Raw genomic sequence first — 144,179 nt, 5'->3', positions numbered from 1 at the left:
AAAATGACATCATTCAAGCTCACACCCGTTGAGGTACTTGATGAAGCGTTGAACACAACACGTAACTTAGTGGTTGCCTTCTCTGGACGATAATTACCGTGATGTGGGAGGTAATAGGTAATTTGATTACCGGAATTGCTTTCATTATCATCATATTTTTCCATATGATTCATGTCTAAGTACTCCTGCATAAATGATTTGTATAAATCTTGCATTTCTTGATTTCTGGATAATCTTTTCCATAGTTGATTCAGACGTCGCACAGCTAAGTCCTTGGACTCTCCTAAACGCTCAACGTCCTTAACTGGCATCTCTACGATGAATCGTCCATGCTCATCTCTGCGATAAGTATTCTGAAAATGTGATTCACAATACTTTTCTTCTTCACTCTGAATTTTTATTTTATAGTCTATATCCTCTATTTTCCAGAATTTTTCTAAGCAGTCTTCGACTTCTGTTTGAGTGGTTATGAAACCGCAGTGAATTTCTGGAGTGCGGGTATTTATTGCTCCAGTTGCAATGTATCCAAAAACAGTATTGCGAAACACCAAATCACTGTTTGCAACGCAGATATCTCCAGCCTTGATAATTTCGAAAAATACCTCCGCGCCTAAAAGCATATCTATTCTTCCAGTTACCGCGAAATTAGGATCTGCTAATTGTTGCGGAATTTCTAACTTATCTACTTTGAAGGATGTAACAGGAAGAAAATCGGTAATTTTGGATACCACTAAAAAATCAAGAGTTTTCAAAAAAGAACTATTACCATTACAAATTGTAGCTTGTATTTTTGATCTTATTGTAGTTTCGTTTCCGCCCAAACTCGAAACCCGATAATTTATTTTTTCTTGAGGTACATCTAATTTATTAGCGAAATTAGCTGTACAAATATTCGACATGCTGCCTGAATCTAATATCGCCCTACATTGAATATAAGATCCATTTAAAGGATTTAAAACCCAAATTAAAACAGTCGGAAGAAGCCCTGTTTTATTTTTCGAATTAATGCAAGATAAAGAAGCAGAAACAATTTCATTATTTTGTTGATGAATATTAAATACCGCTGCTTCGGGATTGAGGTCATGACCGTGAGAAGAAGAAGCCAAAACCGCAGAGTTGTTTATAGTTTCGCGTTCTTTATGGAGTAGTGTATTATGCTTTGAGTGGCATATGTAGCATAAATGTTTCGATTTGCAATTCAATAACTTGTGTTGACTGCTTAGACAATTTAAACACAATTTATGTTTTGATACCAGCTCACTTCTCTGATGACTATTCAATTTCAAAAAAGAATCGCACTTAAAGATAGGATGATTCATTTTACACAAAATGCATGATTGAGTTACACTTTTATTAATTAGAAATGTTTTCGTTTTTGGATTTCTCTCTTGACTTAACTTAAATCTTAAAGGAGTGGTTTTGCTAACATTTTCTAATATTTGAGCTCGTTTTTCCAAAAATGAAAATAAATCATCTAATTTAGGAACATCGTTTGAGCTAATATTTAATTCATACTGCCTTCGAGTTTCCCTATCCAATTTTTGAAGTAGGGGAGAGTTGGACAAAACGGGATACCATTATTGTTTTTATTTACTATGGAATATCTGTTAAGGCAAACCATACATTACTTTTTTTGTAGCTATAGCATTTATTGAAGCACACAAAAAACATATTTTAAACTAATTTTAATGACTGTGAAATAGAAAAAAAAATTTATTTCCAAACTCTTACATATCCCGTTTTAGCATACCTGGGTTGGATAAAACGGGATAGGGTTTACAATGTTTAATTTTTTGCATAAAACTAAGTGAAAAGCATAATTAACTGACAGAGAACTGCAAAGCAAAATTTATATAAATTATATTCATGGGATTTTACTGTTCTAACACTTTTATATAGATTGTTGTTTTATAAGTAAGTACACAAAAAATAAGATGCTACATTTGTTTTTAAAGACTATAAGTTTTCTAACATGAAGGCTTATTTCCGCAATTTTCGTTGTCGAGATGTGCCTTGTGCTTTTAATAGAGATTTCTTAGCAGCCTTTTCTTCAGTTCTCTTGGTTCTTTTTTTGTAGTTTAATAATCCTTTCCTTTTCTTCCATTTCTAATTCACTTTTATTTCTATTTCACTCTATTGATGTCGTAAGATCCCTGAAAGACTCTTTAATAATCAAGTATTTAAATTCTTCAGTAAACAAAGAGAAGAATTCTTTTTAGAATTGAATGTAGATTGAATTGAGCAATCCAGAAAATTAAGAAGTTTATATATAAAAAAGCTCAAGTCTTCATCAGAGAAATACATTACAATTAGTTCTAAAGAAAGATGTGAAATCCTAGAGTCGAAAATAAAATGCTTAATAATGAACGTTAATAAACAAATTTTGCATTACTATAAGAGGAGACTAAATTTTTCAAAAATATCTATAGCTAATATAAATAGGCTGTTCAAAAAGCCTAGGCCTACATTAATATATGGCTATTTTAAAAGGTAATAATCCAACAAATAAATAGGTTGATAGAACGGGACATAAAAATCTCTATCCCGTTTTATCCAACTCATAAGTGTCCCGTTTTGTCCGACTCCGACACTTTATGAAACAAACATGGCTGCTGCCTAAATGTGAAAAGAAAATAAGATAGACTGCACATAAAAATATTGGTAATTAAATGGTTAATCAAATTTAATACTCACCGGAATTTTTCTCTCATATATATATAGGCAGTACAATGTAAAAAACAACGTACGTAAATGTAGAAAATGGCAAGAAAATAGAATAAAAAAGTTCTGAGACCTACAACTTTCTATCAAATAGTGATCTCGAGACGGGACGCACCGAGAATGATATAATCACGGTCAAATAACACGTTTCTGTCGTTGTCCACTAGATAGCTGCAATAGTCTGGTCCCTAGGCGACGTATCCCGTTTTGTCCGACTATCCCGTTTTATCCAACTCTCCCCTACTATATTTAAAACAAAAATATCAGAAAGATCATTGCGATTATACTCCAAAATTTTTAATGCTCTTATATTTTTCTTTACACAATCAATTAAATTACGTAAGTCTTTAGCCGACTCATGCGTTAATTTTTCAATATCTAATATTGATTTAACGTGAGATTCTACTATTAACCTTTTGTTTTCGTATCTTTCTTCTAAAGCTGTATATAATGAAGTGAATGTATCATCTAATGTAATAAGATTTTTAGCTTCTCCGATTAAAGCTGAATTTAAATAGTGTAGTTTTTGTGCATTTGTCAACTGATTATTGGATGTAATAACATTATTGAATTGCAATTTGAAAGTACTCCATTCTTCACATTTACCCGAAAATTTCGGAAGCGGAATTTCTGGTAATTTTATGCTAACGCTATTGTTTACAAAACTTGCGGGAGTTAATTTCACTTGATTAACTGATTCTAAATACGCTAAGCAATTTTTAATTTTGCACTTAGCACTAATGATTTTTTCGCTGTATTCTTCGCTAGCGCTAATTTCAGTTTCGAATTCTGCTGGAACCGAAATTAAATTTTCAATTTCAGAATTTAATGATGTCAAAATACTCTCCTTTTGACTTAATTGCTCAAATATTTCATTTAGTTCTGTTATTTCTTTAGTGTCACTTTGTATTATAGTATCTGCTTTTGTTATTAGTTTTGTAGCGCTAGTTCTGATTGTAGCGCGTTTCTTTCTACATTTCTCGATGTTATCCATTATTTATTAAATGAAATTATGCGGTAAATAAATGATGAAAATTTGCCTACCTTTCACTAATTCTATGGCTGGAGATATGCTGCGTTATTTCTGATGCGATGCGTGGTCAGTCCAATAATGAATGCGGGTTTTTTATTGTAAATTTGCGATATACTGGATCTTTATCCTCCTGTTCGTTCGGACCAGAGTTTGGCCGATAGCTTGCGGGTGTATAAAATCAAACGTGGACTGTAAACTATTTATTTTGCGGGTGCGCTGGTAGCGCTGCGGAGCGTGTATGCTCTTTTGTTGTTTCACATCAACTGGCTCTTGGCTGATAACAATGACGCCAAGAAGCCAACGGGCGTAGCAAAATACCGGCTTCAACAATAGTAACGCATATTAATATATGTGCTTAATTTTTGTAAGAATAGTGGTGATCAAAATAAACTAAAAATTAAGTTTATAAAAGAAGAAATAGCATATATTTACTACCACTTTAAATATGAAAATAAAATCTTCCGGAAAATCCGGAAGAGTTGGCAGGTATGCAACAGCGTAAAAGTTGGCAGATATGCTATATGATGATAAACCAATAATGTGAAAGAACAATTTAATATGAAATCTATTAAAAATTAGAGAGTGGTAGCAAATATATGTTTAAAAATTTGTTTAATTTATGAATATAATTGGTTTGTTTTATTTACTTGTCAACCACTACAGATTCAATTCTTAAATATGTATGATAAATTTCCCCCAAAGTTCTTTTAAAACTAAAGCGTTCAACAGAGTATGGCATACTGGTCTTATATATAAAATGATACAGCAAAATATTCCTGATGATCTTGTTCATATTATTAATAATTATTTAATCAATAGAACATTTCAAATTAAAATTAATGACCATTTCTCTACAAGGAGAAAAATACAAGCAGGCGTACCACAAGGCTCTATTCTGGGGCCCATTCTCTTCCTAATATACTGCTCAGACTTCCCAGTTAACAGGGGAGATATAAATATTCAAACAGCCTTCTATGCGGATGATACCGCGATACTCAGCCGATCCTTAAATGTAAATAATGCAATTAAAAGACTACAAAACAATGTAAAAGATATTGAAGCCTGGTGCAGCAGGTGGAAGGTTAAAATCAATAGCTCCAAATCAAACCTTCTCATTATTCGCAAAACATATAAAAAGAAAATTATAAACTACGAAAAAATCTTATTATTCAACGAAGAAGTTCCCAAAGTCTCTAAAGCAAACTATTTGGGTATCACTATAAACTGCACCCTAAATTGGAAATATCACGTCTCTAATATACTTAAAAAAGCTGAAGCTGCTTATCAAGCTTTGAAACCCATATTAAATAGCAATAGCAAAATGGCTTTAAACACGAAAAGGCACATTTATCTAATGTGCATAAGACCAATCCTCAGCTATGCATCCCCGGCATGGGGGACGCTTACAAATACACAAAGAAAGAGACTCAGAGTCTTCGAACACAAAACCCTAAGACGAATCACTGGGGCTCCCTGGTTTGTCAGAAATAACACCCTCTATAATGACCTCAAAATCGACAAAATAGACGAGTACCTTTTTAAACTCAATGCATCCTTTTTTAAAGGTGCCAAAAATTGTTCAACATGTAAATTCAATAAGTTATTAGACATTGATTTCATAGATGACAATAAAAATTTCAGCCCGATAACCGCTTTTTTCTTAAGCGACTGTGTTCTCTCTAAGCATTTCGGATAATCATGACTATCCCCACTGCCCTAGACAAACTGTGTTCTCTGCACCAATGAAGCCCGGTTATACCGGAGGGAGGCGAGAGAGTGCACAGGGAGTCTTCCCCCTTTTGTAAATTTGTAAATAGTGTAAATATTCTTTCTTTATCTTTATCTTCAATTTGTTCCCTATTTTATGTATCAACTTGCGACTTATTTTTATGTATGACTCAGACTTGATTTTATCAATTATTGTTCATTCTGAGATTTAACTTAATGTTAACGCAGCACCTCCCTTCCCTTCCACCACATATTATCCAATTTAGATGAAAGAGCAGATATCCATACATGGATAGGTACTCTGAAAAAAGTTGATTAGTTAGTTAGTTAGTTCTTTTAAAACCCCTGGCGGGGCTGATGCTAAGATAACCACCACATATGAGAATGAGTGCTTTTAAAATAGAATTTGGGTTCATGAGCACAAGTGGTTCGCTTTTTTAATAATCGGCGCAGACTACTTATAAAAAACCGTGTGGAGGCTTTCTGATGTAGGAGGTGATGATACAACCCACGAATTGTCCTAATATTCATCATCTGCGCCTTGACGGCCTAGCAGTACATTCGTGACATTCCTTAGCCTCACGTACTTTCATACATGAGTTGGTCCATAGGAGCTTTGTGGCCCACTTAGATCTCTTAGAAATCTGGGACCACTAAAGACGACTAGTTAGACAGTCTCCGATTTTAGTTGATTTAGTGTTACAGCAACTGTGGAAACATCATGACACACTAGTATGCCTCAGTGTCTGACCACATCTGATCCTGCGTTCGAGTAAGAAGAGGCTCAAGGGGGTTCTAAAACCTCCATTCATTTGTATTTTTTCTGTATTGAATTATTATTTTCCTTTAATTTTTTAATCATTTCTTTTTATCATCGTTGTACTTACAATGTACAGAACGCGAAAAAGGAAACGGACCATCATGAATAATTTTTGATCTAATGGTCGGATCTTTCCTTTCTGGACTCTTTCTTAAGGTTCGTGGGGACACCTCAAATATGCTAAGTAATGAGCACAGAATATATTTTAAGTTACAATATCAGACACAAATTACCACATTCCGACTTTCGTCTGTCAAACTACACCTGCTTTAGAATATAAACTTAAGGAATGCGATTGTTCTGTCAGTTATAAAGAATATGAAAATTTATTAATCGATGCACATTAATGGAATCTTGCGTATAATTTCGACAATGCTAAAATTATTTCTTCCCCAGTCATATCAGCTAATCATGATGTCCGGGAAACTTGTTTTATTATTGTTATTTGAATGCTGATTCAATTTTTATCAGCAATAGTTTCCACAGCACAACTTTCCATAATTATTTTACCCTGATTTTTGCCCCTCTCAGCCATTTTGATTTTTCCTATCCTGTTTTTCTAATTTTTTTCTCTCTCGGGTACTGTGATTTTTCTTGTCTTGTTTCTCACATTTATTTTTCCGGTTTAAGTTGACAAATTTAGGTATTATATTTTTAACACTTTTATTTCCTTTCTTCGACGTCAGGCAAGTATTTAAAATGGGCTCCTATTTTTGAGCTTTTGAAACATGTCGATTGTTATTTTCAATACGTATATATATGAAGCAAATTTAGATTTTAATCACTGTAATGTGGTAATGCGGTGTAAACTCTTTCAGTTGCACGAAATGATTTACTTATCAGAATAAAAAGTTGTAAGAATAAAATATTAAGCTACCACATCTTATGAAAAAAAATTTATTATATTTTTATTATAGCTAATTAAAAGTTTAAAAGGCTTGTTGGGTTGTAGGTCCGATCCACGTTTCTGATGAGATTGCGTTTATATTGTTGATATGGTATGTAGATGTAGAATTAGGATAAATAATAAAAATCTTACGTCACATTTATCTGTTTTGCAGTCAATTACAGAGGAAGTTCAGTACAGGAGCTACAATGTTCATAAAAGAAGTGTAAATCTACCACTTTTCTTAAAAATGTCAAATAATCTTGATTTTAGCATTTGCTTAAATAATCCTACCAGGGTCAAGGTAACATCCACAATTGTAAAGCATTTGCTGGAGGCACAAAATTTAGCGAATGCTGTGCTGGACAATAATTGATATTTTTACGACGCGTATGAAACTGAATACTTGCCTCTGAAGTCTTATTTTTTTAAGAATCAATTTTTACATTTCAAGTAAATGCCCCATCAATAAATTTCGCGCAAGGGAGTGGGCGTTACTTGGCACATGCTCTCAAATAGGGGTACACAATGACCAGTTACGCCTACTTTCTACCCAGACCTCACTTTAGACGTCTAACATCATTCGGTATGCGAAACGGCACATAAAATCGTTAAAATTTCATTTTTCTCATATCTGCTAAGTACATACTATTAAAAATTGCAGCATTTTAAGGAGAAATATTGATAGTTCATGACTTTTGGCATAACATATAGATCGAAAATACTTTATAATAATAAATAACATAGTTTTAATTCATTTATCTTTAAATATATATAAATTTATATTTATTTATAATATTATTTCAAGTACCTAAATTTTGTGCAAAATGACACAAAAGTTATCAATTGAGAAGTTCATTGGAGGAAGCAGTTAAATGACATTTTTGTGAAATTGAGTAAATGAGCTAAAATGTTTTTACGTCGCTTGTTTTTGTTGCATTACTATCTTAATGCTTTTGGAATATTTGAGAAGACATTACTACAAAATTTTTGGGGGTATATTTATTTGTCCATAACTCTTTTACAAAGGGAGGAGTCTTGCTAAGAATTTGTTTGTTTTTCTAGAGGATTTATAAATTTCTTTTAACGAATATAACTTGTTCCAACTGTTCAAATAAATATACATTGATTTAGGGTCATATTCTGGAAATAAAATTTTAAAAACTTCAATTGGGAATAAACTGGCATCAAGTCTCATCTAGCCTTGTTAATCCGTCTAGTATAATCCGCAATTCAGTCATCATTTGCCTACTAATTTCGAAGAATCGGTCGACTATAGCCGTTTACAGAGAGTCTACTGTCTAAAGAGTCTTTTTGTGGATGTGCTAATTTCCTCTTATTTTTAAATAGTATCCTGAATTTATTTTTAAATAGTATTTCCTACTATCTCAGAATCAAAGAATCATTGCGTTTTAAAAATTAGTTACCTCAAAAAATCTTGACAATAATCGTAATCGTAAAAGTTTTTGCGATCGGTGGACATTCTGTCCAGCTTAGTCAACTAATAATAAGACAAGGAAAAATAGAGCATGAAGTGTACTAGTGCATTTATTTGTTAATTATTGAGAGTTAGATCAAAAATAGGATTTAACATTCCTGATAATATATCAATTTTGTTTATGTGTTAATATGGGAAGAGAGAAAAAATACTTTAAGTAGGTAAAGGTTAAAAATGTAGAGAGTTTTCATGGAAAATCTGTAGCAGAACATGATAGTTATCATTGAAAATTTGTAACAAAACATGATAGTTTTCATAGAAAATCTGTAACAAAACATGATAGTTTTCCCTTCCAAACAATAAACTGACGCAAAATTTCATATAAAAAGTCATACCCAAATTTAAAGAAAAAAAATGTGTTTTTGAGCACGATCTCCAAATTAGAAGTATGAAGCAACGCACTATTAAAAATGGTCTAAAGTTGAAATTAAAAAAATTTAAAAGTTCGATTCAGATTCAAGTCTTTTTGCTTTATTAACCTTGTTTTTTAATTTGCTGCTCTAAAATAAATCTAAATTTTAATATTTAATTATATCGTAATTTAAATTTTTAATTTTCTTTGCTGAAGTTTGCACATGATTTTTGAACAACAAAAACAGAAATAGTTAATTTTGCAATGTCCCTTTGTCCCCATTGACCCTGCTCTCCCCTATAGACATTTCAAAAACGAGCTCTTCCGAAAAGATTTATCAAAATGTAGAAAATTTTCCATGCTTGAGTACAATAATGATATAATTTAGTGATTGATCAAATAAAAAGGATCATTTATTGCAAGGGTAAATACTAATGAATAGTAGTTTTATTATCATCATGAACCATCTCCAGCGAAATGCGATCCGGTGGGGCATTGAGACATACAAGTCCCCTGTGGTGCTCTGCTGCATCTCATTCCGCAGTTGATCTAAAGGTACTGCTGAAACGACTAAACTCGGGGCTTGTCTAGATTGTCAATCCTTGTGGTCTCAGATATGCGAGTCCGGGAACGAATCTGAGGATCATGCAGTCCAGGGAAGGATGCTGCCAAGTAATTCCTGTAGCAGCCGTTCTGCGTATGGCTGAGCATTGTTTGTTGAAAAATGGCTTTTAGGAGCACTGTTATGAGTAGGCTGAAGGATGTCGCGAATGTAGTACTGAGCTGTTATGGCACTATGGTCCCATATAAGGGGTGATTGTGTGACTTATGCGATGGCATCACAAATCATCGCAACCCCATCTCTCTCACCTATCGCTGCCTTCGTTTAAAGTGGTGTCATTCTAGACGAGATTATTCTGCAAAAGAATGGAACCAGGCCTTACTTCAGTGATGAATCTAGATATAAGTACGGCAGTGAAGACTGCATGAGAGTGGTGACCTCGTGGCGAATGCATCAATCCTGCTAACTCTCTGCAGCAGCACGCTACTTCGACAGATGGAATGATAGTATAAGATGAAATCGCATACAACCCAAGGATTATCCTAATATTTCTGCTACTGTGCCATGACGGCCTAGCAGTACGTTCGTGACATCACTTAGCCACACGTGATTCCATGCATGACTAGGTTCATAGGAGCTATGCCAAAAGTTTGTGGCCCACTTAGATCTCTTAGAAATCTGGGACCACTAAAGACTAGTTAGACTGCCTCCGATTTTAGTTGATTTAGTAATGCTGTTACAGCAACTGTGGAAACATCGTGACAGACTAGTATGCCTCAATGCCTCACCACATCGGATTCTGCGTTCGAGAAAGAAGAGGCTCAAGAGGGTTCTAAAACCTTGAATGATTTGTATTTTATCTGTATTGAATTATTATTTTACTTTGATTTTTTAATCACTTCCTTTTATCATCGTTGTACTTACAATGTACGGTACGCGAAAATAAAAACGGACCACCCTGAATAAATTTTTATCTAATGGTTGGATCTTCCCGGTCTGGACTCAATCTTAAAGGTGTGTGTCACCTCAAATATGATAAAAAATAATTTCAGTTACAAGTAATAAGCTCAGTTAAGTTACAAAAATCAGACACAAATTACCACATGCTGACTTTATTTCGTCAGTCAAACTACTCGTGCTTTAAAATTTAGATTTACCGCTAGAAAGACTAAAATACCTATATTGCCCAAAAGCAGTTAAAATGACTGCATTGTGAAAGAATAACTGATGTTTAAGGAAGTTTGTTTAATATTAATTTTTAATATTATTTTCAGTTATATAACAAGTTATTAGGGAATATCAACAATAAAAATCATTATAAAAGTCACCAAATTCTAAGAAATTGTGTCATTATATACATCACTGTTTTTCTAATTGAAATTTAAAAACCGGTCAAAATGACTTCCTTGGGCAATCTAATGTTAAGGAATGCGATTGTTATGTCCATTATCAGGAATATGAAAATTCATTAATCGATGCACATTAATGGATTCTTGGATATAATTTCGACAATGCTAAAATTATTTCTTCCCCAGACATATCAGCTAATCATGATGTCCGGGAAACTTGTTTTATTATTGTTATTTAAATGCTGATTCCCTTTTTTATCAGCAATAGTTTCCACAGCACAACTTTCCATAATTATTTTACCCTGATTTTTGCTCCTCTCTGCCATTGTGATTTTTCCTATCCTGTTTTTTTCTCTCTCTCACAGGTACGGTGATTTTTCTTGTCTTGTTTCTCACATTTATTTTTTCGGTTTTCGGCGACAAATTTAGGTATTATATTTTTAACACTTTTATTTCCTTTCTTCGACGTCAGGCAAGTATTTAAAATGGGCTCCTATTTTTGAGCTTTTGAAACATGTCGATTGTTATTTTCAATATGTATATATATGAAGCAAATGTAGATTTTAATCACTGCAATGTCCCTTTCAGTTGCACCAAATTATTTGCTTAACAGAATAAAAAATTTTAAGAATAAAATATTAAGCTTCCACATCTTATAAAAAAATTTATATTATATTCATATTATAGCTAATTATCTAATTAATATATTTTCTAAAAATATTAAAATTTTAAGAGGCTTGTCGGGTTGTAGTTCCGATCCACGCTTCTGTTGAGATTGCGTTTATATTGTTGATATGGTATGTAGACGTAGAATTAGGATGGATAATAAAAATCTTGCGTTACATTAATCTGTTATGCAGCGAATTACAGAGGAAGTTCAGTGCAGGAGGTATAATGTTCGTGGAAGAAGTTTAAATCTACCACTTTAATTAAAAATATCAAATAAATTTGATTTTAGTATTTGCTTAATAATGTCTGTGAAGATCTAAACATATAGTTTCATTTGTAAAGCATTTGCTAGAGGCATAAATAAAACTTCTAGCGAATGCTGTGCTGGCTGATAAGCGATATTGTTATGACTACGACGCGTATGTAACTGAACTGAATTCATGCGGAAGTTTTTTTTTTAATGAATTAATTTTTTACATTTCAAGTAAATGCACCATTAGTAAATTTTGCGCAAGGCAGTGGGCGTTACTTGGTACATGCTATCAAATTGGGGTACACAATGAACAGTTACGCCTACTTTCTACACAGACCTCACTTTAAACGTCAAACATTCAGGACAGGGGTGAAAGCGAGACGGAAACGAGGAAAGGCTGGTAGTAAAACCTTTCCAGTTATAGCTAGTTTTGGGGAGGAGTTTACTTATTCTTTTTTTAAATTTTCAACAATATCTACCTTATCTTGGAAAAGAAGCAGTTTTATACATATGCCAGAATTATAATAGAAATCTTGATAGTTACAAATATTTCATTTTTTTCGAAAAAAATGCTGGAATGAAATGTTTTACGTACCAGGTTTTTCTCTTTTCCGTCTTGCTATATAAGGGCTTTCACCCATGATTCAGGATGCGAAACAGCACGTAAAATCATTAAAACTTCATTTTTCTCATATCTGCTAAGTGCATACTATTAAAAAATTTTAACATTTTGAGGAGAAATATTGATAGTTTATGTCTTTCGGCATAAAAGTTAATTTAAAATACGTTATAAAAATAATATTAAATAACGTACTTTAAATTTAATTATCTTACAAAATATATATTCATATTTATTTATAATATTATATCAAGTACCTATATTTTGTGCAAAATTACACAAAAATCATCAATTGAGAACTTCATTGGAAGAAGCAATTAAGTGACATTTTTGTGAATTTGAGTAAATGAGCTGAGCTAAAATGTCTATACTTCACTTGTTTTTGTAGCTTTACTATCTTAACGTTTTTTGAATATTTGCGAAGACATTACTACAATATTTTGGGGGGTATACTTTGTCCATAACTCTTTTACAAAGGGAGGAGTCTTGCCAAGAATCTGTTTGTTTTCAAAGAGGAAAGGATTAAACAGTTCCCGGTCAGCATCGAGAGAGTTCTAGGCTGCCGCTACAGTGCTTTCGCTGCGAAGCCTTTGAACACTCACAGAGTTCTTGTTCTGACAAACCCAGATGTATGAAGTGTGCCGAAGGGCACTATTCCTATCAGTGCAAGAAAAGTAAAGACTCTCCTGCAACTTGTTGCAACGGCAAAAAAGCCCATACCTCCAGCTTCACTGGGTGTGAGGCCCGCCCCAGCAGAAAGAGCCTACAGGGGAAAAAGAACAGCCCAGCGTCATCAGCCTACGGACTTGTCTTCATCGTAAAAGAATTACAGGACCTCCTGAGAAACGAAGAAGTGCCCAGCCTTCTCCTATCCCTACTCAAGGATATCTCCACAGAGACTTAACTTCGGTTATCACATCACCTCCCTTCCCTTCCTCCACGTTTTCTTCTCGATGAAAGAGCAGATATACTTTTTAGGATAGGTACTCTGAAAAATCTGAATAGCTAGTAGTCTAATATAAATATTTTCTTTAAAGAGAATGTTTGAAAAGGCTTGTCGGATTGTTGGTAGGATCCACGCTTCTGATGAGCTTGCTTTTTTATTGATGCGATATGTAGATGTAGTTAGATAATAGAAATCTTACGTTACAGTTATCTGTTATACAGTCAATTGCAAAGGAAGTTTAGTACAGGAGGTATTTAATGATTGACAATAATATTTTAAGAGTATGTTTACTGAAATCTTTTTTAAGAATTAATTTTTAAATTTCAATAAAATACGCCATTGGTAAATTTTGTACATGGAAGTGAGCGTTATTATGTACTCGTTATCCAATAGGAGTGCACCATGAGCAGTTACGCCTACTTTCTACCGAGACCTCACTTTAAACGTCAAACATCATTTGGTAAGAATTATAAGCGCTATTCAAATTGTGCGGAAAGATTTCTTAATGGTTACAATAAGGAAAATTGATCAAATTTTTTCGGTATGTTATTAAGACTTCTAGTGCATCTAATTTGAATCTGTCTAAAACGTATTCTCCTTACTCCAAGCAGGAAACATTAAGATTTTTTTTTCATGTAGCCATTCTAATATGGCGAAAGACATGTTCCCTTACCTGAGATTTGTCCTTTTGTTAAATTAAGACTTTGAAAAATGAGGAAGAAATTATACTTTCCAAAAGCACCATATTCAAAAGATATAACATGGCTTGAATGATGCCAAGTATTGTAAATACATTTTACAATATCATTTACATACATTTCAGAATTCATATATCGTAAAAGATTCGATGGACTATTCGAATATCATGCTCAAGCGATTTCGAAAGATCAACTTTCAACTAATCATCACGATTGGTTTCTCAAGCTGACATAGGAGAGAGTCATTTTCAAGATCCGTTTAGAGGGAATATACGCAATTTCGATGTTCATATAATTTTCCTTGCTGTAGTGATGACATTGGAGACAACATCTGACGCTGAATAGTTGAGCGTTGATACCTGGCACTGTTAATACCTTGATCACCAAGAAGGCTCCCGATTGTTCAAGATCGTTCATCAGCTCGGTGTGGATAGCATTCCCCTCGGAACGAGAAAGACGTGACGCAAGACGATTCTGTCCTCTATCAAGGTCGGAGTGAGGACCCCGTAGGAAATTACTGATGCACGTGGAAAACTTTTTCTTGACTGAAAAATTGTGATACTGTGAAAAATCCTGTACGGATAACTCTCCAGATCACTCATGTATAAACAAGCCCCGATTTGTTTGGGAAGACCTCTCCAATGAATTGTCCCGAGATGAAGATATCCTCAATGAGGCAAATAGCTTCAATAAACTGGAATTCACTAAATGTGCTAGTGTAGTAAAAGGGTTAAAGGACGAGAGAATAAAGAGTATTTCGAGACAACGCGGATATTTCCAGTCGCGCAATAATGACAAGTTCATGATTGAGCAATACAAATATCAGCTCAAAAGTCTTACTGATACCTTGCCAAGCTTAGAAGGTAAGTGCAATTTACATGATTATTTGCTGAATCACTGGCCTAATGCCTCTATCACACGAGAGAAAAATATGTGCAACTGCAAGTGTAAGTGCAACTGTAAGTGAAATTCCTCCGTTCGGAGTTGCCGAAAGGGTTGCTTAATTGCCTGAACGGTTGCATGAAATTGGGTTACCATATTTTGTTATTTATCTTTACTTTTGGCTCATATTTAATTTTATCATATGATTCTATTATATCATAGTTTCTCAACGATGTTCGTAAAGATGCTGTAGAATATTGATTGATTTTGATTTAATTTTTTACATTTGTATTTGTGTTAAGTCTTTTCTTCAGCAGGAAATTAAAATTCTGAAAACTTTATTTCCCCATTAGTGAAGTAGCATAGTATAAAAAGGATTATGATTTCTACCTCATAATATGAGATAATATTAAGATATCATTGAATTTCATGCTGCGTCCCTAAAAAGATAAGGGGGTGAAAGGGGGATGGACTTAAATACTATCTAGAATTTTGACGATTTTTTTTACGTTGATTTGAGTGACTAATGTATAAAACATGGTGCGTAGCATTTTTAAAAAGTGCTTTTTAAGTGAAGTAGCATAGTATAAAAAGGATTATGATTTCTATCTCATAATATAAAATGATATTAAGATATCAATGAATTTCATGTTGTGTCCCTAAAAGAATAAGGGGGTGAAAGGGGGATGGACTTAAATACTATCTAGAATTTTGACGATTTTTTTTATCTTGATTTGAGTGACTAAGGTATAAAACATGGTGCGTAGCGTTTTTAAAAAGTGCTTAAAGGTGCTTATTTTTGATTTTCATTTTTTAAAGGCCCTTTTCTTAATAAGTGTTTTTAAAAAGTGCCTTATTTTCCTTTTTCGAAAAAGAGATTTATGAAAAGGAATGTCGATTTTCGCCACATATTATGTAAAAACGTACTTTTCACATTTTTCTATTTCACGTTTTCAGAATTCATTCGTCCCACACTGGACTGATCGTTGAGACACGGTTCCCAGCAGATCACCGAAGTCAAGCATCTCTGGCTATGGTCAGTGTGCGGGTGGGTGACCACTTGGATCAGTCTGCGTAGGGACCGAGGGTGTGCGGTATGGGTCCTCGTTAAACTGTGCTACCGCAAAGTGCTCAATTTCGCTCGCAGGTCGTCGGGCTACCGAGGCGGGGGTGCCATCCCCTCCGCAGAGGATCAAAATTGTGATGGCATGTCTTCGGATCATCCTCCGGGATGTTTCCCAGACCGTCGCCAATAGCCCATTGTGCAGCTCTAGTGCGACGTAAATTAACAACAACAGCAGAATTCATTCAACCATGATCAATTTCAGCGTACCGTCAGTCCATAGCGTATGAAAACGCCAATCATTTTACAGGTTTGGTGAAATACTTGCGAGTCCGCATGTGCGTCTAGTGAGCTGGGTTCGGTGAGATTCTTGCTCTCTCATGCTGTATTTTGCAAGATATTCTCAATTTCAGGCTTTATTTTCCACCCTCTGAAATCGAACCGAAAAATCTCTTGATCATTTTTTTAATGGCTAATATAATCAAGAAAACAGTTCTTTGTCAAATTCTAGTTATTTTATCATGATCATGTAAAGTCTGAGAATTATTTTGCATTTTGTCAATTTACCTAGAGCTTTAAAATATTTTTTGAGTGCCTAAAATGTTCTTAAAAGTTTGCTTATTTTTTGTTGAAAGATTTGGCTCCGCACCCTGTAAAAGCATAGTTTATTTATATATATTTACTATGTAACATGCTAGCTAGGCAAGTGCGGTATCATTATCTATGTAAACACTAAATCGAATGAGAATAAAAACAAGCTGTCTGATTTAATAGTTTAACAATTCGAAAATTTATAAAAAGTTTAATGTGTAGAAAGGACAATTTTATGACTTATACCACTTTATGCAACTGACATTGCTATCTAATCAAGTAAGGCATTTCTTCAAATTTATTTTTTAAGCTTAATTCAAAAACATAGTCCTTTGAAATAATTCTGTAGAAGAAATGATGGTTTAATGTATGAAATATAAATTTTTGAATTACCTTTTACTCATAAAATATTTATAACATCAAAACTATTAGATCTATCAAATCAATTCTATTTTTTAAATTCAGTCTAAAAAGTACATAATAAATAATGTCAGACTTGTCTATACTACAATGTCTCAGAATTTTATTTTCATCAAATTAATTTACATTACATGAAGGGATCATCAATTTTATTCATTTACACATTGCATATCAGGAATATCACTTTTATGAAAATTATTTTTTCCACTTTCTTAGTAAAATTGCTTTTTAAATATAAGAGGATTTTCAATGTCATACTTACATTTTATTATTGTAAAATTTATATCATTCATTATTGGTATAAGATAATTTAATTAAAAATTATAGGATTTATTTTGGGACAAATTTATTGTAATATACAGTATATAAATTAAAATTTATTTATAACTATAAAAAAAAACAATATTTTATTAAGAACATACTTTTAATGTATCATATTATTTTGTTATAGCCCTTTGCGTGTTTTGTTTTGCATTTTAAATAATACAAGAATCAATTTAAAAAATAAAACATTTATTGTCAAGTGAAACAATTAGAACATTATTCATTTTCATTTCCTATTTTTTAATTTCTTCCATAAAAACAGTATTACATCTCTTTCCTTCTTTACCAGATAAACCTTACAGGATTATACGAAATATCTGAAATAAAAGAAAGAATTACTAAAAGAATACACAAATTTTAAAATCCAGAATAATTAAAACTCCTTTGAAAAATACGCGCTAAAAGCAGCAGTAATTTTAGAAAAAAGTATCAATGAAAAAAACGAAGAAAATAAAAATATAAATATATGAATATGACCACCGAAGCCGACGTCTTCAGGGGGTACCGGCCTCGGTAGCCATTAAAACAAAACCATTTCTATTTGAGGGAGAAGCAAATGCTTAAAAAATCTCCCTCAGTACCCCGATGGTTCTGTATAGAGGTCCAGGAAAAACAAGATACATTCGAAATAAGAAAACTCAATGAAAATCACCAGAAAAATAAAAACTCACATATTCACAGGTCAAGCAACATTTCAAAAGCAATTAGAAGAAAAGAAAGCACAAAATTTGAAAAAACAACGCCCCCTATTATAATGCGCAGAAAAAGTTTAAATTGAAAGTAAAGGGACAGGAGAAAGACAAACGCAAACAAATTAATATAATGCTTAACTGGGGCTGCTCAGTTAAGGCTAGAATTGCGCCCTGTTAAAAGAAAAAATTAAATAAAAACTTAGAAACCATCAATCATTTTTTTAATTAAAAAATTAACATTACAAAAATTAAAAGGAAAATCATTATTACTCAAATTGATTAAAAAATTATCCATAGCTTCCCGAAAACTTTCAACATTATTGCAGAATTTTTTTGATCCTAACTAATTGTGAAAAAACAAGATTTTTGAAAATTTTACTACTCAAATTAGTTTTAAAGTTGCAGAAAAAAATAACATTAAATTTAAAAGCATTTCTTTTATCAAAAACACCTATTTTAATAAAACGGTTAATAATATCAATTTTAAAATCCAAATATTCAACGTTAAAACAATTTTCATTTGTTTTCTTCAAAACTAAATCACCAGGATAAATATTATAAATAAAATTATAATTTTCATAATTAAACAAAATTCAATCATCGATGTACCTAAAAGCGTAAAAATCGTTATGTTCAAGAAACTTAGCCTCAAAAAAATGCAAAAAAATATTGGCAAAAGCCCCAGAAAAGGAATTACCTTGAGGAATTCCAATAGTTTGTTTATAATAATCTAAACCATTAAAAAGTACATTTTCAAAAAGATTAAACTTGCATAGTTCTAACCAGTTAAACCTATCAATTTTCTCACAAACCAAATACTTTTCATAAATACATTCACAAATTTCGATAATCTTATCATGTGGAATACTTGTATATAAATTTTCAAAGTCAAAGGTATTAATGCTAGAAATATCATTATTTTTAATAAAATCCAAAACATCAACATTACTATTTATAACAATATTTTTCTCTTTTTTAATTTTAAACAAAATAATTTTAAGAAAACTAAAAAACCTTTTACTTATATCAGAATTATAACTATTAGTACTACATGCTATAAACCTAAATTTAATCGGTTTTTTATGAAATTTAACTATTGGAAATAAATATGGAAATGTAATTTTATTTAACTTAAATTTTAATTTTTTACTAAATGCAAGAATTCTTTTTTCAATAACTTTTTTATCTTCTTTCAATTTTAAATATGTATTATTTGCGTTAAATTCACCAATAATCAATTTTTTAAAAAAATATTTACACATAATACAAAAATTATTTGAAGCTTTATCAACAACAGTAACAATAAATTTATCCTTAAGATTTTTAATTTTTCTAGATAAATCATAATCAATATAAGTACCTTTAGGAAATGAACTGAAACTGATATTTAATAAATTAAATTTAACCCTTTCAATAATTTTAGCTTTCCACTCAGAAAAACCCTCAACAGGCCAATGAAATTTTCTGGAAATTTTTGCAATAAAAAAATCTAAATCTTTTTTAATGGATAAAATAAAATCTTCTTTTTTCATTTTAACTCTAGTCCTAAATTTTGAACCCTTACTTAAAATGCTGATTAAATCTTGATCACCCACAATCTCCAAATTTCCGGTAATAACATGTCCATAATCTTTATCAATAAATTTTGAAAAACCTTCATCTTTACAATAACAATCAAATTTAGAAATACAATTAAGATTTCGACTTAAAAAATTATAATTACATACCTTTCTTCTAAGTGTAGAAGAATATTTGAAAGCAGCAGAAACCTTAATTTGTTTTAAAGGAAAGAAATCAGAAAGACCATGAATAATCTGTGGTAACCTAGCAATTTCAAACCCCTTATCATGAAAATTAATTGTACAAAAAACCTTTTCAACCTTAGGAATCTTTTTAAAAAGCATATCTGTCTTACCAACACCAATTTTTGATTTAATCAAATCCAAAACAATAAATTTAACTAGTTCAGTATCAAATTTAATTTTAGAACCAAATTCAATAAGGAAATTTTTTAGAACTTTATTTTTAAAACCAAAAATATATTTCCTAATATTGAAAATATTTTCCAAATTAACAGGTAAGTTACAAAAATTCGAAAATTCATCAAACTCAATAAACTTACCCCTACCTTTTCCACTACCCCTTTTACTTCTAAAGTTTGAATTAAAAACACCAGGAAAATCAAAAACTTTTAATTTATCATAAATACAATAATCATCAGTATTAACAATACCTTCCCCATTAAATTTACTATTTAATCCATATGGAAAAAGAGTTTTTAGACTACCAATGTAAATATTTTCTAAATCAAGTCTATTATCTAAATTTTCCATAAAATCCAAAATAAAAAGAGTAACATTATCAAAATCATGAAATTGAAAATGTAATATTTCATAATCAGAGGAACAATTACTATTATTAAAATTTTTTATAGCTGATCTGTGGGAATTAATCCGCTTATGAAATTCAAGACCTGTTTGACCAACATAACATAAATTACAACAATTGCACTGAATTAAATAAATAATATTAATACTTTTACAAAAAAATACACTAGAATGGCTGTCAATCTGAGAACAATCAGCCAAAGGACAAGTTTTACATTTTTTATTTTTACATTTTTTAAACTTTTTAAATTTTTTTATATTTTTAAATTTATTTAAACAAAATATTTGACTTAGTAACTTTTTATCCGAAGTAATCCCTAAGTCAAGACTAACATCAGTGCTCCTTGTTTGGGCGCGCGACGAGCCAGGCGCCATAAAATATTTATAAATTGTACTTTGCATAAATTTAAAATTAACCTAAAAAGAAAATATTAAATTAAGCATATAAAACCTAGACATCCAACAAAACCCTTTGACGCTTTAAAATAATTAGAAAAAGCCTAAAACAAGATAATTTTCCAAATAAGAAAAGCGCAAAATGCAGCATAAACCAAATTTGAAAATTACATTACTAAAAGAATACACAAATTTTAAAATCCAGAATAATTAAAACTCCTTTGAAAAATACGCGCTAAAAGCAGCAGTAATTTTAGAAAAAAGTATCAATGAAAAAAACGAAGAAAATAAAAATATAAATATATGAATATGACCACCGAAGCCGACGTCTTCAGGGGGTACCGGCCTCGGTAGCCATTAAAACAAAACCATTTCTATTTGAGGGAGAAGCAAATGCTTAAAAAATCTCCCTCAGTACCCCGATGGTTCTGTATAGAGGTCCAGGAAAAACAAGATACATTCGAAATAAGAAAACTCAATGAAAATCACCAGAAAAATAAAAACTCACATATTCACAGGTCAAGCAACATTTCAAAAGCAATTAGAAGAAAAGAAAGCACAAAATTTGAAAAAACAACGCCCCCTATTATAATGCGCAGAAAAAGTTTAAATTGAAAGTAAAGGGACAGGAGAAAGACAAACGCAAACAAATTAATATAATGCTTAACTGGGGCTGCTCAGTTAAGGCTAGAATTGCGCCCTGTTAAAAGAAAAAATTAAATAAAAACTTAGAAACCATCAATCATTTTTTTAATTAAAAAATTAACATTACAAAAATTAAAAGGAAAATCATTATTACTCAAATTGATTAAAAAATTATCCATAGCTTCCCGAAAACTTTCAACATTATTGCAGATTTTTTTGATCCTAACTAATTGTGAAAAAACAAGATTTTTGAAAATTTTACTACTCAAATTAGTTTTAAAGTTGCAGAAAAAAATAACATTAAATTTAAAAGCATTTCTTTTATCAAAAACACCTATTTTAATAAAACGGTTAATAATATCAATTTTAAAATCCAAATATTCAACGTTAAAACAATTTTCATTTGTTTTCTTCAAAACTAAATCACCAGGATAAATATTATAAATAAAATTATAATTTTCATAATTAAACAAAATTCAATCATCGATGTACCTAAAAGCGTAAAAATCGTTATGTTCAAGAAACTTAGCCTCAAAAAAATGCAAAAAAATATTGGCAAAAGCCCCAGAAAAGGAATTACCTTGAGGAATTCCAATAGTTTGTTTATAATAATCTAAACCATTAAAAAGTACATTTTCAAAAAGATTAAACTTGCATAGTTCTAACCAGTTAAACCTATCAATTTTCTCACAAACCAAATACTTTTCATAAATACATTCACAAATTTCGATAATCTTATCATGTGGAATACTTGTATATAAATTTTCAAAGTCAAAGGTATTAATGCTAGAAATATCATTATTTTTAATAAAATCCAAAACATCAACATTACTATTTATAACAATATTTTTCTCTTTTTTAATTTTAAACAAAATAATTTTAAGAAAACTAAAAAACCTTTTACTTATATCAGAATTATAACTATTAGTACTACATGCTATAAACCTAAATTTAATCGGTTTTTTATGAAATTTAACTATTGGAAATAAATATGGAAATGTAATTTTATTTAACTTAAATTTTAATTTTTTACTAAATGCAAGAATTCTTTTTTCAATAACTTTTTTATCTTCTTTCAATTTTAAATATGTATTATTTGCGTTAAATTCACCAATAATCAATTTTTTAAAAAAATATTTACACATAATACAAAAATTATTTGAAGCTTTATCAACAACAGTAACAATAAATTTATCCTTAAGATTTTTAATTTTTCTAGATAAATCATAATCAATATAAGTACCTTTAGGAAATGAACTGAAACTGATATTTAATAAATTAAATTTAACCCTTTCAATAATTTTAGCTTTCCACTCAGAAAAACCCTCAACAGGCCAATGAAATTTTCTGGAAATTTTTGCAATAAAAAAATCTAAATCTTTTTTAATGGATAAAATAAAATCTTCTTTTTTCATTTTAACTCTAGTCCTAAATTTTGAACCCTTACTTAAAATGCTGATTAAATCTTGATCACCCACAATCTCCAAATTTCCGGTAATAACATGTCCATAATCTTTATCAATAAATTTTGAAAAACCTTCATCTTTACAATAACAATCAAATTTAGAAATACAATTAAGATTTCGACTTAAAAAATTATAATTACATACCTTTCTTCTAAGTGTAGAAGAATATTTGAAAGCAGCAGAAACCTTAATTTGTTTTAAAGGAAAGAAATCAGAAAGACCATGAATAATCTGTGGTAACCTAGCAATTTCAAACCCCTTATCATGAAAATTAATTGTACAAAAAACCTTTTCAACCTTAGGAATCTTTTTAAAAAGCATATCTGTCTTACCAACACCAATTTTTGATTTAATCAAATCCAAAACAATAAATTTAACTAGTTCAGTATCAAATTTAATTTTAGAACCAAATTCAATAAGGAAATTTTTTAGAACTTTATTTTTAAAACCAAAAATATATTTCCTAATATTGAAAATATTTTCCAAATTAACAGGTAAGTTACAAAAATTCGAAAATTCATCAAACTCAATAAACTTACCCCTACCTTTTCCACTACCCCTTTTACTTCTAAAGTTTGAATTAAAAACACCAGGAAAATCAAAAACTTTTAATTTATCATAAATACAATAATCATCAGTATTAACAATACCTTCCCCATTAAATTTACTATTTAATCCATATGGAAAAAGAGTTTTTAGACTACCAATGTAAATATTTTCTAAATCAAGTCTATTATCTAAATTTTCCATAAAATCCAAAATAAAAAGAGTAACATTATCAAAATCATGAAATTGAAAATGTAATATTTCATAATCAGAGGAACATTTACTATTATTAAAATTTTTTATAGCTGATCTGTGGGAATTAATCCGCTTATGAAATTCAAGACCTGTTTGACCAACATAACATAAATTACAACAATTGCACTGAATTAAATAAATAATATTAATACTTTTACAAAAAAATACACTAGAATGGCTGTCAATCTGAGAACAATCAGCCAAAGGACAAGTTTTACATTTTTTATTTTTACATTTTTTAAACTTTTTAAATTTTTTTATATTTTTAAATTTATTTAAACAAAATATTTGACTTAGTAACTTTTTATCCGAAGTAATCCCTAAGTCAAGACTAACATCAGTGCTCCTTGTTTGGGCGCGCGACGAGCCAGGCGCCATAAAATATTTATAAATTGTACTTTGCATAAATTTAAAATTAACCTAAAAAGAAAATATTAAATTAAGCATATAAAACCTAGACATCCAACAAAACCCTTTGACGCTTTAAAATAATTAGAAAAAGCCTAAAACAAGATAATTTTCCAAATAAGAAAAGCGCAAAATGCAGCATAAACCAAATTTGAAAATTACATTACTAAAAGAATACACAAATTTTAAAATCCAGAATAATTAAAACTCCTTTGAAAAATACGCGCTAAAAGCAGCAGTAATTTTAGAAAAAAGTATCAATGAAAAAAACGAAGAAAATAAAAATATAAATATATGAATATGACCACCGAAGCCGACGTCTTCAGGGGGTACCGGCCTCGGTAGCCATTAAAACAAAACCATTTCTATTTGAGGGAGAAGCAAATGCTTAAAAAATCTCCATCAGTACCCCGATGGTTCTGTATAGAGGTCCAGGAAAAACAAGATACATTCGAAATAAGAAAACTCAATGAAAATCACCAGAAAAATAAAAACTCACATATTCACAGGTCAAGCAACATTTCAAAAGCAATTAGAAGAAAAGAAAGCACAAAATTTGAAAAAACAACGCCCCCTATTATAATGCGCAGAAAAAGTTTAAATTGAAAGTAAAGGGACAGGAGAAAGACAAACGCAAACAAATTAATATAATGCTTAACTGGGGCTGCTCAGTTAAGGCTAGAATTGCGCCCTGTTAAAAGAAAAAATTAAATAAAAACTTAGAAACCATCAATCATTTTTTTAATTAAAAAATTAACATTACAAAAATTAAAAGGAAAATCATTATTACTCAAATTGATTAAAAAATTATCCATAGCTTCCCGAAAACTTTCAACATTATTGCAGATTTTTTTGATCCTAACTAATTGTGAAAAAACAAGATTTTTGAAAATTTTACTACTCAAATTAGTTTTAAAGTTGCAGAAAAAAATAACATTAAATTTAAAAGCATTTCTTTTATCAAGAACACCTATTTTAATAAAACGGTTAATAATATCAATTTTAAAATCCAAATATTCAACGTTAAAACAATTTTCATTTGTTTTCTTCAAAACTAAATCACCAGGATAAATATTATAAATAAAATTATAATTTTCATAATTAAACAAAATTAAATCATCGATGTACCTAAAAGCGTAAAACTCGTTATGTTCAAGAAACTTAGCCTCAAAAAAATGCAAAAAAATATCGGCAAAAGCCCCAGAAAAGGAATTACCTTGAGGAATTCCAATAGTTTGTTTATAATAATCTAAACCATTAAAAAGTACATTTTCAAAAAGATTAAACTTGCATAGTTCTAACCAGTTAAACCTATCAATTTTCTCACAAACCAAATACTTTTCATAAATACATTCACAAATTTCGATAATCTTATCATGTGGAATACTTGTATATAAATTTTCAAAGTCAAAGGTATTAATGCTAGAAATATCATTATTTTTAATAAAATCCAAAACATCAACATTACTATTTATAACAATATTTTTCTCTTTTTTAATTTTAAACAAAATAATTTTAAGAAAACTAAAAAACCTTTTACTTATATCAGAATTATAACTATTAGTACTACATGCTATAAACCTAAATTTAATCGGTTTTTTATGAAATTTAACTATTGGAAATAAATATGGAAATGTAATTTTATTTAACTTAAATTTTAATTTTTTACTAAATGCAAGAATTCTTTTTTCAATAACTTTTTTATCTTCTTTCAATTTTAAATATGTATTATTTGCGTTAAATTCACCAATAATCAATTTTTTAAAAAAATATTTACACATAATACAAAAATTATTTGAAGCTTTATCAACAACAGTAACAATAAATTTATCCTTAAGATTTTTAATTTTTCTAGATAAATCATAATCAATATAAGTACCTTTAGGAAATGAACTGAAACTGATATTTAATAAATTAAATTTAACCCTTTCAATAATTTTAGCTTTCCACTCAGAAAAACCCTCAACAGGCCAATGAAATTTTCTGGAAATTTTTGCAATAAAAAAATCTAAATCTTTTTTAATGGATAAAATAAAATCTTCTTTTTTCATTTTAACTCTAGTCCTAAATTTTGAACCCTTACTTAAAATGCTGATTAAATCTTGATCACCCACAATCTCCAAATTTCCGGTAATAACATGTCCATAATCTTTATCAATAAATTTTGAAAAACCTTCATCTTTACAATAACAATCAAATTTAGAAATACAATTAAGATTTCGACTTAAAAAATTATAATTACATACCTTTCTTCTAAGTGTAGAAGAATATTTGAAAGCAGCAGAAACCTTAATTTGTTTTAAAGGAAAGAAATCAGAAAGACCATGAATAATCTGTGGTAACCTAGCAATTTCAAACCCCTTATCATGAAAATTAATTGTACAAAAAACCTTTTCAACCTTAGGAATCTTTTTAAAAAGCATATCTGTCTTACCAACACCAATTTTTGATTTAATCAAATCCAAAACAATAAATTTAACTAGTTCAGTATCAAATTTAATTTTAGAACCAAATTCAATAAGGAAATTTTTTAGAACTTTATTTTTAAAACCAAAAATATATTTCCTAATATTGAAAATATTTTCCAAATTAACAGGTAAGTTACAAAAATTCGAAAATTCATCAAACTCAATAAACTTACCCCTACCTTTTCCACTACCCCTTTTACTTCTAAAGTTTGAATTAAAAACACCAGGAAAATCAAAAACTTTTAATTTATCATAAATACAATAATCATCAGTATTAACAATACCTTCCCCATTAAATTTACTATTTAATCCATATGGAAAAAGAGTTTTTAGACTACCAATGTAAATATTTTCTAAATCAAGTCTATTATCTAAATTTTCCATAAAATCCAAAATAAAAAGAGTAACATTATCAAAATCATGAAATTGAAAATGTAATATTTCATAATCAGAGGAACAATTACTATTATTAAAATTTTTTATAGCTGATCTGTGGGAATTAATCCGCTTATGAAATTCAAGACCTGTTTGACCAACATAACATAAATTACAACAATTGCACTGAATTAAATAAATAATATTAATACTTTTACAAAAAAATACACTAGAATGGCTGTCAATCTGAGAACAATCAGCCAAAGGACAAGTTTTACATTTTTTATTTTTACATTTTTTAAACTTTTTAAATTTTTTTATATTTTTAAATTTATTTAAACAAAATATTTGACTTAGTAACTTTTTATCCGAAGTAATCCCTAAGTCAAGACTAACATCAGTGCTCCTTGTTTGGGCGCGCGACGAGCCAGGCGCCATAAAATATTTATAAATTGTACTTTGCATAAATTTAAAATTAACCTAAAAAGAAAATATTAAATTAAGCATATAAAACCTAGACATCCAACAAAACCCTTTGACGCTTTAAAATAATTAGAAAAAGCCTAAAACAAGATAATTTTCCAAATAAGAAAAGCGCAAAATGCAGCATAAACCAAATTTGAAAATTACATTACTAAAAGAATACACAAATTTTAAAATCCAGAATAATTAAAACTCCTTTGAAAAATACGCGCTAAAAGCAGCAGTAATTTTAGAAAAAAGTATCAATGAAAAAAACGAAGAAAATAAAAATATAAATATATGAATATGACCACCGAAGCCGACGTCTTCAGGGGGTACCGGCCTCGGTAGCCATTAAAACAAAACCATTTCTATTTGAGGGAGAAGCAAATGCTTAAAAAATCTCCCTCAGTACCCCGATGGTTCTGTATAGAGGTCCAGGAAAAACAAGATACATTCGAAATAAGAAAACTCAATGAAAATCACCAGAAAAATAAAAACTCACATATTCACAGGTCAAGCAACATTTCAAAAGCAATTAGAAGAAAAGAAAGCACAAAATTTGAAAAAACAACGCCCCCTATTATAATGCGCAGAAAAAGTTTAAATTGAAAGTAAAGGGACAGGAGAAAGACAAACGCAAACAAATTAATATAATGCTTAACTGGGGCTGCTCAGTTAAGGCTAGAATTGCGCCCTGTTAAAAGAAAAAATTAAATAAAAACTTAGAAACCATCAATCATTTTTTTAATTAAAAAATTAACATTACAAAAATTAAAAGGAAAATCATTATTACTCAAATTGATTAAAAAATTATCCATAGCTTCCCGAAAACTTTCAACATTATTGCAGATTTTTTTGATCCTAACTAATTGTGAAAAAACAAGATTTTTGAAAATTTTACTACTCAAATTAGTTTTAAAGTTGCAGAAAAAAATAACATTAAATTTAAAAGCATTTCTTTTATCAAAAACACCTATTTTAATAAAACGGTTAATAAAAAATTTCCTTATTGAATTTGGTTCTAAAATTAAATTTGATACTGAACTAGTTAAATTTATTGTTTTGGATTTGATTAAATCAAAAATTGGTGTTGGTAAGACAGATATGCTTTTTATAAAGATTCCTAAGGTTGAAAAGGTTTTTTGTACAATTAATTTTCATGATAAGGGGTTTGAAATTGCTAGGTTACCACAGATTATTCATGGTCTTTCTGATTTCTTTCCTTTAAAACAAATTAAGGTTTCTGCTGCTTTCAAATATTCTTCTACACTTAGAAGAAAGGTATGTAATTATAATTTTTTAAGTCGAAATCTTAATTGTATTTCTAAATTTGATTGTTATTGTAAAGATGAAGGTTTTTCAAAATTTATTGATAAAGATTATGGACATGTTATTACCGGAAATTTGGAGATTGTGGGTGATCAAGATTTAATCAGCATTTTAAGTAAGGGTTCAAAATTTAGGACTAGAGTTAAAATGAAAAAAGAAGATTTTATTTTATCCATTAAAAAAGATTTAGATTTTTTTATTGCAAAAATTTCCAGAAAATTTCATTGGCCTGTTGAGGGTTTTTCTGAGTGGAAAGCTAAAATTATTGAAAGGGTTAAATTTAATTTATTAAATATCAGTTTCAGTTCATTTCCTAAAGGTACTTATATTGATTATGATTTATCTAGAAAAATTAAAAATCTTAAGGATAAATTTATTGTTACTGTTGTTGATAAAGCTTCAAATAATTTTTGTATTATGTGTAAATATTTTTTTAAAAAATTGATTATTGGTGAATTTAACGCAAATAATACATATTTAAAATTGAAAGAAGATAAAAAAGTTATTGAAAAAAGAATTCTTGCATTTAGTAAAAAATTAAAATTTAAGTTAAATAAAATTACATTTCCATATTTATTTCCAATAGTTAAATTTCATAAAAAACCGATTAAATTTAGGTTTATAGCATGTAGTACTAATAGTTATAATTCTGATATAAGTAAAAGGTTTTTTAGTTTTCTTAAAATTATTTTGTTTAAAATTAAAAAAGAGAAAAATATTGTTATAAATAGTAATGTTGATGTTTTGGATTTTATTAAAAATAATGATATTTCTAGCATTAATACCTTTGACTTTGAAAATTTATATACAAGTATTCCACATGATAAGATTATCGAAATTTGTGAATGTATTTATGAAAAGTATTTGGTTTGTGAGAAAATTGATAGGTTTAACTGGTTAGAACTATGCAAGTTTAATCTTTTTGAAAATGTACTTTTTAATGGTTTAGATTATTATAAACAAACTATTGGAATTCCTCAAGGTAATTCCTTTTCTGGGGCTTTTGCCAATATTTTTTTGCATTTTTTTGAGGCTAAGTTTCTTGAACATAACGATTTTTACGCTTTTAGGTACATCGATGATTTAATTTTGTTTAATTATGAAAATTATAATTTTATTTATAATATTTATCCTGGTGATTTAGTTTTGAAGAAAACAAATGAAAATTGTTTTAACGTTGAATATTTGGATTTTAAAATTGATATTATTAACCGTTTTATTAAAATAGGTGTTTTTGATAAAAGAAATGCTTTTAAATTTAATGTTATTTTTTTCTGCAACTTTAAAACTAATTTGAGTAGTAAAATTTTCAAAAATCTTGTTTTTTCACAATTAGTTAGGATCAAAAAAATCTGCAATAATGTTGAAAGTTTTTGGGAAGCTATGGATAATTTTTTAATCAATTTGAGTAATAATGATTTTCCTTTTAATTTTTGTAATGTTAATTTTTTAATTAAAAAAATGATTGATGGTTTCTAAGTTTTTATTTAATTTTTTCTTTTAACAGGGCGCAATTCTAGCCTTAACTGAGCAGCCCCAGTTAAGCATTATATTAATTTGTTTGCGTTTGTCTTTCTCCTGTCCCTTTACTTTCAATTTAAACTTTTTCTGCGCATTATAATAGGGGGCGTTGTTTTTTCAAATTTTGTGCTTTCTTTTCTTCTAATTGCTTTTGAAATGTTGCTTGACCTGTGAATATGTGAGTTTTTATTTTTCTGGTGATTTTCATTGAGTTTTCTTATTTCGAATGTATCTTGTTTTTCCTGGACCTCTATACAGAACCATCGGGGTACTGAGGGAGATTTTTTAAGCATTTGCTTCTCCCTCAAATAGAAATGGTTTTGTTTTAATGGCTACCGAGGCCGGTACCCCCTGAAGACGTCGGCTTCGGTGGTCATATTCATATATTTATATTTTTATTTTCTTCGTTTTTTTCATAAAAGAAAGAAATCACTTTCATGATAAAATTTTACCAACACATTATTAGAATAAGGAAGATTAAATGCCATTAATTTGAAATCATTTAAGTCCTTAGGTATCCCTTTTAAACTTATTTTAAGTTTGACAGATATTTTGATTATAGTTCTAAGATTATTCTATACACTAATGAAAGATGGCAGGTGTGTTTAGTTTTGTAGTTCTTATGTTTGGATTGAAATTTGTTTCAAGAAAAATAAATTGTACTTATAAACGAAGACTCTTAAAAATGTAAGTATATTGAAAAATTAGTAAGGTACACTTACATACTTACTGTCATTATAGAAAAGCTAAGTATCAAGAGATAAATGTGAAGTATAAATAAAAAGTAAAGTATCAATAGTTAACTTTGAATAATTATAAACAAAATATTATGCAAATCATCATACACACAAAAAAAAAATAGAAGGGATGAATGTAGAAACAGACAAGGAGATTGGGAATTTGCATTTTTAATAATTACTTTTTATATATAATATACTACCTTTCTTGTAATACTTTTCTATAATTACTGGAAAATGGGGTAACTTTGTGAGAAACAATTTAAATATTTACCACACATATTTTCTAACTTGTTTTAAAATGAGATTTTCAAAAATTAAAAGAATTCTTAGGGAAGAATAAAATAATTATTTCACTAATAATTATAAAACTTTCAAATAATCGGACACATGCTTTTACAATCAACAGAAACAAAGATTAAAATTTAAAAATAAAGAAATATAATCATTATTATATTTTATGTTATAATACTGAAACAAAGTTTGGCGAGTTGCTTGGCGAATATTTCAAAGTAAAGCTTTTCGCCAGTATAATTCTTTACATATATAAAAATAGAAATTATTTCTATTTAAAGTAATTAAAACTTTGATCGGAACAAATTATAATAAGTTTTAATTTTATTAGCTTAAAATAAATAAATATTTTAAAAGAAAATTTATCGCAAAAATAATGTACTATACTTACCGATACTAAAATCGTGTGCAGGTTCCTGTTATGGTAGTACATCAACTGCATTGAGATGGTCATATCATAGTGCGAAAGTATTTTTAATGCTTTCATTTTAAAGGAAATGTTATTATTAAACTAAAAACTTGTTCCGTCTCATCTATAAAAAAATTTCATCCGATCATCCTCTTCCTAACGTCGCCGCCATTTTTATTTACATTTGTATATGTCAGGGGTGGCGAACCTTTATTCACCAACGTGCCATTTTTTCTAAAAAATTGTTTAATGAAATCACAGACGTGCCGTCAAATAATTTTGACTTCATGATTATTGGGAAAATAATAATACTAAATACTATCAACTCAAAACTCTTTATTTACATTGAAAAGAAAATACATTTTGCAATGTCTCAGTTATACGCGTAATTCAACTTAAAGTAGCATCAGTGGGACTTCTGTTATTGCAGATCAAATGACAAATAACTTATATTAGGTTGTAAGATATTAGTTTAAGCAGGACTGTTGATTTTTTTGCTAGTTATTTATTGTTAGCTTGTTTTTTATGGTTATTAATTGTTAATTTTTTTATTAATAATTGTTTATTATTTTGTTTGCTTTTTGCGAATTTTAATTTAATTGTTACATATGCTTCATAGTGTGTGACATTTGTGTAATAACAATTTATAGTGCAATAACAATTATGATCGGTGGAGTGCCCAAAATATTGTGTCGCGTGCCATAAATGGCACGCGTGCCATTGGTTCGCCATCCCTGGTATATGTCAACACATAAAATTGAAACGTCATAAAAAGCAAGCGATCTGATTGGTTCATGAAAGAAATTGCTTGAACGGTTGCAGATATTTCGTGCAACCGTAATTTCTATATCACACGAGCGTTTTTTGGAGAAATTTCACTTGCAGTTGCACATATTTTCTCTCGTGTGATATAGCCATTAGAAACGTAAAGTTACTAAAACTAAACTTCCTAACTCTCCTTCCTCTTCCCTAAATAATGATGTATCTCATGTTGTTTTAAATAATGCTTTATCTTGTGATATTAATGATAATTTTTCTAATAAGACCTCCCATGATGATAGAACGGAGACCCTCCCCTCTTGCAGTAACAGGAGAACACGCGAATATACTGATACTGACGAAGATAGTGTTATTGATAATAGTATAAAAGTCAGGAGAACTAAATCAAACGAATTTTTTGACCCCGATATTGATTTTTATAACGATGTTTCGGATGATAATAACGATAGCACTCCCCCTATTAACGTTAAAAACATGGTGCCTAGGAATCTTGTGTGTACCCTAAGTACTGAAATTGATTTAAAAAAAATATATAGATTGAAATTCGCCAGTAATGAGACTATTCTTGTCTTCCCAAAAAATTCAGAGGCTCACAGACATATTACTAAAATTTTAGACCAGGTTAAAATTGATTATTGGGTACTCCCCAATAAAAGTGAGAAGCCAGCTAAGATCGTCATTAAAGGAATTCACCCCCGCACCCCCGTTCAGGAAGTGAAACAAGATCTCCTGGACCTTGGCTACAGCGTAATTGGTGTTAAGAACTAGAGACAAAAGTCCTTTACCTATATTTCTTATTTACCTCAGTCAAATGAGTGATTACAGAACTATTTATGAGCTTAATAAATTTCAATACGTTGAGGTCAAGGTTGAGAGCTTCAATCCCAGGAAAAACCCTTTACAGTGTTTTAATTGTCAATCCTGGGGGCATGGAGCGTCCAACTGTCGCTGTGCACCCCGGTGTGTTTAATGCGCTGGGGATCACCAGTCAAGGGATTGTACCAAATCACGTGACATCCCTGCCACTTGTGTGCTATGCGGTGGTGACCAGACAGCCAGTTATAGAAAATGTACTAAAGCCCCTCGGTTCAGAATGAACAGATTTATAAACAATAGAAATGACAATAGACCAAATTACAGAAATAATTACAATCAATTCACCCATCAATTTAACTGCACTCAACAGAGGTACACCCGTCCTATGGGTCAACCGACTTATGCTCAAGTAGCCAGCAGAGATGTTGATCTACCCCCTGATGACATAGATTCCCTAAACGCCGATAAACGTGTAGAAAACACTTATCAAAAAGTTGCTCGATTTATCGAAATTTTAGAGAATAAATTCTGTACTATCATTGAACTGGTTGATAAATTAGAAAATGCTGATAGCACAGTAGATCTAATCAAAGTTCTTTTTTCAAAATCAGTCCCCTCAAAGAATATTAAATGAACAACTCCTTTTTCAGTAAATTTAAAAACCTTCTTGTTGTATCATGGAATGCCAATGGCCTCCGTAGCAAAATTAACGAACTTAAGCATTTTATCAACCAATACACCCCTGACATATTACTTACACAGGAAACCAAACTTGTCACTGCTCACTTTTTTAAAATACCTAATTATCTAATTTATCACACCAAGTCACATCGATGGCATTTTTTAGTACACAAGCCTGTGGTGGAACTGCCATTATAATCAAAAGGAATATTAATCACAAGCTTCTTGATTACCTCATCATCATCATCATATCTGGCTAGACAGCCCAGGGTGGGCCAGTGCCTTCCTTTGAATTCGAATCCACTTCTCTCTACTTTTGACACTTGTTCGCCAGTTTTTCTCCTTTAGAGTAAGGAAATCAGTCTCAACTAAATCCAACCATCTCAGCCTGGGTCTACCTCTTTTCCTGTTCGTTAGGGGTTTGTGTAACAGGATTTTTTTTAAATTTGAGTCATCATTCCTTCTGAAAATGTGAGCTGCCCAGTTCATTCGATGTATTTTAATGAATTTCACAATATCTGGCTCTCTGTAGATTTTATACAGTTCAGTATTATATCGTCTTCTCCAGGAATTATTTATTTTTATCCCACCAAGGATGGCCCTCAAAACTTTTCTCTCAAAAATGGCAATTTTATTTTCACCAGCTTGAGTTAGGTTCCAGGTCTCAGATCCATAGGTAAGTATTGGCCTAATTAATGTTTTATAGAGTAAAAGTTTTGTATTTTTTGATAAAAGAGAGGATTTGAAAAAACGTTTTAAACCATAAAAAGCTTTATTTGAACAAATTAGACGACTCCGAATCTCATTGTCTATGTTATTGTCGGCAGTAACTATTGAACTCTTGATTACCTCAACTTCAATTATTCAGAAGCTACGACCCTTGAGCTATTTTTCTCCCCATCCCAATCTATTGTCATTTCTAGTGTCTATGTCCCCCCCCCCAACGCCCCGGCTGCCTTTATCAGCGACCTCGAAAATCTAATTTCCTGCGGTTTGATTATCTTTCTGGCTGGTGACTTCAACGCTAAACACAGCACATGGAACAACAATGATAGCAACGGCCTGGGCACCTCCCTATTCAATTTCATCAGTCCCGCAGTGGACTGATCGTTAAGACACGGTTCCCAGCAGATCACCGAAGTCAAGCATCACTGGCTGCGGTCAGTGTGCGGGTGGGTGACCACTTGGATCAGTCTGCGTAGGGACCGAGGGTGTGCGGTATTGGTCCTCGTTAAACTGTGCTACCGTAAAGTGTTCGACTTCGCGAGCAGGTCGTCGGGCTACCGAAGCGGGGGATGCCATCCCCTCCGCAGAGGATCAAAATTGTGATGGCATGTCTTCGGATCATCCTCCGGGATGTTTCCCAGACCGTCGCCAATAGCCCATTGTGCAGCTCTAGCGTGACGTAAATTAACAACAACAACAATCAATTTCATCAACTTAGCTAAATTAAATGTACACTACCCCCCCCCCCACCAATACCAGGATCTCGAACTTATCAGCAAATACGGCCGATTTCGCCCTTTCTAGGAATTTAAATTGCCTCATCAATACTAGTACCTTAAATGAACTCTGTTCTGATCATTTACCTCAGTGTTTCCCAAACTTATGACTTTTCTGTACCCTTTCTAAATTTTTCGTAACGCTGTGTACCACGAATAAAAAAATGAATGTATTTTCAACTAGAAACAAAATTGCACAAAAATTAAAAATGACAACTAGCTGTTGACACCACTAATTATTAACTGTTAATTCTGCAAAAAATATCCAATAGAAAAATAAGTCATAATAAATTTGCATGGCTATCTTTGTTTTGAAAAAAAAATTTTTAAATTTTCGTTTGTTACAAGATATTTTGCATAAGAACGCGTTGCCCCCCCCCCCTAAACTGTTCCCGTACCCCTGGGGGTACGCGTACCACACTTTGGGTAACACTGATTTTCCTGTTAAGTTTAGCATCAATATTAATGTCCCCAATAATCTTAATAATAAAATAAATAAAATCAACTGGAAAAAATTTAATTGCATTTTAGTTAATTCCCCCCTAGTTAGCTATCCAGTCGACACCCCAACCCAACTAGATCAATTTGTTAACAGCTTCACTAACTCTTTTAACAAGGCTAAAGAAGAGGCTTCCTTTTTGTAGAGGTTAACGATTACTGCGATACACCCCCTCATATCAGAAATCTTATCAGAGATAGAAACAATATCAGGAGGCTGTGTCAAGACTTATCAAAGCACTCCCCCTTAACCACATTCACTATTTAACATGCATTATTGACTCAGCTCTACGCTTATAATGCTTCCCCACTGATTGGAAGATAGCAGTCATTAAACCTATCCTAAAGCCAGGAAAAGACCCAACAGAACCAGACAGCTATCGACCAATCAGTTTACTCTCCTCACTGAGCAAAATTGCTGAGGACATCATCTTGTGCAGAATGAGAGACTTCCGCTATGATAACCACATTATTATCGATGAGCGATTTGGCTTTCGCCCTAAACATTCCACACAACACCAGCTCATCAGGCTCATTGAATACATACATGAAGGATGGCTACACAACAAACACACAGGTGCCGTCTTTCTCGATTTGGCTAAAGCCTTCGACAAGGTATGGATCGCTGCACTTATCTATAAATTAATTGAATACAATTTCCCTAGACCACTTATTCTAATTATACGATCCTACCTAACACACAGAAAGTTCATGGTCAACTGCAACACCTTTTTCTCAACCTTAAGACCCATTAATAGCGGTGTTCCCCAGGGGAGCAAACTAGGACCCCTCCTATTTTTATTAATGATATCCCTAGAGATCCTGGTATTCTGACTGCACTGTGCGCTGACGATACAGCCATTGACACACAAAGCAAGTATATCAGCGATATCAACAGGAATATTATTTATCATCTCCTCCCCATCATTGACTACTTCCAAAATTGGAAACTTGCCCTCAATATCGACAAAACTCAGGCAGTGCTATTCACCAGAAATAGGATCTACGAGAAGGATGTTATCATTGATAACAACTTCTCTTTCAAATGGGAAACGAAGGCCACGTACTTAGGTGTCATTATGGATAAAACCCTGACATTCAAATATCATTTTAATAACATTAAGAGTAAATTCATAGCTGCAAAATGTGCACTTTATCCTATTCTAAAAAAGAACTCTCACCTCAGCACTAATAACAGGATTCTAATTTTTAAAATGCTTCTCGCCCCCCTATTAACATATGCAGCACCCGCCTTCGGGGGGGGGGGCTGCAAAGACAAATCTTAAATTCTTACAGAGTGCTTATAACAAAACCCTCCGCAATATCACAAATTCACCCTGGTATTTCAGGAATAAAAATATCCGTAATGACACCTGTACGTCTAGCCTTCTTGACTTATAGAAAAATAGTTCTCTTAAGTATTTTCTTAAGAACACTTGACACTTTAAACCCACTTATTTGGTCTCCCTCTAACTACGACCCAGATGACCCTAAGTCATACCTGCAAACTTTCACTCCTTCCGAGAATGGATTTTCAGAGTGGTTGTAAAACAATAACCGATAATCAATCTGATTCAAAAATATATTTATATTTTGATCCCTTTGAAATTTGCTTGCGTAAAGATTATTATGCTTTCATATATTTATTGTAATTATTTATATGTAGTGGTGGTCAGACTCATCTATAATTATCATTATAATTCAAAAAGTTAATTGGAATAACCTGAGTATTGCTACCACTTTAAATATGAAAATAAAATCTTCCGGAAAATCCGGAAGAGTTGGCAGGTATGCCCTAAGTGCAGGAGACGGCCTAATGCAAATCTGCATTACTATAATAATCTCCAATACATCGTTTGAGTCGTATTGCTGACTTTTCTATCCCCCTGACTGGCTCCTCATCTCCTCTATCATCATTACCCTTTTCCACCATCTTGGGTTGGCCCAATCCTTCGCGGAATTACTGCGGCTCATTTTGATTCAATTTACAAATTCAACTACTAACATTGCTAATCACTAACTGCTTATTTGTCAATAATTTTAAATAAATAATGATTTATAATAATAAAATTTTTTTTCATTGTTTATGTTGTTACCTGTCTGTGTTATCCCTGTTCTATCTTCTTTTCCACAATATTATCTAACTACTAACATTAAGTTTACTAACCCAAATGATTTTAATATCAATGGCCTTTGATTCAGTTTGTAATCATATAATTTACGGAGGTGGCCTTTTTGGCCAGGTACTCTGGTGCACCAATTATTAGTTTCCGCAGTATTTGTGACAGTCGACGCGAAAGGGTTAAAGATCATGCTTGTAGCATTTAGAAATTGTGTCCTTTTATAGGGGAAAATTTCCTTTGCATTAGGCTTAAGCTTAAACCTACCAAAGATTGCTTTATATAGAAAGAACTGGGCACTTGGACCGCGCAGCGTCCCCTATCGTGAAATCGTGGAATTAAATACACTGAGATAAAAACATTTTGAATTCAGAGATGCCAACTTGCTCCACTTTGTAAAATAGTATTTTCTATTGGTAACGAAATTTAAGTTACTTTTAGTTTAGTTTTTTTCATTTTAAGTAATTTTTTCACCACTAAATATCAAAGATTATAAGTATCATATGAAATACAACGTTTAAGCATCAATCCACTGACTACTGTATTAAAGAGTAGGAGTAACTATCTTTCTTTAACGAATTTTTCTATATTATTTGTTATCACTTTATTAAAACTATTCCGTCCCGCAGTGGACTGATCGTTAAGACACGGTTAACAGCAAAGCACCGAAGTCAAGCATCACTGGCTACGGTCAGTGTGCGGGTGGGTGACCACTTGGATCAGTCAGCGTAGGGACCGAGGGTGTGCGGTATTGGTCATCGTTAAACTGTGCTACCGTAAAGTGCTCGATTTCGCGCGCAGGTCGTCGGGCTACCGAGGCGGGGGTGCCATCCCCTCCGCAGAGGATCAAAATTGTGATGGCATGTCTTCGGATCATCCTCCGGGATGTTTCCCAGACCGTCGCCAATAGCCCATTGTGCAGCTCTAGTGCGACGTAAATTAACAACAACAATAAAACTATTCCAGAAAGCGGAGCAGTTGGCACCCCATTGAATTTAGCAACATAGGGGTAGCTATAAAAACTCACCAAAGTGAGACTATTATACATTTATGTATGCAGAATTTTTTTAAATGTAGGGGTGGTCAAAATTTTAAATAAAATTTATAAATGCAAAGTATCAGCAAGCATATATTTTACGACCAATTTAAATGTAAAAATAAAATTTTACGCAAAATCAAACCTGATCTTCTTAACCGTGCCAACAATTTTGCTATGTAAAATCTTCCGAAACATTTACTGCTAAAAAAAGTTGTTTAAATAGATTATAGTTGCTTTCATGTTCCATATTTTTGTCTACCTCCTATTGTTGTCCAAGTCTCTATCTCCGATTGTTAAAAACGATGAATTAAAATAGTCTAAATTTGCAATTAAAAAGTTAGTTTTCAACCGTAATAATCTTGTTTTTTAATTTGCTACTTAACGTTATATTGTTTTGTCTTGCAACTGCACATGAATGTGTAATAAAGTTTCGCCAAATTGCCAAAATATATTGCAAATTTTTGAGTAATAAATAAAAGAAATTTTCTATTTGTCTAGTTTTATCCCCATGTCTTCACTAACCCTATTAATTAAAAAAAATTCATTAAAAATCAATAAAATCACTAAAGACACAAATTTCAAAATAGGTAAGAATTGCATGACTGTAAAAAATTATCCAAACATTAGTTCTAGTTCATTTGCGTCGCACTAGAGCTGCACAATAGGCTATTGGCGACGGTCGGGGAAGCATCCCTGAGGATGATCCGAAGACATGCCATCACAATTTTGATCCTCTACAGAGGGGATGACAGTTTAACGAGGACCTCTACCGCACACCCTCGGTCCCTACTCAGACTGATCCAAGTGGTCACCCACCCGCAGACTGACCGCAGTCAGTGATGCTTGACTTCGGTGATATGCTGGGAACCGTGTCTTAACTATCAGTCCAGCGGGAAAATCCGAATATTAAAAAGGCGAGTTTTAAATTAAAAACCAATCGAAAATATTCAAAAACAATATAAATAGCAATAATTAATACTGAGATACAGAACATAAACAAGTCATCCGATAAACGTTAAACAATAAAAATGCTCGAAATGAAGAAGGTCATGCAATTTAATTGAATCAACTAAATTAATTTGTTAAAATTAATCTTTTTTACCTCATATCACCTTTTTAATGTATCGCACTTTTATTCTTTTACTTCAGACGTTATTACATTTGACTTTTAACTACAAAGCTCTCTGCAATTATTAATAATGACTGAGTGCACGCGTTTATATCCAATTTAAGAAACATAATTTCAACATGAAGAAGATCCCGCCTTTTTTTAACATAATTCACATCAGTTGATTAAATATTTGCTGACTGTAAGAAAGCGTTTTGCATAACACTATCATAACTTCAGGTGCTTTTTCGCTGAAGATTTTTGTAGTGATAGTAGAGTGACAATTGAATTAACAATAGTAAACCTTATTTTCATGCAATGATAGCAATAGTGACTTAGATATTTGCTATTGGTAGCGTAATAAATTAGAATTTACAAAAAGGGAGTGAATAGGAGCAGAATTTTTTTTTAAAAATTAAATAACTCAAGTATTTATGCATGCTTTATGTATGCATACACAAATTGAAATTATTTATATGTCCTGAATAATTTACAATGATTTGATTTAAGTGAAACACGAGACGATAAGACTTATATAACAGTCGATACTTTATATAACAGTCGTTGAACAGCCGACCTAAGTTTGAGTTTATGACTACCAATGTTCAACTCCGTAAACTTGTACTTTTAAACCCATTCCAAAAGACAAGGGAACTCCTGGATCAGAACCAAAGAGGCATCGATTTTTTTTTTAAAAATGGGAAGACTTTGTGACCCCGACAGATTTAACGTGCATCAGTCACCATTAACTCCCGCTTTCACGAACGCGATTGCAACGCCGTACCAACCAGGCTATCCCGGCCTTTTATGCTGTACTTGTTATTATTTACATACCAGACATTTCTACTCATACAAGAAAAATTATGTTTCTGATATATTTATATGTTGAATCAAAGGATGAGGCCAAATAAGAATCTTAGACATTATTATTTAAAAATTTGCAAAATTATTTTTTATGAAAAGTGCTGTTTTTTGAACTGTACCTTGTGTTAGTAAAACAATTATATCATCTAAACTATTTTTCCTATGACTTGATTAGTCTCATGAAATTTATGGTTAAAAAAATGCACCGGAAACAATACCTCATTTATAATTTGCCTAAAGTTAAAACTCCCCTAGGCATTCGTCGGGACCCGTGGCGGTGACTATGGTAACGAGGTATAATTATTTCAAATTGGGGTATGGGTCACTGTTTAGGACAGGTTTTGGCTCTCGTGGGAAAGAGAAAGGGGATCTTTTTCTTCGTATTGCCCTAGCGTGAAGAGGAGCTATCCTCCCTGAAATGCGCTATTCTTGTATCCATAGCAACAGACGGTCTCAGACTTTGCGGCAGAGGGAGTTCTTACCGTAGACAAACTATATCAATATTGTAACTAAATAATGATCACAAATGCTTAAATAAGTAAAATTCAAAAAAAAACTTTTTTTGTATATAATAATTCATGAATATAATAATTCAATTCTTTTGAATTGTGTTACTGACCTGTATTTGGCATCATTTGATTTAGTATAGTAAGAAAAGACACATAGAACAATACTTTACTTGTCTAGATAACCATGTCAGGCTTTTAAAATTTCACAAATACAAAATTGCTCTTTGTGTACATCAAATCCTATTAACTACATTAAATTATTAGTCCAATCGTCTCATTTAATTCAACGGAAACAAATATCACTACAGAATGTCTGAATATCAGTATTTCAGTTTTTAAGCATTGACATAATACATACAAATACGGAGCTGAAACGAACAGTAATACTAGTTGAAAAAAATGGCAGTTAAGGATTAAACAGATGACAAGATTTACTTTACAGATTAATGATTTGATAACTGCTCGAAATTAATGAACTTAATAAAAGAACTTAAAAAAACATGTACTTGATGAATAGATAGATGAACTTTATGAATTCTTAAAAAAGAATTAAAAAATTCTGTTGAAAAACATTAATAAGTAACATTTCTGCGATTTTGAGAAAATTTAATGAATAACAGTTTCTACCTAATCCCAATACGATGACTTTTCACATCATTTTTAAAATCCTATTTCTGCAACGAATCCGAAATTGTTAAATAGGAATTAGTTTTTTAAAAAAAAATGAAAATTAACAGAACAATTGTGAGACATTTTTATCAGAGATTCCCGTTAGCAAGAGGTACCTTGATGAAGAAGCTCGTTAGGAAATAGGTAATGGCTTACATATGATTTTATAGGGGTGCTCAACCTGCTGCCTGCGGTAGCAACTTTATAATTTTTTACTTTTTAATGTTTTTACTCAGTAAATGTTTTCACTCAACATTCAAATTTATTACTTTTTGCAAATCCCATCTTTTCATCACGATAATTAATTCTTTATTAATTCATAATAAAATAATTTGAATTACAATCTATAAATTAATTTAAATTAAAATGAATGATTATAAATTCCCGAATGTCTCTGCATAGTGTTCTTTGTCTCATATTATAATTTTTTTTAAAAATTGAAATTAGTCCAAAATAGGGCGCATTTAAAATTGTTGCAGTTAAGTCTATGTACGCCACTGAAAACATTTTTTTTCCCATTAAAAAGAGCCCAGTATAAATACAGAGCTACAAATTCTACATTCTTCCTTTATTCTTAAAATTCAAAATCTTTATGATTCTTTTTTAAATATCACTTAACACATTATTCCACTAAATTTTACTTTTATTTTTACATTCAAAAAATCTAAAGAATATTTAAATTATCACTTAATATTCTGTTCCATTATTTACTACGCTCGGAAATCTGAAAGATTTTCGAAATATCACAAAATTCTTTCATATTTTTTTACAATCTGAAATACGAGTGTTCTTAAAATTGTCACTTAACATGTTCTTAAACCATTATTACACTTGAAATTTTAGAGGGATTTTTAAATATTACTTAAGATGTTTTTCCACTATTCTAAATTCTGAAGAGTTCTTAAATGTTTACATAACATGTACATTCTCTCTTGTTTCGTTACTCTTGCACTTGGAAATCTGAAAAGTTCTTTTTTTTAAAATATCACTTAACATGTTTTTCCACTTTTCTAATACTACAAAATTTGAAGAGTTTTTAAATGATCTCATACTACTCTTCCATTTTCCTTACACTCAGAAAACTGAAGCGATATCTAAAATGTCAGTATCTTTCACTATTCTAACGGCTAGAAATCTAAATTTCCAAATATAGTGTACTATTTTCACCCTTAGAAATCTAAATGGCATTTAAATGTTACTTAACATATTCACCCTCTATTCTTCCTCTCAGAAATCTAAAGAGTTTTAAAATAACCTTTAACATGTTCCTCCACTTTGCACCAAATTCTTCCTTTATTTATTCCTTAAAAAATTCAAGTATTTCTAAAATATCACTTAACATGTTCTTCTACTCAATTCTTCCTTTAATTTTACATTCGGAAATCTTAAATGTTTTTAAAAAACACTTAACATGTTCTTCTACTATCCCTACACACAGAAATCTGAACCATTTTTAAAATTTCGTTTAACATTTTCTTCCACTCGGAAAAGACTTTCTAAATATCAATCGAAATGTTCTAGGAAGCTTTTCCTCTGATAAAAAATATTTTCATATATTTTATTAGTTTTACAAAAAGAATAGCATTCCCGCAACAGCCTCGTATATTTTAATCACGAAACACTGTAACAAAATTTGTTCCTTATTAAAGATACACCTTGCAAATAAAAGAACTGTAGAAAGAAAGATAACTACTTCAGATGTTTCAATATTTACTGAGTGGGAGAAAGCTTTGTTTATGATTATAGCATGAATTTATTCGTATTTTTATTGCTAATATAATTTAATTACTAAAACTCGCCTTCATTAAGTAACTGCGTAGCGAATAGTACGACATTCATCGCAGCGTTCCTACAAAATTCAAACGTATTAACCAAATTTTACATTAAAATAACAAACGAAATTTTAAACTTTTATATTTTAATTAAATTTAAAAACTACAACATTCCCGTTAAAATGTTAGAAATAAATTAATATCACAGCACACTGCCACGAAAAGATATTAACTGATTTCTCGAAATTCAGAAGACAAATGATGGTAAATCTCGAAATTCAGAACACAAATGATGGTAAATCTCGAAATTCAGAAGTCAAATGATGGTAAATCTCGAAATTCAGAACACAAATGATGGTAAATCTCAAAATTCAGAAGACAAATAATGGTAAATCTCGAAATTCAGAAGACAAATGATGGTAAATTCAGAAGACAAATGATGGTAAATTCAGAAGACAAATGATGGTAAATTCAGAAGACAAATGGTTTGGAAGACATGTGATATGGTAAATATGATGAAAGGCTTATTATGATCTTGCACATTAAAATGGAAGACATGATGTAAAGTTAAAAAATAAATAAATAAGAATATGATAACACCATTTCCCTCTTAAAAATTAAATATTATAATTAAAATCGCTAACATACCGTTGTAGTTAAAATATCTCGTTTTATCAATAGTTTCGAACTATCTTACTATACTATCGAACATGATTTACCAATTCAACGTAATGACTAGGTAACTATTTAGAGTATTAATTTGGGAGCAAATTTATGACTGACTTGAGACTTGGAATTTTAAGTAAGTTATGCAAGACAATTTCCTACAATACTCAATTGATTCGTATCTACCTTTCCTAATTAAGTGATTTTGTTTCTATCAATAAAAATATGCTTAGTCATTTGTTATTTTTACGTAGAATCATATCGATTTAATCTCAAAAGGACCATTCACAAGCTATTTTACGCTTGGAGTGAATGGAAAAGGTAGCGAGAGGGGGTAACAAAAAGTTGGACAACAGCAACTCACATTTTGATTAAAGTAAAATCTAAAATCAGCATTTTCATGTTATTTATTTTTATGTAATTTTCGGCCGTGCATATCTTCTCCAAGAAAGGATGAGTTGTAGCAGGAAAAAATTCCAGAATAATTATTATTTTATGAGAATTTTTTTGTATTTTAGTTTTAGAAATGTTCATACAATATAATGGGATTAATGAAATGAGATGGCCATTTCATTGAGAAAAACTAATATTGAGGTTTTTTTTTTAATTCAATTTTTTAAGGAGTAGTTTGCATTCATAAAGTGAAGATAAGATTTAAGTCGAAATAATTCTGAAGTTGATTATTTTTGAATGCTCCTTTGTATGAATATTTTTTTACATCTTTTATAATTAATTGTTATTTTTATTCGTAGTTAACCTTAATGTTTTTCACACACAATAAGTTAAATATTAAAAATAAAATTTGATACATGATCTATAACGTAACTTTGTTTCTGAATTGCTTGCAGATGCTAATGTATAGTGCGGCTTTCAGGAGAACTCCTCCAGACATCTGTCTCGCGTTGTGGCGGGTACCATGGTTACGAGGACAAGGGCGCCGGCAGCGGGGTGCACCTGCACCCCCTGGCTTTTTTTAAAACAATTAAAGAGACACAGAAAAACAATTTTGTTATAAAAATTTTTTATTAAAAATATTTTTATTCAAAAGCAAATAATTAAGTAATTGTTGATTTAATAGATAACAATTAAAAAATTGTTTAATCAAACAAGAATTGTAATCGTCTTGTTTGCTGTTCAAATCTGTTTATAACTTTTTCAATGAATTCTGAGTCATCGTTGATTCCTTCCTTATGCACACTGAGCGTGCACAAACTTGGCAGACATCTAAGCTATATTTTTAAATTTCATTTAATAAAATATAAATAATGTTATATTTCCTATTAGTTATTTAGTTTAACAAAGGCGTATAACACAAACTGACTTCTCACAACTGTAAAACTTCATCAACACAATCAATACCAAAGATAAGCGTGCACAAACACGCTAGTATACAAAACTACGGTTAGTAGCTATTTGTGTTTCAAAGTCAGTAGCTATGCCAAAGCCATCAATGCAGTTTCTCGTGGCTAAATTTGCAAGCACAAGAAAATCGTGCTTTTTTTTTTAAATATCTTGTTAACAATGAAGAAATGTATCTTGAAAAAAATTAACAGATGAAACTATATGTAATAACAAAACAATGCCAGCGCCATCAATACAGTTTCTCATGGCAAAATTTGCAAGTACAAGAAATTTGTACTTTTTTTTAAATATCTTGCTAACAGTGAAGAAATGCATCTTAAAAAAAAAAAATAACAGATGAAAGTATATGTTATAAAAAAACAAAATGTAATAACAGAATATTTAAAAAAAAAAATTTCTTTCGGGGGGGGGGGGTAGTTTGTTAGAGGGTTGCACCCTCTTTTATATTATTCTGCCGGCGCCCTTGTACAAGGAAAAGTCACTTCGAATAAGAATGTGGGATGAATAGTTTTGTCTTGATCTTTGCATAGGTCAGCATGAGTAAACCAATCAACACCTTCATTCCTCCATTGCACCTCCATTAGAAATGTGCTTGTAACCAAAGCAGCAGACAGCCCTAGACATTTAATCTGGAGGAGTTCTCCTCAAAGCCCCACTATAATATAGCAAAACAAATGGCACGGGGGGTAGGGCATATGGCGAAGTGAGATAGCAGGACGTACGACAGGGGCGATATGGTATAAAGAGAAGTTAGATAGCATGACATGTGACTCGAGGTGTAGGGCTATATGGCAGACTCTGTGACAAGGGTGGTTGGGTATATGATGACCTTTGCCCCTAAAAGGAGAGGTGTCAAAATATTGAAGTGAATGTGACATTTATGGACAGCCTTTAATGTCAAAATTTATTTTTTGAACTGAAAACATATTAAAAAAAACTTACACTCAATTTTATTCTTATAAAAATATGAACCATACCAAACTCTTTTATATAGGAGGAGTTTAAAATCTCACACATGAAAATTTAATTCTTCCGGTCGATGGTAATGCATATTGTTTCAACTAAACTATGTCTTACTGAAATGGAAACGAAAACCATCTTGATTGTGAGCCGTAATTTTAAAAAATGCGAAACTTAATACGTAAATATGGAAAAGATTAACATGTTTTGAAAATATTATATATATACGTATAGCAACAAAATAATTTAATTTTTTATTCTAGCAAATGAACTCATCCTTAAAAATACTCTTTTTTTTAATATTTATTTATTGATATCGATTATTTTATTAACTAACTAGAATAATTGAGTATGAATTTGTTAAATCAGTAATATATTGATGGAAAAAGTTAACATATTTTGAAAATATTTAGCAATAAAATAATTTAATTTTTTTTATTCCAGCAAATGAAATACATCCTATATTTTGCAATGGTTGTGGTATTTTACTTTACTGTCTCGAATTTGTGAGTGTAATTTAACAGATTTTAATAAATTTATTATATTCAAAATTCGATCACGTGTTCTGAACTAAATATCAACGTTCCTTTTTCGAATAAGGAATAAATGAAACTATATTAAAAGTTCCATTGATTCTCACACATAAAAATTATTTCACTTAGGATATAGACAATCTTTTTCCTTACCTGTTAGTCAAATTGATTTTATGATGGATTGGACTTTTAAAACTTTGCATGCATGTTGATTTTATATAATAGGCAAATTGAACTTCCCTCATAGAAAATAAATTTGGCCCTCATTGGGCCAATATTCATAAATCTTCACTCAATAAGGGTGCAAAGGACCGTTATTTTTCCTATATTGGCCCTATATGGAATTTTCCTATTCACCCGATATTTTAAAGCCATTTTACTACCAATATCGGTCCTATATAAAATTGTTAGATTCACCCGATATTTTAAAGACATTTTACTACCAATATCGGTCCTATATAGAATTGTTAGATTTTCCAGATATTTTATATCCATTATTTAGCCAATATAGGCCATTTTAGGACAAATATTAAAAAATCCCATCATCATCATCATAGTTGACTAGACAGCCCAATGAGAGCCAATACCTTCCTCTGAAGATTTCTCCATGACGACTTCCGATTTATCTTTGATCTCCAATTTTTTTCATTAATTGCGAGAAAATCAGACTCCACTGAGTCAGCCCATTTCAACAGCGGCCTTCCCCACTTTCTTTTTCCAGTGGGTCTAAAAAGCAGTGTCTTTTTTATTGTGTTGTCGTCACTCATTCGAATCACGTGGGCGATCCAATTCATTCTATTCATTTTTAAGTATTTAATAATATCAGGTTGTTTATAAATCTCGTACAGTTCAAAGTTAAATCTCCTTCTCCAGTTATTGTTTTCATTTACACCACCAAGTATATCCCGCAAAATCTTTCTCTCAAATATTGCGATACAATTTTCCTCCAATTTTGTCATTGTCCAAGCTTCAAAAGCGTATGTCAAGACTAGCCGGACAAGAGTTTTGTAGATTAAGAACTTTGTTTTTCTAGAAAGAAACCTAGATGTAATAAATCTTCTCAGCCCATAAACAGCTACACATCCCAATATTATTCCCTTGGTGCATGTTCTTATAGGATTTGAGCTCAACTGGGACCAAGGTAAAATTGTTGCTAGGTTTATTCTCATACTCATATGTGGTGGTTATCTTAGCATCAGCCCCGCGAGCGGCTCTAACTAATTCATCCGAGTCGGAATAAATAATAAATCGCCGAAGCACAACTTACAGTTGGGGTTCAGTAACATTTACTGAGAGAAAATTAAAATGAAGTAGCGAGATTAAACAAACAAATTTAAGAGAGAGAGGTTTTTGTGGCAGACTGCCTTGCCTCCCCTGGAGGTATTACCCCCGAGCTTCTCTGGTGCACAGTAGCCTCAGAGAAATAGGAAAAATACATAATAAATGCGCAAAAATATACACAAGTATTTACAAAATTTACGGGACAAAACTCCATCGGATAGGAAAAAGGCGGTTGACGAGCTATATTTTATGTTGTCCTTGATGAGCTCAAAATCAAAGTTTTTAAAGTAGTTGCCCGTATGACAAGAGAGTGCATCTCTGAAGAAACTTGCACATAGTTCAGCTATGTGTTCACCTATTTTGTTGATTTTTAAATCTCTTCTTAGATCTTTCATTCTCATGGCTCTGGGAACTCCAGTGATGTATCTGAGAAATTTATTTTAAGTACTCTCCAGTTTCTTCTTTTGAGTAGCAGTGGTTGTGCTCCATGAAGGGGCTGCGTAGATGATGATTGGTCAAATGCATTGGAGGTATAGCGTTCGTTTTGTTTTGAGTTATAGTTTAATATCGGTTTCAGAGCTCGATAGGCTCCTTGCGCTTTGTTAAGAATATTATCAATATGGGTGTTTACGATTTCCTTAACAACAGACATGTCTGTTATTATTTTAATGATCAATTTGTTATTTTACCAACTAATATTGGTGTTACACAGGGATCATCACTGGGACCAATTTTATGGCTAATTTTAATTGATTCTCTTTTAACCAGCTTTGATTTTAACGATTGCAAACTACTGGCCTTTGTTGATGACGTCTTCCTTTTAATGAAGCACACCATTCTTTATCGTCTCGATAAGCTGGGGACCGAAATTATTCAAAATACGGTTAATTGGGCCGGGAGCCACAAATTAAAATTCTCACCCGACAAGACAAAACTTATAACCTTCCCCAAAGACGCGAAATGTATTAAGAGAACACCTCGCTTAAAAATGGAGGGGACCAGGACGGCCTATGTAAGATGCAACAAAACATTGAAATACCTTGGTGTGGTGCTCGATCCTCGGCTGAGCTGGATCCCTTACCTGGAGTATCTAAGAACAGATATCATCGCGTTCTATGACAGACTAAAACAGTTCAGTAGAGCCACATCGGGACTTAATCCGAATATCTTGAAATTGATATACCTGCAGGCTATTCAAAAGAAAATCATTTATGGTGCCTCCGTGTGGTATAAAAATAAAGTTAAAATAAACCAGAAGCTCCTAACTATCCAAAGAACTCCACTGCTCAACATTACTAAATGCTACTCTACAACTAGCACGGAGGCACTACAAATACTTGAAGGAGTCACACCTATTGATTTAAAAATTAGAGCAACTATTTCAATTAAACGACATACCTGGTCACCAGAGGAATTTAACGACAACGACAATCAAACAGATGAACTTAAAAATTATATCCCTTACTCAGTCCCTGCGTATGACCCTACGAAGTTAAAGATCGTTAGTAGGGGTTTCGGTTCACCGAGGGGCGTTGGCTACGAGTTCTACACCGATGGTAGTAGGAAACAGGTGACCAACGAAAGCACAGGCGCTAATGAAGATCGGGTGGGTTGTGGTTTCTTGGTGAAACTGGATAACCATACTATTTACGAACAGACCGCACGCTTAAATAATGAGTGTAGTATCTACTCCGCCGAACTTACGGCAATCAAATTGGCTACCCTTTGGGCAAACAATAACATTATTGAACAATACACCATCTTTTCTGACTCAAAGTCCTCGTTGCAGGCCCTTGAAAACCCAACCCCAACAGACCCCCTTGTAGAAGTTAAGGCAATTGTCCAAAACGAACAATGCTTATTCAATTGGATTAAAGCCCACTCGGGGGAGCCTGGCAACGAGGAAGCAGATACTTTAGCCAAAAAGGGCACCGTATTGGGCGGGGTGGACTTTCACTACACCATAACAAAACCCCAGGTCAAACATAGACAGAGGCAGGTCAGTAGGATTTTATGGCAGGACAGGTGGCGCAGCTCTGCAAACGGGAGACACATACACTATTTGATACCTACAGTTAACGAACGTTTTTTATCCAGCGATTTAACTTCCTATTTGGAGATCACCAAGCTAGGATGTTTCAAAAATCCTCCACGTGTAAATATTGCGGTCACTATCAGACTATTAAACATCTGATGCTTGACTGTCAAAAATTTGCAACCATTAGAGGAAATAGTTTTGACAGAAGAGGCGACATAAGATCTTGGTACAGGACTAATAAACAGAGGCAAATTATTAAAGACATCATTAAACGCACCCTGGAGGACGCACTCGCCGCTGACGACATTTTGGATCCGCTCTACACGAACTTAACTCAATCCAGGTTGTTGGGCTGCCCGCCTGTACGCTTCCCGTTATTTTGACAATGTTTTGCTGTTTTATCTATCTTATTCGCTTTTTAATTCTGTTTTAATCTATTTATTCACTACATTGTGCTTTTTAATTGGCTTATTTACATTGCCTTTCCTTGCTTTGCAAATTTTAGCGTCGCCTTTTAATTGTATTTGATAATTGTTTGTTTTACCACTTTACATCTTTACCTCCTTTTGTTTTACATTTGAGATTTTCTTGGCTCCTTACGCCTTGTTCTTCTGTCTTACCTGTTGTCAATTTGTCATCAACTGCATTGGTTCTTTGACCTATATTAACTTGGGACCTCCGTTTACCTGTGACCTTTTAATGTCTTCTTATGTTCACTTCAGGTACACGTTTTTTTAATGGTTCACTTTATGTTTTACTGTTCTTGAATACATCAACAGTTTATACTTTGTGACATTTATTAACCTATCACAATGTTAATGATTGCTTTGGCTTAGCGATCCAACTTACAATGTATTATTACTCGTTTTAATCCTATGTACTACCTGCACATGATGCATTGTATGTCAAACTGTACTTTCCTGCGATGTGTTGTAAAATTTTTCATTTGTGTCTTTGGCTCACTATAAGGGAGGTCCCGTCGGCAATATAAGGCGGGACTCTCGGAGCATTTTAATTGTTTTACTGCTGTTGCCATCAGACTCTGTAATGTTTTCGTATTTTTGCACATTTTGTATTTTATGTTCGTTTCTGTTTTTCTTGATTTCAATAAACATTTACCCGTATGCCCTAAATTGGGGCAGGTTGGGGTAAATATGTCATATTATCAATATGGGAATTCCAGTTTAAAGTACTAGTAAGAGTGACACCTAGGTAGGTGGCCTTTCGAACTAGCGGTATTGTATCATTGAAAAAAGTAATGTTTGGATAAATAACTTTCCTTTTACTTGATTTTCTAATAATTAGTAGTGAAGATTTGGCGGTGTTGATGACTACCTTCCATTTTGTGCACCAGTCTTTGATATGAGGTATGATATTACTGAGATTTGTAACTGACTTCTTAGGATTTATGGATCTGCTCATAAGGGCAGTATCATCAGCGTAGAAGGCTGAGGTGATGTTTCTCATATTATTAAAATTTGGAAAGTCAGCCAAATAAGTTACGTAAAGCACAGGGCCGAGGATTGATCCTTGCGGAACTCCTTCTCTAATGCATCTAGTGGAAGAAACGGCTGTATTGATCTTAATATGAAAAGTTCTGTTTATCAGATAATTATTAATTAGTAGTACTAGATCTTTGGGGATATTGAAATTTATGAGCTTGTATATGGATGGTGTTTTCAATAGAAATGTAAACAATAACAATCTCGAACTCGGCACCTACTCTAGTTCCGGTTAAAAAGTTTGCAGCTGCTTACTACATGTTATTCTGATAGGCGATGTTTTCAAACGGATAATTTTGTTTTCAATAAAAGAAATAAATTAGATAATTTCTGAGCTCAAATCTGCCATATTTCATAAGATGTTAATGATAATATGTAATTCTGGTGAGTTTGAAGTGAAAATTTGTTTCAGTTTTTTAGAGATATATTGATAAAAAAGGAGACATGGTTGCTAGATTTTGAATAACTCGCTTTTTTGGCTGTCTTGATATATTCTCTTTCCATAAGTTTATTACTGTTTGTTCTTGTTGCAAGCTGTGCACCATCTTACGTTAGTGTTAACTCTTTTAGCATTGTAAACACCAGTATTGTTAGCATTGTAAACACAAGTAATAAGTAATCAAATACATTGTTTGTAAGAATCTCAAAACACAATGATGCCAAATGGCTTTAAAATACAACGGAAACAATAACCCGGAAATTTAGGTGGTACCGAGCTTGCAGCGTTCCCTAATGTAGAAAACACCATCCATAAGGCCCTGATGCCAGACTCGGTCAAAGGCTTTGGCCACATCCACCATCAGGTGCGCTGTTGTTTCTTTTTTGAAGAATCCTTGGTTAATATCCTGAATAATTGTTACTAGTTGTTTAGTGGTGGATAGGTGCTTTCGAATACCAAATTGTTCATCCAGGATAAAACTGAGATGGGGCTTTAGTCTGTTGAGGATTATCTTCTCAAAAATTTTTGAAAACACGGTCAGCAAACTAATAGGTCTGTAGCTTTCAGGATTTAGCAGATTTTTCCCCTGCTGGGGGAAGAGCACAACCTAAGCGTGTTTCCATTTGGGGGGGGGGGGGGTATTTCAGTTTCAGGCAAGCATTGATGATGTTTAGCAGCTGCTCGATGATGTGGGAGGGAGATTTTTAATCATAAGGTTATTTATATTATCAGTAACGGGAGCTTTATTATTCTGAAATTTGGTGATAATACTGGTAATCTCCTCCATAGTGGCTAGATCTGAGGTTAACTGATAGTCATTTTTCAAGAAATTATTGACAGCATTAATTATAATGTCATCGGAATTTGCATCAATAGGATCATTATTGAGCGAAAATATTCTTTCCATTGTGTCTGCGAAAATTTCGCATTTATCAGTATCGGAATAAGTCTTGCCATTTAGCGGCATATTAGTGGTCTTACTCGCCTTTAGAGATCGTACCATGTTCCAAGCTGTTTTGTCCTTAATAGTAAGACTCTCGACCTTTTCATTCCAGGTATCCTTTTTAAATTCGTCTATTTGCTTCTTTATACTTTTGCTTAAGTTATTCAGCAGATTTTTAATATTTGGGTCCAGTGTTCACTGATATAGTTTCCTTCAATTATTCTTCATTTTAATTTGACATTTAATGTAGAATGGAAATTTATAATAATCGTTTAATTTCAGTGCTGTATGAGGCATTTTTGTATGCATCTTGTATAACGTTGATCAGGTTATCAATTTCTTCATTAATCATTTGTTGTGAGTCAGGATCACTATTGAGGAAGGAGTGATTATGGAGTACGTGGTGAAATAAGATCCATTCGGTAGTATTTCTGGTCCTGTTTACTAAACGGAACAGTGGCAACAATAGGTAGGTGATCGCTGTTAAGTTCATGATAGGCTAGGTTTACTTCGAATTTGCCAATACTTGCACTTTTTTTTAAAGTTTTTCTAGTGGTAGTGAAATAAAAATAGCAAAAATTACTATAAAAATAAAGTTCTGAAATTTCATCAGTATCTAAAAACACAACAATTATTATTAGATAGTTTGTATATGTTTAAATTCATTACTTATAGAAACAACAAGATAGATCAAGATCATTTTAAATCAAATTTATTAAATAAAATATGGAAGTATAAATCTTGCTACCACTTTAAAGATTAAAATAAAATCTTTAAAGAGATTATTAATTAGTAGCTACGAAATTTTATTTACAATTTTAAAATATGCTTCTTTAAAAGATTAAAAAGATAATTGAAGATGATTATTCATGATTCGGACAAATTGCGAATTTAATTCCACAAAATGAGAATCCTCCCAAAAATTGTAGTTCGGGGAGCCCTTACAGTTTCTCTGAATCTCTGTTCGTTATATGAGTGGAGTCTGAGAAATTATGAGAGAGAATTGATCTCGAGGATGTGAAATTAACTTCACGAATTTATAAATGTGTTGGATATATAGTAATGATTTTAGTCTAGTTCCATTTAAAAGTTAAATAAGTATAAGTTGAAATGAAATCAGTTTGTTTTAATTTCAAAAGCCAAACTATGCAAGGTGGTATAAGCCCCACAGATTCCAAAAATCATCATCCATTTATTAAACATAAAAATTTGAAGAAGTGATCGGCAGAATTCTATCAAAGCTAGTGTCAACTTGTCGCTATAGCTAAATCTTTGTTTTAATATATATATATATATATATATATATATATATATATATATATATATATATATATATATATATATATATATATATATATATATATATATATATAGTTATTGCAGTACTGTAGTTATAATAGTTTAGTTTTTGCAGTACCAAATATTTTTATCGCAACAAACCTTAAAATCATTTTAAAAGCCTCTAAAATAACACAGGTTTTTAAGAGGCCAAAAACGATTGTTATAAAAGATACTTCTCCAGTAGAATCTTGCTGTTGCTTCAAAACAAGAAGCTAAGTCATTCGTAAATGATGATGTAAAAAGCAGCTGCAGCAGAAAATGTGACAGCGCACATTTTTCTGGCTTCTTTTTTGAAACAAAAAACTACTTTAGCTCCAAATGCAAAAGGCATTTGAAAATGGTGCAATGCAAGTGACCACTTTCAGCCTTAATGCGGAGCTGTAAATGTGACATAATTTTCTAATGTAAGCCAACTGGGATTGCTTTGCCAAATTTTAAATTTCTACTAAAAAATGCATGCATTCTATTAGTTGGAGAAAGAAAAATAATTTTCATGCTTAGAGTTTGTAGTGATAAAGTATTTTTTTTTTTTTTTTCGCTTTTCTGTGAAAATTCTAAAACCTGCTGGGCAAAGTTACTCAGACAGCTGGGGTAACTTTGCCCACCTGATGTTTTCTATAGCATATACAAAATTTGCACAGTAAATTAATTTAAAAAAAAAAAAAAAAAATTTATACGTTGGTATGTTTTATGACTAACAGCAAGAGTATAATTTAAGAAAAATTAGTCACTGGTCCAAAAGACCCGCAATTTAAAAATTAAGAGTCACATTTCTTCTGCTGAATTTAGGGAGCCTCATTTGAATTTTTTTATGGTTAAGGAATGAAGGTTAATGAAGTGAATTTAACTGAAAAATTGCAATACAGAGAATGCGTTATGTTCACTACATTGGTGATGCTATTTTGTGACTAAAACATGAATTTTAAAAAAAAGCATATAATACCTTCACATTTGCTGCTGGGCATCCTCCAAAAAGTGAAATTTCATCACATTTTTTTTTCCTTCATCCTAACTAGTTCATTATTCTAATTGATTTGTTAATAAATAAATTTGATAAATGTGTTAGCGACTGAGAAAGATTGAGATGAAATAGTAAAAAAAAAATAATTGGTCCAGCCATACGCCTCATCAATAAAAACTCTTTTTTTTTTCCCAAGGGGTTAGTTTCTTTTACTCATTTACTGCAACTGCTATACAATTCTGAAAAGGGAGATTTTTGTATGCCAGTCAACAGCAATTTAACAATATTTTTTTTTTTCTTTTTGAAAAATTAAAAAAAATTTTTGACAGAAAATTTGAATTATGTGTTTCAAATAATATTAGCTTTCTTCCATTGCATTGACCTAACCTTTAACATTACCTCCATTAACCTTTTAAAGGCATTTTTTAATAAATCTTATATAAATAAAAGTTCAAAAAACAAATGTGGTAAACTAATATTTTTCTAAAATAAAAACAATATGACATTATTATTCATACAATTAAAATAATTATTACAAATAATTACTTATTTACAATCTAAAACTTATTTAAATTTAATGAATAAAATATATTAACTATTATTTTATATATATTGCCAAAAATCCTTCATAAAATTTAAAAAAATCATAGCATCTAATAAATATACTATTTTTAAATAAAACAATTCCATTTTGTGATGAATGTATATAAATACATTATAATTGTTGTTGAATCATTATTGTTAAAGGAAATTTTCCTTAGTGTAAATTTAAAATATAATAATGAAGGAATCATAAGACTGAAACAATAAAAAAATATAAACAAATACTTCCATGTTAATAGATGGTATAACAGGGGAATGAAAAACTAGTTAGTATAAAAAAAATATAAAGCAGTTTTGTATTGTAATGTCAATAATAAAAAAAAAAACTATCTCAACCTATCCTTTATAATAATTTAATCTTCAACTTTGATTCTTCCAATTATGGTCCTATAAATCACTTTTTATATTTTAATAGTTTTTTTTATCTTACATTTCTATGTTTTTAGTAGATTATTAAACAAATTTTTTGACTGTAAATTAAAGGAATATCAGTAGTTTAAAAATAAGAGAAAGAAATTTGAAGGAATTATCTATAAACTTTACCGCAACTTAGTTCAGCATCAATGATCTCATTTAGTATCATTTCTTCTATTTTAGTTCGAAAATTTTTCATGTTATTTTAGGGAGTTTTGGGATTTCTTCATTTATTATTATTCTCACAAAATTTTTAAAATCATCTAGCTTGTCTTTCTTTTAACTGAAAAACATAGCAAATAAGTTCAGTAGTAAATTAGTTTTTAAATTTTGATTTCTAATATGAAAGAAGAGCTTCAACGAAGTACTTGAACAGTGCTTAAAAAACGAAAAGTTTCAAGGCATTGTCCTCTTATGTTTGTTTTTTTCTTCTTATTGGCTTAAGAAAGATTGAATCATTTGTCAATCATGAGTATTGAATACGTCATCATTCTTCGTTACGTTATCATCCATATGTTATCATCATTCCTTCTGAAAATGTGAGCTGCCCAGTTTATTCGATTTATTTTAATGAATTTCACAATATCTGGCTCTCTGTAGATTTTATACAGTTCAGTATTATATCGTCTTCTCCAGGATTTATTTTTATCCCACCAAGGATGGCCCTCAAAACTTTTCTCTCAAAAATGGCAATTTTATTTTCACCAGCTTGAGTTAGGTTCCAGGTCTCAGAGCCATAGGTAAGTATTGGCCTAATTAATGTTTTATAGAGTAAAAGTTTTGTATTTTTTGATAAAAGAGATGATTTGAAAAAGCGTTTTAAACCATAAAAAGCCTTATTTGAACAAATTAGACGACTCCGAATCTCATTGTCTATGTTATTGTCAGCAGTAACAATTGAACCAAGGTAAGTAAAATTCTGAACAGTCTGTAACCTGTGGGAACCAATCTCCAGATAGGATTCACTAGAATTTAATTTAGCAAGTACAGGCATGTATTTGGTCTTATCGGTATTGATGATTAGTCCCATATCCCTAGCAGCAAGCTCCAAAGAAAGGAAAGCTTCTTTTAATGCAGGAACAGTTCATGCAATGATGTCTAAATCATCCGCATACACCAGGGATGGGCAAACTTTTTTTGGTCAAGGGCCAAAAATCGAGAAAAAAAAGCTTGGTGGGCCGAGTAAAACCTTCTAAAATAAAAATTCTCACTTCTAAAATAAAATTAAACGCATGGCACTCTACATCAACTCTGCATCTTTTAGTTGCCATTTTGGGGTAAAAAAAGTTACCAATAACTCAAAAAAGCAATAGCCATTTTATGCATTAAATAATTTCACCATTATTTACAATGACATTGTTTGTGTGCAATCTTTCCATACGCAGTAAGTGATGTTAGAACTCGAGCCGGTAGAAAAATCCTCTCGTTGGAGCTTAAAATGTGCTGTCTGCAACATGTGAAGTACAATTCGCCTATATTTGATTCCATGTGTCTGCTCCTCGAAAAAGACAAATGCTCGTTGGAGCCAATTGACGGCTATTCTACAATGAACTTCTGCTTTCAACATTTTACCAATTGAAGCTGTCTGTGTGAAGCTAACTATTTCCATCAATTTATGTTTTGTAGAACAAAAATGGAGAAAGTAAAAAGGTCATCAGTACTTTGATAAAAAAGAAAGAACAAAAATAGCTCTAAACAAAGTAGACAAGAAAATGGATATATAATGTATATTGCTTATATTCGCCACGGATTGGCAAGTTAAATTCTGTCCGCGGGCCGGATGAAACCTTCCGGTGGGCCACAGTTGGCCCACCCCTGGCATACACCAATATTTGAATAGATTTTGAAAATATGTTGCCTCTGATATTGATTTCAGCATCTCTTATAACTTTCTCTAGAGCAACATTAAAAAGGAGACAGGATAAGGAGTCTCCCTGTCTGACTCCACTATTTACTTTAATTTCTTCCGATAAAGATCCCAAAAGTTTGACTCTGCATACGGTGTTTGACATGCTTGCTTCTACAAGTCTAATTAGTTTTGGTGGTACTTGAAACTCAACCAGATTTTCCTATTTAAAATATTCATTTATTTCGTTCAGTTATCTCCATTGAAAAGCGAAATTCGTAGCTGCTGCGATCGTTTAATGAACAAAATCAATTATTGGACGAACTCTTAATTAGTTAAATTTATATAATTTAGCAGATTTGATTGCAAACTTTATTAAATAATGGCGTCGACAAGTATATGATTAGGAATCAATAATAACGTATATTTATATGTTGTATTATATTTATTTTAAACAATATTATCATTAAATATATATAAATATATAAAAATACAAACCTTGTATTAGAAAAACAAGTCCCATGCATCCAGCGTATTCTAGAAAATGAAATTCCAATTTCCATAAAATTCTAAAATCCAAAGCAGAGCAGACGAAAGTAGGATAGATGATGAATGAACCAGATGAACGTGAAATTTCTAACTGTGACGTCATATAGCATTTGAAACTCCTTACGCTGATTTCGCGAATCAGCAATTTTATTGCCGCTTTACCATCACCCATTTGGGTGAGGCACTAGGACAGGACAAAAAGGGGGAGGGAAAAGCAAAGTTTTTTATGGGATTGAAAAAGGAAAATTGAGGAATGCAATTAATAAAAAGTGAGATAAGTGACAAGGGCTTAAAAATAGTAAATAAAAGTTACTATTTTTTAAGATAGTGACTTTTAGTGAGAAAAGTGACTCGCGCCGAGCCCTGATTACATTTAAGTCAAGAATTGAGAGCTTGCTGCAATAAGAATCTAGCTGAAACTTCATGATTCAAAGTTAGTTTTAGCAATCTTTCATTTGAGCAAATTTTTTATAGAGCAAAATGAGTTGCAACTCATATGTATTACAAGAAAAAATTTCTAAACATAAATTTGTTCACAGAATATATGTAATCTTACATAAGCATAATAAGTATAACCAGGTCTTTTCATTCTTTGCGCAACTTTACAGTTTTCCCTTTTTCTATTTTTCACATTACATATCAATACAATTTTTTACTACTCGTACCAATTCATTCTGTCACTGCTAATAGAAACAAAATAGATTCATCATTAAAACTTCTAGTGAAACTTGAAGGTCAATAGTGTGGTTCTGTATTGTAATAAAAGTTACAAATGAGAAAAGGGCATACCCTCATCATGCATTTTTTAGAGTTAAGTAAGCTAAATTCAAGAGTTTTATAGAAATGAAAATTCTAGTTAGATGCTAGAAAAATTGTTGGAATCAGTAGCAAAAACAATCCAAGCACAGGAAACAAAACCATTTGAAAAGTAATTTACTTTATTTTCCTGGATAGTTTAACTTTTACTCGAGGGAATTAGAAAATGGAGAAAGCCTCACACAGTCACATATTCGTTTAAATTTTTTTAGCACAAAAAATCCAAAGAAGCTCAAATATTAAATTCCATTTTTCATATTTTTGTCTCTTAAATGTAGGGTAAACTAACCAGTGAAGGAACACTTAAGCTTCGCTTGCCTTTTAAAAAATCATATTAATTTCAAAATTCGTAATTTTAGTTAAATGGCAGTATCAACATATTTGTTACTAATTGCAAATTATGTAAAAAAATTGTAAAGAACTTACATAATATTGTTTTAAAGCTTTGGAGGTTCAAATAACAAGTAGTAAGAAGACCAAGTGAAGGAACAGCTCTTACCAGTGAAGGAACACAAAATTTTCCAGTAAATGAACACTTAATTTTGGTTATTTTTTAATGCTCTTTGTGAATTTATAAGTCATACAAATATTTAAAAACAAGTCTATTCTTGAAATTATAACATATAAATACTTGGAAAATGTTAACTTTTTTTTGTAATCATGAATTGAAAATTAAAGTGTTAACATATTAATACATACTGTTCATTCACATGGAAATCAATGCCCAGTAAAGGAACATGCCTATTCCCTTACTGGTAAGAAGTTGTTTTTTGTATTTTTAACATACTTTTGATGCAGAACATCACTAAAGGTACAAGAAAATTAAAGTTTATCTTTTATTTTCATTGACTTAGAAAAAAAAACCCAGTAAAGTAACACTTGTTCCTTCACTGGTTTTTCCTTGTTTGGTGATCCAGTGAATAAACACCCCCCTATCACAGTACTTTATTATGCTATGATGCTTAAAAAATAATAAAACGTAACTTCAATAACTATATTTTCAATTCTCTTTTTCACAGTGAGAAAAATAATTACATGCAATTAATTCCACTTCAAACATATAAATACAAACACTCACCTTATAATTTTTTTAAAGAAACAGGGTGCTGCAGAGATAATAACAAATTCAAAAAATTTTTCCAGAGAAGTCTATTTGACCAGGTAATCCAAAACATTGCTAGATGACTTCCTATTGTTTGGCAGTAACGTATTGTTACCAATCAATCTAAAGAAAAACTTTCAAATTCTTATTTTTAATCAATATATATGAAATGTTCCTTCACTGGGTAGTGTTCCTTCACTGGTTGGTTTACCCTATAAGTCTATTTATTTCACACTTTTTGAAAATCACTATTTTAATTTTTAGACATTTTTTAAATAATCAAAAAAAAATTATGCTTATTTTTTTGCATACACTAAGTAGAAAAAATATATATTTATATTTCATTTTTAAACATACTTGTTTCTGAACTGATTTTCTTGGGGGGGGGGGGAGAGAGAACACATAGGAATTAATGCATCAATATTTATAGAGAGAGTGTAACAGCAATTAAGACAAGAAAAAACTTCTTACTGGATTAAGTGAAAAGCCTTGAAGATGTGATGTTTTAAAGATGTAAAGATAAGAACTAAGCTCATGCATTACAATTAAAAAAAATAATATCTTTAATTTTTTTTAACCGCATACTAATTACATAATTTTGAAAGAAAAAAAATGATCACAAAAGTGCTTTTTTTTTTATTTCAGAAAATTATATATATACAACTAAGTGCATTAACATTATATCGATGTTAAATTTTGGGTAATTTTTTAGCTTACATGTTTCAAGAGACCATTATCTCAAAACACATTTAAAAAAGTCTGGTACTGCCATCTGATGCATAGATTGAGAAATAAACTATTCCTGGTATATGAAATATATTGTTTTTACATTTTTTGGCTTTACTTTTTGACACTGTATCCCAGATAGATCACGAGCATGAGAAATTGAGCACACTAAAATATACAATTAAAGGCAGAAAGAAGAGTTACAAAAATTGAATATTTAAGTCATGAGAAAAATACATGCACTTATCAATTTTCTCCAAATAAATTTTAACTGCTTATTTTTATTTATTCAAATGAATAAAATAATTTTTTTTTAAGAAATGACTTTATTGCCTGCTTTGGCAAAATAAAAGTTAACATTTCCTATGCAAATATTTATATTTTTTATAACAAATATTTATATTTTTTATTATAAAATTTTATTTTCTTTTATTTCATACATAGATACAAATTTTTAAAAAATAGGCACAGAATATTATGTTATATTATACAAATATAATGTAAATATTTTAAAAAGTGTAAAACAGCTATGATTTATGATATTAAAGAAATATTTGTTCAACTTACTTCACAGTTCACAAACAGGATTTTTCACCTTTAACAGAGATAACACAATCTGAAAAATATAAGAGGTGTAATAATTGAAAAATATTAGCTGATTCAGCCTTTTTCAGAAAAACAAAATTAGTGAATACAACCTTCATATCCTTCCAACATGCATAAACATCTAACTGGAATTGATATTAAAGAAAATAAATAAGTAAAATGAATTACTAATCTTATAAATGACAGAGAACAAAATATAACACAGAAGGACTCAGAAAACGGCAAAATGCTCACTGAATCCAAATTCAAAGTTAGCACAAAAAAAAAAAAAAAATTAACATTAAAAGCTGCTTTTTTACTTAGTTTAATGACAAAATGCAATTTTTTTCTCGCTTTTTACATAAAAGATTTAAAATTTTTAATTTTTTCTTTTATGGATAAACTTTTTGTTTTGACATTTTAAACAGCTGAATAAAAAGAAGGTTTTCAAGGAAAGCTATAGACAGAGAACTGAGCTTTCCTTACAAGTGACTCCAAAACCAAGAGTGTTCTGTAACCAGTTCAGAACGTTTCTGAAAGAATTTTAACCCTTCACAAAATTCCACCCTTATTGTCTAGAAACAAGACAGGTTAACCTTGCGCCTGGTCTTTAATCTGGTTGGCCTTCCCCCTTCTATCTGAAGGCTGCACCAGATTTAAACAGCTTTCAAAATTATTAAACAATTTCAAAATGATGGCAAAACATATTTCACAATTATGTGCAAAAATACCTTTTTAACAATTGATAGTTTTGAATAATACTTAGATAAGCCAAGCTTGCCAGCCATTGACCTTGTGAATAAAGTCATGAAGAACCTTTCGTCTTGATAATATGTTAAAAGAGTACCTTTCTTTAATACTCCCAGAGGAGTGCTTGGTTATATCATGAAGTTGTCCACTAAGGTGAAAGTTTGACTTAGCTTGAAAACACCCAATAGATGACAGCACTACTCATTTGTAGGACCACATCCACTATTTAGATAGATGTGAGGGGGAAGGAAATTTTTCTCCAGATCCCCGTACTCATGATAGTGCTCAGCGACTGATCACAGGATTTCATGAGCACGTATATCTCTTTTACTAGGAGGGCCACAGTGACTTTGAGGATCGAGACCTAGCCTCTGCAAACCCAAGTCTGATTGCAAGTCTGATTACACACTATTAATAAAATAAAAACGTACTACAGACAGTTTATTTTTATTTAAAAGAAAGTAAGGAACTCAGAAGGCTTAAGTTAGAGCCAACAATTATTATAGTTGCACAGGTAGCTTAAAGAGTTAAAGATTATAATTGATAATTTATTTGCATGAAAAAGAGATACATCAAACTTGACTACGCTGAAAAAAAAAATCTAGACTAATATGAAGTTGAATATTACTAGAGATGCCAACTTGCTCCACTTTGTAAAATAGTATTTTCTAGAAGTAGCAAAATTTAAGTTAATTTTAGTTCAAGTATTTATCATTTTAAGTTATTTTTTCACCACTAAATATAAAAAAAATTATAAGTAAGATATAAAATACAACGTCTAAGCATCAATCTTGCTTTAACGAATTTTACAATATAATCTGCAACCACTTTATTAAAACTATTCAAGAAAGCGGAGCAGTTGGCATCCCTGTATTACTGGTGCAAAACCCTCACAAATCAAGTTCAACATACAAAATGTAACTATAATAAGAACTGTGAGTTGTTATGGATTTTGCCAAAACAAACTATTTGTAACATGCAAAAGAATATAGAGAGAAACCCAGCACTTTGAATACATTACTTTCATGGGAAAAGACTCAGTACTCTGCGACAAGCCAGAAAAAGAAATTCATTGAGCGAGCAACGTATTCAGATTTAGCATATAGTAAGTTGTTAGGAACTAGGACATCTAGAACAATAGCAGGATCTAAAATATGAGATAATAAAATATTTAATCTAAAACGAGTCCATTTTTTGCCACACTATTTAACAGTAAAATATAGCATGAAATTTTTTTTTGTTAAATTATCTCATGCAGAAGAATCCCAAAAAATTTTATTTTCATTACATTAATGATTTTTACAGGTATGTGTAATTTATGTTAACATTATTCTTAACATTATTCTTAACTTTAACATAGAAAATGTAAATAAATATTATGATTATTTCTTAAACAGTGTCAGTAATATTTTTTTTACATTGTAATGACTTGAACAACTTGGGAGAATAATATTCATGGAATAATATTCATATTTGGGAAATCCTTAAAAACATACTAAAACAGCTTTTTTGAGAGGAAAAAATGAAAAAAAATTTTAAAAAAACAAGCAAAACAAACTTTGAAGAAAAAAAATTCCTATTTTCAGAATATTCTTGCTTTATATCATTAGTAAAGTTTTACTAAGGAAAAAAGTATTCATTGTAAAATTAAAAATAAACTTACAAGTTTAATCAGCAAGATAGTAAAAAAAAATCTACAAGAATAAAAATATTTATTAAATAAAAAATGTAAAAACATGGCTTTTAAAATTATTTTACCTTTTGATTGTAACTGGTGCAAAAGGCATGCCAGAACAACAGATGTTAGCCTGCTAATTGCAATATAAAAAAGGTTTTACCATGAATATTAAAACATAATTTAAAAATAAATTTAGATAAATAAATATTGAAAAATTTTAAAGTGAAAATATACCATCTTTAAAACTCTTTTAATTTATTAAGTATTAATTTACTTAAAAAGGAAAATTATTTCAATGTACAGGGTGTCTATCAGGTCCACCCTCCTCCCCCAAAGAAAAATTCATAGCCTCAAAACAAATTTTTTTGTGACTTTCTACACAATATTTTGCTTCCAATTTTTTTTTACATAAATTATTCAGTTTATGTAAATATTATTGAATGCATTTTACATTCATGTGATTAGTAAAATATAAAAACCAAAAGAAATCTTTCAATTACTCAAACATACTAATGTTTTATTGTGTGGAATCTTAGTGACATGCTTTTCTGAAGCATGCATTATTCAAATAGGAATATGGAATAATACCAAGGTTGGGTTTTTACATCAAAAACTATCCAAATCTATTAAAAATTTGGGGAAAGTTTCATTTAAGTTATTGAGAACATTTTATTAACACAACTTCCATAATAAATCATATTATATATCATATGCATTGTCATTAGGGGGGGGGTTGTTTATTGGGGGGGGGGACCACCTTATATTAAAATTTATATATATATAATTATAATTTATTATTACTACTTTAAGAATATGTAAAAAATTGCATGTTTTACAATTTACTTTATCAATTATTTTTTTACTTTATCAAATAAACAATAAAATGTCGCAAATGATTATAAAAAATTATTTTGTAAGTGGAATTATATCTTTACATAAAGGAACTTAATAATTGTATGGAAAAGATTTTTGATTCACTTCAAGATATGGGAAAATACGCACAAAATAAAATTAATAAGAGGCCCTAACTTTAGCCTGCTCTGACTGAAGTATTATTTTTTTTTGCAAATTGCGGTTACCCATTATATTTTGATGAATTTAATTCCATTTATTGCTTATTTGAAGAAAGGTTAGAAAGACATTCACAATATTATTTTGTAATCATTTTTGTTATTTTTTGATGCAGTTGTTAATGTATCAAGATGTATTTTCCTTTTTACAAATACTTTTTTTATATGATAAATATTTTTATAAAATAAATACTTTTATGAAAAAACCCAGATTATTTTTTTACGGAAAATAAAATATAATTTTTTCCTCTAAATATTAGGTTTTTAACTCCCCAAATATTAAGGGGGTTGTGACACCCATAATCATAGGTAAGAAATATAGACAAAATTATTGAAACTATTAATAGGTTTCTCCAAAAATCATGGTACTTCTAATACTTAAAGATCAATATAATTTGTCATGTTATAACCATTCACAGGGCCCGTGCTGAGGACTTCACATTGTTAGCCAGTAAATTAGCCAAATATAAAAAGTATTAAACAATTTTCAAAATTCTAAACCAAAGGTAAAACTTATTTTTTTATTATTGATTTTTTCTCCTAAAAAAACTAATCCAAATTTAACATAAAGTGAATTATTTTATCATAATACAAATTCAAATTCGTTTTGCAGTAGGAGTAAATGAGCATTGAATTTGAAAGAAATAGGTTGGGATTAATTTTTGATAACTTCTCAGACTAGTGCAGTAATATAAGTATATAAGGCCACAACTTAGATTCTTTAGAGTACATAACAAAACTAAATTAGTTGCCAAAATAGTTTGATCTCAACACAGAATATTTTTTTTCTGATTTTCAATATTAGTTGTTGATACTATTTATATACAGGAGAGCAGAATATGTCTAAACACGCAAATGAGGTTTTGGGAGAAATGCAGATAGCTGTGGGAACTTCTTGGTCTAAAACATTAGTACAAAAAATTTTATTGTTAAACTATAAATACCTCTGTAAAATTTTTCCTTTGTTAAAAACAAAATCATAAGTCTATTGGAGAATTAACTAGCTTGAATTCCTTAAGTTTGTGAGCTTTAAAATTAAATTAATTTTACTATTTCAGTATATTTTGATTTCTATTATTTTCAACAGATATGCTTGTTTATACAAGAATTGTGTGAAATCAAATGAGTTTTTCACTTACATAAGCTTCACTTTCCAAAAATATTTTTAAAAAAAATTATTGTACTAAAATAAAAATGCTGAAATTTTGATCTAAAAAAAACTTAGTTCGTAGGAAATGTTAGGTAAGGAGAATGTTCTGCCCTCCAGCTTATACGCGCATGAATATTTTCAATAAATCTTGACTGTAACATATTCTCTAATAAGCAAAAAAATTATTTAAAAAAATATAAATGCTTGATTAAATGAGTTAATAATTTTTTTGTACTTTTATTTTTAATAATTTTACAACAATTTACACATTTTTATTTATAATTATTTAATATTTTCTAGACCAAGATTTCAGTTTTGAGACTTACTGTAAAACAAAAAGAGAGTTTAATATCAAAATAGTTCAGGAACCTAATTGTTTGTTCACGTGTAATTTTATATGCATGTTTATTTATAAATACTTTAAATTTATAGTAGCCGTTAATTATGTTTATACCAAAAATTATGAAGTTTTTAACAACTACTAAAACTATGTCAAAAAAGGTCTTTTGACTGGATGGTTAAAACCAGACGAAACCGACAAAAACATGCTAACCCTGAATAACGGATTTAAAATACTTGCAGATTTTTCAAAAAATTATAATTTTCTTCTGCATATTCTGACTTTCATGGAGCAATTAGACAGTAATGATTCTAATAAGTACAAAAATAAATTTAGTATGTTTTCAAATAGTTTGCATAATTTTCTCATAAAGTTTTTCATTAGAAGAGAAAAAAATACAGTAGGGAACCGATTATCCAGAACGATCGGGACCATCGCTATTCCGGATAACTGATTTTTCCGGTTTTCTGAATCGCTACAAAAAGCAGTTTTTTTTATTGTTAAACCCAAATAAAAAATTTTGGAAATAATCTTAAAAAGAAGAAAAAACGATGGAGTACTACACTAATGATTATTTCCAAAATGATGGTAAGGTAAACATATTTCAAGAAAGAAAGAAAAATCCTAAAATCTTATAAGGGAAAAACAATTTTTTTAGAAAATTTATCGAATTTCGTTCTGGTTTTCTGATTTCCAGATAACGGGTTCTGTACTGTACAAGCTCAGAATAAATTCTTGTAAAATAATCTATAAAACTTACATAAAAATACTTTATTGTTGTTAGTATGCACTTAGTACTACCATTATTCAAAATTTAAGCTTTTGCATTTTGCTTGCAAGGCTGAAAATCAGTTTCCAATTTAAAAACGGTTTTTCAGTTACTGATTTATTATTCTTTATGGTTAGAAGAAATATCCTCAATCACTTTCTGCTTCTTCTGTAAATTTGAGAAACTAAATTTTTTTTTTTTTACATTTCCCAGCTAAGTTATTTTTATTTGTTAGAGCATTAAGCTTCAATTAAACTAAATTTCCACTCTTTCTCCCCTCTGTTTGAACAATAAAGCCCTTCAATTGTGATTACATGTTTGACGTATTAAAAAAATTAATTAAAGTATCTCTGTCAATTTTTTCAAACGTCCATATACTAAGTTCATTATGCAGTTTTCAAATCCCCCACGCAATTTCTCAAATTTTTAATATAGAGTCTATTTGACTCATGAATTTTGTATTTGATTAATTACTTCATGCACTCAGTTTGGAACGATTACACCGCTATGATTTTGTAACACTAACAATCTTTTTTTGAGAAATGTTCTGTTATTTCCTTTCCTTCCTAATTCCAAAATTTTTAATATATTATGTATTATCCAGAAATACTGCACTATATACAGCCCGCCAGCTCTTGACGTGCGGCTTGTGGTCGTGCCTGAATGTTTAAAAAATAAACAATTTATTTAGGAAAATTAAAAGAATCAGAAATTTTGATTGGGCATTGAGAAAATTGAATTGTGCATCCAAATTTTAAACGCATAAAAGCTAAATCAATGTGTATCTGTGATCATGTTTTTCGGTGGTTATCACTACAAATTTCCAGGGTTAAAAATTTTAATAGGACAAATTATTATGCTTTAATATCCAACTTTAGTACTCATTTTTGAAGTTCTTTTCATATTTAATCTAAGATTGTGCCTTAGAAGGTTATATTGCAGGACATGTACCATAAAATCTCAATCCTTTTAACATCATAATAAAACAGTTAGAGAATTTTGAATTGGTAAATAGATGTAACTTTTGAAGTGCTTTATGTTTCAATTTTATCATATTTTTCCCTTGTTTTTATGGCAACACGCATTTCCACAAGGTTTTGAAAATTTCGATATATTTTTAATATGAATTAATGCAACATTCAAATCAGATATTTCCAATGGACACTTTATTTGCACCAAATTCAAAGATAATCTAAGATATTTTTTTTTATCAATCTTAAAACAGTTTTCTAGAAGGTTTAAAAAATCCTGATATTTATTATCCACTGCTACAATGACTTGTGAATTAGTCATTTTAATTATCACCTTTCATCTGCGTTATCTGTACCAAATTTTATCATTAATCCAGGTTATTTTTCTATGGTTCTTTTCAATCTATATATTTTAATACAATATATTTCAAAATGTGAAATTTGACTGATTTTTTTTTAAAATTGCTTACAGTTTTTGACTTTGTTTCTAATTTTTTGTAGCTTAATAAACAGTTTTAAGGTTTAACATTTATAAAATCTCATATAATTCACTAAATATAAATGTCTTTAATGTAAAAAATATAAATTGAATCCCAACTAAATGTTAAATCGTACTAAGCCATAATGAGTTTGCTTTTATTTTAAATCCTTTTAAACTATATATGATTTCTTTATTAAACGATTTAACTCGCATTTATGTTGCTTCATAAAATATTTTTATATTTTTACTTTAATTAAAAATCATATCAATTTATTTTAAATGCACTTCTGTGTTACATGCAAATATATTACTAAGTTGATAGAAGAAAATTAACAAAAATTAAGATAAAGAATTATGAATATTTAAACGAATTTAATTTCATGCAAATATACCACTAGATCATTGATAAAAAATATTCCAAAACAGTAATGTTTCCACACAAAAAATTATAATTGCCATCAACATATCAAAATACTTGGGCATGCAGCCCTTCATTGAAAAAGGTAGGGCACTATATGAATTATAATAAAAATATTTTTGCTTTAAGAGAAATTCTCTTAACTCATTTTACAAATTAAAATCTGCTATTTCAGAATTCCTTCTAATGTTACCAAATTTTAACTTTTTATGTTCTAGCCAAAGTTATATGGAATTTTTTTCTCCAAGTTTATCCAAAGTTGCATTTTGGTATAAAAAAAAAGTCGTTATTGCCTGTGAATGAGAATTTATTTTAAATTAGATAAATTTTGTCGGAATACCAATTATTGATTCACAGAAATAAGCAATTCAGCGATCACAAAGTTTTCGTAACAGAAAATATGACTAAGTCGTGGAATTTTCAATAGGAAATGAAAGCAATCTATATGCCACCTTAACATTGAGTTTTTACACCAACAAAAAAAAAAAAAAAATACATGTACTTTTCTGTTAGCCAAGTGTAATTGAAAGATCTCCAAAAAATGTTGACCTCTGCCAACTTTTCCCATTTAAATAATTTTTATAAGCAAAACAAAATACAGTTGAATAACTAACTAATAGTTAAATTACCTTGTGTCCGGCCAATTGTAAAGAACCAAAAACACTTATATTAACTTTTGTTACTTTTATACTTACGTGAAACACTTCAAACAGTCAAGACAAGTATAAGTTTGTTTGAAATATTTTGTACATACAATAATTTCAGGGAATGGAAAATAAAGGTTAAAAATTGCTCTAAAAAAATTTTGTTAAATGCATAAAAACATCACATCATACATTTTCAAAAGCATTTATCTTTTTCATCAATTAACATAAAATAAGCTCGATAATTAAAAATACACACACAATTTCAGTTTATGCAGCAGCACGAATTCCACAATACAAAACTTTCGCTTCTGCTGGGGATTTAAAACAAAGTTTTAGATACTGAGCAATTTACCTTCTTTACAAATAAGTGCTATAACAGTAATCAGTAACTTGGGATTAAACTTAACACATTATTTATGCGACTGAATTATTGTACGACAACGAGGACATTTTGCTGAATAGTTCATACTTGAACACGTTTTCATATACTTCGCAGCACATCTTGAGCACATACAGGCATGCTGGCACGGCATAAATCGGACTGTTCGAGTTTCCTCGTCGCAGATCATACACTCAGAATCTGGTTTAGGTGGGTTACGTGAAATATGGCTTCCAGTTCTAATTGGTTCAGGTTTTTCATTTATATATATAATAAGAGCTATGATTACTGCAATAATAGCGACAGCTAAAAACACCCATTGAAAAACCATGTTTTACAATGAAGAGGCAAGGAAACAAAGGCACAGCTTTGGCAAAATTAAAGTTTAAACTTTCAGATACTCTAATATTAACAAACGAAGTTTCTTAAACAGTGCACATGCATACAACAACGTACAATGAGGATGATAAATAATTATTTCAAATACACCACGTTTTGTGATGAGTGGGATGGGCTCATTGCGTCAACTTATAACTCTCTACTTCAAAATTAACTAGGCTTATAGTTGAGGCTAAGTAACAGCAGAGAAAAGTCAGGTAGGCTCCTTACCGCCTACATTTCCGGGTTACTTACTGTTTCTAGTGTAATTTGAGCCATTTGACTCAGAACGTGATCATTGTGTTTTGGTATTCTTTTCTCTTTCTTTGTGTTTTAAGATAGTTCTTGCAAACGTTGTATTTGTTTATTTATTACTTCTGTTAACAATGAGTTCTAAGTTTAAATACCACATGCAATAACTAATAAAGATGTCGTTATATAATTAGTAAAATAGTGAAAGGGCAATCAATACGCTTATATTAATTTATTAACGTTAAAATTATGAAGGGTATATAATTTAACATTAATTACTTGTGAAATAGTAGTATTGAGTAGAAGCAACACGTGTCTTGATCAATAATAAATAAGTAAACTTAACATTTGAAAAAAGTAACAAAGTAACATTTGAAAGATAAAACATTTCTTACCTTTTCAATAATATACTTTCAAATTCAAACCTGAATAATAATTTATAAACTGAAACTTGTTGCTCGAATAATATGCTAATACTAAGTGTATAGTTAAAAAAAATTCCATTTCACTTTTAAAATTTACTAATAGAGTTGATTTCCTTTTTAAGTCTTTTTAGCTGTGGAGCATAAGTTCATATATGCTTATTTTTATCATTTAAAAAACGTTCTATTGTTTTTTACTTTAAAAGTAGTTAAATTCGCAAGCACGAAAGGTTTTTATACATGGTTCCTATTAACCGAGATTTCCGATATCCGAGGTACTAGCGGTCCCAATTAGCTTGGATAATCGAGGTCCTACTGTACTAACGTAAGATGGTGCGCAGTTTATAACAAGAAAAAACAGTAATAAATAAATAAAAAGAGGCCAAATCAGGACTGCCAAAAAAGCGAGTTTTCAAAATTTAGCAACCATATCACCATTTTTTAGCAATATATCTGTAAATAACTAAAGCAAATTTTCTTTTCAAACTCCTCAGAATTCCTTAATAACATTAATATCTTATGAAATACCGCAGGTTTGAGCTCAGAAATTATCTAATTTATTTCCTTTATTGAAAACAAAATTATCCGTTTGAAAATATCCCCTTGCAGAATAAGCTGTAGTAAGCAGCTGCGAACTTTCTAACCGGAACTAAAGCAGGTAAGGAACTCGAGATTGTTAATGTTTACATATATATTGAAAACACCATGCATTTACGTCGCACTGGAGCTGCACAATGGACTACTGGCGACAGTCTGGGAAACATCCCTGAGGATGATCAGAAGGCATGCCATCACAATTTCGATCCTCTGTAGAGGAGATGGCAATCCCGCTTCGGTAGCCCGACGACCTGCACGCGAAGTCGAGCACTTTACGGTAGAACAGCTTAACGAGGTCCGATACCGCGCATCCTCGGAGAGAAAATTCAGAAACAACTGTTTGTGGCTTTTTGGAAAGTATTCGCAATCGCAACGCTAGATGCGCCATCTGAGGAGATCACCTGTTCCATACCTTTGGCCCTTTCCTCTCCTTCTCTTCACAGTTGTATAGGAATGAACTACACTGTATTTTCTTTTCTGTACTTTTCATTTTTAATTGCTATAAATATTTTTTAAAATTTCCATGATGTTTTCTTTTTTTCCTTCTTCTATGTTTAATGTAGTTTTCAGTTCCATATTGTTTCCTAGCTTGAAAGATTTTAATCCATATGAAAATCCACACGCTAATGGTGAAAGTATGCGAAGTGTTGTCAAAGGTAGAGAGTTCTGCTCTCTACGCCACCCGCAGCCTTTTTCGATCGCCAATCTGGGGCAAAGGATTTCATGTCTTAAACCTTCTCCTCCTCATCTGTAAAGGAATGTTCCACAATATTTTCCTCTTTCTTAGTATTTTTCGTATATAGTTGTTAAAACCATTTTTTTTTTTTAATTTCCACGACGCTTTCTTTTAGAACTTTGTTCAATGTAGTTTTCAGTTCGATATAGTTTCCTTACTTAAAAGTTTTTAATCTATTTGGAAATCAAGAAAAAAACTAACGTACTTCGTTTCTCTATGACTCTCCACACGCTAATGGTAAAGGCATGTGAAGTGTTGCCATAGCTAAAGAGTTCTGCTCTACGCAACTTGTAGCCCATTTCGATAGCGAAATGCAAAGGGATTGGAGTTTAGTCTGTGTTTTGAGAGATCACGACCATGACATCAATCAGTAAAGGCTGAGTTCTGAATATATAAGGTAGGTACTTTATTCACATCGCTCTAGAGCTGCACAATGAGCTTTTGGCGATGGTCTAGAGAAAAAAAAACATCCATGAGGATGATATGAACCCTTACGGAAAAATCGGGATATTTTTCAAAGGTTTAAAGGAGGTTGTTATTTAAATACGTCGTTACGTTGAAAAGGGTGCAAATGAATACCTCAAATATACCTCCAGACTCCAGAGGTATATATGTTTCAACCTGAGGTGTTTCATCTTACATCTGCGGAGAGGTAGATAATTACTACTTTAAGGTGTTTCGTTTTCAATCTTAAGTTATTACTTATCAACCTGAAATATACTTTTTTACACCTGTGGAAGTATTTTTTCAATAACCTAATGTGTTTCATTTAACACTTCAGGTTATTTTTAATCTACCTCAAGTATATTTTTTGGCAGTTGGAAAACTAATTTTTTACTAACGTGAGGTGTTTCATGTTCTACCTCAGGTTATTATATTTCAACCTCAAGTGTATATTGTTATGCTTGCAGAGGTATTTTTTATCAGCTCATTTTACACATAAGTTATTATAGATCAACCTCAAGCGTATTTTTCGACCGTTGGATTGTTTTTTTTGAGGTGTTCCATGTTCTTCCTTAGGTTATTATTTCGTAACCTTAAATATATGTTTTTGTATTTATTTAATTTAACAACTAAATAAGATGCGACATTTTACACTTTTGACTTTTATAGCTCAACCTAAAGTTGCTTTTTTTCATATTTACGCAGGTTGTAATAAATCACAAACGTGAAGTATTATACGGTCCACCTTATTTATTAAATTTGAACGTCACTATTATTAATATTTTATAAAGAATATATATAAACTATAATGTATATCTTTTCATTCTTTCACTAGTAGAGTTGTTAATTTATCAATCTGAAGTTTTTAATATTACACTTTAGGCAGTAATTGCTCCTTTTGTAAAGATAAAAAAAAAGAAAAAGAAAGTTCCAAATACATAATTTTTCAATAATTTTAATCGATTCAATTAAATCATCTTGAAATGTCACTTATCCGAATTCCACAGTTTAAAAAAAATACTTGTTGGAACAAATATTTTTATAAGGTCTAAGATGCTTGAATTTTTAAAGTTATAAAACTGCAAATTTAAATTAGTCAGCTGACATTCAAAATATTTTATTTAAAACTGTAATTTCCTTTTTTTACAAAACAAAAACTTATTCTAAATATTGATTCTGTTGAAACTTAGAAGTATTGGAACCTAAAAGAAAAAAATATGAATTAGTAAGAAAATCAGTGGCAGGTTTTAAAATATTAGAATTCTTTTTTTTTAAAGATTTAAACTAACTGGATGAAATTAATTTTATTTTTCAGATAAATGGCATTTCACTTCTGTCATTCCTATTCAAACCTCGTTGCTGAAAGCGTTTAAAAGTGTAACAAGTACCACAGTCACAAAATATTAAATACACTGAAGAAAGTACTACCATTAACAACTTTTACAGAAATTCAAATATATAATTCTATTAACAACCTTCACAGAAATTCAAATATATAATTCTATTAACAACCTTCACAGAAATTCAAATATATAATTCTAATCTTATTTTGAAATTTTAACATTTTTTATTTTCCCATAATTGAATCTACATCTTTCATTATGGTGCTTATAAGTTTAATAATTAGATTTTCTTTGTCAGATAACAGTTTTATAATCAAGTTGACGCTGATTTTGATAAGAACATCCGTTACTGTCAATCACATCAGAACACTTTATTTAACAAAACTTTGAATAAAATTATTGTAAGACAGTGAGTTATTTACTTATATTTTTAAGGTTAATTTCATTTCAGTGAGATAAGCCAGTAAGAGCATACAATGCACTTCTTCGTAAAATTTTCAATGCTACATAGCAATTAACACTTGTGTTCGCTTACTATAAATTTAAAAAATGTGCTAAGTTCAAGTTGGAGCACATTTTTATACCTTTTAGGGTGGGAAATCAAAGTCTATGTACAAAGTCTTTTCAGAATTCCTTTTAATATTACCAAACTTTTACTTTTTATATTCTAGCCAAAGTTATTATGGATTTTTTTTCTCCTAGTTCATCTAAAGTTGCATTTTGGTAAAAAAAAAGTCGTAAATGAGAATAAATGAATGTAAATGAGAATTTATTTTAAATTAGCAGAACTTAGAGAACTTTTGTCGGAATATCAATTATTGATTCACAGAAATATGCAGATCAGAGGTCACAAAGTTTTCGTAACAGAAAACATGACTAAGTCATGTAGTTCTCAAGGCAATCTATATGCCACCTAAACATTGAGCTTTTACACCAACAAAAAAAAAACATGTACCCTTCTGTTAGCCAGGTGTAATCGAAAGATCCTCAAAAAATGTAGACGACTGCAGTTGAATGACTAACTAATAGGTAAATTAACTTGGGTCCGGCCAATTGTAAAGAACCAAAAACACTTATATTAACTTTTGTTACTTTTATACCTAGCAGAAACACTTCAAACAATCAAGACAAGCATAAGTTTGAAATATTTTGTACATACAATAATTTCAGGGAATGGAAAATAAAGGTTAAAAGAACTGCTCTAAAAAAAGTTTTGTTAAATACATAAAAACAACACATCATACATTTTCAAAAGCATTTATCTTTTTTATCAATAAACATAAAATAAGCTCGATTGTTAAAAATACACACACAATTTCAGTTTATGCATCACGAATTCCACAATAGAAAACTTTCGTTTCTGCTGGGGATTTAAAACAAAGTTTTGTGGCATCAGCCAGATTAACTGTAACTGTGTAGTAACTGTTTAGTTTTAGTTTCAGTTTACATTTATGTTAAGTTTCAGTTTGTGTTTGTGTATCTTGCTAAGTTGTTATTAAATGTGTTTGCGAGATGCTAGATCCTGCTCGTTTATTTAATATGTACTGAAATAATACATAACAACACATGGTGGCAGCGGTAAAAGAAAACAAATTAACGCAGTAAGTTTTGACTATCCTTTGATATTCTGAAATTACATCATGACATCAGCTCCTGCATATCATATAACGCCGCCAGAATCATTTCCTTTTTCGATTCCCTCGGAATGGCCTAAATGGAAACAAAGATTTTTACGTTTCCGAACTGCTTCTGGACTAATAACAAAAACAGATGAGGAACAAGTGGATGCTCTCATATACGTCATGGGTGATAAAGCCGAGGACATATTTCTTTCGCTCAGTATATCGGAAGAGGATAAAAAGAAATTCCAGGAGGTTTTGAATAGTTTCGACACTCACTTTGTTGTTAAACGAAACATAATATTCGAACGAGCTCAGTTCAATCGGCGAATTCAAAAAGAAGGTGAGTCTGTCAACGATTTTATTACTGCTTTATATGCTCTTGCTGACAAGTGTGAATATGGTAATTTACATGACGAATTGCTTCGTGACCGTATAGTTGTTGGTATTAAAGATCAAACTTTAAGCGAAAAATTACAACTTGATTCTGAACTTACCCTGCAAACTGCAATGGACAAAGACAAAGTACGTCTTTCGGAATCCGTTAAGAAACAACAATCACTACTAGTTGAAAATTCTACAGTTAATGCTATTAGTCAAAAGAAGAAATATAATAAAACAACTAATGCAGACAAAAGTAATTTTCAAGATTCGAAAAGTAAATATCAAGATTCGAAAACTAATTATCAGCGAAAAGATTGCAAATGGTGTGGTAAACAGCCACATGAAAAAAGAAACTGCCCAGCAAAGGACTCAAATTGCAGAAAATGCAAGAAAAGAGGACATTGGGATAATGTTTGTTTATCTACTATTAAAAGAGTCAATTAACTTTGTGATGCTGGTTTTGTAGGACTAGTGGGAAGTACACAAAACACAGATGAGTGGGTTGTTCCTGTTAAAATACTAGGAAAATGCATCCAATTTAAAATTGATAGTGGTGCAGACTATTCTGTTATTCCAAGCAGTATTGCCTCCACAGTACTCAAACATGCAGAACTAAAAAGTGCAGATAAAGTGATTTTTGGCCCCGATAAAACACCCTTGAAGTTAATGGGAAAACTGCTTGAAAATGTTGAATATAATGGAAAAAAGTGCTTAGAAGAAATTTATGTTATAGAAGGACTCCAAACATGTTTATTAGGAAAACCTGCCATAAAATTTTTTGGACTTAGTCCCAATATCCAATCTCAATCTGTGCTCAACATTACAAGTTTTAATCCTTTTCATGAATTTCCTTCGTTATTTCAAGGACTTGGCTTACTGAAAGGAAGTTACCATGTTGAACTAAATAGTGATGTTAAACCATATGCCCTAACCTCTCCACGCCGAATTCCAATACCACTTCTGGAGAAAACTAAACTAGAAATACAGAGAATGCAAGAATTAAATGTTATTCAGAAGGTAGAAAAACCTACTGATTGGTGTTCTCCTGCAGTGGTAGTACGAAAAAAAGATGGAAGTGTGCGAATATGTGTTGACTTAACGACACTCAACAGAAGCATCAAAAGAGAATGGCACCCATTGCCAACAACAGAATACAATTTATCACTTTTGGCTGGGGCGAAAATCTTTTCGAAATTAGATGCAAACTCTGGGTTTTGGCAAATTCCTCTCGATGAAGAATCTTCATATCTCACAACATTCATCACACCCTTTGGCAGATTTCGTTTCTTACGTCTACCATTCGGAATATCATCTGCTCCAGAACATTTTCAACGTAGAATGTCACAAGCTTTAGAAGGTCTTCCTGGTATTATATGTCACATGGATGATATACTCGTCTGGGGTTCAAATCAAAAAGAGCATGATGAACGTCTAACATCTACTTTAATCCGTCTGAAAGAAACGGGAATCACTCTTAATAAACAAAAATGCTGTTTCTCTGTTAAATCTATAAAATATCTTGGTCATGTCATTGATGACTCAGGAATACACCCAGACCAGGACAAAGTAAAAGCCATACAAAATTTCAGAAGCCCAACAAACAAAACTGAACTGAAACAGCTACTTGGAATGGCAAATTATTTAGCAAGATTTATTCCACGATTTTCAGATATTATGGCGCCTTTGATTTCTATGTTATCCACAAAGAATAAATTTGTTTGGAACTCTCCTCAGGAAACCGCACTAAAGTTAAAAGACATTTTGTTATCTGAACCTATACTTACCATCTATGACCCAAACAAACAATCAATTGTTACAGCCGATGCTTCTTCTTATGGATTAGGAGCCACACTGTGTCAGAAGCATGATTCTGCAATCAAGGTGGTAGCTTATGCATCCAGAACTCTAACTCCTACTGAACAACGTTATGCTCAGATAGAAAAAGAAGCCCTTGCACTTACATGGGAATGCGAAAAATTTTCCAATTATCTAATGGGTACCAAGTTTCTTTTGGAGACAGATCATAAACCTCTTGTCCCAATACTTACTAGAAAATCTTTGGATGATTTAACACCTCGCCTACAACGTCTCAAAATGAGGCTCATGAGATATTCTTTTGATGTTTTTCACACTCCTGGGAAAAATCTTTGCGTAGCAGATGCACTATCTAGAGCACCACATCAACAAGAAACTCCAAATCTGGAATTGGAAGAGGAAGTTGAAGCTTTTATCAATCAAGTTTTAGAATCTGTTCCGATGTCTTCAGAGAGACTTTCCCAGATAAAACTAGAACAAGAGACTGACTCAACATGTAATATGTTGATCAATTACGCTTCTCAAGGTTGGCCGGAGAAAAACCAGATAGTACCATCCTGTTTACCCTTTTGGCTTCTAAGATATGAAATCTCCATACAGAATGGCTTGTTAATGAGAGGAAACCGAATAATCGTGCCAAATAGGCTACGACAAGAAATATTGGGCAAAATCCATGAAGGGCATATGGGAATTAATAAATGTCGAGCTTTAGCGAAATCAGCAGTATACTGGCCTGGCATCAGTAAACAAATAGAGGAATTAGTTCGGGACTGTCCTTCATGTATACAGGAAGCTAAAAACTGTTCTGAACCTTTGAAACCAACTAGTTTTCCTCAGAGACCATGGGAAATTGTAGCTGTGGACTTATTTAAACTCCATGCAGAATGGTATTTATTAGTTACAGATTTTTACTCACGTTATCCAGAAGTGGCAAAACTGGATAGTTTAACATCAAAAGAAGTAATTTTACACTGCAAATCAATTTTTGCCAGACATGGAATTCCAAATGTTGTAAGATCAGATAATGGACCACAGTTTGAAGTTACTAGAACAGCAGAGTTTCAAAACTTTGCAAAAGTATACGGTTTTAAGCACATTACTTCAAGTCCAAGATATCCTCAAAACAACGGTTTTGTTGAAGCAGCAGTGAAGATAATTAAATTAAGATTCAAAAAGTCTAAAGATCCTTACTTGGCTTTATTGAGTTATCGGACAACACCTTTAAAGAACGGCTACAGTCCAGCTGAATTGTTGATGGGGCGTCGACTACAGTCAACCTTACCTTTAGCAATTTCACTACTTCAACCAAAGCTAATAGAGAAGGAGATATTGGAAGAAAAAGAAGAGAAAAGAATAGAAAGACAGAAAAAGGATTATGATCGGAGGCACAATGCTCATGAATTGAAACCAATACATCCGGGTGACAAGATATGGATAACAGATAGGAAGGCTGTTGGAACTGTACAGAGAAAAGCTGAATCACCAAGGTCATACTTTGTTAAAGAAGGCAAACAAGTGCTTCGACGGAATAGGAAACATTTGATTCCAGGATCTAAACTACAGATTCCACCGCTAAACGATGATTTAGAGGAAGCTCTTTCAGAAAGAGATAACAGAAGGAGCTTACCAGAAATAACGGATCCAGATCCTACAGTGTTAACTCAGAAGAAGGATGTATCTCCAAAAACTGTTGTGACTCGCTCTGGAAGAATTGTGAAAGCTCCGAATAGACTAAATCTTTAAAGGGGGGAGATGTGGCATCAGCCAGATTAACTGTAACTGTGTAGTAACTGTTTAGTATTAGTTTCAGTTTACATTTATGTTAAGTTTCAGTTTGTGTTTGTGTATCTTGCTAAGTTGTTATTAAATGTGTTTGCGAGATGCTAGATCCTGCTCGTTTATTTAATATGTACTGAAATAATACATAACAACACAAGTTTTAGATACTGAATAATTTACCTTCTTTACAAATAATAACGAAGTGCTATCACAGTAATCAGTTACTTGGAATTAAGCTTAACACATTATTTATACGACTGAATTATTGCACGACAACGTGGACATTTTGCTGAATAGTTCATACTTGAACACGTTTTCATATACTTCGCAGCACATCTTGAGCACATACAGGCATGCTGGCACGGCATAAATCGGACTGTTCGAGTTTCCTCGTCGCAGATCATACATTCAGAATCTGGTTTAGGTGGGTTACGTGTAGCCTTTGAAATATGGCTTCCAGTGCTCATTGGTTCAGGTTTTTCATTTATATAAATAATAAGAGCTATGATTACTGCAATAATAGCGACAGCTAATAACACCCATTGAAAAACCATGTTTTACAATGAAGAGGCAAGGAAACAAAGGTACAGCTTTGGCAAAATTAAAGTTTAAACTTTCAGATACTCTAATATTAACAAACGAAGTCTCTTAAACAGTGCACATGCATACAACAACGTACAATGAGGATGATAAATAATTATTTCAAATACACCACGTTTTGTGATGAGTGGGATGGGCTCATTGCGTCAGCTTATAGCTCTCTACTTCAAAATTAACTAGGCTTATAGTTGAGGCTAAGTAACAGCAGAGAAAAGTCAGGTAGGTAGGTACTTTATGGATGATGTTTTTTACACTAGGGAGCGCTGTAGGCTCCTTACCGCCTACATTTCCGGGTTGCACGATTCCAAATGAGAACCTTCCCAATCCTTACGACAGGGAATATGCAACTTTTCCCCTGATTCTCGGGAAAAGAGATTCTAAGCAATGACGTTTAAAACAAAATAGGTTTATGCGCATGTGCCCTTTCTGGAAAGTCGCACAATGCTGATATGAATTGAAGGTGGGTTGACACTATCAAAGTACTTTGATCAAAGTAAGCGCGCGCATTCACCAGTAGGGAAATATTTTTAGGGAAATGTGATGATTTAGAAGAAGTTGTTTTTGTTTACAGGGAATACGTTTATTTAGAACCTTTTTTTCAAGAAATCTGGATGTACTAATAGGATTTGAAAACTTCTCTATATTATCGGGTAAGTGAGAATTTCTTCGTTTTAATCAACTATATGTGCTTTTAAAATGAATATTACGTTTTCTATTTTAAATACTACTAATTATATCACATACTAATATACGTTATACTAATGTATATGATATCTTTGTGTAGTTAATAGATTATTAGAAGTATTTCTGAACTGAATAATCTGAAATAATAACAAAATATGTATTCCATGCCTAATAGTTCATTCATTCCCGATCTGTTTGTGTATTAATAATTTTTATTAAAGTTTATAAAATATTTACTTGATCTGTTTTTTAGCTCTATCATTTTATAGTATAATATATTGCTCAACTTTTATTACTGTGTAGATATTAATACAGATTATTTTCTGTCAAAATTTTATGTAAGTAATTGTTGTTTTTGGTTACTTTCTGTCTATATTTAATTAAAGAAAAATAGCTTACAGAGAAAATTTTGTGTTATGATAAATGTGGAATTTTAAGAACATGGAGATCCATATGTCTTATTTAGGATTTAGAATAGTTGTTAATTCTATATTAAAATTAAGTCATTTTAAATTTTTATGCATTTCTAGCTTAATATTAAGATCTTTTTATATTAGTTTGATCTTTATACAAATTTGCTTGAGAGTTTTAAAATGTCCGTTTGTTTGACTTTATCTTTTTTGCCAAATGTTTTATTTGACCACATACACTCTAGCTTACTTGACACAAAAATTGTTTCATACAAAGAATATCTTATTTCCATGTATAATAATCATTATTTTCATGAGTATCTTATCTTGATGAACTATAGAAAGTTTTGTTGTTGAATAAAAATGTTTAATTCAACTTCATTTTGGACTGTTCGTGATGCTTTATACTATATGCTACAGTTATAAAATTGAATTCCTATGGACTTGCTTTTAATTCTATTAACTTATGTAATATTAAATCTTTTTTCTTTCAAAGTTACATTATTTGCTCTAAGAAAGAGCAAAAAAAAATTTCTTTTTTTTCTTTCTGGAAACATACAATATGCAAAATCTTAAGTAATTTGATTAAAATGTGCTAATTTTACAAACATAGATACAATACTTAATATATAATATACAGTTTGTTCTCTAAATACTGCTTTTGATATGTATTTTTATAATCCTTATCAAAAAGGAAAACAAAAAGTGTGTATGTTGCAATTAGTATAAAGGTATGAGAAAAACATATGCACTATTGAAATCTGACTATTTACAGTTGAAAAATTTAGATATAATTAACATCAAAACAGATTTAATTGGATGTTGAAACTTGTGTTTTTTATACAGTCAAATGTGTCTTGTTGTATATTTCTTTTGTCTTCCAGCATGGTGATTTGTCAAATTTCTACAGTGTTTTTTTTTTCCTTCAATATTTCTCATTGTGCTCAGTTTTGTCAAAGTAAATTGAAACTTTTAATCTATGCATTTTATAAATATTGTCTTAATATTAATGAAGAGTTGATACTAATTGTATTACTTGATTGCTAACTTCATTCTCCTCAAAAGTATACAAATTGGAAGTAACAGTCTGCACAATTCAAGTGCTCATTAATAGGCAATTTATTTTTGAGCAGTAGAAAGTTATTTCTTTTCAAATTTAGTAAAGTAGTAACTTTATGTATTTTGAGCATAGCTTAAATTTATTAATTATTTTTTCTAAATGAATATTCAATAAAGACATTTTAATTTTATGTGGTGTAGGCCATTTTGAAACACTACTATTACTTTTAAGCAATTTTACTGAAATATATTAAAAAATTCAGAATTTTTTTATGTTTGATATTATATTAGAATTTTTTGTAAATTTTAAGGGGGAGTAGTCGAAATTGCATTAGAAAAAAATTTGATATTATTAGTTGATTGTAATAGGAGATGTTGATGGCGTAGCAAATGTTAATCACTAATTCCGTAGAAGACACAAAAAAATCGAATGATAATAATGTAATGTAACAGTATAAAAAAAATAAATGAATTGTAAAGAAAAGATTTATTAACCTTTTATTTATTTATTTTTTTTTTTTTTTTTTTTTTTTTTAAATAATGTATTTTTTATCTTTTACAGGTTGACAGAATTTATTCTTCGTCTCCTCTTCTGCAATTTAAAATAACCTGTATTATATCACAGACGGAAATAATTTCAAGCTTTCATTTTCTAAAAACCATAAACAGAAGTAGAAAGAGCAGTAGTGAAAGTGTTCAGAGAAAAATGTTTTGACCTTAGGGAGCTTTCATAATCATTTATATAACTTTTTATCTTAATTTACTTAATTACCTTAATTAATCTTAATCTTATCAGGACTTTTATAATCTTAATTATGTATTAGTTATTTTTGGAGGTTATTGTGGTAGCAATTTAAAAAAAAAAAAAATTCTTGTACTGGATCTTTCATTGGGTTAATAACATTTTACTATGGCTTATTCAAAACTGTTATACAAAAGTTTTTAAATATATTTTCTAAACATTAAATCTGAGGAAATTTGCTATTATATATTCTTTGTGGATTAAAATTCAAATAATATTTTTATTATTAAACAGTTCAAGACTCTTTCTTTAAATTTAAACTTCTTCTAATTGTTTTATATTGTAAAATTTTAATGTTGATACTGCATAATGCATATGCATGTTACATAGAATATTTATAAATCTTAGTGACAGTTTTCTTCAATCTTTTTGTTCTTATTCTCTTCTTTTTAAGTACTAGAAATTAGTCAAAATAGTTTATGGGTGAGAGCTTATAAATTTCTTCATTCATAGTTTCAGTGTATTTCATTAAAATTATTTCCTTAAACTAATATGTTTAATTTTCTATAAAAATTATTTCATTCAATATATTGTTCTTTCCCATTTCAAATGATTTGTAATCCAATGATGTTTTTACCAATAAAATTTTTTAAACTAAGAACTATTACTTGTAGGTTGCAAAAAAATAAAATTGGATTTCAGTGGAGTTGTATAATAAATTTTATAAATAGTATATTTTTCTGTATTAGATGTAAAAGGCTTCAGCATGCAAAATTTATAGAAATCAATACTTTTCTTGATGTAAAAGTTACTCTATAAATAACAATAATAAATGATGTAGGAATCAAATAGCAAATGCCTAAAGTTATTGAATATCAAATAATGTTTCTAGAACTTTCTGGAAGCTTTTTCTCAAGTTGCTAAAGTTCCTCATCAAATATTACTGAAATCCAAATTTATTTACATTTATTGAAACAGTCTTTTCATTTTAACTATTTCAATTCATAATTTAAAATCAACAAGTCCAATGGATTACCAGTAGGACCAGGTTTTACTTTTGATATATGACGAGGGATGTCAGAGAAGAATGATGAAAAGTTAAGGTTTATTTATGTATAGTTTATTTTTCTAAAAAAAAAATTTTTTTTACCCCTATATCTATTTACAATATCAGTTGTTAAAAAATTTGGCTTTAAAAGAGCATGATATAGCATAAGCTTTTTTAAAAGGAGTTTGATAATAATTATTACAAAATAATAGCTTGCATAAGGAATACAAATTGAAAAATTTGTTTGAGTAAATTAACATTCTTTAATGATGGTAACAAGTGGTATATATATATATATAACACAATAAAAAACAAAAAAATAATAGCTTTATTTGCTACACAAAAGATGCTAGTACATAGAATTAATAAATTGCATCAAAAATACAGAGAGAAAAAAATAATAAAAATTCATGAAAAAAGAAGCTATTAAATGAAGAAAAAAAATTTAATACGTAAAAAAAAATACATTTTTATTAAAAAGAATAAATTAAAAAGCCGGAAAACAAAAACAATGAAAAAATGTAATATATATCTTTGTTTTCCGACTTTTTAAAATTTTTTTAAATAAAAATGATTTTTTAAATATTTAAAACTATTTTAACCCAATTAATTTGAATAATTAATCCAGTAAAGGTATAAGAAGATTAATGGAAACTCCTTTAGTGCTTCAAAAGCAATCAAACTGGTTTTGACATTCAAATTTTTGCATACATAGTGATTTAAAAATGTGTATTTGTCATTTTATTTAAGACATATTTCAAAGTAAAACGAAAGAACTATAATAGCCACCTAGGTAGACCATTTATTGGAGAAAGAAAGGACATACAGATGGAAAAATAGACATGCTAATACCAACAAAAGATAATTCGACTCCTGTGCCCTTTGCATTCAAAGTGTGAAGCCCGCATCAGAAACTAAATAAGAAAGAAATATGAAAAGCTACCATCACTTGGGTGTTTTATTTACATCGCACAATGGGCTACTGGCGACGGTCTGGGAAACGTTCCTGAGAATGATCCGTAGACATACCATCGAAATTTTGATCCTCCCCAAAGGGGATGGCTCCCCTGCCTTAGTAGCCCGATGATCTGCTCGAGAAGTCGAGCACTTTACAGTAGAACAGTTTAACGAGGACCAATACCGCTCGCCCTGGGTCCCTACGCAGGTTGCTCAAAGTGGTCACTCCACTCGTTTGATGACCGCAGCCAGTGATGCCTGATTGAGGTATTCTACTGGAAACTGTGTCTTTACGATCAGTTGACAGCGGGACTACTAGCACAAGTATTGTACAGAATGTAATGGAAATGGTTCCTCAGAGATCGCTAGCACAATATTCAAAATTTCGCTTTATGTGACCCTCCAAATTCACCTGCTATTTTTCATACAGTGAGAATGGGCTTGAGAAATAATTATTTTGAATTTTTTCTGTGATTAACTTGATTGTGACCGCGAACGTAAAGTTAGGATCTAGCTTCCTCACCCCACGAAACTGGAAAAATTCTATTTAACGCATCTTTGAAATTGACCCTTATCAATTTTAGAATCCTCTTAAGCAAATACGTCATAGATAACAATCAATTACCGATACCCACAATTGGCACAATTATCGCTGTTTGAATCAAAGTAGAAATTAAAGTTGAACACCCATCAAAGTAAATTACGTCACATCAAAGTGAGAGACAATTACAAATACAGGGAACTTTTTATATATTGATTTAATTTCAGAAACAATAATTTTCCTCTTTTCATTAATATAATCACAGAGTTGGTTAAACTGCCTATATCAATGTCTAATAAAATATGATTTTATTTTTTAAACTTCATTAAATAATTTTAAAATTCGAATGAATTTTAAAAGCATAGAGGCCGAGATTATTCATTTGATATATCATACTCTCAACAACAGTGCGTGACTTTTTTTCCCCTTCGCATTTTCCCTTTTCCCTAAAATTTCGCGGTTCCCATTTTTGTTTTATTTACTTTTATGACTTACTTTGATTGCGCGCGCCTACTTTGATCAAAGTACTTTGATCGTGTCAACCCGCCTTGAAATATGCAGAAATTACTATGCCACTTTTGTGAAACCATATAAAAAAAATATCAGCTCATTGCGTTTGTCGAAGTATCATCACATTATTTCCAAAAGAAGAGTGTAATGCTAGGTAAGTATTATTTTCTTAAGAGTTTATTGAGCGGATAGTTTATTTTATCGCCCCCAACTATGAAGCTATAACTCTTCTATTTTTGTATGTTTTTCCTTTAAAAACCTAACCCAAATACGTGTTTTCCTTTGAAACATTTAATTTACTTTGTGCTGAGAGAATTTACGTTCAATATCTAAATAAACAGTTGGCATGATAATGAATATTGAATTATTAAACATAAAATATATATTTTCTTATAAATTATAGCTTTGGTTCCGATACGAACATTAAATTAAGTTATAGAATTTTTAATTTATATTTTTTTATGAAGTTTTATAGAATTTGAATTCTGTTTTTAAGTATCCTTTCATTAACAGTCATATGCATAATTCATGTCATTGTGCAGCTCTAGTGCGACGTATATAAAGTACCTATTTATGTAATTAATTTCTTGACAAAATATTGAATGTGACTTTAGTTTTCGGCAGTGTTTTTTCGATTCTGTTAATAATTTAAATAAATAAATCTATTTAATAACTTTTAGTTAATATCCTAATTGAAGAAAAAAAAATTTATAGGGAGAGTTGGTACATAAACGAAACATTTATAATGATGTAACATCTTACAACATGTACAACTTAATCTTAAAACACCTTTCATTTTTACAATGTAATTAAATTGATAATTTTAAATTTGTTTCAAAGCATAATTGTTGAAAAAAAGAAAAGAATAACACTTGGTTTAAATATATCCATTTCAAAGGCATACAGAGGTGTGGGGATACCAGGGACAAATTTCATGATCTCATTTTAATGCTAATGCCTGAATGAATTATGGTACTTTTATATTACAAGTGCAGTAAATGAGTAACCAAATTATTTGTGGTGCTTAATTATAGATAATAGATACACTATAGAGATATTGTGGTAAGTGTTTTTCTGACTCCAAAGATTGATAAGTAACAATATTATTCTTTTCTTGAAAATAAATATTTCTAACAAAATATTCTTCATTTTCATTAGTGTCAAATGCGACAAAACATTGAAATACCTTGGTGTGGTGCTCGATCCTCGGCTGAGCTGGATCCCTTACCTGGAGTATCTAAGAACAGATATCATCGCGTTCTATAGGCTATATGACACGAGGCAACCTAGTTGAAAGCAACTAACCGTTTCGGTGAAGTTGAAACGTGTCATATGATGGTTGCCCGGTTGCTTTCAACCTGCTTTCAACTAGCAACTGAAGTTAAAACCTTTCAACTTTAGTGGAGCAACCAGATTAGTTGAAACGTGTCATAGAGTAGTTTCCAAATACTTTCAACCTTAACTAGCAACCATTTAGTAAACAAAATACACTTGCTGATTCTGACGCATCCTGAATTTTTATCTTTTAAATTTAAACTTCGTTTAATCTTCTAACTATGACTATTTTAAATGGAATTCTAGTTCTTTTTTTTTTTTTTTTTTTGAAATTTTTCAAAAACATAATAGCTCTTTCTTTGGGACATAAATAGCAAAGATTATGCGAATAAACTAATTCCCTATAAACTAATTTCCTCTGTGGAGATATTAAAAGTTACAAATTATTATTGAATTTTGAAAGTGAATGAAAAAAAACTAGCATATTATTAATTACAAATGTTTAAATATTTGAAAATTTAAAATTATATAGCTTGAACGCTAAGCTTTTTAAACTCATTTTGACAGATTTTGATAGATATTTCTTTGACAGATATTTCCGAGTACTAATAAAATTTTGAAAGCAAACGAAAGAAATTATTTTGCTTTTCAATCACCTTTTTTCTGTTCTAGTTCTTCTTTCAGAACCTCAGCTATCAGATCAACCCCTACTTCAAGTACATCGTCAATAATCGCTTCTATGATAATTAAAAGAGCCTTTAGCAAAATGAAAAATATAGGTTCTGGTATTAGACTGTTATATACTATAATAATCCAATACCAGTGCCGTTCTGGTATTGGACTTGGTTGAACAAGCGAAGGTTGTAACGTGTGATCACAAACGAGAAACCAAAAACCGGTTTCTTAACTAGTTGCCTCCACTTGGTTGCCTAGTGTCATCAGCACTTATGACAGACTAAAACAGTTCAGTAGAGCCACATGGGGACTTAATCCGAATATCTTGAAATTGATATACCTGCAGGCTATTGAAAAGAAAATCAATTATGGTGCCTCCGTGTGGTATAAAAATAAAGTTAAAATAAACCAGAAGCTCCTAACTATCCAAAGAACTCCACTGCTCAACATTACTAAATGCTACTCTACAACTAGCACGGAGGCACTACAAATACTTGCAGGAGTCACACCTATTGATTTAAAAATTAGAGCAACTATTTCAATTAAACGACATACCTGGTCACCAGAGGAATTTAACGACAACGACTATCAAACAGATGAACTTAAAAATTATATCCCTTACTCAGTCCCTGTGTATGACCCTACGAAGTTAAAGATCGTTAGTAGGGGTTTCGGCTCACCGAGGGGCGTTGGCTACGAGTTCTACACCGATGGTAGTAAGAAACAGGTAACCAACGAAAGCACAGGCGCTAATGAAGATCGGGTGGGTTGTGGTTTCTTGGTGAAACTGGATAACCATACTATTTACGAACAGACCGCACGCTTAAATAATGAGTGTAGTATCTACTCCGCCGAACTTACGGCAATCAAATTGGCTACCCTTTGGGCAAACAATAACAATATTGAACAATACACCATCTTTTCTGACTCAAAGTCCTCGTTGCAGGCCCTTGAAAACCCAACCCCAACAGACCCCCTTGTAGAAGTTAAGGCAATTGTCCAAAACGAACAATGCTTATTCAATTGGATTAAAGCCCACTCGGGGGAGCCTGGCAACGAGGAAGCAGATACTTTAGCCAAAAAGGGCACCTTATTGGGCGGGATGGACTTTCACTACACCATAACAAAACCCCAGGTCAAACATAGACAGAGGCAGGTCAGTAGGATTTTATGGCAGGACAGGTGGCGCAGCTCTGCAAACGGGAGACACACACACTATTTGATACCTACAGTTAACGAACGTTTTTTATCCAGCGATTTTTACTTTAATCAGTTCTTAACTTCCTATTTGGCGATCACCAAGCTAGGATGTTTCAAAAATCCTCCACGTGTAAATATTGCGGTCACTATCAGACTATTAAACATCTGATGCTTGACTGTCAAAAATTTGCAACCATTAGGGGAAATAGTTTTGACAGAAGAGGCGACATAAGATCTTGGTGCAGGACTAATAAACAGAGGCAAATTATTAAAGACATCATTAAACGCACCCTGGAGGACGCACTCGCCGCTGACGACATTTTGGATCCACTCTACACGAACTAAACTCAATCCCGGTTGCTGTTTTATCTATCTTATTCGCTTTTTAATTCTGTTTTAATCTATTTATTCACTACATTGTGCTTTTTAATTGGCTTATTTACATTGCCTTTCCTTGCTTTGCAAATTTTAGCGTCGCCTTTTAATTGTATTTGATAATTGTTTGTTTTACCACTTTACATCTTTACCTCCTTTTGTTTTACATTTGAGATTTTCTTGGCTCCTTACGCCTTGTTCTTCTGTCTTACCTGTTGTCAATTTGTCATCAACTGCATTGGTTCTTTGACCTATATTAACTTAGGACCTCCGTTTACCTGCGACCTTTTAATGTCTTCTTATGTTCACTTCAGGTACACGTTTTTTTAATGATCACTTTATGTTTTACTGTTCTTGAATACATCAACAGTTTATACTTTGTGTCATTTATTAACCTATCACAATGTTAATGATCGCTTTGGCTTAGCGATCCAACTTACAATGTATTATTACTCGTTTTAATCCTATGTACTACCTGCACATGATGCATTGTATGTCAAACTGTACTTTCCTGCGATGTGTTGAAAAATTTTTCATTTGTGTCTTTGGCTCACTATAAGGGAGGTCCCGTCGGCTTTGGCAATATAAGGCGGGACTATCAGAGCATTTTAATTGTTTTACTGCTGTTGCCATCAGACTCTGTAATGTCTTCGTATTTTTGCACATTTTGTATTTTATGTTCGTTTCTGTTTTTCTTGATTTCAATAAACATTTACCCGTATGCCCTAAATTGGGGCAGGTTGGGGTAAATATTTCATATTATCAATATGGGAATTCCAGTTTAAAGTACTAGTAAGAGTGACACCTAGGTAGGTGGCCTTTCGAACTAGCGGTATTGTATCATTGAAAAAAGTAATATTTTGATAAATAACTTTCTTTTTACTTGATTTTCTAGTAATTAGTAGTGAAGATTTGGCGGTGTTGATGACTACCTTCCATTTTGTGCACCAGTCTTTGATATGAGGTATGATATTACTGAGATTTGTAACTGACTTCTTAGGATTTATGGATCTGCTCATAAGGGCAGTATCATCAGCGTAGAAGGCTGAGGTGATGTTTCTCATATTATTAAAATTTGGAAAGTCCGCCAAATAAGTTAGGTAAAGCACAGGGCCAAGGATTGATCCTTGCGGAACTCCTTCTCTAATGCATCTAGTGGAAGAAACGGCTGTATTGATCTTAATATGAAAAGTTCTGTTTATCAGATAATTATTAATCAGTAGTACTAGATCTTTGGGGATATTGAAATTTATGAGCTTGTATATGGATGGTTGTTTTCAATAGAAATGTAAGCAATAACAATCTCGAACTCGGCACCTACTCTAGTTCCGGTTAAAAAGTTTGCAGCTGCTTACTACATGTTATTCTGATAGGCGATGTTTTCAAACGGATAATTTTGTTTTCAATAAAAGAAATAAATTAGATAATTTCTGAGCTCAAATCTGCCATATTTCATAAGATGTTAATGTTAATATGTAATTCTGGTGAGTTTGAAGAGAAAATTTGTTTCAGTTTTTTAGAGATATATTGATAAAAAAGGTGACATGGTTGCTAGATTTTAAATAACTCGCTTTTTTGGCTGTCTTGATATATCCTCTTTCCATAAGTTTATTACTGTTTGTTCTTGTTGCAAGCTGTGCACCATCTTACGTTAGTGTTAACTCTTTTAGCATTGTAAACACCAGTATTGTTAGCATTGTAAACACAAGTAATAAGTAATCAAATACATTGTTTGTAAGAATCTCAAAACACAATGATGCCAAATGGCTTTAAAATACAACGGAAACAATAACCCGGAAATTTAGGTGGTACCGAGCTTGCAGCGTTCCCTAGTGTAGAAAACACCATCCATAAGGCCCTGATGTCAGACTCGGTTAAAGGCTTTGGCCACATCCACCATCAGGTGCGCTGTTGTTTCTTTTTTGAAGAATCCTTGTGTTTCGTGCTTCCGATAAATCTACCCGATCTATCCAGCGATGAAATAACTTAAATTTACAAGGAATATCTGCGTACACATATTTACAAAAGCAACCATTTTATTTTCATAGAACACATCTGGCACAACATTCTTTCTGTTGCCACTCACACTTTTCATATATACACAGGCTAAAAAATCGTTTTAGTTAATATTTACACTTTAAATGAATGACGTCATCTCATGAGAGTGACGTAACACTCCCACCTTTTGATTATGTGTATTTCAATAATCAAAATAATAAAAAATCTAATATAAATTTAAAATTATGTGTCCAAATATCTTGATGGTATCTTAACAGTTCGGCCACTTCTTGTGGTAACGATGTTTCGTAAGGTACTTGAGAAATTATTATGCTTGTCACCTTTATTTGAAGTTGCGCTTTCGTTTGGAGTTGAACCTTCATTTGGTGTCGAACGTATTTCCAGCGGATAAATCCGCTGCACTGGCCTCAAAAACTCGGTATGTGCTGTTTTAAGTCGAGCCACGCGTATCCTTTTATCTTTTCCCGGATAGACGGCAATAACTTTAGCCATCGGCCAGTGTAATCTTTTCTTTAAGTCATCTTCGATTAACACAATCTCGCCACCCTTTAGATCATAATAGTTATTCTTCTTGCGCGGTTGAAGGAGTGTCGCTAGGTATTCGCGGCGAAATCTTTTTCTCAACTGTTCTCTTAACGTCTGTTGATACCTATAGCGTTTTTTAAGATCTATTGTATCCAGCTGATCTAAATCAGGTACTCCCACCGTCGAGATCTCTTGTAAAAACATGGACGGAGAAAGAGGTATTAAGTCATCCAGATCTTCTGAGAGGTATGTGAGAGGTCTTGAACAGAACACTAATAATTTCTTCGTATGAAAGGCATGCTTTCCCCAAAATTTTTCGAAGAATATTTTTTACCAATTTCACCATAATCTCCCAAAAGCCTCCCCACCAGGGAGCAGATGGTGGATTAAATTTCCATTCTATTTTGTATACGGATGTTTCAGCTTCAATTGACTTCCAATCTAAGGACTGAAGTAGATTCTCAGCTCCTATAAAATTACTCCCGTTGTCACAATAGATGATGTAAGGTCTTCCTCGGCGAGCAATGAATCTTCGTAAACTTAAAAGGAACGCCTTAGTTGAAAGTGACAGCACAAGTTCGAGATGTATTGATCGATAAACGGCAAATGTGTAGATGAGGCCGGGATAGCCTGGTCGGTAGGGCGCTGGGCCCATATCCAAGAGGTCGTGGGTTCGATCCTCGCCGGCCGAAGACTCCCCGTGTAGTAAATGGTGACTGATGCACGTTAAATCTGTCGAGTCTCAAAATCCTCCATGTTCCCACAACAAATCAATACCTCTGGGGGTACTGATCCAGGAGTTTCCTTGTCTTCTGGATTGGTTCAAAATTACAAGGCTACGGAGTTGAACGTAAGTAGTCGTAAACCCATGAAATCGGGTCGGCTGTTCAACGACGGTTATAAAATAAAATATAAAAATAAAATGTGTAGATGACAATCCAACTTTTCACACCTTCCTTTAAATGAAGAGGTCCGGCAAGATCTATCCCGACCACTTCAAAAACAGAAGCTTCTTTAACTCTGTCTTCAGGTAAACCTACGGGAATAGTTTTTATACTTCGTGCATTATATCGTTTGCATCTAACACAGGTTTTGAGGATGCGACGAACTGCTCGACGTCCATTAATAATCCAATAATTTTCTCTTAAATTGGACAGTAAAATTTGCAGTCCAGCATGTAAACATTTCAAATGCTTATCTTTGATTAGCATATCAACCAACATAAGGTTTTCTGTAAGCAAAATAGGTAATCTAAAATTCTCGGTATCATTTCTCTCAGTCAATTTTGTTTTAATTCTATATATTCCTTCTTCATCTTTGAAGACATTCAATGATTTTAAGCTTTTTATATAATCTGCAGTAAATGCTTCATTTTGAATAACTTTTATGAGCTTGATTTCTGCACTCTCTACTTCAGCCAGAGTTAGTCCACCTTTATTCCTATCTTTTTCAGATAGTTTGCAATTTTCAAGGAATCTCAGAATCCATCCAACCATTCTGACATTTTTTGTGTAGCTTGAAAAATAAGAAAAAAACTGGTTTGTTCCAAGCAAATTTTTACTTACGAGTATGGTTGTTCTTTTTTCCTTTTCCTTGTTGATAACGTCTTCATCAATTTTATATTCAGATAGAGGCCATGTGTTTTCAGGTAATTTCAACCAAGAAGGACCTTCCCACCACCTTGAACTCAATAATTTTGTTACCGAGCAGCCGCGTGATGGTAGATTGGCTGGATTAGAGTGACTGGGAACGTGTCGCCAATTTCCTGATGAAAGAGCACGGATTTCTTTCACCCTATTTCTGACAAACACACTACATGGCTCATCTTTCTGGATCCATTGTAAAGCAGTTGTAGAATCGGACCAATAATGAATCTTGACATTTTCGACTTCCAAGCTTTTCTTAACGAAATCTGCTAGACGAGTACCAATGCAACAGCTTAGAAGTTCAAGTCTGGGAATAGATATTCTTTTTAAGGGTGCTATTCTTGATTTAGCAAGTAAAAATTGTACTGTTGTTTGATATTGTGTCTCACATCTTATGAAAACAACAGCTGCATATGACAGACCACTAGCGTCGCAAAATACATGAAGACTTAAGCCCCTATTTCTCAAAATAGCGTGACGAGGAATTTTCACTGTATGCAGTATATTCAGATCTTCCAACCATTTGAGAAATTTCTTTTTTATATCCTCAGAAACTTTTGAATCCCAACCTAATTTTGATTGCCAACTTGTTTGTAATAAAATCTTCGGATATAACATAACTGGACAAGTAAATCCGATTGGATCAAACACTCGATTAGCAAAAGATAATATTACTCTTCTGGTGATAATTTCTGGAGGATCAATAATTGTTCGAGTGTCACAAAACAATACGTCCTCTGATCTGTCCCACAGAAGACCCAACACAGGTGACGGTTCAAATTTTTCACTTAAGTTTTCTTTCTCTGTAAATTCCCAACCTCGCAGTTCGAATTTTGCTGCAGCCATTAAGTCTGTCGAACATTGAATGAACTCTTTTAACTCTTGTTCAGAATCTACAGACGTGACACAGTTGTCAACGTAGAAGGATTTTTTCAACTTCATAGCCACTTCTTGGACATTGGAGGATTCATACTTGTTCAAATGATGTTGAATAACAGCTCCCAGCAAAAAGGGACTGCAATTTAAACCAAAGACAACTCTGGTGTGTTGAAAAACTTTAACTGTTTTCGCTTCCTTATCCTCCCACCACAGAAATTTTAAATATTTTCTATCGTCTTCATTTACGGATATTTGGAGAAAAGCCCTCTTTATATCTGATATAACTCCAATTTTCTTTTCTCGAAATTTTATTAGTAAGGTAGGGATCATTTTTAACAAATTTGGTCCTTTCATCAGGTAGTCATTTAACGATAAGTTATCTCTTGTTTTACAAGAAGCGTCAAAAACTGGTCTGACATTCGTGGTGGAATTGGACTTGAAAACTCCTCTATGAGGAAGATAATGGCCGGTACCTTCGTTTGATTCTTCAATGAAACCTTCTTTTATCCATTCTCCAAAAACTGCATTATAACTATCCAGACGGTTATCCTTGATAAGTTTAGTTGTCATCGTTTTCAATCTTCTGTCCGCAATATCTCTGTTACTGAGCATATCGTTTACATCTTTCACCCAAGGAAGACTAATTTCATATCTACCATCAGGGTTTATTTTGACAGTTCTGGAAAAGTGTTCCGTTGCTAGAGCATCGTATTCTTCTGAAGTAATTGTCTCGCAAGGATCAGATATACCAATTGTTTCCAATTCCCATAAGTCAGTAACGGAAGTATTTTGAATGAAAAGTGATGTTGAGATAAGCCCAGTGGAACTATAAGTATGGTTTGTTTTTCCCATTACAGTCCAACCAAGGTACGTTTCCATTGCTACCAGTCCGCACTTTAATTGCATGGTTTGACCAGTGTATAGTTTTCCAATATAATCCGCTCCTATCAAAAGTTCGATTTGTTGAGAATCTTTACCTACATCAGAGATATGGATTCCTTTACTTCGTAATTCAGCTAACCAAGAACCATTTTTCAAACTTGGAATACATCCACATATTACCTGTTGGTCTAAAACTTGAATTTCGAACTTGTTATTTTTCTTCATATTTCTTATCCACAATGTGTATTTTTTATGTTCTTTTCTGGAACTAGCTCCACCAAAGACTACGTGTGTTAAAGTTTCATAATTGTTGGTCTTCCATCCCATTTCATTTATTGTTGATTTCAGGATGTACGACCGTTGAGATCCTGTATCACATAGTGCTCTAACAGTTTTCCGTCGTCCATTAGCTTCAATAACTACCATAAGGGTTTGCAATAAGACTTCAGGTTGGCTTTGATTCGACAAAGTAGTATTTTCTTCAGCTGATGTGCCCACAGCCGGTGTCTGATTTATTTGGCTCAAGTCTGGGCACATTACAGGCCAATGTCTTTTGTTACAAACAATACATCGAATATTAGCCCTGCAGTGTTTCGAGCGATGTCCCACCTTCAGACATAAAAAACAGGCCTTTTGTTTCTTTATTATTTCCTGTTTCTCATCTAATGATAAATTCTTTCCTTTAACTCTTTCATTCCGGTAGTGTCTGGGATTTCAAGCTCCCCTGTTACGGCAGTTTTCAGAAGGAAGGTTTTTCACTTGAACTCGACCACAGTTCCCACCCAGTGAGGGTAGTTAAGGGGGTGTAAACGATTCTCCTTTCTCTTCATTCAAACTCAGACTGGTGGAAAAAGAATGGACGCAGCAACAAATTGTTGGATAATTTAAAAACACCCCATTTACCAAAACGTTAGTTAAGCCCTTTTTTGGCGACGAATATCTAGACCTTGTAAAAGTTTCTTTCCTTCTTGTTTTCTGTCCTCTTTTTAGATCTTTTAAAATGTTTTTTTTTTACTCAATTTTTTTTACAAAATCATCAAATGTTAAAAGTTAAGATTAAGATAAATCGCTCTTTAATAAATTTTTTATTAAATTGCCTAATTATAATATATTTCGTGAATAATTAATTTAGCTGGAAGTAATATATATACCATACCTCACAAATTTCTCTTCTTTACCACTTCGGACATCGAAACTTGAGACTTGTTTACTCAAACTTTTTATTTGACTCAAAAATAATTTTAATAACCTACTATTTTTTATTAAATAGAGATTTTTATTGAATAGTTTTTAATAGTACATTGCATAAAATTTCTCAGAATATTGAAGATTAATTATAAAATTTTGCTCAATCTTAAAGATTAAAATTTTGCAGAATCTGAAAGATCAAGCTTTCTTATTTTTATAAATGACAATACCCAGGGCTCGAATGATCAGTTAAGTAGTCCTTGAAAAATACTTTTTCGAAAAATGTTCCATTTCCGAGATTTTATTATTCAACTGTTTGACGCAGAAAGGACACCGGTGTCCCTTTTATATATATATATATATTTTTTGGCGCTCTAATTAACAGATAAAACATATTTTGGTATTTTTTAAATGTAATAAACTCTTTGATAGTTTCTAAAAAACTGTGTTTGATTATCGGAATTATATTTTGACTAAAATGAATAAAGAAATTTGAACAAAACTTTTATTCTCATTAATATAAAAAATTTATACGAAATTGATTTTGAAAATTAAAGAAAACTGTTTCTTTTAGATCAAAATAACTGTGCCTGAAAATAAAGGCAAACTTAAAATATATATATATATATATATATATATATATATATATATATATATATATATATATATATATATATATATATATATATATATATATATATATATATATATATATAAGTTCAAAATGAAGATAAAACAAAGAAAAATTATAGAGAAATGAAGAAAAAAAAAAGGGGGGGGGGGAATAATAAGAAAAATAACAAACAACAGTTAAAAAAAAAACTGTTTTCTTGTATTTATTTATTTATTTTATATATATATATATATATATATATATATGTGTGTGTGTGTGTGTGCGTGTGTGTGTGTGAGCCGTGTTTAGAAGATTTTATCTTTTACGCAAAAAAAGACACGGGTGTTTAATGCTCTATTTCATAATCATAATTTATTAAAATGCTAAATGTAATATTCTTCACTTATTTTTGACTAAAAATGAAAATATCTTTAATAAAAATTTTGCATCAAATCAAAGGGTTAAGAAATTTTGACCATAATTTTAGAGATTATTATTATTATTTTTAAATTGCACTTTCTTAGATTATGATGACTTGCACTTTTATACTTCGAAGTTTAAAGATTTTTCTAATATAGTAATGGAATATTAAAATGATTATTGAGCCAAATTGTCTCAGAGTAAACAAATCTTATACTATTTGAGTATTTACTCTTTTTGATTGAGTAATTAGATTCAGAGAGAGTAATGGAAGGGCATAATAGTTAAAGGCATGAAGTTTCAACCTTTCTCTTTACTGATCTATGAAGGCCACATATTCCAAATTATCTTTACCTTTCTGAAAACAATATTTTGAAAAATATTTATTTTTATTCTGAGGAATCACCTATGTAATGAATTTTGCATAGAAATCAATAGTTATATGAAATAATATGCATATTCTAAGTGGGCTTCTTAAGACAAAAATATTATTTCTTTTTATTAAATAGAATCATCGTATTTAGAGCAACATTTTATTACACAGCATCTTATGTTATTAAATAAATTAGTAATAAAACTGAATAATATCAAGACCTGCGTTTTCATCTTTACGAACTAAGCCTTTACATAGCGTGCTCGCCATTTCGTAGGCAAAAACATTCGGATAGCGTCATCGCCTTCCTTAACTTTAAATTAAATTATAACAAAAACTATTCCCGCGTCTGGTGGCCACAAGTTATCACATTTTATTTGAGGGATTTTATTTGATTGTATTGTTGTAGATATATGGTTAGTTTATGGTTGAAGAATCAGAAAGATGGGTTAGTCTCTTTAGTATCTTTTTACATATTTTTTTTCAGTGAAAGGAAATCTATGAAAAAAAAGAATACTATCATCTTAGCTAATTTGTTTATAATTATCAGGTATAATTTACTTTTAACCGTATAAGTCTAATATTAATCAATTTGTTATCATTAATATTTAATTGTGTAGAATTACAAAGCAGTTAGAATTCTTTAAATTCAGTTTTTAATAAAAATGAACGAATATTTTTTGGTAATTTGAAAGTATACTATTTAGTCAAAGTTTAGTTACAGATTCTTTTTTTTCCCTCCAATAACCACTTTTGACATAGAATCTTAATTTGTTTCATCTAGGGCACGAAAGTTCAACAATAAATTAAAGAATGTGGTTAAATGAAGACCAACTGCTATTTTTCTAAGAAAATGTGTCTTGCTGGTTGCAATCCTTTTCAGCAAAAATGGTCAAAGAAAAATAAATTGTAGCTTTTACTATCTAATGTCAAGAAGTGTTCTGCATATCATTATATTCTCAGTTACGCAGCGGGTATTCGGCTAACCTCTTCGTACATTTCTCACTCAATTCGCTTTCCAAGTTTCCAAACGGTTCAATCATTCACAGCAGACATCGGGAATTCATTCCCTTTTGTATGGCGATCGACACCACTATATTCTTTGATCATGGTTTACCGGCCTCCTCCGAAAAAAAAAGGGGGGAAAAGGAAACTGTTTGCCTTCGTTCGACATCTATTTTTAGAAACATTTCGCCCTAGATAATTTTAATAGAAAAATAAATAATTACTGCCGTAATTTTGCAAATGTTATTAATTAATCTGTTTAATTATCACTTTCTTATTTATTTCTTACGTTAGAATGCTTTAATATGTCGCCTAGGTGCTAAGCATTGTTTATTGCTGCGAAAACAAAAGTTTATATAAAACCGAACTAAAGTTTTTAAATTTTCTCTATTGAAAATACATATGAGCTATAAAGAAATTAATAGAATTATTAAAGATACTATCTGATATTTTGGAAGGCTTCTCCTAAATTACAAAAGCATTTTTATTACTCTCAGTTGCTAAAAAAATAATAATAAATGAATAAAGTAAAGAGCAGGAAGCAGGGGAGTGATAATATCAATTCCGTTATATTTATTAAATTTCAGATTAAACCTTCTGATTCTTAAGTTTTTTTTAAAGTAAAATGTTTCATTTATCTTCTTTTTTTTTCTATATTGACGTGAATAGTTTTAATAGATATAAATAGTTTGTTGCACAGTTAATAGCATTAAAATAAATTAAATCTTGAAAAAATTATTAAAATAATAATAATAATTTTATCACACTGAATAAATTTCTTTAAATTTAATTAATGAAATAAAAGCATTTCTAATTTTTTACAACAAAAGAAGTAGAGATACATGCAATGTCAGAAAAATCAGTACAAGATTAAATTTCCTACAACAGCAAGGAGACATCAAGTTAAGCCATATTTTCTATTCAACTTTAGCCAAAGTATTGAGCGATTCAAAATTGGATTCAAATTTGATTGACGCAAAATCAAATTCATTTATATGCTGCCAAAAAAAAACTATAATTTTTTTTATAGAAATATATCCCTTTTTAGTCGTAGACTTACTTTGAATAATTATTGCTTAATTATTTGAAAGGAGTGTACCGTTGTTTTTTTTCCCGTAATAAAATTTAAAGCATTATTTACTTCACTGATTATTTGAATATAAATGATTATATTATACTCGACAAAATTGTTTCAATGCAGACATGAAAGGGATGAAAAGGTTTTTTTCCTAGTTTTTCAGGAATCCGAACTTATAGAATGCATGGTGTCGTAAAATTATCCCTGCACGTTCTTCCAGGGGAACAGTAAATACTTTTGTACGTCGTCACAAACAATCAAACTCTCAAAATAATTTTAAAATAGAAACGATTTTCCAGAAATTTTATCCATTCCTCATATAAGAAGAAAAAATGATTGCACTTTTTCCTAAATTTTGATCTGCAGTTTTCCACAAAGGAAAACTGCAGATCAAATTTCATTCATAACGAAAATTACTGGACTTTGTCCTAAAAAATAATTTTTGACGATAAAAAAAAATTTGAAAACTAAAATCATTATTATTATTCGTCTCTTAATATAAAGCACATTTGAATATTATGCCAGAATTATCAGCTGATTTTTTGATTTTTTTTGTCCTACTAAGTTGTATTTTTCCACACATGCAGAGACACGTTAAAGATTTTAAACTAAATAAAAGTAATTTGAATATTGTCATTGCAAACATAATTCATTTATTAAAATATAAATGTTTAGAACGAATAAAACTATCATACGCTTTTTTTTTATATATTTTTTTACTATTGGTCGAAACAAATTGATTTGCGCATGCGATCGATCTACAATTTTCATTTATTTAATTTTTCCAATTATACTTTTGTTGATGAAAGTGGTATCTAACATTACTTCTTACTGGTTTTTTTCTCCCTGAAACACGAATGATAGAGCTGTTTCCATCATAGAGACCTCCACAAAGAACAGCTTCTCCAAATGCTTTTCGTTCCCTTGTCTTCTGGGTTGGGCTCAAAATTACAAGGCTACGAAATTGATTAATGGTAGCCATTAACTCAGAATTATGTTGGCTGTACAATGCCGGTTTTAAAATAAAAATAAAAATTTCCTTACTGCGCAAATCTCTAAGAATTTGGACAAAGGTTCTGTATAGGGAGGCTCTCTAGATCAGTATACGTACATCTACGCAATGCTCTTTTATTTAGATTTGCATAAAATAAAATTTAAAGTGAACGTATTGTGGAGTAGAAATCATCAGCATTGTGCATACAGAAATAATTTCGTTCTTGCGTAGAACTAACTGTATTGTTATTACTTTTTCCCCTTTTTCCTCCCTCGTATGTGTGAAACAGTTGATTTTTATTTATTTTTTAATTTAATCATACATAAACAAAGAGGTTATTTAAAAGAAAATAAAGGAGAATTAAGAATGACACGGACTAAAGCCTTTTTCAATTGTATTCAAATGATAAATTTATTGACAAAATTTAAAATTTATTGAAATTGCTAAAACCAAAACAAAACAAAAAAAACTTAGGTATACCGTTTCCAATTGCTAGTTGAAAAAAAGAAAAATTGGAAAAGGAAAAAAAAAAAGCTGAAAAGACAGCAAAAACAACTATTGTTTTCTCTTTAAAAAAATTTTTAAGAAAAAAAAATATTTGATTACTTAAAATTTTCTTAAAACTGATTAAATTTGATTACTTAAAACTTACTTTTCTTTTTCTTAAGGCCACAATATTAATCATCAGATTTTGAATAAATTGTTTTGAAATAATTTCAATTGAGTGGTACCATTGAAATAAATTTATTTTATGAATATGTTTTCATTTATTTAATGAATGATTTTGTAAAACGATTTAAAATTCAAATATCATTACTTCATACTGTAATTTCTTATATCATTGAAATGTCTTAAGTTTTAAATTATAATTTCTGCGTAATTAGAATTTTTTTAACAATTAATATTTTTAAATTCCTTAAAAGTTCTGTTTTCAAAATCTTTATTAAATATTCCAAATAGTGTTAAATCTGTTTTAAGATTGGCTGCTTGCCAAAAAAAAAAAAAAAAGGTCCGCAATGGTTAAAATGTTTTAATTTTTAAGTATTAGTTTTAAGACTTTAAATTTCATTAATTCTAATAAAAATCACATTTCGTATTTTGAAAAAAAAAACAAAGAAAAACTTAGAAAAAGTGAATAAAATAATTAAGTGAAGGAAGTTTATTTCTTATAATTTTATGTTTCTACTTTGCATCGGTAACAATATACGTCTTTGCTTAATTATTTATTTACTTAATTGCTTTTTTTACTTTTAGATGTGGATAAATTTATTTACTTATTTTTTTAAATCTATAAGAAACACCATAAACTAGATTACGTAGTCGGGCAGAGAAGGTATATGAAATTGAGTATGCATGAAAAATTTGCACTTAATTAATCGATGTATATTATTTTCCCCTAAATTAACTCATGTTATTGTTTCAAGAGAGCGAGACTAATAGTTGAAATATTAGACATTATCTACTAAAAGAAATTAAATACAATATAAAAAGTGCAATAAAAAAAGGTTAGATACCTTTAATTTTATCATCATAGAAAAACCAACAGTACTTAATTAACATTATAATTAACAATTTGATGAAAATTACACGACTTTTTGATGTGACTATGTCAGAATATAAATTTCTCTAACTTTTTTTCTCCAATATCAGTTTTTTTCTTTACCTTTTTTTAATCTGTTCGGTGTTTTTTCCTTAATTTTTACAATAATCACTAAATTCGCTCTCCCGGAAAAAAATATAGCATAATTTTTTCTTGAATTTAAAAAAAAGAAAAACAGAAAATTAAGCTGTTGAATTTTGTTTACTTTTCTTTGGGGACGTTTACTGTGTGCAATACCTTACAATGCGTTTCCGAGCTATTGTAATTCCATATGTAACAATGAAGAATGAATGGACAAGTGTTGAAAGAATTTCTGCCTCTGGTAACAGTGGGTAAGCGGGATAGTTTAGATGTCCTGTGGTGAAGAGGAGTTAAATAGCTTTGTGAAATTTTTCTAAGCAAAGCAAATAGTGGACAACCCCATTGTATAAATCATTTCTCAGAATACTTACAAACATTAGTCTTTCCCTTGAGGTGAAAAAAAAAAGAAATATTTTCAAGGGAATACTACAAAAGTAATATAAATTAATTATTTAGAAATAGAATACTGAATGACTTTTAAAAAGAAATTGGTTACGCATGATTAAAAAAACGAAAGAAAAAAAATTATTATTTAAAGCTAGTAAAATATTAACACTAATCATTAGCATTTTGAATAACTTTAAAATGGTTTGATAAAAAATCAATGAAAAATTAAAGTAGTCTTTTGAATGATAAAAGCACAGATGATTTTTGTTATGTGATAAATGAAAAACTTTGAAACATTTTCAAAAATTTGTTAGGTCGTATATTTCTAAACATTTTCCAAACAAAAATAAACGAAAAAGATATTGAAAAAAGCAGAAATACTGAAATGACTTTCCTAAGAATAAATTGGTAACTTTCCTTGCATTGAAATAAATTTGTAAACATTAATGTATTGAGTTTTTCAATATTCTTATGCACCATAAAATATTAAAAGATAATGTCTAAGTTTCTTTTTTCGCGATCAATATCGAGTAACATAACGACGCATATTATAATGAAAAATATAAGTTTTAATATTGTTATAAACTTTTAAGTTTAAAAAAGTAACTAAAACAAGAAACCAGTCCTTTTTCACTTTCAATCCTTTTTTTTTTCTTTTCGATTTATGTGGTGTATTATTATTATTTAACAATAAAGCATTGATCTTTATTAATCGAAGACTATTAGAAAGTTTTAGGTAAGTGTTCCTGAGGTTTCTTTATGTACCCGCTCAAAAGCCCATTGATACGTATATGTATATATAAAACACTACATTTCCTCTGTGTACTTGTTAAATTGTTTTGAAGAAAAATTTTGCGAAAAACGATGTAATTAAATTTTGATTCTACTTTTTACTGAGAAAAATTGAGTATAAGGTAATTGCTTAAGCATTAACCTCCAAACACTGGAGAATAAGAATTGTATTAGGTAATTAAGTTGAAATATCAAACAAATTTCTGTATACGCTAATTACAAACTCTTTCTTTGTTACAAAAGTGTTTTTTTTTTTTTACACGAATGTATTTTAACAAGTATAAAAGGAATATCATCAATGTTTGACGGAATTAATTAAACAACTTTCTTGTTCCTCCTATGAATAGGGAATACTTAATGTGGTTGGAGCGAAGTAATGTTTTGTCAGTTTAGGCTCTTTTGTCAGTAAACTTGACATGAAAATCCAATATGGCAACAATTTATTTTACGTTTCAGTTGAAAGAAAACATTTCAATTTCATATATAGTTATATTTAGCTCGATTTTAGCAAGTCAAATTGTCACAAATGAACATAGTCGTCGATTAAATCTTTTTTTTTGTTTCGAAAATAAAATTACATAATGTGATATGAAAAAAAATAATAATTTCGTTTCGAAATTTATAGGGTTTATGCAAAGAAAAATGATTAAACCAGAGAAATCAATATATGTTCCATAATTATTCAAAGTTTGCCTAGCGGTTGCACTATGAGAAACCCGTGTGGCTATGAAAAAAGAATTATTAAAGTGTAGCAATTCTTAGGAATTCCCAGGAAGAAAAAAAAAAACGCTATGTTTTAGTTTTAATTATAATTTGAGAAAATTATAAATTCTTATTGATTAAATAATTGTAAGAAGTGTAACATCAATTTAGAAATTTTTTATTCATTTTTTTTCATAAAAAAGGGCCGTGAAGTATTTCGTTATAGCACAGGATACGTCGATTTGTTGATTTAAACCAGTTTCTTCCAATAAAGTTAGCATTAGAAGATAAAATTTTGGTGTTTGGCGCTGTCTCTAAAAGCCTTACCTGCAATTTTTAAAGTTAAGAACAGCAACCTTAGGAGAAGACTTTTCAACAATGCATGGGGAGGAAACTAATTGATGTTAACTGTCAATCCTATTTTCTCCCCCCACCCCAACGAACCCCAACAACCGCGAAGCTACCTTCCCCACCCAATTCACCTGGAGAGTCACGAAACAACACCTATCCGGAGTTTGCATGTAGATGTTTGTTCGTGACGCTTCGGATATAAGGGGTTAAAACAATTTTCTGAATTATGTTGCTTCCCGCAAAAAATGCAGTTGCGTTTAAAATGTGGTGCTATTGGCTTATTCTCAGAGAGCAAATCATTTGCAGTAAAAGCAGGAGTTGATATTTCGAAATCTTTGTCTCTTTTACGATGCGAAGAGTCATTATTTTTAAAACCAGTTTTTGCCATAGAAATACGTTCTTCGCCTTCGACTCTCAAAAATGTTAATAACTGCGATAATTTATTGCCATAGGAATCACTTGAATCATTTTCCTTAGTAATTACAGGATTTCTCAGCCACACTCTTAATAAATCCTCTGGAATACATGATTCCACAAGCGGAAACAACATTGCTGCGTATTTCTCTTTTGTTACGCCAATAGACTCCAGTGAACGCAGATATGACTCCAATTTATCGTAAAGTTGCATTATGTTCATCTTTGCTTTTGTGTTCATTACATTTTTCACCACTAAATTTAATAATTCTCTTACGTAATATTCGACGAGAAGTTCTTCCCGCCCAAATCTCGTTTTTAAACTTTCTACCACTTTGGCATAATTATCAGCAGACGGCGGATAGCTGTCCACAATTTCCCTTGCTCTACTTCCGACAACCATGCATTGAATGAGATATTGGAATTTGTCCTCATCACTCATACCTTCATCATCATGGATTCGACTAAATTGGCTCCAAAAACTTAACCAATCCTTGACTTCCCCACTAAATTTAACTAATTCTATTTTGGGAAGCTTTAATTTTGTCTTTTCAGCCGCCACAGACAAAGCGGTTTCGGGAAATGTGAGAAATTTTTCCAAGTATATTTTAACTTTAATACGAATTGCATCAGTTGTTTCCTTGTACTCTTCAATTTTATAGTATTCTTCAGATAAGTTTTCTGATTTGGCGTCAACTAATAATTTATATATTTCTTCATCTAATAATGCCAAATCGTTTGCAATACGTTCAAAAGATGAAAATTTAATTTCAATATCTTCACGAGTACTTTTATTTTCCTTACGCATCGCCAATAACTGATTATAACGTTTTGTAAATGTTCCACGAACAGGAGTTCGTTTGGCGATAAGAGAATCCATAATTGCAGTCGCCAATTAATATTGCAAATGAAAACTAACCTTCAAAATCCGGGTCACCACAATGTTTCGTGCTCCCGATAAATCTACCCGATCTATCCAGCGATGAAATAACTTAAATTTACAAGAAATACCTGCTTACACATATTTACAAAAGCAACCATTTTATTTTCGTAGAACACATCTAGCACAACATTCTTTCTGTTGCCACTCACACTTTTCATATATACACAGGCTAAAAAATCGTTTTAGTTAATATTTACACTTTAAATGAATGACGTCATCTTATGAGAGTGACGTAACACCTTGGTTAATATTCTGAATAATTGTTACTAGTTGTTTAGTGGTGGATAGGTGCTTTCGAAAACCAAATTGTTCATCCAGGATAAAACTGTGATGGGGCTTTAGTCTGTTGAGGATTATCTTCTCAAAAATTTTTGAAAACACGGTCAGCAAACTAATAGGTCTGTAGCTTTCAGGATTTAGCAGATTTTTCCCCTGCTGGGGGAAGAGCACAACTTAAGCGTGTTTCCATTTGGGGGGGGGGGTATTTCAGTTTCAGGCAAGCATTGATGATGTTTAGCAGCTGCTCGATGATGTGGGAGGGAGGTTTTTAATCCTAAGGTTATTTATATTATCAGTAACGGGAGCTTTATTAATTATTCTGAAATTTGGTGATAATACTGGTGATCTCCTCCATAGTGGCTAGATCTGAGGTTAACTGTGTCTGCGAAAATTTCGCATTTATCAGTATCGGAATAAGTCTTGCCATTTAGCGGCATATTAGTGGTCTTACTCGCCTTTAGAGATCGTACCATGTTCCAAGCGGTTTTGTCCTTAATAGTAAGACTCTCGACCTTTTCATTCTAGGTATCCTTTTTAAATTCGTCTATTTGCTTCTTTATACTTTTGCTTAAGTTATTCAGCTGATTTTTAATATTTGGGTCCAGTGTTCTCTGATATAGTTTCCTTAAATTATTCTTCATTTTAATTTGACATTTAATGTAGAATGGCAAATTATAATAATCGTTTAATTTCAGTGCTGTATGAGGCATTTTTGTATGCATCTTGTATAATGTTGATCAGGTTATCAATTTCTTCATTAATCATTTGTTGTGAGTCAGGATCACTATTGAGGAAGGAGTGATTATGGAGTACATGGTGAAATAAGAGCCATTCGGTAGTATTTCTGGTCCTGTTTACTAAACGGAACAGTGGCAACAATAGATAGGTGATCGCTGTTAAGTTCATGATAGGCTAGGTTTACTTCTAATTTGCCAATACTTGCACTTTTTTTTTAAAGTTTTTCTAGTGGTAGTGAAATAAAAATAGCAAAAATTACTATAAAAAGAAAGTTCTGAAATTTCATCAGTATCTAAAAACACATAAATTATTATTAGATAGTTTGTATATGTTTAAATTCATTACTTATAGAAACAACAAGATAGATCAAGATCATTTTAAATCAAATTTATTAAATAAAATATGGAAGTATAAATCTTGCTACCACTTTAAAGATTAAAATAAAATCTTTAAAGAGATTATTAATTAGTAGCTACGAAATTTTATTCACAATTTTAAAATACGCTTCTTTAAAAGATTAAAAAGATAATTGAAGACGATTATTCATGATTCGGACAAATTGCGAATTTCATTCCACAAAATGAGAATCCTCCCAAAAATTGTAGTTCGCGGAGCCCTTACAGTTTCTCTGAATCTCTGTTCGTTATATGAGTGAAGTCTGAGAAATTATGTGAGAGAATTGATTTCGAGGATGTGAAATTAACTTTACGAATTTATAAATGTGTTGGATATATAGTAATGATTTTAGTCTAGTTCCATTTAAAAGCTAAATAAGTATAAGTTGAAATGAAATCAGTTTGTTTTAATTTCAAAAGCCAAACTATGCAAGGTGGTATAAGCCCCACAGATTCCAAAAATCATCATCCATTTATTAAACATAAAAATTTGAAGAAGTGATTGGCAGAATTCTATCAAAGCTAGTGTCAACTTGTCGCTATAGCTAAATCTTTGTTTTAATATATATATATATATATATATATATATATATATATATATATATATATATATATATATATATATATATATATATATATATATATATATATATATATATATATATATATATATATATTAGTTATTGCAGTACTGTAGTTATAATACAGGGTGTCTATAAAAGAACTCCGGGATTTTAAAAATTCATATCTCACTAAGTATAAAAGATAGCAAAATTTAATCGATTTCTCTGAAAAGAGTAACTCAAAAAGTTTTACTCATACCAATTGGGAATGTTTGTATCAACTGTTGGCGGCGCTGCAGGGCGTTGACCTTGAAATGGATTTGGATTTTTTCTTTTGGATTCCGTTGGATTTTTTCCTTTGGGAGCATATCAGGAATCTTGTGCATGCAGAGAAAATTCGTGATGTTCAACATCTCAGGAAACGAATAGTCAATTGTGTGGCAACCGTCCCCCCAGACATGCTCGCCAGGACATGGGAAGAGGTAGAATACCGTTTAGACGTCTACCGTGCCACTAACTGGGCTCATATAGAACTTTACTAAGTGTTAAAAAAAACTTGAAATTGTAAGATTTTCAGTCATGTATAAAACATGTATGTATGTTTTTTATTTCATTAAAATATTTTGCCTCAAAACCCCGGAGTTCTTTTATAGACACCCTGTAGTTTAGTTTTTGCAGTACCAAATATTTTTATCGCAACAAACCTTAAAATCATTTTAAAAGCCTCTAAAATAACACAGGTTTTTAAGAGGCCAAAAACGATTGTTATAAAAGATACTTCTCCAGTAGAATCTTGCTGTTGCTTCAAAACAAGAAGCTAAGTCATTCGTAAATGATGATGTAAAAAGCAGCTGCAGCAGAAAATGTAACAGCGCACAATTTTCTGGCTTCTTTTTTGAAACAAAAAACTACTTTAGCTCCAAATGCAAAAGGCATTTGAAAATGGTGCAACGCAAGTGACCACTTTCAGCCTTAATGCGGAGCTGTAAATGTGACATAATTTTCTAATGTAAGCCAACTGGGATTGCTTTGCCAAATTTTAAATTTCAACTAAAACATGCATGTATTCTATTAGTTGGAGAAAGAAAAATAATTTTCATGCTTAGAGTTTGTAGTGATAAAGTATTTTTTTTCTTTCGCTTTTCTGTGAAAATTCGAAAACCTGCTGGGCAAAGTTACTCAGACAGCTGGGGTAACTTTGCCCACCTGATGTTTTCTATAGCATATACAAAATTTGCACAGTAAATTAATTTAAAAAAAAAAAAAGAAAATTTATACGTTGGTATGTTTTATGACTAACAGCAAGAGTATAATTTAAGAAAAATTAGTCACTGGTCCAAAAGACCCGCAATTTAAAAATTAAGAGTCACATTTCTTCTGCTGAATTTAGGGATCCTCATTTGAATTTTTTTATGGTTAATGAATTTTTATGGTCAAGGAATGAAGGTTAATGAAGTGAATTTAACTGAAAAATTGCAATACAGAGAATGCGTTATGTTCACTACATTGGTGATGCTATTTTGTGACTAAAACATGAATTTAAAAAAAAAGCATATAATCCCTTCACATTTGCTGCTGGGCATCCTCCAAAAAGTGAAATTTCATCACATTTTTTTCCCTTCATCCTAACTAGTTCATTATTCTAATTGATTTGTTAATAAATAAATTTGATAAATGTGTTAGCGACTGAGAAAGATTGAGATGAAATAGTAAAAAAAAAAAATAATTGGTCCAGCCATACGCCTCATCAATAAAAACTCTTTTTTTTTTCCCAAGGGGTTAGTTTCTTTTACTCATTTACTGCAACTGCTATACAATTCTGAAAAAGGAGATTTTTGTATGCCAGTCAACAGCAATTTAACAATATTTTCTTTTTCTTTTTGAAAAATTAAAAAAAATTTTTGACAGAAAATTTGAATTATGTGTTTCAAATAATATTAGCTTTCTTCCATTGCATTGACCTAACCTTTAACATTACCTCCATTAACCTTTACCTCCATTGACATTTTAAAGGCATTTTTTAATAAATCTTATATAAATAGAAGTTCAAAAAACAAATGTGGTAAACTAATATTTTTCTAAAATAAAAACAATATGAAATTATTATTTATACAATTAAAATAATTATTACAAATAATTACTTATTTACAATCTAAAACTTATTTAAATTTAATGAATAAAATATATTAACTATTATTTTATATATATTGCCAAAAATCCTTCATAAAATTTAAAAAAATCATAGCTTCTAATAAATATACTATTTTTAAATAAAACAATTCCAATTTGTGATGAATGTATATAAATACATTATAATTGTTGTTGAATCATTATTGTTAAAGGAAATTTTCCTTAGTGTAAATTTAAAATATAATAATGAAGGAATCATAAGACTGAAACAATAAAAAAATATAAACAAATACTTCCATGTTAATAGATGGTATAACAAGGGAATGAAAAACTAGTTAGTATAAGAAAAATATAAAGCAGTTTTGTATTGTAATGTAAATAAAAAAAAAAAAAAACTATCTCAACCCATCCTTTATAATAATTTAATCTTCAACTTTGATTCTTCCAATTATGGTCCTATAAATCACTTTTAATATTTTAATAGCTTTTTTTATCTTACATTTCTATGTTTTTAGTAGATTATTAAACGAATTTTTTGACTGTAAATTAAAGGAATATCAGTAGTTTAAAAATAAGAGAAAGAAATTTGAAGGAATTATCTATAAACTTTACCGCAACTTAGTTCAGCATCAATGATCTCATTTAGTATCATTTCTTCTATTTTAGTTCGAAAATTTTTTATGTTATTTTAGGGAGTTTTAGGATTTCTTCATTTTTTTTTTTATTATTATTATTCTCACAAAATTTTTAAAATCATCTAGCTTCTCTTTCTTTTAACTGAAAAACATAGCAAATAAATTCAGCAGTAAATTAGTTTTTAAATTTTGATTTCCAATTGGAAAGAAGAGCTTCAACGAAGTACTTGAACAGTGCTTGAAAAACGAAAAGTTTCAAGGCATTGTCCTCTTATGTTTTTTTTTTCTTCTTCTTATTGGCTTAAGAAAGATTGAATCATTTGTCAATCATGAGTATTGAATTCGTCATCATCCTTCGTTAATTTATCATCCATACTTCGTCCATACGTTATCAACATTCCTTCTGAAAATGTGAGCTGCCCAGTTTATTCGATTTCTTTTAATGAATTTCACAATATCTGGCTCTCTGTAGATTTTATACAGTTCAGTATTATATCGTCTTCTCCAGGATTTATTTTTATCCCACCAAGGATGGCCCTCAAAACTTTTCTCTCAAAAATGGCAATTTTATTTTCACCAGCTTGAGTTAGGTTCCAGGTCTCAGAGCCATAGGCAGGGGTGATTGTGAGCCCAAGTCAAAATTCCGGAAAATTTCTCGAGTTAAGAAAAAAAGGAAGAAAAAAAAGAAGAAACAGTTCAAATTGAAAAATTAGAAAAAAATTTTAGCAAGTTTTTTTCCTTCCTTTTTCTCAATATTTCTTAGTTTACTTAAAATATATTAAAAATTTAACACGTACCTATACCATTTACACACACCTATGATGACCTGGAGAAGTAATTAAAATTTACAAATGTGTCTTTCTTTCTTGAGTTAATGATTATAACAACTATTTACTGATAAAAAATGAATATTAATCATGAATATAAGCTTATAAAGTATCTCTCTGGCTCTCCCTTACAAACAATAAAATAAACTGTGTTTTTAAGTTCCACCTTTGAAAATTTGATTTCCAGAAATTTCTGTGATCAATGATTTTTTGAAACGTCTGGACCTTCGATCTCCGAAAACTTCCGGATCACTGCTAGCGAAAATTCCGGAAATCCGGATTTTTTCCGGAGCACAATCAACCCTGCATAGGTAAGTATTGGCCTAATTAATGTTTTATAGAGTAAAAGTTTTGTATTTTTTGATAAAAGAGATGATTTGAAAAAGCGTTTTAAACCATAAAAAGCCTTATTTGAACAAATTAGACGACTTCGAATCTCATTGTCTATGTTATTGTCGGCAGTAACAATTGAACCAAGGTATGTAAAGTTCTGAACAGTCTGTAACCTGTGGGAACCAATCTCCAGATAGGATTCACTAGAATTTAATTTAGCAAGTACAGGCATGTATTTGGTCTTATCGGTATTGATGATTAGTCCCATATCCCTAGCAGCAAGCTCCAAAGAAAGGAAAGCTTCTTTTAATGCAGGAACAGTTCGTGCAATGATGTCTAAATCATACACATACACCAATATTTGAATAGATTTTGAAAATATGTTGCCTCTGATATTGATTTCAGCATCTCTTATAACTTTCTCTAGAGCAACATTAAAAAGAAGACAGGATAAGGAGTCTCCCTGTCTGACTCCACTATTTACTTTAATTTCTTCAGATAAAGATCTCAAAAGTTTGACTCTGCATACGGTGTTTGTACTGCTTGCTTCTACAAGTCTAATTAGTTTTGGTGGTACTTGAAACACAACCAGATTTTCCTATTTAAAATATTCATTTATTTCGTTCAGTTATTTCCATTGAAAAGCGAAATTCGTAGCTGCCGCGATCGTTTAATGAACAAAATCAATTATTGGACGAACTCTTAATTAGTTAAATTTATATAATTTAGCAGATTTGATTGCAAACTTTATTAAATAATGGCGTCGACAAGTATATGATTAGGAACCAATAATAACGTATATTTATATGTTGTATTATATTTATTTTAAACAATGTTATCATTAAATATATATAAATATATAAAAATACATACCTTGTATTAGAAAAACAAGTCCCATGCATCCAGCGTATTCTAGAAAATGAAATTCCAATTTCCATAAAATTCCAAAATCCAAAACAGAGCAGACAAAAGTAGGATAGATGATGAATGAACCAGATGAACGTGAAATTTCTAACTGTGATGTCATATAGCATTTGAAACTCCTTACGCTGATTTCGCGAATCAGAAATTTTATTGGCGCTTTACCATCACCCATTTGGGTGAGGCACTAGGACAGGACAATAAGGGGGAGGGGAAAGCAAAGTTTTTTATGGGATTGAAAAAGGAAAATTGAGGAACGCAATTAATAAAAAGTGAGATAAGTGACAAGGGCTTAAAAATAGTAAATAAAAGTTACTATTTTTTAAGATAGTGACTTTTAGTGAGAAAAGTGACTCGCGCCAAGCCCTGATTACATTTAAGTCAAGAATTGAGAGCTTGCTGCAATAAGAATCCAGCTGAAACTTCATGATTCAAAGTTAGTTTTAGCAATCTTTCATTTGAGCAAATTTTTTATAGAGCAAAATGAGTTGCAACTCATAGGTATTACAAGAAAAAACTTCTAAACATAAATTTGTTCACAGAATATATGTAATCTTACATAAGCATAATAAGTATAACCAGGTCTCTTCATTCTTTGCGCAACTTTACAGTTTTCCCTTTTTCTATTTTTCACATTACATATCAATACAATTTTTTACTACTTGTACCAATTCATTCTGTCACTGCTAATAGAAACAAAATAGATTTATCATTAAAACTTCTAGTGAAACTTGAAGGTCAATAGTGTGGTTCTGTATTGTAATAAAAGTTACAAATGAGAAAAGGGCATACCCTCATCATGCATTTTTTAGAGTTAAGTAAGCTAAATTCAAGAGTTTTATAGAAATGAAAATTCTAGTTAGATGCTAGAAAAATTGTTGGAATCAGTAGCAAAAACAATACAAGCACAGGAAACAAAGCCATTTGAAAAGTAATTTACTTTATTTTCCTGGATAGTTTAACTTTTACTCGAGGGAATTAGAAAATGGAGAAAGCCTCACACATTCACATATTCGTTTTAAATTTTTTTAGCACAAAAAATCCAAAGAAGCTCAAATATTAAATTCCATTTTTCATATTTTTTAAATTTTTGTCTCTTAAATGTAGGGTAAACTAACCAGTGAAGGAACACTTAAGCTTCGCTTGCCTTTTAAAAAATCATATTAATTTCAAAATTCGTAATTTTAGTTAAATGGCAGTATCAACATATTTGTTACTAATTGCAAATTATGTAAAAAAATTGTAGAGAACTTACATAATATTGTTTTAAAGCTTTGGAGGTTCAAATAACAAGTAGTAAGAAGACCAAGTGAAGGAACAGCTCTTACCAGTGAAGGAACACAAAATTTTCCAGTAAATGAACACTTAATTTTGGTTTTTTTAAAATGCTTTTTGTGAATTTATAAGTCATACAAATATTTAAAAACAAGTCTATTCTTGAAATTATAACATATAAATACTTGGAAAATGTTAACTTTTTTTTGTAATCATGAATTGAAAATTAAAATGTTAACATATTAATACATACTGTTCATTCACATGGAAATCAATGCCTAGTAAAGGAACATGCCGATTCCCTTACTGGTAAGAAGTTGTTTTTTGTATTTTTAACATACTTTTGATGCAGAACATCACTAAAGGTACAAGAAAATTAAAGTTTATCTTTTATTTTCATTGACTTAGAAAAAAAACCCAGTAAAGTAACACTTGTTCCTTGACTGGTTTTTCCTTGTTTGGTGATCCAGTGAATAAACACCCCCCTATCACAGTACTTTATTATGCTATGATGCTTAAAAAATAATAAAACGTAACTTCAATAACTATATTTTCAATTCTCTTTTTCACAGTGAGAAAAATAAAACTACTATTACATGCAATTAATTCCACTTCAAACATATAAATACAAACACTCACCTTATAATTTTTTTAAAGAAACAAGGTGCTGCAGAGATAATAACAAATTCAAAAATTTTTTCCAGAGAAGTCTATTTGACCAGGTAATCCAAAACATTGCTAGATGACTTCCTATTGTTTGGCAGTAACGTATTGTTACCAATCAATCTAAAGAAAAACTTTCAAATTCTTATTTTTAATCAATATATATGAAATGTTCCTTCACTGGGTAGTGTTCCTTCACTGGTTGGTTTACCCTTTAAGTCTATTTATTTTACACTTTTTGAAAATCACTATTTTAATTTTTAGACATTTTTTAAATAATCAAAAAAAAATTATGCTTAATTTTTTGCATACACTAAGAAGAAAAAATATATATTTATATTTCATTTTTAAACATACTTGTTTCTGAACTGATTTTCTTGGGGGGGGGGGGGAGAGAGAGAGAACACATAGGAATTAATGCATCAATATTTATAGAGAGAGAGTGTAACAGCAATTAAGACAAGAAAAAACTTCTTACTGGATTAAGTGAAAAGCCTTGAAGATGTGATGTTTTAAAGATGTACTCGTAAGCTCATGCATTACAATTAAAAAAAAATAATATCTTTAATTTCTTTAACCGCATACTAATTACATAATTTTGAAAGAAAAAAAACGATCACAAAAGTGCTTTTTTTTAATTTCAGAAAATTATATACAATTAAGTGCATTAACATTATATCGATGGTAAATTTTGGGTAATTTTTTAGCTTACATGTTTCAAGAGACCATTATCTCAAAACACATTAAAAAAGTCTGGTACTGCCATCTGATGCATAGATTGAGAAATAAACTATTCTTGGTACATGAAATATATTGTTTTTACATTTTTTGGCTTTACTTTTTGACACTGTATCCCAGATAGATCACGAGCACGAGAAATTGAGCACACTAAAATATACAATTAAAGGCAGAAAGAAGAGTTACAAAAATTGAATATTTAAGTCATGAGAAAAATACATGCACTTATCAATTTTCTCCAAATAAATTTTAACTGCTTATTTTTATTTATTCAAATGAATAAAATAATTTTTTTTTTTAAGAAATGACTTTATTGCCTGCTTTGGCAAAATAAAAATTAACATTTCCTATGCAAATATTTATATTTTTTATAACAAATATTTATATTTTTTATTATAAAATTTTATTTTCTTTTATTTCATACATAGATACAAATTTTTAAAAAATAGGCACAGAATATTATGTTATATTATACAAATATAATGTAAATATTTTAGAAAGTGTAAAACAGCTATGATTCATGATATTAAAGAAATATTTGTTCAACTTACTTCACAGTTCACAAACAGGATTTTTCACCTTCAACAGAGATAACACAATCTCAAAAATATATAAGGTGTAATAATTGAAAAATATTAGCTGATTCAGCCTTTTTCAGAAAAACAAAATTAGTGAATACAACCTTCATATCCTTCCAACATGCATAAACATCTAACTGGAATTGATATTAAAGAAAATAAATAAGTAAAATGAATTACTAATCTTATAAATGACAGAGAACAAAATATAACACAGAAGGACTCAGAAAACGGCAAAATGCTCACTGAATCCAAATTCAAAGTTAGCACCAAAAAAAAAAAAATTTTAACATTAAAAGCTGCTTTTTTACTTAGTTTAATGACAAAATGCAATTTTTTTCTCGCTTTTTACATAAAAGATTTAAAATTTTTAATTTTTTCTTTTATGGATAAACTTTTTGTTTTGACATTTTAAACAGCTGAATAAAAAGAAGGTTTTCAAGGAAAGATATAGACAGAGAACTGAGCTTTCCTTACAAGTGACTCCAAAACCAAGAGTGTTCTGTAACCAGTTCAGAACGTTTCTGAAAGTATTTTAACCCTTCACAAAATTCCACCCTTATCGTCTAGAAACAAGACAGGTTAACCTTGCACCTGGTCTTTGATCTGGTTGGCCTTCCCCCTTTTATCTGAAGGCTGCACCAGATTTAAACAGCTTTCAAAATTATTAAACAATTTCAAAATGATGGCAAAACATATTTCACAATTATGTGCAAAAATACATTTTTAACAATTGATAGTTTTGTTATTGTTTTGAATAATACTTAGATAAGCCAAGCTTGCCAGCCATTGACCTTGTGAATAAAGTCATGAAGAACCTTTCGTCTTGATAATATGTTGAAAGAGTACCTTTCTTTAATACTCCCAGAGGAGTGCTTGGTTATATCATGAAGTTGTCCGCTAAGGTGAAAGTTTGACTTAGCTTGAAAACACCCAATAGATGACAGCACTACTAATTTGTAGAACACATCCTCTATTTAGATAGATGTGAGGGGGAATGAAATTTTTCTCCAGATCCCCGATAGTGCTCAGCGACTGATTACAGGATTTCATGAGCATCCCAAGTAGCACAGGGATATTGTAACAGCTTTAGTTTACATCGACCGACATTGTCAATATTGGCGAAAATCGAAATTGTGTGTACGATATTGTACGATTCCCGTCGATTTCACTATAAAAATATGTTTGTAAAACTTATCATTTAAAACTTTATTGTGTCCTTAAATCAAAATTAATCATTTAAAAGACAAAAAAAGACGTCAAATTGTTATAATTCCAAAAAATAAGTTTAAAATATAAATTTAGAGATATCCGAACAACCCCGGACAATATTTGATATCAATATTGCAATCGTGTTTTTGTCACGACATCGATTTTTTCTCTAAATACTGAAATCTACGATCTATACCACTCGGAACCGTAACCATAACCCGTTAAGATGCTGTTTATCATTTACCGCTACACCTGCGATCTATTTATCTTTTGTCTACCTATATTTAAATCTAATTTCGTCTCATAAGATTTATACCTTCGCTCATAATGTAAATGGAATGAAAATTATTCCGATTTAGCGAGCCCGAAAACTCAAACCAGCTGAAGATGAAGGGGAATTAATGCACCTTGTTGAAATGAATGAACGAATTCTCTGATCTTGGCAGGTATGTGCTGTTTTTAATATATATAATTAAATTATATATTGCAAGATTGATTTCCACCTTTATCTTGTCCAGGCTGCTTAACTATTTAATTATATCACGTTATTCAATTCTCATATTCACAAACAGTGGCGTAATTTTATAGTATGTTTGGAGATGTTAAGCCTTCTGGCATGCTTATGTTTATATTTTTCACACCTGCCAAATTGTACGTTTGATGAAAAATATTTTTTAATACTTGAACTAATTAAAAATTTAAGAGCTAAGTGAGCTAACAAATGGATCATATTTGCATATTTTTTAATTATTAATTTGTCATGGTAGATTGAAATGTTTTTTTTTTTCGAAATTTTAAATTGAAGATTTAGTATGTCTACTAGATTGATTTAATATGTATACTGAAGATTTAATAAGATATCTAATGTTGCTGCTAGTAAGAAGTTTTTTTCTCAACCGTACAAGTTTGCAGTATATATATATTTATATATATATATATATATATGTGTGTGTTTAATTATTATTTAATATTATGCTTACTGTGTCTAATTAATATATAATGTTTAAATTACAAAAAAAAGGAATTGAATCATGAAAATTTTATATGTCTACATCTTACTTACCGAACCGAGTAGCTCATTAATCAAGTAATTCATAATTTCAGAAGGGGTTTTAACTTACATGAACTGAAGTTTGTTAACTATTAAATTATATCACATTATTCAATTCTGATATTCCCAAAGATCTTGTTTACTTTTATTGGTTCTGTGCACTATAACAATTTATCTGCTTTTCTCGGACTAAAAAAGACGAACTTGTTCAACTTTCCTCCCATATGCTCCTGCCAAAGAATAGGGTATCTCTCCTGATACTATTCTTTGGGTACATATATGTATTTATTAGGGTACATATAGGGTATCAGTACACCTAGAATATCATGGATTTCTATATTGACCAAAATTTGTCATGATCTAACTATTATTTTTTTAAAAATTGCAGATTTAGGTAACTGAAAAATCTTAATTTTAAAAATGGAATCCCCCTAATTTCATAGCGTTCTGAATATCTGAATTTGTAACAAAATATCCAATCTTAATCGTATTTTATTAAAATATAAAATGTTTCAATTGTGTTCTTTAAAATAATTAAGGAAAGAACATCCTTTCTAGAGCGAATAATCTTTTAAACTTCAGTGATTTCAGAATCTTATTAATTATTTTATTTGTTTAATTTTTTTTTTATTATAATGAATTTAAAATTCTTGTTTAGGCATTTTATGTTACACTTACTTTTAAGAAGAAAAAAAGCAGCTTTAAAAAGCTATTTAAATGCTTCAACTCTTTCTTTACTCAATTTTTAAGTTTAATATCAATAAATGAGAAGGTTTAGAGCCCCGTGGCAGATTTGCAGAGACACGGCAACATTTTCACTGAACATTACAAAGTTCTTGCAGAAAGATTTTTCTTTTGAAAAGTAAAAAAAAAAAAAAAATTACCTTTATTTATTTTTTGACAGAAATTTACCAGTTATATTTGAATCATGCATTTGAATAATAACTTTTTGGCGTGTTCAATATACGTCAATAGTAGCGTAAATTGATGGGTTTTTTTCTGTTGTATTTTCGTCAGTTATTGATGTTGATTTTCAAGTGGATTTTAAATATCCCGATAAGCAACCTGAAAAATTCGAATCTTGTATTTGGGTATTTACTTTTTAGGTCAATAATTCTGTCAAATTTTATCAGTTATTGCTATTGATTTCTCCATAGTTTTTAAATCTGATATTTATTATACGATATTTTTATACAACAGCCTAATCAAGAAACGGAACACTCATTTGAGGTGACCAATTCGTGTGAATTTGTTGTCAATCTTTTTTTTTTCGCCGAGTACTACTGCGGATTTAATAATTTGCAATTTTTTTTTACTGGGATGACAAAAGGCGAAGGAAATAATTTCTATATCCCCCTGCCTCCCAACAAAATGCGAAAATGTTGCATGTAATGTTATAATAAAAATTATACGCTCAATTTAAAAAAAGTTATACATAGTTTTTTTTTTTTTTTTAAACACAGTGCTTTTGTTATTTTAAATTAGTAACATAACTGTTTATTATTGTGAAAAGTATCTTGCAGAAAGATATTAGTGCTAGAGAGTTTTGCCGCAGATAGCTCGAAAAAGTTCTGCTTCAAGGATTCAGAGTATAACAGCTTTGGTTATACCTATCATTTCAATTAATGTTTTTATAATGCTTTTTTGAATTTATTGTAGTGTTTTTGTCGGATAAAATAGTAACTTCGGTAACTCATGACAACTTTTTGGAGTTATTGATGGAAAGTCAGGGTTTTAAAATCTAAAATGTCGCAGATACCATGTACATATCAAAATGAAAAGCAATCCATAGCTGAATATGTCCCAACTTTGCAACATATTTTAACTTATGTGATTCTTAAGTCAAATATGACTGTGATAAGTGTTTTAATGGTATGGGTATTTCTCCGCACACTATTTATAGATAGAATTCTTGATAATTGGATTCGTTAACATACAATCTGATATTGCAATGTTCAATATATTTATGCACAGGCCATTGCTTTGGAAGCTTCTCATATACAAAGTAAAGAACTAATGCAATAACTCTTTGAGAATAAAGTGACTGAAATAAGAAATAATATATTATAAAAATGAAAAATGTAGATAATTCCTTTCTTCAGCAATCCTGTGCCCGTTTTACTTGTGTGGTCTTAATTGATGATAAAATATGAGGTACATTTTGTAATGGTTATTAAAACATTATATTTTTATATATATCTTTTTTTTTTTTTTTCAGATATGTTATTTTGAAACCATCTGTGAAGAAGGCTATTTATGTTCTTTTACTTCAGCACCATCTTGGAATTGGCGATGATGTATTGTAAATTAAAATGAAAAAGGAAACAGTGTTTTGAAAGCCTCTCAGCTGTTACAAACGCCATCTTAGGTAATTTTATAGACTTAGAATTTTAAAATTTGTAATTAGACTTTACTTTTTCGTGAGTCATTATCTTGCACTAAAATGGATCAGTTATTCCTTAAATTAACTACCCTGGTCCTTCCTGTTTTATTTTGCTTAGTTTGTATTCTGAACTCTAATACATTTACAGCATTGTATGTTTCAAAGTTCAAAAGTTAGCCGCTCTTAAGGTTTTGTAATGTTTTTCATGGCATCTTCTTCTAGTTATCAGGGTTTGTTGATTTAGATCAGCTTGATTTATTACATGATTTAAATCAAATGATTTTTTTTTAGAAAAAAAGCATTGATTTTGAAAGTTAAAATACAGTGTTTTTAAATTATTGATGCTTTTATTATTTTTTTTTCTAGTTTTAAAACTTATTTTAAATAAATTGCTGCATTAATTAATTTTAGTTATTCAAATTGCTTTCTTTCTTGGTGTGTGTTAAATTCCAACACATTTGAAATTGCATTTTTAAAAATTTTTTTTGATTCTTGAGATTGATTGATGGCATTAAATGTACAAATTAAAGTACACATTTAATGCTGTCTTAATATAGACTTCCATAGCTGTAGAGAGTAATTAATAAACATGAATTTTTTCAAAAAAAATGCAAATAATGTTAATTAAAATTCTACCTTTTGATTAAAAAAGCATGGAATTAAAATCTACATTATATTTTATTAGTGGAAAATGTTTATTTCTAAAGCTATAGTAGAAAGATGGGTTATATTAGAAAGAAATTACCCTAATATGTCAAAAATAGAAGGAAAGAAAAGGGGGCTGATGAATTCAGATGTTTTTTTCCTGATATAGTGTCATTCTTCCCTTTCAAAGTCTATTTGAAGCAGCAGAGTTATTAACTGGTAATTTTTTCTCATAATATGTTTATAGTATCTTTGACATAATCAGATTTTCTATAAAGAAATTTTGTGAAAAAAAATTCCAATAAGTACATAGATTTTTTAAAAATTTTTTTTAGCTTAGCTTATCTATTTTGATATAAGATTAAAAATTTATTACCACTTAGCAGTACCTTTACAAAATACTTCACTATATCTAAATCAGCACTGTGGTAACCTCATGTTAGATGTGGAATTTGTATTGACTAGCCGGGTTCTAATCTCAGCCGATACTGGGATTGGAACCCGGATCACTCATTGAAAGGTGACCAAATATTTTTTAAAAATTATTCAAGGAAAAACTTTTTTCCGCCTATCATATTATAAAATACATAGCTGCCAACCCTTCTGAATTTTTACTTATTTTAGCTATTTTTTCCTCTTTTATGCGCAGAAGATAAGATCTTCTGCATTTTACCCATCTGCCTGATAGCTAGTATTTTCTTTAAGTCAGACGTCGCTGTTCCTCTTGTAACAGCGTTTGGCAAGGCCGTAACTACATTTTTAATCGAATATTGTACCATCAAGTAGCTGGTCGAAAGTTTTTTTAAAAAATATTTTCTTTTTTGTTTTAAAAAAAGATGAGTATTGCTTTTTTTTGCTCATAATAAGTGGATTTATAAATAAATAATTAATCAAAATAGTTAAAATCCGCTTCTTTTATAAATTTATTGGTAATTAGTATGTGCTTGCGAATCTTCTGCATTTTTAGGCATTTCTTCTGCATTTTTTTTTTGTCTATCTTCTGCATTTTTATAACTAGAGGTTGGCAGCTATGAAAATATAATATTTTCCATTTGTTATTAACTTACTCGTCAAGGGCCCCCATATAAAAATAGGCCCGGTGCTCCTGGAAACATAAAAACTGCTCTGATTCTATACAAAAGAATTGTCAACCTAGGGCTGTTAGTAGTACTTGCATTGTGCTCATGTCTACTTTAGTTCATGTAATTTTTCAATATAACTATTTGTCTTTTAATTTAAAAGTATTAAAGTTAACCACAGTTTATGTCTTATTTTTTTTCAGCTGCTACCTTCAGACTGTTCAAAGAGACTAGCTGCTACCTTCAGACTGTTTAAAGAAACTAGCTGACTAGAAAAAGCTGAAAAATTTGGTGAAGTTCTTGCCACCGCCAATGGCCGGGAAGGCAGGAAGACTAAGTTTGCGCCTCAACTGCCACAGTTTTGTTTTAGAAACAATTGATTGTATTAAAGAATACAATAAATTATAGAAATTAGTATATTATTCTTTACTGTTTAATAAAAATTATATTTCATTTACACATTTGACAACCGTTCAAGCCCTGATAAATATTTTGGCAACACTTTAATGGATAAAGGCTATAAGTAAATTAGATCGCAGCTTATTGTACCATGCTTGCCCTTTTTTAAGTCAGAAATCTGAGGAAGTGACTCCTGTTATTTTATTATGACAATATCAGTGTAAATATTGCTTTTTTTTTTTTTTTTTTTAATCAGTTTTTTTAAAATCGAACCTGATGCTGTGAAGATAAGGAGTTTTGTTTTCCATAGATACTATTTTAGTAAAATACAGATTATATAATACTAAAACGTCACAACAAAAAAGTTAATCGTTTTAAATTAAACATATTGTAATTTTAATCTACATAGTAAAATATAGATGCTTTAAAAATTATTGCACAAATCACTTAAAATATTAAAATAATTTCACAATATAAATGGCTGCTTGTACCCTGAAAAAGCGAAGAAATATCTTAACAAAACTATTTACTTTCTAGCTTATTTTCTAGAATAATAGTAAAATATACCTGCCTACCCAAACTTATTAAATATTAATAATCAAAAAATTCTACAAGCTTTGGTAATAACAAATTATTTAATTTTAAACAAGCTAGAACGGTTTTGTTCGGTTTTTCCAGGGTACAAACAAGCATGAATATTTCAAAAACTAATTTTTATTTTCTCAAATAACGTAATTTTGGCGATTGTCTGCATTCCACAGCATTCGTTTTTTGAATATCGTGTTGACGATGTCGGTAGAGATAGTACAACGTTTGTAAATGCAGAGAGATGTCGATCGACGTTCCCCAACGTTTCTACAATACCGTACAATATTGGTTTGCAATATTGAATATACGACATAAAAGGGGTCCATTTTTATATAGTACAATATTTCGCTACGATATTGTACAATGTTCAAAGCTACGTTTTTACGATATCGTTTTTGTGAATTGTGCTACTTGGGATGTATATCTCTTTTACTAGGAGGGCCACAGTGACTTTGAGGATCGAGACCTAGCCTCTGCAAACCCAAGTCTGAAGCTCTAATCACTGAGCTACTACAGCCTCAAGAAATGTAAATTGTGCAAAGATAAAAACCATTATACACTCATTATGAGTTGGCCATGCTACCCAATACACTAATTTGCTTTTTATAGTGTACTATGCAACATTACTTTAGTTTTAAATGTAGCATAGTGTACTGTGCTCACTTTTTTATCATATCATACTTTTAAAAATAATTCTCAGGGTAAGTCCAAGAAAATTTTTAAAAAAATTACTCGTTAAAAGGATACATTGTACCAAACAAAACATTCGATTTTGCTTATAAAATATGGAATCACTTTGAATTTAAGCTTGTTATAAAATAATTTCTACAGTTTATATTTATATACACACTATTAATAAAATAAAAACGTACTACAGACAGTTTATTTTTATTTAAAAGAAAGTAAGGAACTCAGAAGGCTTAAGTTAGAGCCAACAATTATTATAGTTGCACAGGTAGCTTAAAGAGTTAAAGATTATAATTGATAATTTATTTGCATGAAAAAGAGATACATCAAACTTGACTACGCTGAAAAAAAAAATCTAGACTAATATGAAGTTGTATATTACTAGAGATGCCAACTTGCTCCACTTTGTAAAATAGTATTTTGTAGTGGTAGCAAAATTTAAGTTAATTTTAGTTCACGTATTTATCATTTTAAGTTATTTTTTCACCACTAAATATAAAAAAATTATAAGTATGATATAAAATACAACGTCTAAGCATCAATCTACTGGTTACTATATTAAAATGTAGGCGTAACTAACATTTTTTAACGAAATTTACAATATAATCTGCAACCACTTTATTAAAACTATTCAAGAAAGCGGAGCAGTTGGCATCCCTGTATTACTAGTGCAAAACCCTCACAAATCAAGTTCAACATACAAAATGTAACTATAATAAGAACTGTGAGTTGTTATGGATTTTGCCAAAACAAACTATTTGTAACATGCAAAAGAATATAGAGAGAAGCCCAGCACTTTGAATACATTACTTTCATGGGAAAAGACTCAGTACTCTGCGACAAGCCAGAAAAAGCAATTCATAGGGCTAGCAACGTATTCAGATTTAGCATATAGTAAGTTGTTAGGAACTAGGACATCTAGAACATTAGCAGGATCTAAAATATGAGATAATAAAATATTTAATCTAAAACGAGTCCATTTTTTGCCACACTATTTAACAGTAAAATATAGCATGAAATTTTTTTTTTTTTAAAATTATCTCATGCAGAAGAATCCCAAAAACTTTTATTTTTATTACATTAATGATTTTTACAGGTATGTGTAATTTATGTTAACATTATTCTTAATTTTAACATAGAAAATGTAAATAAATATTATGATTATTTCTTAAACAGTGTCAGTAATATTTTTTTTACATTGTGATTACTTGAACAACTTGGGAGAATAATATTCATGATTGGGAAATCCTTAAAAACATACTGAAACAACTTTTTTGAGAGGAAAAAATGAAAAAAAAACAAGCAAAACAAACTTTGAAAAAAAAAATTTCCCATTTTTAGAATATTCTTGCTTTATATCAGTAGTAAATTTTTATTATGAAAAAAAGTACTCATTGTAAAATTAAAAATAAACTTACAAGTTTAATCACAACTACCCTGAATCCTACTCTTTATTTTATTCTCTTAAAAAAACAATTTATTATTATTGGCAAATACTAGTAAGAATTAAAAAGGTAAAAAGCAAAACAAAATGTAGTTTTTCAACTTATCTGATAGGATTATAAAAATGCAATAAATTTTAGTTTATCTATTAGTTTATTTTTTTAATCAACAAGATAGTAAAAAAAAAATCTACAAGAGTAAAAATATTTATTAAATAAAAAATGTAAAAACATGGCTTTTAAAATTATTTTACCTTTTGATTGTAACTGGTGCAAGAGGCATGCCAGAACAAGATGTTAGCCTGCTAATTGCAATATAAAAAAGGTTTTACCATGAATATTAAAACATAATTTAAAAATAAATATAGATAAATAAATATTGAAAAATTTTAAAATGAAAATATACCATCATTAAAACTCTTTTAATTTATTAAGTATTAATTTACTTAAAAAGGAAAATTATTTCAATGTACAGGGTGTCTATCAGGTCCACCCTCTTCCCCCAAAGAAAAATTCATGGCCTCAAAAGAAATTTTTATGACTTTCTACACAATATTTTGCTTCCAATTTTTTTTTTATAGAAATTATTCAGTTTATGTAAATATTATTGAATGCATTTTACATTCATGTGATTAGTAAAATATAAAAACCAAAGGAAATCTTTCAATTAATCAGACATACTAATGTTTTATTGTGTAGAATCTTAGTGACATGCTTTTCTGAAGCATGCATTATTCAAATAGGAATATAGAATAATACCAAGGTTGGGTTTTTACATCAAAAACTATCCAAATCCTTTAAAAATTTGGGGAAAGTTTCATTTAAGTTATTGAGAACATTTTATTAACACAACTTCCATAATAATTCATATTATATATCATATGCATTGTCATTGGGGGGGACCACCTTATATTACCATTTATATATAGGGGAGAGTTGGATAAAACGGGATACCATTATTGTTAATATATACTACGGAATATCTGTTCAGGAAAACCATAAATTATTTTTTTTGTAGCTACAACATTTATCGAAGCACACAAAAAACATATTTTAAACTAATTTTACTGACTGTGAAATAGAAAAAAAAATTAATTTCCAAACTCTTACATATCCCGTTTTAGCATACCTGGGTTGGATAAAACGGGATAGGGTTTACAATGTTTAAATTTTTGCATATATATAAATCAGGGTTGGCAGGTTTTTGACATGTGACAGTTTTTGACAGTTTAAACCATGGTTTAAACCGTCACGTCAAAAATGTCAAAAACCTATATTCATATGTGAAATTTAATTAATGCATAAAATTTATATATTTTTTAAAGGGTAGTGTTTCTAAATATGTTCTAGAAAAAATAAATTTAAAATTTTGAAGAAACACTTATATTTTGAATAGTAACCAAAATCTTGTACTTTTGAAAACTCACATCTTTTGTAATATTATGTATTCATTTTCATGTGTTATTGAAAATCTGCAGTGATATTATTAAGAAATTTATTTATAAGCAAATTTAGTGTATAGTATAGATTATACTAAAAATTAGACATTTTTAAAGATAAACATTAGCAGTTTTGTACATTAGACATCTTCTTTTAAAGAAAAATCTTTTTAATATTCTTTTAAATCTTCTTAATAATCTTTTTAACATAAGACAATACAAATTTAAGTGCTTTCTGTTAAATACAAAGAGTAGTTAGTGTCGATTTACAGTATATTCAGCCTATTCATTTACTATGCTGAAAATTTAGTTTATCCAAATACTTGCGAATTTCATTTCGCTGAATAAGATATAGTTTTGTTGAATATCTAAATATTCAGCTGTTGAATAATTACTTCTTGCTTTCAAGATATGCATTATTTGTATTCTTAATACAAGTGGAGAAAAAAAAATTAAGAGATAAAAATTGTTTTAAAATGATAAGTGTAATAATTATAAATAAATATAATAAACAATATGAATTATATTTATCATTATTCATAAATATAACTACTTTTAAATTCAAATTAACATACTGGATAATAAAGATATTCGGTATAACATTAAAAAAATTTTTTATACACTTGTATCTTATATCAAGTTTGTATTTATACAACATAACTTGTAAGTTCCTTATAAATATTAGTTATATGTTCCTTATATGTCAAAAATGCATCGTAATAAACTTTTAATTTTCTTAAGTATCAAAAAGAAAAAAAAAATTTTTTGAAATATAAATATTTAAACAATTTTTGTGCAAAATTTTTCGGCACATGCATTTGAATATAAATTTCTGAGATTTTAATTCTGTTATTTTACCTTAATTTTAATTAAAAAAATATTTTAAAACCTGCTGATTACCTATAGTATAATTAAATTTCAATATAATGTATGGCAACTGTTGGTAGTTTTGAAGTTTATATATTTTCTTGGCAAACTTCAGTTTTTGACATTTTTGACAGTTTAAACCAGTATTATACCCTTGTCATGTCAAAAACCCAACCCTGATATAATGCAAATATATTAATAATATTGTTTATACATAAAAAAGCTCAAGTCTTCATCAGAGAAATACATTACAATTAGTTTTAAAGAAAGATGTGAAATCCTAGAGTCGAAAATTAAATGCTTAATAATGAATGTTAATAAACAAATTTTGCATTTATATAAAAAGACTAAATTTTTCAAAAATATATATAGCTAATATAAATAAGTTGTTTAAAAAGTCTAGGCCTACATTAATATATGGCTATTTTAAAAGGTAATAATCCAACAAATAAACAGGTGGATAAAACGGGACATAAAAAACTCTATCCCGTTTTATCCAACTCACAAGTATCCCGTTTTGTCCGACTCCGACACTTTTTGAAACAAACATGGCTGCTGCCTAAATATGAAAAGAAAATTAGATAGACTGCACATCAAAATATTGGTAAATAAATGATTAATTAAATTTAATACTCACCGGAATTTTATTCCCATACATGTAGGCAGTACAATGTAAAAAACAACGCACGTAAATGTAGAAAATGGCTAAAAAATAGAGTAAAAAAGTTCTGAGACTTATAACTTTCTATCAAATAGTAATCTCGAGGCGGGACGCACAGAGAATGATATAATCACGGTCGAATAACACGTTTCTGTCGTTGTCCACTAGATAGCTGCAATAGTCTGGTCCCAAGGCGACGTATCCCGTTTTGTCCGACTATCCCGTTTTATCCAACTCTCCCCTATATATAATTTATCAGGGATCGTAAATATCATGATATTTTCGAAAATATCAAAAATATCCGACATTTTGATATATATCCGATATTTTGATATGTATCCGATATTTTGATATATATTCAAATTTTTGTTTTATATTTAGTATCTTCAATATAAATTAACTTTTTTGTTAGGAATTGTTTTGCAGACATTATATACACATTTAACACATATTAAAATAATTCATTTTATATAAATTCTAAATTCCTAATGTTAATTGTAATTAATAAATTTATAATTTTTATAAAATAAAACATGAGAAATTTTTTTTAAATAAAAAAGGTTCTCTGAAACGAAATCTTTTGTAATCACCAAAATACAAAACATTTTTATTTTACTTTTACTAAGTTTCAAAACACATTTTTTCTTTATTTCTTGTTAAAATATTTGAACATAAAATTAAGTTTTTCTGCCTTTTCAGTCCCTAATCTATTCCACAACTTGGACTGAATAAATCCAAAGCTAGAGAATATTCTCTCTAACCCAGTTGTGGAAGGAGAGGCAGTTAGTAGTTGTTCAAGAAGATTTGTTATTCTGACTTTTAATGGTTCCTCTAACTTGATAGTTTCCCACCAAACTGTGGGTTCCACATTGAGAAAGTCATCTTCGAACTTGAAGCCTGGAAAGGGGCGGCTCTTTTTGACCAAAAAATTCATAGCCATAGGTAAAATATTTTTGCCAACAGAACGTAGGAAATTAAAAGCTCTTTGTGCTTGCTCCTCATTTAGTTTTTTTCCACAATATCTATGGCATATTAGCAGCTAAATGAGCAGGGTTTAATGCCGTTACTTCTCTTTCTGAGAACTTTTTCATCACATCCACATGCTTCTTCCACATGTTGGTTTTCCACATGCTTCTTATTTCTCCTTCAGTTTGCACCAGATTTCAACACATTGTGCTATTGTGCATTTATTTGCTTGAACTGCATCTAAAGCATTTGCAATCGGTTCTAAAATGCTTATACAATCAGAATAATTTACCATCAAATCATTTACTAAATTATCTACCTTGACCACTTACTCATCATAGGGTGAATGAGAACAGGTTCAGTCTAAGAATGAATTTTTAGTAGGGGGTAAGTGGGAGCAGGTGCAATCTAAAACAAGATTTTTTATAGGAAGTAAAGATAGTGTGAATGGTAGCATGAGTTTGTGTAGTGATTAAAAGAAATCTTGAAATAATGTGGGGAATATTTTAGAAATTTTGCTGAAAATATCGAAAATATCATGATATTTATTTCAAAATAAATATCGGATATATATCTTGATATATATCATGATATATATCCATTGATATATATCAACGAACCCTGTAATTTATTATTACTACTTAAAGAATATGTAAAAAATTGCATGTTTTACAATTTACTTTATCAAATAAACAATAAAATATCGCAAATGATTATAAAAAATTATTTTGTAAGTGGAATTATATCTTTACATAAAGAAACTTAATAATTGTATGGAAAAGATTTTTGATTCATAATTGATTTAGATATGGGAAAATACGCATAAAATAAAATTAATAAGAGGCCCTAACTTTAGCCTGCTCTGACTGAACTATTTTTTTTTTCAAATTGCGGTTACCCATTATATTTTGATGAATTTAATTCCGTTTATTGCTCATTTGAAGAAAGGTTAGAAAAACATTTACAATATTATTTTGTAATCATTTTGTTATTTTTTGATGCAGTTGTTAATGTATCAAGATGTATTTTCCTTTTTACAAATACTTTTTTTATACGATAAATATTTTTATATAATAAATACTTTTATGAAAAAACCCAAATTATTTTTTTACGGAAAATAAAATATAATTTTTTCCTCTAAATATTAGGTTAACTCCCCAAATATTGAGGGGGTTGCGCCACCAATAATCATAGGTAAGAAATATAGACAAAATTTTTGAAACTATTAATAGGTTTCTCCAAAAATCATGGTACTTCTAAAACTTAAAGATCAATATCTTTGTTATGTTATAACCATTCACAGGGCCCGCGCTGAGGACTTCACATTGTTAGCCAGTAAATTAGCCAAATATAAAAAGTATTAAACAATTTTCAAAATTCTAAACCAAAGGAAAAACTTTCTTATTATTGATTTTTTCTCCTAAAAAAACTTTAAATCCAAATTTAACATAAAGTTAATTATTTTATCAAAATACAAATTAAGAGTCGTTTTGCAGTAGGAGTAAATGAGCATTGAATTTGAAAGAAATAGGTTGGGATTGATTTTTGATAACCTCTCAGATTAGTGCAATAATATAAGGCCACAACTTAGATTCTTTAGAGTACATAAAACTAAATTAGTTGCCAAAATAGTTTGATCTCAACACAAAATATTTTTTTCTGATTTTCAATATTAGTTGTTGATACTATTTATATGCAGGAGATCAGAACATGTCTAAACACGCAAATGAGGTTTTGGGAGAAATTCAGATAATTGTGGGAAATTTTTGGTCTAAAACATTCTTACAAGAAATTTTATTGTTAAACAATAAATTGCGTCTGTAAAATTTTTCCTTTGTTAAAAACAAAATAACAAGTCTATTAGAGAATTAACTAGCTTGAATTCCTTAAGTTTGTGAGTTTTAAAATTAAATTAATTTTACTATTTCAATATATTTTGATTTCTATCATTTTCAACAGATATGCTTGTTTATACAAGAATTGTGTGAAATCAAACGAATTTTTTTCCTACATAAGCTTCACTTTCCAAAAATATTTTTTAAAAAAATTATTGTACTAAAATAAAAATGCTGAAATTTTTCGGAGAAATTTTGATCTAAAAAGAAACTTTGTTAGGCAAGGAGAATGCTCTGCACTCCAGCTTATATACCCATGAATATTTTTAATAAATCTTGACTGTAACATATTCTCTAATAAGTAAAAAAAAATTATTTAAAAAAAATATAAATGCTTGATTAAATGAATTAATAATTTTGTGTACTTTTATTTTTAATAATTTTACACATTTTTATTTATAATTATTTAATATTTCCTACACCAAGATTTTGGTTTTGAGAATTATTGTAAAACAAAAAGAGAGTTTAATATCAAAATAATTCAAGAACCTAATTGTTTGTTCACATGTAATTTTATATGCATGTTTATTTATAAATACTTTAAATTTATAATAGCTGACCTTGAATAACAGATTTAAAATACTTTTAAATTCTTCAAAAAATTATATTTTTCTTCTGCATATTCTGACTTTCTCCATGGAGCAATTAGACAGATTCTAATAAGTACAAAAATAAATTTAGTATGTTATCAAATAGTTTTAAATTATCTCTATTTCAGCTTTTCTCATAAAATTTTCATTAGAAGAGAAAGAAATACAAGCTCAGAATAAATTCTTGTAAAATAATCTATAAAACTTACATAAAAATACTTTATTGTTCTTAGTATGCACTTAGTGCTACCATTATTCAAAATTTAAACTTTTGCATTTTTATTTGCAAGGCTGAAAATCAGTTTCCAATTTAAAAATGGTTTTTCAGTTACTGATTTATTATTCTTTATGGTTAGGAGAAATATATTAAGTTTCATTTGAGATACTATTCACACACTTATTGCTTTACAAATTAGTCTGATCATCAATCACTTTCTGCTTTTTCTGTAAATTTGAGAAAATAATTTTTTTTTTTTTACATTTCCCAGCTAAGTTATTTTTAAATCTTAGAGCATTAAGCTTCAATTAAACTAAATTTTCTCTGCGGTGGAATAAAAAGCCCTTCAATTGTGATTACATGTTTGACACATTAAAAAAATTAAAGTATTTCCCAGGGCTCGAAAAACCGCCCGTCCGCGGCGGTCAAAAATTCCCTGCGGACAACTAATTTCTCGAATCCGACGTCCGCACGGATGGCCATTTTCCCGTCTTGAACTTTGTCATTTAAATTATTTCATAAAAGAAAGAAATTGCTTCATAAAAGAAAGAAATTATTTCATAAAAGAAATACTAGGTTACTATCAGTAACCTAGTATTTCTTTTATTACTGTATAATGTAATCCTAGTAACTACAAATTCATTGTGCAATTTATATAAATGTTTGTAATAAATAAGTGAAAATTATATTTTTATTTATTTAGAAGCTACGGGTTAGTTTCAAAGGAGGACGGGTACATTGTTGGACAAGCCGTCCTCAGGGACGGGTAAAATTTCTGAGTGTTTTCGAGCCCTGGTATTCCCGTCAATTTTTTGAAACGTCAATATATTAAGTTAATTACATAGTTTTTTAATCCCCTACATAATTTCTCAAATTTAATAAAGTCTATTTGACTCACAAACTTCGTATTTGAGTAATTACTTCATGCACTCAGTTTGGAATGATTCCACCGCTTATGATTTTGTAACACTAACAATCTTTTTTTACGAAATATTCTGTTATTTCTTTTCCTTCCTAATTCCAAAATTTTTAATATATTATGGTACACAAATGTGATTAATCACTTTTTGATGCTCTTGATCTCAATGATTTATTCCCCAGAAATGTGATTGCTGAAAGAACTCTTACATTTTTTTCATAATGTGAAGTTTTTTTTCTCTTATACATAGAAAATAAAAGATTCATTTTTTTGCATAAATGTAACATTTACAAAATTTAAAGAAAGAAAATGTTTCTTTATCTAATAAGATTGAAACACAAATTTATAATGGTACTGAGTGCATTAAAAAGTGACTACTGAAATATGTGATTCAAGATTTCTATGCAGTTATATCATATACAAAATTAATTCGATCTAATTGTAGCTAAATAAATCACATTGATTAAATCATTCTTCTAATACAAATCAAAATCTTCAACAATATTGCTACTCAATAAGATATAATTTTAAAAAAATGAGATAAAAAATTTTCTAGCGAACAATCTTTCAAAGGAAATCTTTTCGCCCACTAGGTTTGTGAGCGAACTATCCAGAAACAATGCACTATATACAGCCCGCTAGCTATTGGCGTGCGGTCGCGCCTGAATGTTTAAAAAATAAACAATTTATTTAGGAAAATTAAAAGAATTAGAAATTTTGATTGTGCATTGAAAAAATTGAATTGTGCATCTAAATTTTAAACGCATAAAAGCTACATCAATGTGTATCTGTGATCATGTTTTTCGGTGGTTATCACTACAAATTTCCAGGGTTAAAAATTTTAATAGGACAAATTATTATGCTTTAATATCCAACTTTAGTACTCATTTTTGAAGTTCTTTTCATATTTAATCTAAGATCGTGCCTTAGAAGGTTATATTGCAGGACATGTACCATAAAATCTCAATCCTTTTAACATCATAATAAAACAGTTAGAGAATTTTGAATTGGTAAATAGATGTAACTTTTGAAGTGCTTTATGTTTCAATTTTATCATATTTTTCCCTTGTTTTTATGGCAACACGCATTTCCACAAGGTTTTGAAAATTTCGATATATTTATAATATGAATTAATGCAACATTCAAATCAGATATTTCCAATGGACACTTTATTTGCACCAAATTTAAAGAAAATCTAAGATATTTTTTTTATCAATCTTAAAACAGTTTTCTAGAAGGTTTAAAAAATCCTGATATTTATTATCCACTGCTACAATGACTTGTGAATTAGTCATTTTAATTATCACCTTTCATCTGCGTTATCTGTACCGAATTTTACCATTAATCCAGGTTATTTTTCTATGGTTCTTTTCAATCTATATATTTTAATACAATATATTTCAAAATGTGAAATTTGACTGTGATTTTTTTTTAAATTGCTTACAGTTTTTGAACTTTGTTTCTAATTTTTTGTATCTTAATAAACAGTTTTAAGGTTTAACATTTATAAAATCTCATAATTCACTAAATATAAATGTCTTTAATGTAAAAAATATAAACTGAATCCCAACTGAATGTTAAATCTTACTAAGCTATAATGAGTTTGTTTTTATTTTAAATCCTTTTAAACTATATGCGATTTCTTTATTAAACGATTTAACTCGCATTTATGTTACTTCATAAAATATTTTTATATTTTTACTTTAATTAAAAATCATATCAATTTATTTTAAACGCACTTCTGTGTTACATGCAAATATATTACTAAGTTGATAGAAGAAAATTAACAAAAATTAAGATAAAGAATTATAAATATTTAAACGAACTTAATTTCACGCAAATATATTACTAGTTCATTGATAAAAAAATATTCCAAAACAGTAATGTTTCCACACAAAAAATTATTATTGCCATCAACATATCAAAATACTTGGGCATGCAGCCCATCATTGAAAAAGGTAGTGCACTATATGAATTATAATAAAAATATTTTTGCTTTAAGAGAAATTCTCTTAACTCACTTTACAAATTAAAATCTGCTATTTCAGAATTCCTTTTAATGTTACCAAATTTCAACTTTTTATGTTCTAGCCAAAGTTACTATGTAATTTTTTTCTCCAAGTTTATCCAAAATTGCATTTATGTAAAAAAAAAGTCGCCATTGCCTGTGAATGAGAATTTATTTTAAATTAGCTGAACTTAGAGAAATTTTGTGGTAATACCAATTATTGATTCACAGAAATAAGCAATTCAGCGATCACAAAGTTTTAATGCAATTTTCGATAGAAAATGAAAGCAATCTATAAGCCACCTTAACATTGAGTTTTTACACCAACAAAAAAAAATACATGTACTTTTCCGTTAGCCAGATGTAATCGAAAGATCTCCAAAAAATGTAGACCTCTGCCAAATTTTATATTTAAATAATTTTCATAAGCAAAATAAAAAACAGTTGAATAACTAACTAATAGTTAAATTACCTTGTGCCCGGCCATTTGTAAAGAACCAAAAACACTTATATTAACTTTTGTTACTTTTATACTTATGTAATACACTTCAAACAATCAAGACAAGTACATACAATAATTTCAGGGAATGGAAAATAAAGGTTAAAAAGTATTGGCCTAAAAAAAGTTTTGTTAAATACATAAGAACATCACATCATACATTTTCAAAAGCATTTATCTTTTTTATCAATAAGCTCGATTGTTAAAAATACACACACAATTTCAGTTTATGCAGCAGCACGAATTCCACAATACAAAACTTTCGTTTCTGCTGGGGATTTAAAACAAAGTTTAAGATACTGAGTAATTTATCTTCTTTACAAATAATAACGAAGTAATAATCACAGTAATCAGTAACTTGGGATTAAACTTAACACATTTATGCGACTGAATTATTGTGCGACAACGTGGACATTTTGCCGAATAGTTCATACTTGAAGAGATTTCCATATATTTCGCAGCACATCTTGAGCACATACAGGCATGCTGGCACGGCATAAATTGGACTATTCGAGTTTCCTCTTGGCAAATCATACATTCAGAATCTGGTTTAGGTGGAATACGATTAGTCTTTGAAATCTGTCTTCCAGTTCTCATTGGTTCAGGTTTTTCATTCATATATATAGCTATGATTGCTCTAATTTTTATATTGCTTATAATAGCTATGATATATATCATTATGTATATAGCTATATCATTTATATATATAGCTATGATTGCTGCAATAATAAGAACAACTCTAAATAACCATGGAAGAGCCATGTTTCCCAATAAAAAAGCAAGGAAACAAAGGTATAGCGTTGGCAAACTTAAAGTTTAAAATTTCAGATAGTTTAATATTAACAAACGAATTGTCTTAAACAGTGCACATGCATGCAACAACGTACAACGAGGATGATAAATAATTATTTCAAATACACCACGCTTTGTGATGAGTGGAATGGGCTCTTTGCGTCAGCTTATAGCTCTCTACTTTAAAATTAACTAGGCTTACAGTTGAGGCTAAGTAATAGCAACAAAAAAAATCAGGTAGGAAAACACTACGGAGCGCTGTAGGCTCTTTACCGCCTACACTTCCGGGTTACTGTTTCTGGTGTAATTTGAAGTCATTTGACTCAGAACGTGACCATTGTGCTCTGAGATTCTTTTCTCTTTCTTTCTGTTTTGAGATAGTTCTTGCAAACGTTGTATTTGTTTAATAATTACTTATGTTAACAATGAGTTCTAAGTCTAAATACCACATGCAACAACTAATAAAAATGTTGTTATATAATTAGTAAAACAATAGGGCAATCAATAGGCTTATATTAATTTATTAACGTTAAAATTATAAAGGGTATATAATTTTAACATTAATTACTTGAGAAATAGTAGTATTGAGTAGAAGCAACGCGTGTCTTGATCAATAATAAATAAGTAAACTTAACATTTGGAAGAAGAATCGCTATAAAACACTTCTTACCTTTTCAATAATATATGCCAATTTTCAAATTTAAACCTGAATATTAATTTATAAACTTAAACTTGCTGCTCGATAAGATGGTGCGCAGTTTGTAACAAGAAAAAACAGTAATAAACAAATTGAAAGAGGCCAAAGCAGGATTGCCAAAAAAACGAGTTTTCAAAATTTAGCAACCATGTCACCTTTTTTAGCAATATATCTCTAAATAACTAAAACAAATTTTCTTTTCAAACTCCTCAGAATTCCTTAATAACATTAATATATTATGAAATACGGCAGGTATGAGCTCAGAAATTATCTAATTTATTTCCCTTATTGAAAATAAAATTATCCGTTTGAAAATATCCCCTTGCAGAATAAGCTGTAGTAAGCAGCTGCAAACTTTCTAACCGGAACTAAAGCAGGTAAGGAACTCGAGATTGTTAGAGTTTACATATATATTGAAAACACCAGAGTTGGCCAAAAATGTAATCGATTACATTTTTTGATTACAGTAATCAATTACTTGTAATATGATTACAATTTTCAAAAATTTTGATTACAGCTGTAATCATGATTACATAGTCGATTACAGTAATCAATTACTTGTAATCATGATTACAACTTTCAAAAAATTTTGATTACAGCTGTAATCATGATTACAATTTTGATTACAGTAATCAATTACTTGTAATCATGATTACAAGTAATTGCGATTACAAGTAATCACAACAAAAACGATTACGAGTAATTATGATTACAAGTAATCAAAATATATGATTACATGTAATCATGATTACATGTAATCATGATTACATGTAATCTGATTACATGTAATCTAATTACACGATTACAAGACTATTGTATTCTTATAAATGATTATATTTTACAGTAGATAGTAGAATGTATTTTATAATGATACATTTTGCACGTATTAACATGTACTGCATTTTGTACGCATTTGTAAACTTACAAATGAATGTAACTAAAATGTATGTGCATATGATTTTATCTAGTGCATATGTTCAGACATTTTAGTTTCACACACATGTACATACACTTATATTGTAGGTATAAAATATATGTACAGTCCGCAAAAAAAAAAACGAATCACCCTGAATAACTTTCGTTCTAATGATCGGATTTTCACGAACTAAGTGTCAATCTTAATGGTTCCTGGGGGTGACCTCAAATATGCTAATTAATTAGTGCTAACTATTAATTAAGTTACGAAATCAGACACAAAAACGTACTTTTTCTGAATAAACATGCATTTTTTTTTACTTATTTGGATTTCTTATCTTCAAAATATAGGGGGTAGCCGCAATCTGGGAAATGTGGTCCCCATAGTTTGGTCAGGAGAGCGATTCAAAGTTCGTACCCCTTAATGTTAATTTCGCTTTTTGCGTTTTCAGTCATATTTTCAAAACTAATGAAGCAATTCAAAAAAAATTGCCCCCACTCATAAAACTCATTTACCCAAAGATAATTTCATGCGAAAAATAATTTTTAATAATTATTTATTATTTTTTATTATTTAATTAAAGTGAGGATGAAAAAATATTGAATTATAAGGTATGAATTTTTTTATACCATATTAATCTACATATTTTTCAATTGAAAAATCTAAAGTTTCAACTGTTTTTATTTATTAGAAGCTGAGAAAAATTAAAATTAATTATTTTCAAAAAAATAATTTGGCGACAATAAAGAAATAACTAATTGGGGCGATTAATATTAAAATGTGATAAACTTGGGAGGAACTTGACTTCGCGCGCGTAGCGTAAAATTTCATTCATAATTTTTTCGCTAATAATCGTTTGCTAATCTTTTTATTTCTATTTCTTTCGCACTATAAAATACGATGTTTCTTTTTTAGTCATTTAATAATTTATTTGCAATTTAGTAAAGAATTTTGAATTAAAAACACTTTATTCAACAAATGTCTAGTTTTCTCAATATCTTATAGGGTAAACTAAACTATGAAGGAACACTTAAGCTTAGCTTGCCTTTAAAAAAAATTCATAAAAATTTCAAAATTTGTAATTTTAGCTAAATGATGGTGTCGACATATTTGTTATTAAATGCAAATTATGTAAAAAAAAGTTAGATAACTTACATAACATAGTTTTAAGCTTTTGGTGGTTTAAATAATAAGTAGTAAGATGACCAAGTGAAGGAACAGTTCTTACCAGTGAATAAACACTAAGATTTCCAGAGAGTGAACACTTAATTTTGAAAATGTTTGATGCTCGTTAGGAATCCATAGGCCACACAAATGTCTAAAAACAAGATTTTTCTTGGAATTACGACATATAACCATAGTTAATGTGGAAAATATTACTTTTTTTTCAGTCATGGAATGGAAAATAAAATATGTTTGAACACATAATTTTAAAAAAATGTTTTTCATTTTTTTTTCGCAGTTTAATAGTCCGTTCTAAATTATGAATGTTTATCATTGTGTAATCCGATGATGTTCTTATTATTATTATAATTCGATCATTTTTTTGTTTACTCTTTTCCCCATATTTTTTAAGCTTTTTTTAAAATCTTTTTAAGTATTTTTTTCCTCTTCGTCATGAGTAATTTATTTCTTTTTCTTTTGATTTAACCTTCCTCTTTTTTCCAAATTTTTGGCCAATGTAAATGTATCTTCGAAAATTCTTTTGATTTTCCAGTTCCATTTTCAGAATTCCTCACTGGATAATAAATGAGAAAAAGGAGTTTCGAAGTTTGAGTAAAACCCATCTCTCATGGACTTATATCTAGTAGTTACTTATGAAACCAATTGTTTTTGCAACTAACAATGCCTCAAGAGGAGTTATCTCAAAATCAGTTTTCAAGATACCTTCATTATTAATGTTAGTTGTCTCAGCTTCAGAGCCAAAATTTGATTATACAATTGTTCTTTTTGAAATAAATTCTTCAATATTGAGAAAAGCACAGGCTATTGGATATTTGGGAGATTAAACTTTTCTGTCAATGTTCCTTTAAAAATTTGCAACATAACTTGTGAGATTTCCTTCTCAAGCTTCTGAAGAAATAGTGCATCGTTACTCTCGAAGCAAGTGTTTTGCTGATAAGTTGTCTTGCTCATTAAATCTTGGTGTCTGTTTTGCATGCATTTGTTACAGTCAACGTTTTCTACATCGAATGAAAAAATATCGCATTTCATAAAAGCATTTTAACTTCATCAGTTGATGTCTCAAATCTTATTTAAAAATGAATGTAAAATTTTCTAAACATATTGTTTTACAATTCTTTAGTTTTCAAGATCTAACGAGATTTCCAAGAATTACGTAGAAAACTAAACGAGAAAATTTGTTCTGAGGAACAAAACTTGCTCAGTTTCAAATTGATATGAGATTTATACCTATCCAGAAGAAGCAAAATATGGAATTTGATTGCATTTTAAATTAGCCATGGGTAGAAACATTTGCAATATATTTGTAAAATGTTGCTGCGGTCATCGTTTCAGTTCATGAATAGCTTTTTCCAATGAAATATGTAGCAGGGACTGATTCTGTAATATCTCAACGAATTCTTCTGTAAGGAAAAACTACCAATGGAGGTACTTTTTCTTTCCTAGGTACTTTAGAATATAAATCCTTATAATTTTTAAGGCTGCAGATTTTTCCCGCTTAAGGGCAGTATTCAACTCTTGTTTCATTCGCATTGTAAATGCAATCACTTTATAAAAGGATGCCAGGGCTACTTCCCTCCTAAAGATTCTTCTGAAGTTCTTAAAACCAGTATTTCGAATATTATTCTCGAAGGGAAGTTTTGCCTTTTGAAATTATCTTCGCATTGCACTGAGTTATCGGTGGATGTCGCCTTAAAAAAACTTCACCCATTTTTCACCTAGATAATTGTCTTTAAATGGATTTTTCCTACCAGTTCCCGTTAATAAGATAATAATTTAACTAATTATTGGCACAAAATCCTGCAGAGAAATTTTCCATTCAAGCTTTTATTATTATATTTAGTTGTTATATTTAGTTAAACATAGTTTATTAAGGAGTCTATGGTATGATGTAATAACTAATCACTACATTTATGAAGATAAATAATAAATTAATTATTATTATAATTCTTTAAATAAATTTAGCAATTACATTTGCATATTTAAAGGAAATTGTTATAGGAACTATTCATACAACATTTAACTGAATTTTAGGAGTCCTCTATGTCGCTGAACTACTAATTATCCATGTGAAATCATATTTCACACATACTATTCATTCACTGGGAAATCTATTCGCAGTGAAGGAACATGCCTGTTCCTTCACTTGTTAGAAGTTGTTGTTTTTTTTTATTTTTAACATAATTTTGATTTATAATATAAAAAAAGGTACAAAAAAATTAAAAAATTTCTTTTATTTTCATTAACTTGAAAAAATCCCAGTAAAGGAACACTTGTTCATTCATTGGTTTTTCATCGTTCGGTAATCCAATTAATAAACATCCCCTAATCTCAGTACTTGCTTATGTTATGATGCTTAAAATAAATAAAACGTAACTTCAATGACCATATTTTGTATTCTTTTTGTCACAATGAGAAGAAAAAGCATTATTATATGCAATTAATTGTAGTTTAAACGGATAACAACAAACACTGACCTTATAATTTTGTCAAAGAAACAAGGCGTTGAACAGATACTAACAAATTAAAAACTTTCTCCAGAGAAGACTCAAAGACCAGGTAACTAAATGCATTGTTAGATGACTTCCTATTGTTAGGTAGTAAGCTACTGTTACCTATCAATCTAAATTAAAACGTTTAAAATCTTATTTCTAAGAAATATCTATGAAATGCTCCTTCATTTGTTGGTTTACCCTATATCATCCTAATCTTAAAAGAAATTTCCGGATGTGTATCGCAGAACTATTT

The 144,179-nt window shown here is 30.2% G+C and overlaps 2 protein-coding genes and 3 long non-coding RNA genes across 5 annotated transcripts in view; 2 read left to right on the top strand and 3 right to left on the bottom strand.

The window, feature by feature from the left end:
• Nucleotides 1–3,715, bottom strand: part of LOC147810882 (uncharacterized) — a 6,545-nt gene extending 2,830 nt beyond the window's left edge. The window contains exons 1-2 of the mRNA XM_087162135.1: nucleotides 3,061–3,715; nucleotides 1–730 (exon numbers count right to left, since the gene is read on the bottom strand). The exon at nucleotides 1–730 is cut by the window's left edge and continues 2,830 nt beyond it. Coding sequence (XP_087018261.1) covers nucleotides 1–730; nucleotides 3,061–3,715 — 1,385 coding nt within the window. The remainder of the gene's footprint in view (nucleotides 731–3,060) is intronic.
• Nucleotides 3,716–49,955: 46,240 nt separating this feature from the next.
• Nucleotides 49,956–51,161, top strand: LOC147810881 (uncharacterized). Its single transcript, XM_087162134.1, has one exon. It carries the CDS (start codon nucleotides 49,956–49,958, stop codon nucleotides 51,159–51,161), a length of 1,206 nt encoding a protein of 401 aa, XP_087018260.1.
• Nucleotides 51,162–62,716: 11,555 nt separating this feature from the next.
• On the bottom strand, nucleotides 62,717–128,965 carry LOC122272136 (uncharacterized). The gene is made up of 3 exons (XR_015433009.1): nucleotides 128,038–128,965; nucleotides 126,121–127,277; nucleotides 62,717–63,946 (listed from the first exon to the last, which is right to left on the bottom strand). It is a non-coding gene; the product is annotated as an uncharacterized LOC122272136 (long non-coding RNA).
• LOC147810880 (uncharacterized) lies at nucleotides 64,010–82,042 on the bottom strand. The gene is made up of 2 exons (XR_015432861.1): nucleotides 81,435–82,042; nucleotides 64,010–64,729 (listed from the first exon to the last, which is right to left on the bottom strand). It is a non-coding gene; the product is annotated as an uncharacterized LOC147810880 (long non-coding RNA).
• LOC147810879 (uncharacterized) lies at nucleotides 119,789–125,084 on the top strand. The gene is made up of 3 exons (XR_015433008.1): nucleotides 119,789–119,955; nucleotides 122,779–122,928; nucleotides 124,871–125,084. It is a non-coding gene; the product is annotated as an uncharacterized LOC147810879 (long non-coding RNA).
• Nucleotides 128,966–144,179: the final 15,214 nt, after the last annotated feature.

Source organism: Parasteatoda tepidariorum, chromosome 4 (genome assembly GCF_982258835.1).
Source record: "Parasteatoda tepidariorum strain Cologne lab strain chromosome 4, Ptep-v5.0, whole genome shotgun sequence".
Classification (NCBI taxonomy): domain Eukaryota; kingdom Metazoa; phylum Arthropoda; class Arachnida; order Araneae; family Theridiidae; genus Parasteatoda; species Parasteatoda tepidariorum.
Note: the sequence above shows the minus strand (reverse complement) of the source record. Positions and strands in the feature narration are given on the sequence as shown.

What these genes read in the sequence shown, in the direction of transcription:
- LOC147810881 (XM_087162134.1), top strand. Translation starts at nt 49,956, where the DNA reads ATGGAGGGGACCAGGACGGCCTATGTAAGATGCAACAAAACATTGAAA.